The sequence below is a fragment of the Haliotis asinina genome, chromosome 15, assembly GCF_037392515.1.
Source record: "Haliotis asinina isolate JCU_RB_2024 chromosome 15, JCU_Hal_asi_v2, whole genome shotgun sequence".
Taxonomy (NCBI): domain Eukaryota; kingdom Metazoa; phylum Mollusca; class Gastropoda; order Lepetellida; family Haliotidae; genus Haliotis; species Haliotis asinina.
This window is the reverse complement of record NC_090294.1, coordinates 17272636-17416814: the sequence shown is the minus strand read 5'-3', so window position 1 is coordinate 17416814 and position 144179 is coordinate 17272636. Positions and strand designations below refer to the sequence as shown.

Sequence of the window (144179 nt, the reverse complement as noted above, 5' to 3'; positions counted from 1 at the left end):
GCTGCCTGAAAATCAGAATATCACGTCGTGAATTATAATCGTTTTGATGTCGAGCCGTGAAGATCCGAGGTTAAGAGGTGACTGACGGGATCAGGTGGTCAGACTTGCTGACTTGGTTGATACATGTCATCGTATCCCAATGGCGTAGATCGATGCTCATGCCGTAGATCACCGGATTGTCTGGCCCAGGCTCGATTTATTTACAGACCGTCGCCATATACATGTAGCTGAAAATTGCTGAGTGCGACATTAACCAACAACCAACCAACGTGTTGGTGTCTCTGTCAGAAGTGGACCTGTCGATCTTCATTGAATATGCATGCACCCATTTTGATATCTGTCGCAAGGAGACTTGTTGATCAAAATATTTAATATAAAATGTAAATTTATTGTTCGCAATGAAATTAAACGTGTGAGAATTGCATTATCAGAATCTGAGGTATAACTCACCATGAGCCTTGACGAGAACAAATTCAAGAGTTATCGCCCCATTGACTGAATTCGACTGAAGGTCAATCACAACAGAAGACACAATCGGAAGATCGCCGTGTTTGCTTTTGAAAAACCTGAAATAAAAATTAATGTTAATAATATGTAACACACCCGAGGCACCTGTTCAGTGGATTACCACCTCGTACAGGGTTACATTGTTAGTCCGACACATGGGAGACGCGGGTTCGATTCCCAATGACTGGAATGTTTAATACATGTATCTGGTCTTGGTTTCACCTCGTAATATGGCTGCGGTATTGTATATCCATGTATATGACGCTGTACAACGTCACTCTTTCTGCATCCACATGACAAATAAATAAAATACAAACTGTATTAAGTACACACAGCGTTTAATATTGCATGACGTCATTAACGGCATTTCCACGAAATAAAGACAAAGTGTCGAGTTATCATACACTCATGACGCAACAGTGGTTTAAACCCATTTCTGGAGTCCAGGATGTGACACTGCTGGAATACTGACAACTCACTCACTCACTCACTCACTCACTCACTCACGGAGTGACTTCGTGCACAGTAAAGTACGTCCAAACAAATACAGGGGGGGGGGGGGGGGTGGGGGGGGGGGGGGGGGGGGGCACTTTAGTTCGCTAAACAACAAAACATAATCAGGCGTGTTAGCACCACGGCAATGCAGGGCATTAGACGCCTAAGGGACGCAACTATTCATGGTGAAATGCGGCGCAATTATTCGGCCATCCATGTCCGAAACTATGTTGAAACTGACTCTGAAGGTGAGGGTTCGAATCCCGGATTTGACTCAATACAACGAAAGTACAAGAATCGTTACTGTACTAGAAAAGTGTAATCACAAATATAACATATGTTCCATCTGACCACTTATTAAATGGCACTGTGTATTAAAAATTGACAAAACATGGATAATCTATCTCGAGGTCATCATACAATCATAAAACCAGAGGCAGTCCACTATCAACTTGATCTATGTTCACTCAATAGCGATGATGGTGTAGTCCCATTCTCTTCCGGATTCTGCAGGGTGGTTGCAATGGAAACGTGAATGGGTAATGGGTGAAATAGATGGAGAAGGGAAGCGATGGCGGTAAGCTGACCTACCGGCGTTCGCCACACCTTGTGCCGCAAACAGGATGTAGTTCTGAGTGAGGTTGAAGGAATTAGGATCTGGCGTGCCCCCAGTCTCGCGGAGGAAGCTGCATTCGAATACACCGTTGTTGACTGAACCAGTGACGTCGCTGATACCAGCTTCCGGCTGAAATATGTACAACACTGTCACAAAGTCTATGTCGGGTACATTGGGGGTTTAAGTGAAGTTTACAGTCGCAATTTATGATTAAGTATCCTATGTGTGCATGTACGGCTACTCTTTAGCAATCGTTTAAAGTATTTGGATACAACGCGACCCGGGATCGGGATTCAAACCACGGAAACGCTGTGCAGATGCTCTATCAACCAGAGGACCAAGGAGTTCTCTTAGACCTTGACCACATTTGTCCGCTCATCGCTTTCGGAATTTTCACTCTCATTATATTACCTATATGAAAGTCTGTAATCAGCATTAAGAAAATTGTCTTTATCGAATATCATAAAACATGTTTTACAAGTATTTGGAAAAGTGATGTTGGAAAATTCTTTCCCAATTGTGATAATAAAATAGGTACTGACATTGGTTAGTCTTGAATTGGAGTAGCCGGCGTTGAAAGACTGGAACGCCTTGACAACTCCGCCAAAGACGACACATTCGGCGACACTGTCATCCCCCTACAAGAAAAAAATAATAAAATGAATGAAAGCAGAAATGTATTGACATTTTTTAATAAAGAGGTACCAAATACTTGTATGTGCCGTTGAAGCCGGGCAAATACACATTAAAAAATTTGCTTACAAAGGATAGCTTACAAAATTTTGAATTGTACATTCAACACGGTTTGTTCTTATACATAACATATACCTGGCGTGATATTTCACAGAGAAATTCTGCTAAAGCGATTTAACATTTTTCATATTTTGATAACCACAACTCAGGATAACTACCATAGACTTGTCATTGGAAAATCCAAGAGAAAAGTACGAGTTCCCCGATGAGAGAGACTTGAACTGGAACCTGAGGTTGCTCCCCTCTGTAGCCCACGTGACCGTGAATGTGCAGCCAGTGTCGCAGTTGTCGAAACACCCTTTTGTTTTTCCGCACTCTGGGTCACGTGATATGCCCTAAAAGCAAAAAGAGAGAGTGAGTTTGATTTTACGCCGTTTGTACATTGTCCAAACGCAAAACATCAAGGCGAGGGACTCACGAAATGGACGTCACTAATTGCATCCTTCTCGGAAATCTAACCCGAGACTGGGTTCACGATGGTGTGAATGAGGGTATGAATGAAGATAACGTTATGATTTACACGCAAGCGATAGTAACCAGAAAGCGGTGTGTACGTTCGTAAATCATGAGGAAATGAGTCCCAATAATTACAAAGTCACGGTTATTTATTTCAAATTCTATAAATACATGAGTGGTTGTATGGCAATGAAGTGGTTGTAACCGCTTTCAGCAATATTCCAGCAAAGTCACGACAGAAAACACAGAAGTGGACTTCACACATATGAGGAATCAAACCCGGATCTTCATCCGTGACGAGCGGACGCTTTAACCATAAGGCTACCTAGCCGCCGTTAGCAAATAGGTTACATCATGTGTAACATTACGGGTAAAATGTACGACATTCTTCAAGGCCATTAAATCGGAACACTTCAGGTCAGTGAAAAGTAGTTATGAATGCTTCTTCGATGCAAAACAAATCTTGTGCAAATATAATGCTTCAAACGGATACTTTGGACTGAAACAGCGAGTACCACCAAACCATATTTGATATGTAGCAGATAAAATATACACATTCTGCAATTTACACACCGCGGAAGGTGCCGAAGAGGTCGTAGATGAGGTCGCTGTAGACTCCGTGGTCGCTCCCGTTGTTGAAGTGCAAGGTGCTATTGTCGACGTCATCAGTGACGCTTCGGAGACGCTGAGCCCAGCTGCCGTAGCATCAGTCAGAACGGCTGAGGTCACCCCGACCCAGTAGACTAATTGAGTCTTCACAAACGTCGTTCTAAAGAGAAGTGATTTACAGGTACAAATGACCAGGAACATTCTAACCAAGCTGCGAAAAATCACCGCGTTGGGAAAAAATTACTCGGTCGGTTATGCTCTATTCTCATTTGCATAAGTTGTCCTACAGAGTGATTAGCAATGGAGTGACCTGTAATCATAATAACACAAGCTGAAAAATATTAATCCCGTTATTGTCGAGCATCAGACATGGTAACAACAAGGAACGTCCTCTAACGTCTTTGGCTGGACGAGGCCGAGGGATCGAACCTAGAACCTTCCACACTTCAGGCAGACTCTCTATCCAGCAGACCATGGGGACAGTTTGAGGACCTGGGGGCAGCTCAGCAACTTATAATTACCCCAGGGGTAGCCTAGTGGTCAAAACGTTCGCTCGCCACACCAAAGGCCCGGATTCAATTCCCAACAAGGACGCAATGTGTGAAGTCCATGTTTGGTGTCCCCCGCCGTGATATTGCCGGAATATTGCTAAAAGCGGCGTAAAACTCAAGTCACTCACTCACTGTCCAACAGCATCGGTCGGTGCTTTTGTTTTGTGTACCTGGTTTACCAGATCCATTATTTAAACCCGCTGCAATAGAGACGGCGCTGAACAGCACTCTCTCCCTCCCTCCCCCCTTCCCTCTCACCTGAAGATGATGTGCCCTGTCGCTGGAGTTGGGGCCGTCCATTGTAAAGTCAAAGTTGATTTGAGGTTGCCGTTGATATGTGTCAACCCACGCAGTGTCTGTAAGACAGAAGATCGTTCTCATTCTAACATACATACATTCTGTTTTGTTGCCCCTCTGGACGACAAAGTCACCAGTCGTGTATGCTGTGTAAAACTGGGCCTAGACAAAGCCTGCGCAGTGGTCCAGTGAATCCAAGTTGGCTGCTCCATACATTTTAAGTAGGAAATGTTTGAGTTAAGATAGCTGTATGTGCTGCCATTCCTTTGATGAAGTTTACTAATCAAAAACCCTTAACAATATGCATCAATGTTTTATTTTGATCACGATTCATGTCGCCTTTGGAAGGCATTTGAAGTCGTAGGAACATGAATATATGACACATTTTATGCATAACAACTTTATTTGCGATTCATGTCATTGAATTTACCGAATCGGCTTTACTAAACCGCCGGGGAGATTCTGAAAATCGTTTTGTGTTCACTTGAAAAGTCTTTACTTTGAGTGTGCGCGTGCATGACTCTTCAGCAGCTGTTTGTTTCCTTGTCGTTCATTCACCTGATGAAGAATATGCTACCTCAGAATATCAGCTGATATCCATAAATTCTCGCCTGTGTGGATCTCACTTCTAATTGCTGTTCAAAAGCGCTTTCAGAGTGAGTGAGTTTAATTTTACGCCGCACTCAGCATTATTCCAGCTATATGGCGTCCGTCTGTAAATAATCGAGTCGGGACCAGCCAACCCTGTGATCAATCATGAGCACCAATCTGAGCAACTGGGAACCGATGACATGTGTCAACCAAGTCAGCGAGCCCGATCCCGTTAGTCGCCTCATACGACAATCATAGTCGCCTTTCATGTCAAACATGGGTTGCTGAAGGCCTCTTTCAGAAGCGAAGGCTTCGAACTTCGGACACACGACAGAGTGCTTGCAGTAAGAGCGAGGGAGCGGGTATTATTTTTACCATTCGGAATTTCCCGTTCCCGTCCTTTATTGAGATATGGAAGTGAGTTAAGCTGTTCCGAATGAGAATGTTCGGGAATCTTACAGGTTCAAGTACTTTGGGCATTGTTTCTTAGCCATATTGGGTTAATTCCGACAAATATAAGAAAAAAATAATAAGGATTTTGAGGAAACAGAAAATTCGGAATGAAGATAAATAGTTTATAGCTTACAGCATCGCCGTTGTTGCATCGTTTCTGGGAAGTTGAAGCGTCGACGGAGGTGAATTCTCCAATCAGCTCATCATTGTCTGCTACTGGGTCTGCCCGTCGAGCTTGAATCAGGAACCCTTTAAACTGCTCCCCACATCGCCCCTCCAGTGTCACTGTGAGGACATTTCAGTGTTAACGGTAATGTTTCATTTTTAACCATGGTGTGTACTATAGGAGCGGCTGGGTAGCCCAGTGGATAATGCGTTCACTGGTCACACCCTGGTATTCATTCTTCATGTGTACAGCGTGTGAAGACGATGTCTGGTCTCACTGGTATTGCTGGACTTGTCCTACATGCGGTGCAGAGCAATACACGCTCGGTGTACCTAATAATCCTACCCAAGATACACAAAACGTTTTACGGACAGTTCAACAATGTCCCAACCTAACTATCCTTTCCGTTTCTCAACAGATGACTGTCCGTAGATCCTGTGGATTTTCTAGATTGTCTCTCAACCATAATTCCCGACTGTCCGTAGATCCTGTGGATTTTCTAGATTGTCTCTCAACCATAATTCCCGACTGTCCGTAGATCCTGTGGATTTTCTAGATAGTCTCTCAACTATACTATCCGATAGCCGAAAGACCCTACCTCGGAGATATTCTAGACGAGTCTTAAAGGAATGAGACCTATTTTCCCTTCACTCGAACAAACGTATTGACACACTGACCATTATTATGAATCCTGAACAGAACTCTGGGATCCAACTTACCCTGGATTGTCTCCCCTGCTGTGTATGTAGTTTTAGACGTCAGTACCACAAATGGCGAGGCCGTTGTCTGAGCCGTAGAGGAATGGCTGGGTTCTAAGCTCGCACATGAGGCAGTTCCAGCGCCGCCGCTGTATGCACGTGCTTCACGTGTAAACACCAGCACTAACAAGACGATGGTCCAAGGCCATGATGAAAGACTTAAGGCTCTCATCTCTGAAATAAACAAATAGACAGATATCAGACAGATGATATAAAGAACATTTTATTTATCTTAAATGGTCAAACTCGTCAATCCATGAGTGAGTATGTGACTTTACTCCGCGCTCAGCAATATTCCAGCTATATGGCGTCGGTTTGTAAATAATCGAGTCTGGACCAAACAATCCGGTGATCAACATCATGAGCACTGATCTGCGCTATTGGGAACCGATGACGAGTCAATCAAGTCAGCAAACCTGATCAGTCGATACCGTTAGTCGCCTCTTACGGAAAGCATGAGTTACTGAAGATACATTCTAACCTGACCTTTACGGGTCCCTCAATACATGAAGAGAGGAGAGAAGGCATATGATAGGTCAAGATCGAAACACGCACCAATTTAAAATACATCCATCGTTCCACAAGGTCCAGCAAACGAAATCAGGAGTGAGTGAGTCTAGTTTTACTCCGCTTTTAGCAATATGCCAGCAATTTCACGGTGGGGATACGAGGAAAGGGATTCACACATCATACCCATGAGGGGAATCTAACCCGGGTCATCGGTGTGACGAGCTAAAGCTTTAACCACAGGGCTACCCCACCACCCCTCGAAACCAGGAAAGTGCTCTGTGCCAATTAACAAGGATTAATTAATTTTAACACGCTGAGATATTTCTGTTGTTCTAATGTTCACTGAAAACTTTATGAGATCTGCATTGATTTAGATTTTTCGTTTGTATTCTTATTTAACCTCGCTCTCTGTTATTAAGTCTGGGCCAGATAATACTGTGACTGACATCGGGTCCATGGATCTCAACTGTTGGGATACGAGACTGACTTCTCATCTTTCCAGGTGCCTCTTACACAGCCGCCACATATCAGGAATGTTGCTGAATGCGGCGTAAAACTAAACTCACTCACTCTCACAGACAGCACAGGCTGCTGAAGACCAATTTCAACCCGAAACGTAAAAGAAATATCTATACTGAGAGGTCATCTAGTACAAGCAGTTAAGTTATATGAAACCAAATATTTTTACATTGACTTGAATGGTAACGTAGTGTTAATTGTTATTTTAAATAACTGAGCAATCAGTAGCTATTACATATACATGTCTGCATAGTCTAGCCATAAAGCAACGATAAACACAAAACAAAAAAGATCAACTTAACCAGTTCATAGTACAGGAAGTCAAACAAACTATCCTTACAGAATAATGCCCCTTTTAAAAAAAAATGATGATAATATTCTGCATAAGTCATCTTAAAAATATCATCACTAAATTTTTGAAAATAAGTTACGAGGAGGATGTACATAAAAAAACCTACATTTTTTGTATCAAACATTAAGCTGAAAGAGGGATGAAACGGGAATAATTTGGAAGTCTCACCCGCAGGGAGATACAGTTTACCGTGTGACTTTACCCGTGAAGATCTGGTTAATCTTCAGCAACCCCTGCTTATAAGAGGCGACATATGGGACTGGGTGGTCAGACTTGCTGATGTGGTTGACACGTGTTTGACACACTGGTTGGAATATTGATGAGTTCGGCGTTAAACAACAAACAAACAAACAAACCTTGTGATTTATTCGGTCACCACCTCAGAATATCATCAAACTATTACGAGGCGAGGCAACTAGTAACTTTCGACTGAGTCCTCAGTGCTGACCTCTCGAGTACAGTTCAAAACGATTCCGCCAGAACACCCCGATCAGCAATAATAGACGGTACTCATGCTGTGTCATTCTTCGGTACCTCTGTAAAGCTAAATATAAAGCGGCGCGTCATATCGGGTTTTAGGTGCATTGGTTCTTGGTCCGGTTGTTTGTGCACTGCATGAACGCATGGGGAATGAATCCGAGAATTCGGTTTCAGTAAAAGTCGCACCTGGTAAGTTTTTACTTACCGTAGATGTGGAGGTAGTCTGGTGGTGAAAGTGTTCGCTCGTAACGCCAAAGACCCGGGATCGATAGCAGATACAATGTGTGAAGACCATATCTGGTGTCCACCGCTTTGATATTGCGGGATAAGTGCTAAAAGCGGCGTAAAACTAAACTCACTCTCTGTAAGAACTTCGTGTATAGACTTCATGGCCATGCTTATACCATGGACTGTCAACGTATGGTTTAGTCATGCTTGTAATCAGCGTTCCAGTCAAACATTCATTACCCTGCTGGGGCGGTGGGGCGGGTAGGTGGTTAGAGCGTTGGCTTGTCACACCGAAGACCAATAGGTACAATGTGTAAAGCCATTTTTTGTGTGCCCCGGTCTTGACGGTGCTGGAATATCTCAAAACACGGTGTAAAACCATACTCACTCACTCACTCACTCACTCGCGTTATCATCCTCTGTACCTGAATAATGGGCTGGTGCCTCCTGGACGTGATTAACAAATTCAGCTAGTAACACAAAAAATGCGCTATACAATAGTGTACCGATGTGGAGAATCGCACTCGGGTATTCGGTGTGGCAAGCAAACGCTGTAACCATTATATGCCCACCTGTAAGCTCTCCAGATGCGTTAACTAACTACATGTTGCACCATCGATCAATAGCTCTCTCAGCATCATGAATGAAAACTAATCTAGCTCGCCCTTATTACAAAAATAGGCGTAATACTCACTTGCGGATGTATTTCGTTCGCGGTGAAATCGATCAGCAATTAAATTGCATCGTCGTCATTCATAGATACTACCTAAGTATGGCGCTTCTTCTCTAGGTCGTATTTTATACCTTGAATATATAGCCTCAGCCTCCATCGCATTAAAACATCCGGTCATGGCGTGAGTCTGCAAACTTCATCATCCAAACCTTACGACCAGCAAATCAATATTGTTGTCATGGTGATGTAAACAGCACATGGTACTGACTCGAAATGTTTGAAATCACCTGATAAAGTTCTGTTTCACAACATAAACTATATGTCAAATATATTCCAAGATCATTCAGACGTGGTCAACAATCGAAACATGAACAGACGGAATGGAATATATGTCACGAACCCAGCGGTTTAGGTGTGTGTTTACTTGAGAAGAAGTCACGCTTGACGGAACGTGTAGACAAATATCGACCGACATATTCAGCTGTGTCATGCAAAGACATTCATCAGCCTAATAATTAATACATAGATGGCCGAAGAGTCCTTTCAAATACAGCAAGAAATTTCTGATGATCGAATGGTAGCCTAGAATGAGCTCTTGTACTTATTTCGCTTAAAAGACAGAAGTGTCGACCCGCCATTGTACATACTGGACACAGGAAACGGAAGAATGATTGGATTCAATCTCTATCGGAGAATCTTTTCAGTCATAAAATGATAATACGAAATGAGTAATGATTATAGAGACATAAAGCACAAGAGCCGGAGAGTGAGTGAGCCAGTGAGTTTAGTTTTACGCTGCGCTGTAATCCAGTGATCAACAGCATGAACATCGATCTACACAATAAGCAACTGTAATTGGGCTTAAAAGCCAAGCAGCGATGAAAGGTATGTGAGTGAGTTTAGTTTTACGTCGCTTTTAGCAATATTCCAACATGATATCACGGCACGGGGGACACCAGACATATTGTATACCCATGTGGGAAATGAACCTGGGTCTTCGGCGTGACGAGCGAACGCTTTAACCACAAGACCACCTCAACGTCCCGAAAAATATATGAATGGATCTCAGAAAATCATGCAGTGCTAACACCGGGTTTTCGCGAATTGTCAAGGTGAAAGAACTCCAAATACGAATATCTAAGGTTACTTACAATAAAGAAATGATGTAATGCTATCATTATATGCATCAGCAACTCAATGTTTTACCGAATGAGGCTTTTGCGCCAGCTTTAGCACTAGAAATGATATCCCGAAAAAGTATTAACGCAACGTCCCTTATATCCGAATAGAACCGATCATTTAGCGTGATAGGCGATTATTTTCAACTACAGAGCTTCGAAACTGTCCCACAGTTTCTGGTCAGTGGTGCTATGTATTTAAACAGTATATCCTTCCCATGCGTTAGCCCGTCCTGTAAAATGTATCTGATCCTTACCAATGACCTTGTGCATAACAAAAGGGTTAAGATGTAATTTAGCAGAATAAGTATACTGATCTCCTGTTCCTTTCAAAGATTTGGCTGAGTGAGTTGAGTTTTACGCTGCATCCTGCAATATTCCAGCTATATGGCGGCGGTTTGTAAATACTCGAGTCTGGACCAGACAATCCAGTGATCAACAGCATGAGTATCGATCTACGCAATTGGGAACCGATGACATGTCCACCAAGTCAGCGAGCCTGACCACCCGATCCCGTTAGGTGCCTCATACGTACCAACATGGGTTGCTGAAAACCTATTCTACACTGGATCTTCGTGGCTTCAAAAGATTTGGGCCCGAGAAGATACATATGTCCCAAAACATTTAAAGTCTATTTAAACCTATCCTCTCTTTTTATTCGTAGAATGTGTTTCTTTTTATTGCATGGCTAGATTACTAACAGCCGGCGGATGGTGTAAATCCAGCTAGGGTCCATGCAATAAACACATGAACTGTAAGTCCCCATGGCCCGTAGCATGGTGATCTACCATCAGTTGTTGGAGGTCTATAGCCTGGTTTTACACTGTCTAGTCATTTCTAGTTTAAATGGTTTAGACTGAATTACTAGTTTTAAATGGATATCTGTGGTAGATTAGCAGTTTTACTGTTCTTCCTCAACAAGCTGTTACTTTCTAGTTCCATTGATCTATAAGATAATTAGTAATTGTCCCTGTCACTATGTAGTTGAAATACTGCGATGTGACGATAAATATTAATTCAGTCAAATGATTTGAAATCATCACAGATAATCATGGTGTCTTACTGAAACTCCTGAGGACCTTATGTGACACTTTGATCTTTTCACGAGTCTACAGTAATATAGTATACTGATCGAACCTGTTTCCTTATACAGAACATTAGTTTGATATATCAGAGACCATACACCGATATGGTCTCTGGATGTAAGCATAGTATTATTGTTGTTAGATTTGTTTTTCAGTATAAAAATTGATCTGTCGTTGTGTGTATTTTGCATGAATCTCACCGGTGGGGCAGGATGCGGTAATCCCATTTCAGGTGTTCGGTGCTAGAGTATTGTTAACACCGTCATAAAAACAAACAAAAAAATCACCCCTTAGCTCACTAACTCATCCATTCACAACGATTAAGAACCTGGTATTGTTGTTATTTACAAGAGGTCTGTATTCAAATCTTTGACGAGATTTTGCTCGTGGCAACCCACAACGCCTACTGTTGACCGTAACTGGCCACTACGTATTTATAACATTACCTCAGACAAGGTTAGTCTATAAATAGCCACAACCCGAACTATTAGTAACAGTCATTTGCAGTGACAGCCATGGTCACTGACCGATATACTGTCAAAAATACAAATAGATCCAGTTAATGAACATTCAACCATAAAAATGTAAAAACAGAGAAAGAAGAATCATTAGTCTCAGACATGTAATTCAAAGCGTCACAACACTCACGTGTCAGGTAGATCTCGGAGACAGGATGACTCTCGTCTCTAAGGTGACGTCAACGACAACGGTTACGGTAGACTGGACAACAAAGACGCTATAGCCACGGTGTCGGTTGTTCATTAATCAGACAATACCTTTACGTTTTGTGGATATTTTGTTATCAATACTAGGCAAAAATAGCGAGAGATATATTTTGTACATTATATAAATTTTGAAATTATGAACAATGATCTGTCTACTCATTGACACACTGATAAAATATCAATCATAAAAAATCGAAGTCGAAATCGAAATACACTTTTCTAGATCTATGTTTCATGTGACGAAGAATACTTCCGGTAAAAGATGGTACATGTCTAATTTATGTTGTCGAAAAATACCAACGCTGTCTCTGTTATTTGTGAAGTAACTGAGACGCGCGAGTGAGTTTGTTTGGGTGTAAGCCTAATTTCCAGCACTATTAGTGCAGGCAACACCACCAGTCTGTTTCACATCGTACTCATGTCATAATCGGACCGGGCCATCGTGTTTATACAGGCATCACATGGAATATTAGATGTATCAGTTGTGAGCTGTGGTAGCTTAGTGGTAACGCGTCCGCTCGTCACACCGATGTCCCGGGTTCGATTTCCATATGGGTACAAAGTGGCCATTTCTGGTGGCCCCCGCCACGATATTCTGAGGATATTGCTAAACGCAACACCATACTCACTCGTTCACTGTAACAGATGAAGAATCATCTTCGAGCAAGTGGGTGTGCTCTGTATAAGGTATGTAATTTTTAGGGTCAACTGTATTTTTTACTGCATTGTAGTTCCTTTGAAGAACTATAAAATGTATTCTTAAATATTACGTTTTGAACAATTATTTACTTCTGTTTGCGGAGATTATTTTGAATTTATTACGTTTTCCGTTACAAGAAAGGAAATGTATTGATGATGTGTATCAAAAATGTTATGCATGTGTTGAAATTATTGATGGTTCATTTCAGTAAATCCACCACATACCTAGCTCTTAAAACAGTTGTATTGTATTGGGTAAAACTAAATTCACTGATTCACTCACTAAGAAACACGTGTAAATCAGGGTTAGAATTGATCTTCAGTAACGCAAGAGGTGACTAACGGAGTCGGGTGGTCAGGGTCGCTGACTTGGTCCAAATAATTATGTAATCGTATCCTATTTGCGTAGATTGATGCTCATGCTGTTGTCACCTGGTTGTCTGGTCCAGATTTGATTATTTACAGACCGCCGCCACATAGCTTGAAGGTTGCCGTGTGTGGCGTAAAACTAAACTCACTCACACCAAAAATAAAACAGTCTCGTGATGATAAGATTCAAAACCGTTTTTCCTCTCACGAACGAAGTACACCAATGCATCTCCAAATTGAAGTGTAGTGCAGGTCCACTTACCTGCAACTGTTCACAGGCCAAGCTGCAGTCCCGTTATAAATTATCCATCCGAATCACCACAAAGAATGTCTAGGGTTGGGGGTAACGATGGGTTCACCAATACTTTTCTCAAGATGAAAAGGTAACGCCCGTGTCTATCGCATGACACTTACTTTTTAACCTCTTTCCAGCTGTATGTGATATTCAAGTAAACTAATACATGTATGTAATATCTGTAACTCGCACCTGAAGAATAGTCGTCACGCGGCAATACGTTCTATTTTTATATAAATCGTGGTAGGATTTGGCATTGATCATGCCATCGTGGAATGTAAGATAATACTTTATATATACACCTCCTGCTGCCAGCATGCTGATATACGGTATATTGTCAACCCTTTTATGGGATAATATTTCAGTCAAGCAACCACTTTCAAATGCTAGCGTTAGCACAGTGTGTAAGGATTCTTCTTGGTGTCTGGGTGATGTCAAAATGATGAGAACGCATACTCGGTTAAATACAAACTTCTTAAAAGGGATTCTTTAAGGTGAAGTCAAAATGTGTTTTGTAGTGGGCAGGAGAAACAGACGCATTTTAGCATCCGTAATAGTTTGCCTTCCACGTGTGAGTCGGGGCGGTGGGATAGTCTAGTTGTCAAAGCCTACTCGAACCCGAGTTCGATTCCCTATATGGGTACAGTGTGTGAAGCTCATTTCTGGTGTGTCCAGCCATGATATTGCTATAAGCGACGTAAAACTCTCTCACTCCAAGCGTCGGACTTTAACGTTGCTTTGTTGATGCATTCCTGTTGTAATATGGCGTGCCTGTTTGTCTGGGGAGGAAAGACCGAAGTGATGCAGTTTTCAGATGCGTTATAGCAATGGGCAAGAGTAAGGTGCTCAGGCCCGTTTTACAAGGTGATCGCAGCACTACGACTGTCGTAAGTCTTATTCCAAAGTCTGAGAGTTACTAACAGCTTAGCGTTTCATGAGACAATAACAAACAAAAAGACGAACACACGATCAAAGGGTTCTGGTCAGCCCAAGGGGCGCAACTCTGAATGACGTAATATATACAACAGTGAGTGAAGTTCGTTTGCGAGGAATATGTTTAGATTCATATTCCTTTAGCTTGTGATTGGTATTTTAGTGATGGGTGAATACCAATAATGGCTGGAATGTTGCTACAACCAGCGTAAAATTAAACTCACTCACTCATCCTGCAGCCTGACAATCCATACCCATGATGATTCGTGCCTAAAATGACTTGACGGACTCGTAGATAGTCAAAAGCCATTAGTGCTTAAACTAAACAATGGGATGACGTCGCACCCCCACCCCCCCCACCCCCCCCCCCCCCCACCCCCCAAAAAAAAAAATCATTACCCATCCCATTGAATATAATAATCACTTGAAGTACATGTAATTGTTTGTATCCTTAAAAACTGCATCGAATTAGGGAGTCTTCAGCGTGATGAACAGATACTTGAACCATTAGGCTTGTCCACTGCGCCTCGGAATGAATGAATGAATGAATTCCTGAGGAGAACGCTATGATTTCGGCCATAAATCCAAAATTGTTTTATCTATATTTGGAATAACTGAAGATAACTGAAGGGCAGTCTGGCTGCATCAACAATGGGTAATAAAGCTACAAAGATAAGAAGACCTCTTGTGGGTTAAGGTAATAAACAATAATAGCAGGTAGCGACTTTGAAATGACACTGCATAAATTGAAAATATCTTATGTAGCAGGAGTTAAGTTACCTGTATTTTACAGGGTTACTTGCAGATTTGGCCTCGCAAAATTCAATTTCGGGTGAACACCAGCAAGTTTATGTGGAGTTGCAATAAATCAGGTTGAGGAGTGGTTATAGCCTTAATGTCAGGAGGGGCCTTCAAAGGTTCTCAACTTAAATGTAGAACAGTAAAATTAAGAGTAGTATTACTAAATAACAAAGTGAAATGTTTCTCGGGCATCGGCGCGTCATTTTTGTTTGCGCGAGTAATAATTTTCTATTGCCATTTACAAAAAGAAAAAAAAAATTCACTTGACCGCGCCCAGACCATCCATTCGTCTACTTAAAGAATGAGTGTTTGTAAGAACGCGTGTGACTGAATCTAAACTCATTAACACGAGCTAGACTTCCCAAGCTGTATTTCTTAGAGAAATAAAAAATAAAAATGTGTTCCTCATTAAACATGTGATTTTTTAATGCATCCTAACACTCCTCCACATTACCCACCATCCCTGGTTGACAGGGTATGTTTTGATGCTACTCAACATCATTAAGTATCCAAGTTTTGACACAGTTTATCAGTACTGTATCAGTGTGCTTAAGCAGTGCAAAGTCTCATACTACTAGCATAGAGCATAGAGTTCATAATGACAGATCCAAAACATAATAGGATTCGATCCAACCAGCATACCGTTCATTACAAGGAAACTTGCAAGTCTGGACCAGACAACCCAAAGCTTGATATTATGAACACCAATATATTATAGTTTTGTTTGTTGCGTAACACCACAGTCAGTAAATATTCCAACCATATGGCGGAAATCTGTAAAAAATCGAGTCTGGATCAGACAATCCAGTGATCAACATCCTGAGCATCAATCTACGCAATAGGGATACAAATACCTACATTTGTCAGTCAAGTCATTGAGTCTGACTACTGGATCCTGTTAGAACATCTCACCATAAGCACTGGTTCTTGCAGAGCATCAATATTGGACATACAGACAATTTGTATAAGTGGAATTCAGTCACTTATTATGAGTGTAGGCAGCTCAGGAACTAAATTTATCTCTCATCATCCCATATTCTTACTAAAAATTCCGACCCGTTAATATCCCGGTAGAATAGGCCTTCACCAACTCACGCTTGCCATAAAAGGCGACTATGCTTGTCGTATGAGGTGACTATAGCGATCGGGCGGTCACGATCCCTGACTTAGCTGACACCTCATCAGTTGCGTAGATCGATGCCCATGCTGTTGATCACTGGATTGTCTGGTCCCGACTTGATTATTTACAGACAGCTGAAATACTGTCGAGTGCAGTGTAAAACTAAACCCACTCACAAAACATTCCACACTTCAATGACAAAAAACAGCTTTTTTATCTGTATTCAGTTTGCCTAGTTTAAATAACTTGGACTAGAATGGTAAACAATTTGACAACAAAACACACAAAAAGTGCCATTCTTGTCATTAGGTCAACTGAAAGAGACTTTTTTTCTGAGAGAAAAATGACAATGAATTTACAATATGAAATATGTTTTTATTTGACACTGGTAGTGTAACAAGCCATCTTAACATTAGCAATATGGTACATGAATTTAGGTAGTGGATGTCTGGTTTCTGAAACATTGTCATACTTCACAACATTCATAGAGCTTTACCTCCATGTCTTTTGTCTTGAAACTATGTTTTTAGTCTAACATTGGGTGAAAAATACAATGATCTTCGTCCCAAACCTTTTCAAGGCGGAGTTGAAGATAACTGTTGAGAACCATGTCACAAAAATTACAAACTCAGGTAAATGATAATACAAATTTAACACCTGAGATTATATTTTGATAAAACTGACAAGTGAAGAAGTGATATACAAGGTAAAATGTGTTCACTCATCATACTGATAAAAATTGATGTTTATGATGTAATAATTGCCTTCTTTATTTTCCAGCAACATACAGAGCAGAATTTATGATTTTCTCGAAAAACACAATTTCAGGTAATAATATTGGGTACCATGAAAAAAATCAACAAAGATAACAACTAACACTCCATGTGATGTCTGAAGGGCCTTCCAAGTAAGTCCTTGTCAACATTACTGCTCTTAATCTGCTGATCAATGCATCACTGATACCATTCAATTTAGCACAAATGTCTGTCACTTAGGCACATTTGATTTTTAACTCCACCTTGCAAACATTTTTTAATGTGCTATGCGTTGTGTTATTCTTCCAACCCAATCCCCACCCTCACTGTGTCCCTATCAACCCAACTGTAATCTCCCCATTTCCCACATAGTGCCAGCCAGACCTTCCAGTTACTGCCATGCTCCAAAACACTGTGTCCCATCACTCAATCCCAGCCCTCACACAGTGACTCACCTTCCAGTCACTGCACCCCTACATCACAATGGTCCCTTTATACCGCCCCACCCCTGAATCTGCACAGCCCTATATAGGCACCCCTATGACTCTGTGGTTCCATAACACTTATCATCACCACTTCATCCCTCACACAGCGCTACCCAAACACAGCACCCTCCCTTATTGGTATTTTAGTGTATATCTCCTGGTCCAAGATACAAGGTAAGTGTTATGACTTGGGCTTGGTCTCCTGGTCGCTGACGTTGCGGATGTAGATGTCATCCTCCTGTTTGGTGTCAGGCTCATCTTGCTCGTACATGTAGGATGAAGCGATGGCTAGGACAGACCCATCACTGCTGAATGACAGGGCGGCGATACTGGTAGGATATCTGGACAAATGAATGAGGACTTTGGTAAACTAAATGTTTTTGCTGCTCAGCACTAAGAAGGAAACAGAAAACAGAAAGTGTAGCAGGTCACCACAGGTGACTACTTGCAGAAAACCATGAGCACAGTATTGTGCTGACAAACACTGAAACCCGTTCAGATTTGACATTTTGTTTTGATTGTTTAATGTGTAAAGCCATAATCAGCAATATTTCAGTTACATGTTGCAATCTACCTAGTCTTGGCCACACAATCCAGAGACTAGCATGGAAAGAATCTGGACCCACCCTGTTTGGGTGTACACAAGCGAGGTAACTCTGTAAGTAAATTACAGAACCTAAGACAACAGCACCATCCATTATTCCCTTACATCCTCGATATCTCCAGTGTATACAATCCGATGAATCTCCACTACATATTGGATGCATCTATGTCTTTGGCTCGGCCCTAAAATTTTATTACCTCCCTTTGCTGGCTCAGCATTCTCACAGTAGCCAATCAGCTAAGCCTCCGTTACAACTGAACTTGCTAGTGTCAACAAAGATATCGGTCACATCTGCAAAGGTTTGTTTGCAGTGAAACTCAGATTTAGGGGAAATCCTACAGACACACTGACAGGTCTGAAAATTTAAAAAATACATGCAAGGACTCCTTCTGCCTCTTTCAGAGAACCTGTGCATGGTTTGTATTGCCAAGTTTAATCGGTAGGACAATTTGGAAACAAAAGTGAGTTGTGAAAAAAATCCATTTGGGGCTGGTAACATTCTGTGGTGACCTGCCCTGATGTCCGCCTGGGTTTTTGGCTTATTTCACACACTGTTTCAAGGCTTTAACTTAGTTATAAAAATGGCTCTCTTATGGTTTATTTCAAGATGATGATAATTACTCACCACTGTAGAAATAAATAGGGTGTCACATGTTTTTAGAGGATTAAAACAAAGCGACATGACCAATGACAAAAAAGGCTCTGCAATATTGCAAATGAACTTGCATCCACTCCACAAGTGAATGCTGACACCATTATTCATCCTGACATCAAGCTCCATTCATCTCACCTGTGGAACTGACACAGTCTCTTCTTGTTAAAACCGTCCCAGATGTTGACATAGCCATCTGAACCACCTGTGGCGAAGGTGTTGTAGACACTGTGGAAGGCGATGGCATTAACAGGGTAGATGAGCTCGGCCCCGCCTTCCTTGATACGGTGACACTTAAAGGCATACTTCTTTTTCTGGATCTCTGGACTTGGGTCAAGGTACTCCACAGCTACTCGTCCTGAAAATAACAGTGAATTAGGCACTGTGAAGAGTGTGGATTGTAGTTTCGTGTTCATGTTAACACAAAAAGCTGGGGCATACATCTGCTATGCATGCACACACAAGATTTTTGGAGATTTTAGCACCACAAAGGTCTTTTTCCTCCCGTGAACACTGCAGTTTTCAAATTTGCTAAAGAAATACCAAACAAACTCAAAAAAAAATAATAAAAAAATCATACATGACAAAATCATGATAACCATATAAATTGTTCGTTGTGTTTTCTTGATGTTTACTTTATGCCAGAGCCGAGGAAGATCTGGATAAGAATTGGTCTTCTCAGCCAATACTGATCATAAAAGGCAACTAACAGGATCAGATGCTCAGGCTAGTTGACTTGGTTAATACATGTCATCACATCCCAACAGCACAGATCAAAGCTCATAATCTTGACTGCTGGATTGTCTGGTTACTTACAGATCACAGCCATATAGCTAGAATATTGCTGAGTGCGATGTTAAACAAGAACCAAATAAAACATCATTCCTGTAAATGTCCAGATCCCACTAACCTTCAATTGAACTAAGGACATAACCCTGTTTGTTTGGGAAGGTCCTGATACAGCGAGTCTGGTACTTGAGACTGGACTCTCGTCTCTGCTGTACGTAGCCCATGTTACGCAGATCCCATACAAGGATCTTCCTTCCTGCTGTCCCCACCACCAACCGATCGCCACACACAGACATTGTGTACACCTGCAGCAGAGGAGTTACAACAGAGGTGTTAGAATATATCAAACACAGCCATTTCTAAAACTGCCAAAGTACAGCAACCTACAGGTATAACTTGGCAAACAAAACAAGGAACTAAATAAAAGGACAACCTTTATATGTTTGTTTTGTGACACATGTTAAACGATTATGTTTTGCAGCTGACGAACAGAACGAGAACTCCATTGTGACCTGTTAAAGCCATGCTTTCTTTAGGCCTTTCACTTAATGTCCATCTCTCAGCTAATCGTTTTGTAGAAACATACCAAATGTGTATGCTTACATGTAAGTATTCATGAGAAAGAATGCATGCTTTCAAACCTTTATTTGTGTGTATTCAATGACTCTGGGATGAAGACTGAGCGAAGAGTGGGATATTAGCGGTCTATCTGTCCCAGTGAGTACAGGTAAATCCCATGGTGTAGACAATACCTACGTACTAGATAACTGTTCCAATTTACTTGTGTATTTTGTGTATCTAACCCTATTACTTCATTAACTCAGTTCATTATTCATCATCAGTAAAATTGAACACTAATGAGTTTTTGAAAAGGAATGTTTTACTGTAATTTGGGTAGGTTTTCTAATCAATGCAAAATATGCAAAATGGAATACATCCAGGACAGGTAGAATAATAATCAACTCTCATATATGATTAATTTGACAGTAATGTTGTCAGTGGTTACTGCTGTGAGAGATTAACACTGTCAACATGGTCAAACCACATCAAAGAATTACTTCGTTATTGTTTCATTAAATGTAAGTTATAATCAATAATTCATCAACTACTGACTTGTTACTGTATTTATAATTAATGGGTAATCTGGATTAGTACTATGATGATTTCAATATTTTCATCTTTCAATGTGACATTTTGTACAAGAACTTTGAGCTTCTAAAATGGTGAAAGATTTTGTCTCTTCACCTGTTCAAAGTTATCTCCCTTTGCTATCTGTCCTCCTCTCCAGACATCCTTTTGCTATACTGTTACAAGAACAATACAGTGAGCTGAATGACTCACAGTTTACAGCTGTACCATGGAAAGTGTCATGGTACCTTTGTTCCTACTCAGGTGATAATGATTTGCCAGGAATGTTAATGATTAAGACCTACTGTCTCCATCATTTAATTACCTTGTCTGGTTGCGAAAAGGAGCCTGCACAGCACGGTGTGCGTGGGTCCCACAGTTTGACTGTTGAGTCCCAGCTGCCTGTGATTACAACGTTGACTTCATTGCAGAACTCCACACAGCGGATTGGAGCTTCATGGTTCCCGACATTGGTTTCTGTCAATCAGATACAAATTATCTAAATTTTGTGACATTGTTGAACAAAATGAAGACTTCATCACATCTACCAAAGGACAATGTTAAAATCATCCATTCCTTATGAAAAATGCATGAAGGTTCGAGGTAGAATAGGCCTTCAGCAACCCATGCTTCCTGTGAAAGGTGACTATGCTTGTCGTAAGAGGTGACTAACGGGATCGGGTGGTCAGGTTCACTGACTTGGTTGACACATCTCATCAGTTCCCATTTGTGGAAATCGATGCTCATGTTGTTGATCACTGGATTATCTAGCCCAGACTCGATTATTCACAGACTGTAAAAATAAACACACTCACCTTATGAAACTATAGAACTTTATACAGAGAAGTGTGAGTGAGTGAGTGGAATGACTGAGTGAGGCTTTGTGCAGCTACAGCATGTCATTGAAATCTGCAATGTAATTCTTGTTGCACTACATCTGTCATACCTGTTGTGGCATTGAAGTCAAACATCTTGAGAGTATTATCAAGTCCTCCACTGTATGCATGAACGGTGTCCTAGAAATGTAAAAGAGAGACATGTCTACAATCTTAACAAACCTATATAAAAGATGAAATATTACAGAGACACACCATATCATGTAAATATAACATATGTATAATTACTGTTTTCATTAAAAAATCTTCCATGTATAGAAGTTAGAACTGTAAAAAATCCAATCTCAAGAAGACAAACCACTGTCTTGATCATGATGGTACAGCAAGCAACATCAGCCATTAGGTATAATCAAAAAGGTCAGTCAGCCTGATAACAAACAGGCCAGCTTTGTCACACAAAGGCATAGTGTTAGGATTGGTTAAAATCTCATAATTATTGACTGGTTCATTACAACTGAACAATCATTGAAAATAATTGGTTAGTCTCATTTATAAAATTTTCCTAGCTATGTTTGTCAAGGTGTAAAAATTGAAAAAACCCCAAAACAACACCTCATGAAGGTCTTTCAGGGTTTTCAATTTCTTCAAATTTCTTTGATTATTTCAATTATTCGGATCACCACTACATATGCACATGTAATTTTGTCATGGGGTAATATAACTAGTAAGGTCACCCTGCAGTACTACTACACTGTGAAGTAAAAGGAATTAATCTACTTCTACTATCGTTATGTCACATAATCAATATGATCAACATATATGGCTGAAACGTTTGACAAAGACCTTACATAATCGGCTTACATGTCACAGCAGTCACTTCGAAATCTCCCACAACAGAACTCTGCTTTTACCTTTGTTCAACATGTGGATGCAAAAACATGGCTGTGCGCCATTTTGTGTATGTCATGAAATGGAAAATGCATGTCATGTTTATTGTATTTTTTGGGTTGGTAATAAAATTTACTTAAGAAATAAATGTCATGCCTTATTTCTTTACTGAAAGCAATATGTAGTCCTACCAAATATTGAATTTTCATTTGATAATATGTGAAAATGAGCATACTTAAGGAAATGAACAGAGGCTGATTCACACTTCAATTTTCATGCCTGTATTTGTATATGTCAGTGAGTGAGTGAGTTGAGTTTTATGCTGCACTCAGCAGCATTCCAGCTGTATGGCAGCAGTCTGTAAACAATCGAGTCTGGACCAGACAATCCAGTGATCAACAACATGAGCTTCGGTCTGTGCAACTGGGAACTGATGACATGTGATGACCACCAAATCCCGTTAGTCGCCTCTTATGACAAGCATAGTTGCCTTTCATGGCTAGCATGGGTTGCTGAAGGCCTATCCGGACCCTCACGGGTCTTGTATACGTCAAAACTTGTGAGTTTAATTATCAATTTCAGTCTACTCACTTGAAAACAACAGTCCAGTACAGGTGCAGTGTGAGCATATTGCATTCTCATATTGTCAGTGACAATGTCGTACAGCCTAACACTGGTATCCCATGATGACACCAGCAGGAACTGATTTGTGTTGGGGCCGAACTTGACTGCAGAAATTCCATCTTCTGGTGAATTTTTCAACTTGAACTCATTAGGTGTCTCACCCATTGTTCAATTTGTAAACTGAAAATGAATCAGAGAGGACTGAAATTTAATATTGTCAGACAAGACCTACCCTTCTACCAACAGCAAAGGTTTGGGTCACTCTCTCTATAGACAGTCTAACATTTATCCCTATGAACATGGTTTTTTAATCTGATTATCTGATGGCGGTATTAAAGCCATAAATTTGAAGAAACAATCTTTCATTGAAGTCATATTATCATAACCGTTGCTGATCTCTTTTTCGTGTTTCTCACCCCAAGCTTCTGTTTTGTCACCTATAGCATGTGGGGAAACAAAATATTGGCAGGTAACACAATATCAACATAAGCAATAATATCAGGAATACAAACGCGAAATTGAAAGTGCGCGAAAACTGTAATCATTATTCTAAGAATCTTTTGAAAAGAGGTAAGTCGTTACACATGGTTCAAAGGAACTGTTTGTTTTCAAACAAATCTTAAGGAAAGTTAAATTATTTAAGCTTTATAGAGTGAGAAATGCCTATCAACAAAATATAACGACGAAACCGTTGACCTACCCCTGTGCTAACGCTGCTCGCGGGTTTATTTTGCACTAAACCGGAAGTAGTCACACTGGTAAGTACTCGTTGTCAGACAATGATATTCTCTCATGACAAACATTACGCGAACAAGGTACGTGTGGGATATGTAATGTTTAATGTGTAGTTACAGTACATAATCAGATACCATAGATGTATATATGTAATATGTGCTGTTCAAATATTTTGGATACACAAATATGTCCAGACTGATCTAGATAACCATGTAAGACAACCAAACAATCATTGGTCTGTAGACAAAACTGCCTACAGAGCATAATAACGAAAATTTGAGTATGTTAACCATCAATTTTGTTACAGCTACAGCAGGAAAGAATATACTGCTACCCAGATTGTTTGAATAAAAAGAACGAAAAACAGCTGTCCAAATCGACAGTTTTATAAACGTATGTAGTACGTAATAGCTGGTATGTTAATTTTGACAACCCATTATTGATAAAACGGGATCGGTTAAGTAAATAAGCATTCCAAGTACGTTTTATTCAAATCTTTAAAATACTTTCAACTAAGAAGTATGTCATTACTAATTTCTGCCTTTCATCTCATATCTTAAGGGGTGCATCTGTTAAATAAGTTACGGGTAGCATAGCAACAGAAGCACGATGCTCTGTCGCCAACAGATTCTCTCGTAATGAAACTTGACAACAAACAGTGGAGTTTTCAATGTTTAAACAAGGCAAAGACACGTCCGCTTGTCTAACAGGAGACTAAGTTGATCGGGTGGCTAGGGTCGCTGACCCTGTATCGCTGTCATTGTATCTCATTTGCGCAGAACGATGCTCATGATGTTGAGCTCTAGTTTGCCTGCTTCAGGCACGATTATTTACAGACCGCCGCCATGTAGCTGGAATATTGCTGAGTGCGACGTAAAACTAAACTCACTCACTCACATTTCTGAAATAATCTCTTATGACATGTTCAACCTTCTCCAGGTTCCATAGCTTTCAAGTCGCCTGTTGTAGCCTGATTGTAGTTACAACATTCATCCACACAATCAATCACAGCATACTCAAGGGACACAAACAGTGTAGTAAACTAAAAGAGACAAAACTACCGAGAGTATAACTGATATTTATTAACAGATATACAATTTTTTATCCGACAGAGGGGACCTCGCAGTAAACAGGCGCTCCACTCTGGTCAATGAAGAACGCGTTACAACTGCAGTCGAATCTAAATAAAACGAAACGGAGAGTTTATATTTAGCAACAACACCAACGACGACAACAACAATGAGAAGTATCTCTTTCAATACACTAGTGAGTGAGTTTAGGTTTACGCCGCACTGGGCGACAAAAGAATATTTCTAAATGTGTCAGTGCCTAACTGCAAATGGGTGTCCAAGACATATTATCTTTGAGAACAAAGACATTTGCTTTCTAAGGCAATGGTTTAAAAATATCGAAATGGTCATTTGATTGTAAAATTCATATCTTGCACCAGTCTCCACGCATGAAACTACTTTTGATGTACCTAACCAAATATTACCTGTTACAAAGTGTCATGGGAATATATACTCAGCACACAATAATAAGTAGCAAGTACTTTCAGATTAATACCTATATCAAACTCAGTAGCGATTTTTGTAAGATAAACATTCAAAGAACATATAATGCTTGGTGACTGTCAAACTCAGTCAGTGTGCACAACATGGGCGATGATATAGTTTCTTCAGTAGATGATAGGAGGGGGGGATAAATAAATAAATAAATAAATAAATAAATAAATAAATAAATAAATAAATAAATAAATAAATAAATAAATAAATAAATAAATAAATAAATAAATAAATAAATAAATAATCCGTCTGACATTTTTAGGATACCTTTGCCCTAAACGTTTACCTATCACGGTATTGACATAATGGTGACACACGGTGATATACAACTGAGATATTCTATAACACTGAAGCATATATACATACTGGCACGTGGCTTCCGGGTGTGCGGGACACGTGGAATAGTTACATGGGTCTTGGAAGCACGTGTTGTATGTGCACTCTGAAACACAAGATGGGATCCGATGTTCTCGATGCTCAAATTGCGTAATACATTTGACGCTGTTAGACCTGGCATCTATCAAGATCTCAGATATGAGTGATTGCGGTTTCACACTTTTAGCAAAATATCTTGCAATATCATGGCTTTGGACACCAGCAATGTCAACAATCGAACCCAGATTTTCAGCATGATGAGCGGATGCTCAAACCATTAGGCCACCCCACCGCCATCGTCTGATGTGAGTATCTACATGACCACATGTAAATTGTAGCGCAAACAGGGTTGCGCAACATCGAGAATATGACCAACATTCTTATATGCGAACGAAGAAGAAAAAGACTGGCCATATTCTTTATGCTGCGCAACCCTATTTGCGCTATATTTTACCTGTGGTATCACATATGTCCGACCTAAACCAACGTTTTCATAAGTGAGTGGGTTTAGTTTGACAACGCACTCAACAATATCCCAGCTACATAGTGGCGATCTTTAAATAACCCAGTGATCAACAGCATGAGCATCGATCTACGTAATTGCATGTGGTCATGTGTTGTCAGTACTAGACCTGGGAAGATGTGGTTAGTCTAGTGGTTAAAACGTCAGCCTGTCACGCTGATGACCGGGTTCGATTTCGCACATGGGTACAATATGTGAAGACCAGTTCACGTGTCCACTGGTCTGATATTGCTGGAATATTGCTAAAAGCGATGTCGACCATACACACTCGCTAGACCTATATACCTTACACTTTCCGTATTAGATGTTTTATAAATGAACCATACGTTTGGGTCTGTATATCAACAGCATCCGCTCTTCACGTTCGATTGGGGATCCTGAAAAATACGACAGAAAAGTGCTGTTTTTAATCCGTTTAGTTTGTCCATGTCTCTGTGATTTTATCATTATACTGAAGATAAGAAGTTATGAGAACTCAATAATACTGTTATCTGCAAAAGTTCTAGACATTTACTTACCATTTACCGCCGACAAAAGGAACAACGATAAGACGATGGCGTAAAGCTTGACCATTTCGTACAGATGTCCTCGACGTTGTGAAAGTGATAACAGCTGACAAAGGACCGGATTCACGTGGCCTGGTCACCGGACTAATATTTGTTTGAAATTAGAGCATGTAATATATACTTTGTTTGCTTAATGTTTACCTTGTTCCGTCCATTAAATGTCTTTTCAGGACATATTCGATTAGCTTTCTTTTGTGAGATTGAGGTAGATGACAATGTAATTTGCTTTGCCAATCTGTTACGTCATTCCCTTCTTGAGAAAGGACATATGCTGTGATTATTGTACAGACATAAATGTAACGATGTTCTCTTACGCTCATCAGTTGAGATTCCACTATATCGTCGAGTAAACGTAAACCAATTATTTTCACAGCAACCATCCACTTTGTCTTCGTATAGTCAATCCTGTCCTCATGCGTCAGGTCTAATTGTCAGGCCAACAGTTGAATAAATAAACGTTCTGAAGTCATTTTTATGATCCTTAAGGTACACAATTATTAATCCTCCATTAGTAGTTGCGCCAATGAACGTGATTCTAGGTTAGAATTGCCACATTTTATAAACTTGCATGGACTGACTGCGTATATATTTGTTTCTGGATATGTATAGCCAACTAGACTTGCCAGATATTCTAGACACTTGCATGGGCTACATTGGATATATGCATTTGAGGTTCTATATAGCTAAACTTGGCTGCATTTGGTGTGTTTCTGGGTCTATATGTCAGACTATAAGTACCAGTGGAATGTCAGTCAGCCTAGGAACAGTGTCATTCGGGCAATTGAAACCATGGTCATCATTGTTAGGGATATGTGATATGGTGTCTTAAACGGACACACAACCTAATCCCAAGGTGTGGGTCACACGGTATCGTGTATGATAAGGAGTAGTGAGTGAATATTGTTTTGTGCCGTTTTGGGCACTGGCACGGACACCTCCTTATGCTACGCACAACAACGGGGGATGAGGGTAATCTTGTGCACAAAACTTGTACTCGTTGTTACTGCCTGTTACACGGTTATCAGAGATATAGAGGCGGTGGTGTAGCTTAGTGGTTAAAGCGTTTGCTCGTCGATTTCCCACATAGGTACACATGAGGAGCCCCTCGTCCTGATATTTCGTGGATTAATGCTAAGACTCACTCAGTCACTCACTAGCTCGTTCGCTCACTCACTCTGGTGTACATATCTATTTTATCCCGATGGAAATATACAATCTTGCGACAGTTCCATTAGTTCCTACTAACAACACGGGCGATGTTTCCGTTCATGGTTTATTTACGTTATTTTGTAAATATCAACGCCGTGTTTGTTGACACAGTTCAACAACTGACACGGCGACCGTTGGAATCGTACCATTCAGCCGTGCATCCACATCCTTGTCTGGAAGAAAGACGTACACGAGTCTGAGTACTGACAGAAACACAGGTTTTGCAATGTGGTGAAGTTTGTTTATAATTTTATGCTGTACACAGTAATATTCTCAGACTATGCCCAGACTCTGACTATGAATAATTTGGGTAGAAACAAACAATTTCTTTACAACTGTAAAGGGCCCCATTGATATGGGAGTTTCGGACACAGAGGAGGACTCCATTTAGCGCATCAGTCTTGCAGACAGGGCTTGCTGGTTTATATTCCAGCTATGTGACAGCCGTCTGAAATAACTGAGTCTAGACCAGACAATCCTGTGAGTATCTTCACGAGCATCGATCGACGGATCCTAGATACGATGACAAGTATAATTCAAGTAATTGAACTGACCATGTGTTAGGATTGGTTTTGTTTGTTTGGTTGGTTGGGTTTTTTTCGCTACACTCTGAACATTCCAGCTATATGGCGGTGGTCTGTAAATTATCAGGTCTGGATCAGACATTATAGTGATTGACACTAGGGGCATATGATGACATGCGTCAACCAATAAGAGAAACTAACCAACCGATGCCGTAATTTGCTTCTAACAAGCATGCGTTGTTGAAGATCAGTTATAATCCAGGAAGTGTATCGTTGAGATTAGTCCAGTATGTAACTAGACGACTTCGTTCTATACCAAGGTGTGCTTGATGTAGGCCTTGGCAGGAATACGAGTTTATTCATATGAACTACGTTGAGATGTACATTTTCTTACAGATGAACACGTTTATTTGCAGTTGCAGTGCGAGAAGGTATCATGGATACTGTCTGTGCATATTTCCCTTAACGGCTGCTCACGTGTTGGGATCGCGGCGTAAATGGGATTCGAACCCACGGCTCATCTCGCAACTAATGGACGCAACTCGCTGAATGGGGGCGATCACATCCATGTGTGGGTAATTATATGGGAGGGTGAGTTCGTAGGAAAATGAATGGGCTGACACCTTAAATGCACCACTGGAGATTAAACGTTGGCTTATAACGCCGAGGGTTGGTTCCTCACGCTATGCAATCGGACTGTGTGGCGACTCCAGGGAGACAGGTACTACACAAAGTTTATTTCTTCGACGAGGTGTTTGGAGAGTAAATACTAACACAGCTGACCATTTACCATCCTCGATATCTCCAGGGTATACGTTCCGTAAAGTCTCCACTATACCCTGGATGCATCAACGGTTCAGTCCGATAAATTTATTACCTCCCTTGGCTGATTTTTATCCAATCAGGTGTCTACGATGGGAAGTTGAGCGAACCAATCACAACTCACTTTCGCTTTTTAAATTCTCTAACCGATTAAACTTAGGAAACAAACCATGCAGAAATTCTCTGAAAGAGGTAGATGGATTTCTTGCATATGTTTTTAAAAAGGTTTCGGACCTATAAATGTGCCTGTATGACTTCCCTAAATTGTGAGTCGCACGGCGAGCAAACCTTCGCAGTTGCAACTTCTACCTTTGTTGACACTGGCAAGTTCGGTTATAACGGCGGCCTTAATTGCTGATTGGCTACTGTGAGAATGCGGAGCCAGCAAAGGGAGGTAATAAAATTATCGGACTGACCCGTAAATGCGTCCTGGGCATAGTGGAGACTTATCGGAACGTATACCTTGGAGATATCGAGGATGACCATTTACCTGCATGTGGCACCCGGGTGTCCCAAGCACGTGGCCGTCATGCACGGGCTAACGAAGCATGCGATGGGCATGCAGCCGATGAATCTAGCTGCAAGTACATGAAAACAATAGTGAAATGAAAACCTGAAATACTGATATGAAAACCTGATGAGCTGCTGTGCTAGTGAGTATGATGTTATTTTTAGGCCGCATTCAGCAACATTCCAGCAATGGGAATGGGCTCACACATTGTGCACATGTGTGGAATCAAACCCGTGTTTTCGGTGTGACGAGCGAACGCTTTATCCACTAGCTACCCCACCTGGTCGACATAATGTACTCACACTGGACTTGGTTCCTGTCTTCCACCGGAGCCCCTGTATAGCAACAAGAATACATATTAACGATTCCTAAAATATATGATAACTACGTTGCGCCTAAGGATATGCGGGTATTGAAATAATAAACTGGTCCTGGCTAACTGTTCTCGAAACGTTCGTACAACCCTACGAACTTCCTATTCCCATTAGTAACACATTGGATACGATCAAAGTTATGAATTCTTAGGGCTACGAACGTTTCGAGAATAAGGGTCATGATCATGTAGGGAAAATATGCATGTTTCTTAACCCATGTTTGTGACCAGAATGTGTAACGGTGGCCACAAGTTGGTGTCGGTCGTATGAGGCGATGTCGATGTCATTCACTGGATTGTCTGGTCTAGACACGACTTTTTACAGACCACTGTCATACGTTTGGAATCAATATTTATTGCTATTTAAATATTATTTGTGTGTTTTTCGAAGGCATTTACACGGTTTTGAATATCTATGTTTTAAAAGAAATAAAGTGTTCGACCAAAAATTTTTAATGTAACGTATATTGCAATCAAGGAGGGAAGTATAGTTTGTAAACTTACATGATTAGACCGGAATATCAACCAACAAACAACCACAAGCTGATTGCGTCACTGTACTCCCTCAACCGTGCAGTCAACAGCCAGTTTTGTTGTCCCAGTTACTTTCAGTGCGTTTGTTTAACTCCGCACTCATCAATATTCCAACTACATGTATATGGCGTTGGTCTGTAAATAATCAAGTCTGGATCAGACAATCCGAAATCAAACGTTGGGGTAGGGAGACTATTATTCCTGGGTAGGGGAGGTAATCTTCAGGATACAAACAAAAGTCGGCGGTAAACAAATTCTTTCTTATTTTGTTAAACGGAACACTGTTTGATACATGGAGTACTTTCCTTGACAAAAAATGCTATTCTCCTTTCTTTACCTGCAACGTTGCCATGCTCACTTGTGACAGCGTCACTCGTGAAGATGTAAACGGTCACTCCAAAATAGTAGAGTAGGATTTGCTGCAAATCCGTAACAGTGAAAATAAAGTCTAATCCGAAATAATGAACCTAGTACATAATCCTAAACAGTAGATATCAAAGTCAAATACATAACATTTATATATGAAAAGAGCCCAATCATAAATCAAATATTTTGCTAACTAAACGTTAAAATGTCAGTATAGTTGAAAACTTGTTCGTGCATTACTGAAATTAAAGAGACGCATACATGCTGTAGAGTATCCCTCTTGAAATCAACCAATACTTTCACTTGAAAGAAATATTAATTTCAGATTGTCAGGTGAATGGTGGGTTTCATCACTATATTCAAAATAGCTACAAGATTCAGTTTGTGTATTGAATCTAACATAGTATACAGTATGAACCATTTATGTGGAAGTATTATTTTAGCTACAATAAAACTGATAGTTTACCTTGGACATAGGACACAAAAAACACAAACAAAAGAGCCGTAGAGGTCCTCATGTTATACTTCAAAGTTGGATCAAATGTGATCAAGCTTGGGGACAAACGTTATTGTTTATCAGTACTGTGAAATCTGGTAACTTCTCACGCGCCGAGATAGGCTTTGGACGTTTTGAGATATGTTTTTTTCAGCTGTATCAAAACAGACTGTTATGTTGAAATTGTCGCACGTACGTCGAAAGTTTAAAAGCTCTAAAATGTTCAGAATGTTACGATGGAAATAGGCACTTATTGTTATTACTTTGAAATAACTGAGACATTTACAGTAGTGGACTAAGGACAAACACCTTAAATCCCATGAATCTTCTGTGTGCATTATTATATTTTACGAGCGCTTCGAGTGAAAAGTGATGTCATAGTCATTGCTTTGACGATAACATTATTTTGATCGTCGAAAATATATATTTTCTTTCCATCTGATTACTTTAAGTTCATCTGGCAATTATTAAGCAAAACGATTGAATATGTTAAACGCGTGTTTGTACGACAACCGCAAGTTGATTATTTGTTATGACCAATTTGACTGGTTTGTCTTCCGAAAACAGGTTGCGCTTCTCACTACACTGTAGCCCCTTCGTGAAATTCAAAACACCAGTCTCGTTTCAACTTCCGGTTTATAGCGTCAGCGTCCCAACCTGGTTCCTTGGGTAAGCTACGCAGACGCTACATTGTGTCCACGTTGCAGCGTATGTAAATAATATTCATTTCCTCATGTCTATGCACTAATCAACTATTACCTAACTGGCAACGATGTCTAAGGAAGTCAGACGTCGGAACCGACCGCGTGACGGCCCAGGGCCGTCCAAAGCTAACGGCAGGCCGTCAAAACTGTCTCCCAAAAGCCCAGGGGGCTTCTTCACAAAATTGGCAATATCAGTTGTGGCAGCCGGCGCGGTGCTTGTTATTTCGTATGTACGGTATCAAAACTCACTCAAGTTAGCCGTGAAGACGCCACTTCATTCACCGAAAATACTGGCCGAAAACAGTTCCAGTTCAGGTGAAACACCCGACAGGTTTTGGGGGACTTACAGATCACACATGTATTTCGGCATGAAGACAAGGAGCAAATCATCACCAGTTGTTGGTATGAAACATTTTATTCACCATTTCGGAAAGAGTTCCTTCTCATATTCACTCTTCTGCAGATTAACAGAGGTAACGCTAAGTAGCTCAACCCAGTTTATTGTACTTGATGGCTTTTAGATATTTTTGTGAGTCCTGCAGTAAGTGCTGTGTTTGTTTGTTTTGATAATTCTAGTATATATCAATTTATAAATATTATTTGGGATGGGGGAACGGGAGGAACACTTATCAGCATATAAGTATATAAGGTCTGTTTAAGGTTTGTGTTGCAGGATAAACTGACACTGAGTTTGAAATCGGTGACTGGACCCTATTATGGCAGCATTATTGTATTGATGAGAGCGCACACGAAAGTGTGTTGTGTTTCAGAGGCGAAAGATCATGCTTGCCATGAAAGGCGACTAAGCTTGTCATAAGAGGGGACTAACGGGTTCAGGTGGTTACGCTAGCTGACTTGGTTGACACATCAGTGGTTCCCAATGGAGCAGATTGATGGTCATGCTGTTAATCACTGGATTGTCTGGTCCAGACTTGGTTATTTACAGACTGTCGCCATATAGCTGGAATATTGCTGACTGCGGCGTAAAATTAAACTCACTCATCATCATATCACAGTTGCATATATTGATGTTCATGCTTTTGATCTCTGGATTGTTGTCTGACTGTTGTGTTAATCAGCAGACATGAGAACAAACAAATGAAACGGCATGAAAATATGATCTCTTAATTATTCAATTAAAATTGCGCTCATTTTTGCAAAAAATGAGACCACCTTTACTCCTCATCTCTGTTTCCTGTTTTCACTTTATCGCTGTTGTTTTACTTGAATAACAACATGACAACTGTGATAGCAACAACAATATCTCCTGTAAAATGCTCTTGATTCAAATGTAATTAAGTGTGCTTGCACTGTTCTTAATTAATTAACTTTCATAATTACAAGGCATATTTATGGGTAAGTTTATAGCCTTGGAAAATGTATTGGCCCACAGGGCTGCCTATAAAATAAAGTTGTAAGCCTGCCATGTAACCAGCAAGTAGTAGGCCACCGGGCTGCTTATATTTCATACACTGATAAAGTTGCCTTTAATTCTTCAGGTCTGATGTGGCTGAATCAGTTCACAGGGCAGATGCCACCACCTTTACGTCATTGGTGCGACCAGGGTGACCAGCTACAGAGCTATGGCTGGACGCTGCATGATGGCGTCAACTTTGGTGTTCAGGATATTCATGAGTCCACGTACATGCTGCGAACCCAGTTTGTGAAGCGACCTGGGGGTCAGCATGGCGGGGACTGGTCAGCCAGGGTCAAAGCAGTTCCATATGTAAGTAGGAGTGTCATTGTGGTAAGAGTGAGCGAGTTTAGTTTTTTGCTATTTTTAGCAATATTCCAGCAGTATCATAGCGAGGGACACCAGAAAAGGGCTTCACACATTGTACCCATGTGGGGACATGGGTCTTCAGTGTGACGAGCAAGTACTTCAACCACTAGGCTACCTCAACAACCCCTAATGTGGTGAGAGATCCAGGTCAAAATAGGTACCAGATACTTCGAGCTGACTGGAATCATGACCTCAGAGTTTGGACACTGTGTCTGATCGGTTATCGATGTCGATTGAAAGCTGATTTTTACCCTCACCTAAACGATCTTGACACAAATGGTGGACAATAGCATCCGTTGACCAATAAGAGGGCATGCTTTAACCACCCCCTCCCCTTATGCTGCCTTATTGTCCTTGCTATCATCTGCCATTTATGTCAAGATCGTTTAGTTAAGGGTCAAAACTGGCTTTCAGTCGACTTGTAGAAATAACAATATAGAACTGGTAGGTGTTATGAGTGGTGATCAATAGGCCAGTCACCCATGACTATGTTTAGATGTAGTATTAATTGATTGCATGCAGTGGTAGCATATCAATCGGCAGAGCGGCAGGTGGGGTACACTGAAGTGTTCGGCCTTGTCTAGATATATTGTACTGTGGTGAAGTGTTTCAAGTAGGGGGTCATCTCAAAATTTTTACATTTTAAAAAAAAATGTTCAATCCTCGCAGTGACACAAGGGCCTGTACACTGTGATATGAACTCATTATGATTACTGGTATGTTTAAAAAGTATCACCTCTACAAATTACTTATTGCTTCAGCCAGATGTAGGTGAGATGGACATTTAGCATTTACTCATTCTTCCCTCTCTCCTCTGCGTCTGTCCTCTTTCTCTCCTTCCCTCTCTCTCCTCTGTCTGTCTCTTCCTCTCCTATCTGTCTTTCCATCATTTCCCATGTTTCTCTCCCTCTTCCTTCTTACCTGTTTCTCACCCCATCCCCATTCTCTCTCTCCCTTTCTACCTGTTTCTCCCTCCCCTTCTCTATCAGCCTCTCTCTCCATGATTACAGTGATCACCAATAACGAACGGAGTGGATATGGTTCAATTCATTGAATGTGAGACTGAATTGTAACAGTCTAGGGCATTATAAACTGATGAATGCTGGTGTATACTTTGTAACTTTTTTGTCTGTCTATAAATCTCAGCTTCTCAGTGTGAACTTACTTTTTGTATCATCTCTTTTTCCAGAACCCAAACAAACCTCCAACAGTGTCTCTGATGTTCTACATGGCCCTTGATGGTCAAGGTCAGCTGGACCCACAAGTGAACAAGAAGCGCCTCACATCAATCAAGGGATTCTCAGAGGAGCTCGGTCACTTTGAGTTGAAATTCCCCAAGAACACAGCAACAGGTGCCAAGCATGGTCATCTGATCAGCCAGTCTCCTCAACTGGACAAGCTGAAAGATGTCCTCATGTCTTCCATGTCAGTGGATGCTTGGGACAAGAAGAGGACTCTGCCATATTTTGTCCTAAATGGTCGTGCCATTCCAAGTGAGCAGCCCACAAACTTTGTTGTACACCAGGTGACTGCGACTCTACCTTTTGAGATGGAGGTTGTGTTTGAGTCTGGCAGCGTCACAAACAGACATGACACATTAGCTGGAAGTGTGTTTGAAAATGCCTTGCAAAACCATGTGAGTACCTTCAATGAACGTTTCTTGAAAACTTTTCCACTCAAAGAGAAGGGATACTCTGACAAGGAAATAAATTTTGCGAAAGCAGCTCTCAGTAATATGGTTGGCAGCATTGGATATTTCTATGGATCGTCTCTTGTCCAATCCATTTACAATGAAGAACCTGTTGAGTATTGGCAGACTCCTCTGTACACTGGTGTCCCTTCACGACCATTCTTTCCACGAGGGTTTCTGTGGGATGAAGGCTTTCATAACCTCCTCATCAGCAAATGGGATCCCTCCATCTCCAAAGACATCATTGCTCACTGGCTGGACACCATGAATATTGAGGGCTGGATTCCTCGGGAGCAGATTCTTGGAGTCGAGGCTCGAGCAAAGGTTCCAGCAGAATTTGTCGTCCAGAAAAACAAAAATGCGAATCCACCAACATTTTTCCTTCCTCTACAGCGGCTTATCAAGGACATGATTGTGAGCAACACACTTAAAGACAGAGCATTCCTTGGCGCCCTCTATCCACGATTAAAGGCCTGGTATTCTTGGTACAACTCAACTCAAGTCGGAAATGTTCCTTCATCTTACCGCTGGCGAGGGAGAGATGCTTCTGCTGTCAAGCAGCTCAATCCTCTAACCTTGACCTCTGGTCTAGATGACTACCCACGATCCTCTCACCCAACAGATGATGAGCGGCATGTTGATCTACGATGTTGGCTTGCTCTAGCTTCAGGTGTTATGGCCGATATTGCACGCTCACTGAATCAAGATTGGGAAGAGTATGACCGCACGCACAAACTGTTGACCAACAATGACCTCCTGGATGAACTGCATTGGTCAGAACAAGGTCAGCAGTACAGTGACTACGGCCTTCACACTGAACGGGTCAAGCTGGAACGACCAAAACCTCAGGTAAACCTTCAACCTGGACAACGACCTCCACCAATGAACCAGGACAAGATACGAGTCACTATGCAAGAACCAAAGAACCAGTTTGTCAACATGTTTGGATATGTTAGTCTGTTTCCATTTCTTTTAAAAATCGTGGAACCTGATTCACCCAAACTGTACAAAATTCTCAACGATCTAAAAAATCCATCTCTGCTGTGGACGGACTACGGTTTACGGTCACTGTCCCAGAGTGCAAAACTGTACAACCGATACAATACTGAACATGATCCTCCATACTGGAGAGGTGCCATCTGGATCAACATGAACTATTTAGCTCTTGGCGCCTTAGACTTTTATTCGAAAACCAAAGGACCTTATCAAAATTTGGCTTCGGGTATATACAAAGATTTGAGGAAAAATATTGTAGATAACATCATAGCTAATTATGAAAAAACAGGATATATATGGGAAAATTATAGTGATAAAACCGGGCAAGGTCGCGGAAGTCATCCTTTCACCGGGTGGTCAGCACTAGTTGTATTGATAATGGGGGAGAGATATTAAAACTACTGTTAGTGTCACTGTAGTATTAGTGGGATGGGCTCAACTGGCCAACCCTTAGGAACCTGTCATTTATTATAGTGATGGGTTTGTTAAATCAGAGGATCTCTATGGAATCAAGAGGCGGGGGGAAGTCATCAAAAAGTGGACATTTTATGATAAAGTAAACAGTTTTCATTCATGAAGAAATGTACAAGGGCATGGAAATAGATATTCAAAAGTATGACAAGCTATAGGTTATTCTCAGTTTGGCATTAAACCCCTGACTGCCCTTACATCTGTAATAATGACTTTTAAATTCAGCTTACAAGAAACACATTATCTTCAATCCCGTTTTCATTCTGGCCATGTTTGTAGGTTGGCCAGCACTGTACATGTGTTTGTAGGTTTCTTCATCACATTCTTCCAATGCCAAACTCACTTGGGATGGTGGGTAGCCTTGTGGGTAAAGTGTTTGCTTGTCATGACAAGGGACTGGGCTTAATTCTTCCCATGGGTAAAATGTGTGAAGCCCATTTCTGGTGTGGCCCAGTGTCATATTGCTGAAATATTGCTAAAAGTGTTGTAAAACCCAACTCTCTCACACTGACATGCCATGATGAGATCTAATTACTGTCTGAAGCTGAGACAGCATAAACTGATTCAGTTCCCAGTCCAGTTTGAATCTGCTTGTCAAATAAGACTTGAACACATCTGCAAATATTTAATTATCCAAGATTGTTGCATACAGACAGATTCCGTTTTCCTGTCTGCACAAGTTTGCTGCATGTAGAAGGAAAAATGCTTCTCAAGTGACCCTCAGTAATATGCATTGTACCATATTCTTGGCAAGGAATGTAAAGGATGTATGATTAAAGTAATTACGAAGTCTCACACTACAGTACTTTGTGTGGTATGCCCAGAAATTATTGAGAATTTAAAGATTATAATTTTTTCTTTTTTTTCACTCATTACTCACATATTAAATGTGAATATTATTTGAACGTAACTCCAGATTCAAAGACAGGTGAACAGTTAGTATGGTGTCAAGTCATGGGCAGCAATAACTCCAGATTCAAAGACCGTTGAACAGTTAGTATGTTGTCAAGCAATGCTGGCTTCAATACAGTGGGGCATACTACTGATCAAAGAGGTTAGAAACTTGTGGTACATGCTGTCCCAATATTGTACAACCTCTTCTTTTATTTCAGCTATATTTGTCAGATTTTTCCTATCTTTTGGGTCGTCATCCTGCTGAAAAGTGAAAAAAATTCCCATAGAATGCATGGGCCCCTAACACATATGATTTCCTGAAAACAAGAATACCAAGCCACCTCCTGTCACCAATAGTCAATTTTCTGGGCCTACCTGCGCCTTCCCGGTGGCCAGAGCCATATCCATTTGCAAGATTTTTCAAAACACAATAAACAGTGGACAAAGGGATGACAGTTCTACTTGAAATGGCTTTGTTTATCTGATGTCCTTGTTATAATACTCTGTCATCAACTTCCTCTTCTCTAAATCATCCATACTGAGGATCACTGAAAATGATGTGTGCTAGCAAGTAAATAAAGGGGAATAACTCTTCACAAACTAATGATAAAGGATTAACAGAGTTGTCTCTTTTGAATGAACCCAAGCACTTGATACCTTGTCAAGGTTGTTTATATTAGAAATCCACTTAAACATATTCCAAAAATTCTCAATAATTTCTGGACATCTATCCCTTGTATACCTGTAAAACACCTCTCAGTATTGCCATGGCAATCTACAGCATTTTGGCCCATATTTCTTCACTTTTTCAGAAGATGAGATTCTTTGAGCTTATTTATATTATTTTGTAAACTAATATTAATTTCCTAAAAATAAAAATCTTCATTTCAGAGCTTTTATGTTGGTATAGATGCAGATTAGTCTGTTGATAAATTTTACTTTTTACCTTAATTGAATTTTGACTTAAGGTGCTTGGTCTTCGTAGAGATTTAAAGAAATTTTCCTGGAACTAATGTATGTTTTTTCCATGGTTAAGTGAAGCGCATGTCTGGTGTCTCACCCCATGATATTGCTGGAATATTGCTAAAAGTGGCATTAAACCGACTCATTCACTCCATTATTAAGATTCATCTGCAGACAACATTTTGTGTATTGTATCAAGCTTAAGTATACATTCATGATAATTTTTATTGGAAAAGCATGTTTAAATTGTGGCAATTACTTGAGACATGTGTATCACCTACCACAGGGTGATATTGTTTGGAGATATTGTTTTAGACTGTTGACAACAGGATGGGCAAATATTTCCAGCGCCAAAGTGGGTACAAGGATGAACTATTGCATGTGTCTTTTAAGATAATTTGATCATTTTTTTAAATGTGTCAAAAGTGTTTCAGAAACTACTAGGCTGGTGTATTGTATAGATCACAAAAGGATGCCTTTATGGATCATTTTGAAATGAATGATAATTGATACTGTACTGAGTTATGGCCCTTGTTTTATTTATTTACATGGTGCATTGTACCTCAAAATGAGAAACAGTATCACTTTGCTTTCATCAGTAGGGGATAACTTTGTGGATCAGTTTTGAAATTTAGCCTGAAAATTTGACATTTGGCAGAGTTATGGCCCTTGACATGTGAGCAGGTGAGGGAAGATCTGTTTTAGACTAATGACTAGCCTCTAAAATGTACGTCTTTAAAAGATAAAACAGGTTTTTATAAATGATAATATATAATGAAAAAGAGCCTGGAAACTTTCTTCATTTTCAGCAGGGGTACAGACCCTGAAAATATGGAAATCTAGACTTGCCACATATTCTAGACTTGCGTGGGCTTTCCTCGATGCATTTGTTTCAGGGTCTGTATGACAAAGTAGATATCTTTCAGCAGCATAACATGTGAGCCTTGTCAAATTTCTCAAATCTTTGTATGCACAAGAGGCAAGACTTGAAGAGCTGAAGTGGTGCCTTTGATGAATATGTTGAATTTTTTAAACCCTTTGTTTTGATTTGCAAAGGCAGCATGAGTTTTTTTAAATGCTCCCCATCTTTCATTAAATCTTCTGGAAACTTTGTTGACAATGGTGCCAACAATTTCTGCAGAAATATTACAGTTATGTTATACAGGATATGGATAACAGTCCTTGTTGACCAGTCATGAACACAAGGAACAGAATTTACCGTTTTTTTGCCAACAATCATAAATTTACAAGAGCATCTATTTCATGTCCATGTAGCTGGATGGAGGATTGTTTGTCTGGTTTGTTCACATGTACAGTGGTAGCTGTGAAAACTGGCATCTGTTTGATTCAGCAAGTTGTCAAGACCTGCATAAAATCTCAGACCAGTCTGTGGCTCGAACATTTATCATCAACCCTACATCACAAAACTGTACTTGGTACTTCAGAACTTGTGAGTGCTGGTTTAGACAGCTTCCACTGTATGCCACAAATAAATACATGAATGAATTACTGAGCAATTTCCAGAAATGGAACAGTTAGAGTGGAAGCTGTCAATACTGGCATCTGTCCAATTCAGCATGTTGTCACTGGCATAAAATTTCAGTCCTGTCTGTGGCTTGAACATTTATCATCAGCTCTACAATCCGGTACATTGTCTTAACTGGATTATTTCTTCAGTCATGATGAGTGCTGCCACTGCAATTTTTTCCACGAGAAGCACTCATTGGGACTGAAAAATTAACTCACTCCCTTCAAAATGAAAGATGCTTCCTATCTGCAACAACTGCCATTTCCATGGAAACAGTTAATATGATTTAGGTCAGTGTCTGTTACTGCTTTTCCTATATTCTTTGTTGTTGTTATGGTTGAGATTATCACCAAATGTCATGCTTATTGAATGTGTGGTATTACCTCTGATTTTCATTTAGTATAAGTGTAGGATGTTTAATTGTCATGATTGTGGTGTTAATTGAGGATGATCTGGGAGGATAAATATTAATTTACATCACTGAATAAATATCAGGGTATCTCTATACCTCAATATATCAAAACTTAACGAGATGATTTGATACTCATACCAGCTACCCATGTATTGATTCTTGTTTTAATCCTTGAAAAAATTTAGGAGATATTGTTAACTTTTACCATGCTTATACTGATCTCCGACTGGTCTCTTTGATCTCAACCATGGTGTCTTGTATAGTTAGAGCATGGTTTTGTGCTGTCTACAACAGCAACTGATTGGTTCTTTGCAATTTCAGCTTGTGTTTAAAAAACATAACTCACTGCCTCAAATGCATGTAAACCTTCTGAAACAACAGCCAACATTTTTATTTTACTCTTTTAATGTAAACAACAGGTTTGTTGGAAACTCAGGGAAGTAGACATCATTGAACATTTGAATCAGCCATGAAGTACTTAGTATTTTAAAGAACTTTCACAAGTTCTGGAACTAAAAAATTAGTGAAAATTCAGTTCTGGTAAATGTCGCACATTTGACAAATTTGACTCTGATAACTAGGTCAGTCTCTCTAAGGTTTAGTTTCCATTATATGGCAGCTTGTGAGAGAGTGATGTCATTGATTGTATCATGCCAGAGTTTTGTACCTTCAGTTTTGTAAACTATTTTTGACCGTGTAATGCTGTCTATAGTATCATCCCACTTGCGACTAGACATTCAAAGAGAATGTTTTCAAATTAAAAAGTCCTGCGCAGATTTCGAAATTTGAATGCAGGATGTGGACATGTGACTAAGCAGTTACTTCATCCAATCATTCAAAATTTGTCCACATACACCCCAACCAGGGTGCTGGTGATTGGTTACTGAATTTGCATCTTGGGCTATGCTGTCGACAATTCATTGATCAATCACCGGAGACCAGGCCCTGGTGTATGTGGACTAAGTTTATCTATTAGAAAGAAGTAAATACTACTTAAATTGATTGGTTTTAACCTGAAAACAATTTTATTCTTACTTAACAGTATCACAAAACAAAATGTTTAGTCTTATTGCTGAAAGGTATAACAATATGCTTGATTTTCAAATAATGTAGTACAAAATGGTTGTTTTGGCACATAATGCTGTCAGTTGTTTTAAACTTTGTCACTTTTGGTACATGTGTCTGCTCAGTTGTTAATAGTTTGACATGGAATTGATTAGTGGGGTAGCCCAGTGGTTAAAGTATTTGCTCTTCGCACAGAAGACCCAGGTTCAATTTTCCATAGGGGTACAATGTGTGAAACTCATTTCTGATGTCCCCCCTCAACAGGATATTGTGGGAATATTGGTAAAAGTGGTGAAAAAATGAACGCACTCTCTCTACGTGGACAAACAAATATTGCCAGTATTAATATATCATGGAAAGATGTTTTCATGAAAACTGTACCATAGGAATAATTCTCCTTGAGGAATATAGTACATAGGAACAAATTCACTCTTGGAAAATAAATTCCTGCACTGAAATTGTTCCTCAGTACTAAATTATTACCGTCGGTGATTATGTATTGAGCATAATGTTCCTTATAACAAGTGCTGGAATGGAGCCGTCATGAAGATGGCAGTGGGGTTCGATTCCCCACATGGGCACAATGTGTGGAGCCAGCCCATTGCTTATGCTCCCTGCTGGGATATTTGTGGAATATTGCTTAAAATAGCATAAAACCAAACTCACTCATTTCATGGATTATTATGAATATCACATGGATTAACAGGGTATACGGTTTTGATTATGATGGTTGTATTTATAGTTTGTAAGACCAATTTTCACATCAGGGCCTAGATTTTCGAATCTTTCTTAGCATTATGATAGTCTTAAGTCCCATACATTAACATTAACTTATGACCATCTTAGCGCTAAGATAGCTTTGAAAATCTGGGTCCAAGTTTTAATGTTCTCCTGGCATCCAACATTTCTGAAATGCTGAACTGCCAGTTAGTCCTATCAGAATACAGCGCTGTAACCAAGTGTCAGATATACAGGTTATCCAATGCTTATAGGTATTGTACCTCATTCATCATACATTGTCAGTATACCTGGTTACATATTTCGCCAGTTATCTACAAAGAAAAAAATACAGCCAAGTTATTTTTGTTAACCTTTGTTGTTTATACACAGATGGTGCAGTGTGTATGTTATGAAACTTGAATAAAATGGCTGACCAAAGAGGACAAAATAGCATTTCTGCTGACTGGTCAGGGCAATTGTGGCATAGGGGCTTGTAGCGCTTAGAAATGGTTTCAGAAAGACATTGGTGTATAGACTATACCCTAGTACTATACCCTTTTACACCAGTATGTCTTTTTTAAATGGTGCAAGACCCTGTGCAGTGTGGGTCAGTATTTTACTGTTGCCCAAAGTGGAAACCATGATGGAATGAATCCCACTTGGTCGTGCTTCTTGCCGGGCTGACCAGGCTCTCTGATCTTGCTGATCGATGTCTTTATAAATGAAGATACGACCTGTAGTTGTTATAATGTGGCATGTTTAAACAGCATTCACTCACTCACTCTCAACTATTTCTTGTGTCTAGATGGAGAACTTGGGTGGATGTCCACTGTAATGAAGCATCCATAGAAATTTCCAGTTCAGATTGCTTCCCTGCAACCTTTGCTGTTTATAGAAGCTAAGCATGACTGTCAAAATGGATCAGGCAACCAAGTTCAGTGACTTCATTGATTTCATGTTCAAACTGCTCCCCTGCAACCTTTGCTGTTTGTAGAAGCTAACCATGACTGTCAAAATGGATCAGGCAACCAAGTTCAGTGACTTGATTGATGGTTGTCCAGAGATGCCAGCATGTTAGATTTTATCCTAGACGCTACAAATTTTAGCCTCAAACTAAAACCAGTACGATTGTACTAAAAATTCTACAAAATTTGAAGAAAAGAAGTTATAAATTCGGATAAATTTATGGCCAAAAACATATATTTTCATCAGTTAATTATATTTTCGGACTTACCTTCCCTTCATGAAATTTAATGACACATTTGAACTGGAATCATTATTACTTGCAAACATACTTTTAGCGAAATTGTCTATCAGAAATCTTAATCTTAATCAGCACCTTTGTGATTTTATTAGCAGCATTTTATCTTTTTCAGAATCTGTCATCATTGTAAATACTTAGTTTGACTTCTAATTTTATGGTCGCCCCCCTTGTGTTGTTGGTTAACCACATGTATACCACATCAATACAGTGAATGAGTTTAGGTTTATGCCACACTCAGCAATATTCCAGCTATCAGCGGTCTGTAAATAATCAAGTCTGGACCAGCCAATCCAGTGATCAACAACATGAGCATCGATCTGCGTAATTGGGAACCAAGTCAGCAAGTCTGACCACCCGATCCTGTTAGTCGCCTCTTACAATAAGCACAGTCGCTTGGGTTGAATACAACATGAATTCAGCCAAAACACTGATGATGTAGCCATCCTGCTCTCTCCCGTTCAAGATGACCAACCACATCTGCCAGTCTCTAACAGCTGGAATACTCACATTAACATAACAAATGCAAGCATTATTTAACATTTTATTGTTTGCAGATATCATATATACTGAGAACAAGATTCTGTACATTGCCAAGTGACAGTCAATTACAGTCAATTATTACAGTGAAGCCAGGAAGGAACACATCAACAGGAGACACTATGAAACTACATACTGGATACAAAATCACCAAACCAGAACATTTCTGATGCATAGGGGAATAAAGCATTAAGCCTGGATGTGTGAGTCGAAACATCATATAGTACACAAATGACTTTCAGAGATACAAAAATAAAAAATAATTATCAGCAAGCAAGACCCAGGCTTATTTTCCTGAAAATGATTAATTACCAAAATATTTGACAATTCTTTTTAAAAAAAAGCTATGAAATGAAAACAAGGCTGTGATTTTCTCTTGTGTATCCTCAGCAAAAAATCACCATTTCCCACTGTGCTAATTTTTGAACTGATCTGTCTGTAAGCACAACTGTTTCAGCTAGTATAAAATGTAACTTGGGGACATAAACTGATCATTCATGTCATGTCTCGATAGAGTTATTTCATTTGTTAAGGTAAAAGCAGTTCTTCAGGGAAGTTACTGGTCCCACATAAAGAATGGCTACAATAACTACAACACGTTTTTGCATCTCATCACAAATATTTTTTTCATGGCTGTTTTGCCCTGAGCTTGAACTGATTAGTAATAACTGACACTTGTTTGACACAAGAAAACTGATGAAAAGCTTGTAACAATTTCACCAATTTCTCACACTTTATTATCAAAATATTCCAATCAATATTCCACAAGGGGTAAAATGATTCAGTATTACCGTAAATATAGCAATTTGACATAAATGTTTTTTCATCTTAAATTATTATACCTTCTCAAATGATAATAGGTATTAGTACTAAAAATTATTAGGACATGCAACTTTAATAGGCTAAATAAAAGAGGTGAAATGTTTCTCGGGCATTGGTGTGTCACTTTTATTTGTGCACAGAACAAGTTTTTATTGCCATTAAAAAATTTTTTTTGACTTGACTCTATCTCAATCATCCAATTGTCCATTATAAGAATGAGTGTCTGCAAGGACTGTTAGTGAATCTACAACTCCAAGCTGTATTTCTGAGAGAGAAAAATGAAAATGTGTACCTAACTCACAATTTTTTTTCTTAAAAGTTAAAAAAAAAAAATGTCCTACTACCCGTGTCACTATTAAAAAAAATGTGCCCGAGAAACATTTACACTTTTTTTAATGCAGCCTTATAGAGATATAAAACATAAACCACTATAACAGCCAAAAGAAATAAGTGGATTTAAAATTCAGTAATACACCGCAAAGAATGATCCTTTAATGAATCCATTATTGAGACTTTGACAATTTTGTCTAAGTATTATCTTAAGGTTGTTTTGTTCATAATACACACATACATACTGACTAGACATTCGAGGTCACTAGCTCTTAACAAACAATTGCCGATTAACACATTCTTAATGACTTAGTTGATAGATCCACTAACAATTCCAAAAAAATAAATTAAAGGGTTTCACTTCCCAGTGAAGAACAAAGGCTACTAGTTAGTAGTTTAGTCCTGAAAACCTCAGGTAAGGGAAGCACCCTCTTTGTCTATAAATATTAACAAAATACACCTTACAGTAATTCATGTTTCATCAAAAGGACAATATATTAAGCACATCCTTTTTTTGCTTGCAAGTATCTCAGATGTTCCTGTCTGCACCTTTCTAACCTCTGTGGCAAGGAAAAATCTAAAATCCAAGTCATCAAAAATAGTTCTATCAAGAGTCAATAAAATGGCGCTCCACTGAACAAACTCACAAGCAACTGTTACATAAAAAGTTATAAGTTTGATATTTATTACTTCAAACTTCATGTAATAACAAAACTTGTAATTTACTTTAGCCCACTGTTACCTGGTATTTGTATGTCTCTTCCAGATTTTGAAGTTCTCGAAAAATCAAAATGATAAAAACTTCTTTCTGAAAGGAACTGTCAGTTATATTGCCATTAAAAAATAAGGCAATCAAATAAGGCAATCAGCAGCCAGTGAAAAAACCCAAAAAACAGTTGTTTTTATTAGTATCAACACTGGCAGAATTTCATTGCAAGCCATCAGAACCTTTGGCAAAATCACAGAATGTTCCAGTTCCGGTAATCAATACTTGAAGAAAAAAAAAAAAGCACCAACAGATCTTGTGATAGCAACAGTTATACAAAACAATTTACCTCCTTCAAACCATAACAACTAGTCTATCTACATCAATAACATTTCATAAGCTCTCATACAATGACATAAGGGAAACATTTCACCTGAAAGTAGTTGTATACCAAATAGTAGATGTAATATGCAAGTACTAATCTTTATCAAGGAAAACAATGCGGTCCTTCCAGCATCAACTGAAACAGAATTCAGCGATAGTTGTGTTCAGAATTGTGTGAACCTAACAAGAATGTAGGAACTGTAATGAAACGGTGATGTTTTGGGTGTTTTTGGTTAGGACTTCATGAGAAATATATTTATGTGTTTAATTACACATTTGTCTTTATCTGACTATCTCGTGTCAGTTTTGTAACCACTTTGTAATGTCTGGTATTTCAGTATATTGCACAACTAAAATGGCAAACACACCTGTAAACAGGTAAAAAATGAGCAGCACCCAAGTGTGTTTAACTATGGATACTTGAAGTAGATTACCATGGATACAAATTCCTGGAATGGTTGCCATGGATACACGTAATGTCTGGCTGACCATACTGATAATAAATTATACTACATCCCTTCTCCTCTGCTGACTTTATTGCAGGGTAAGAGATTGATAATAACATTTCATTGGATAATTATCAATTTACAGTGGAAGCTGTCAAAAGCTTGCACTGTATCTGCAAATGTTCAAAATAACCTCAAAACATACAAAAACTACCTTAGAGGCTGCAGGAAAACAACAGTTCAGTACATTTTTGTTTCTTTAGCAACCATTGGTCTGACAAATGAAAGTGAGTATTCCTTTCAGCTTGTAAGTGTACATGATGTGTGTGGAATCAAGGTGCAGTTTGTTCTAGGTGTACAACGAACAGCACTGTCAATGCGTACAAATAAATACAGCACTGGCACCTCGCTTATCAGAATCATAGGATTACAAACAACAAATAATAAATTACGTCTCAAGCTGTGTCATTCATGTCACAATCATGGAACATTATTTTTCAAACTAATTTTCCACAATTTGTTTGCTTGCGTTAATAGGTAGGTGCTACATAATGTCCTCAGTGGCTCTCACTAACCAGGTATCACTAAAACTTTTAATCAATAAGAAGGAGGTATTTAAGTAACCACATAGTAAATGCAAGGACACATTCTACAGGTACTCAAGCGCGGACGATCCCACAACAGGAACAGAATAATGTATTTACAACAGCTAACAATTCTGAAAATCTGGGATCAAGCAAGCAGAGTTGGTCAAACATGATATATATTCTTCAGAAAATATACTTCCTTAACTCCAAACACACTTTGAATGTATCATGACTACTGACATTTCAAGCTGTTTGTAACTGAAACTTGAATTCATTAAACGCCTCTCATTTATGCTGTCCAAAGTTATCTTGAGAGCGATGTAAAGCAGACAGAGCTTATTTGGAATGCACTGAATACAATAATGTTTCCGATATCAAGTCCCTCAAGTTTAACTATTCAATAAAATATCAAAATTGGAATATATACTGCCCCATAGGTGCCAACTTTCCCAAATTATGATTAGTATTTTGTATGTGTATTATTATGGTCATGACACCAAAACCATACAGAAAAACTAGAGTGGTAAATTTTATAAAGAGTTCCTATTTGGACTGAAACAAATTCTGGTCATGCATGAGATGTTTCACTTGGACTGATGCAAAAACCATCCGTCATATCAGTTTTATAATACAGACAAGTCTGCAGTAGATGGTGTAAGGTTGAACCTTTACCCTCTCTTCACTAATGTCTATGGAGAATACTCCCTTATAATTTCTTTCCTATAGTGAACAAGCAGTAACTTGTATTTTAGTTGCAAAACATAACAAATATGACACATTTGGGACAGTTGGTAGCTTTACAGCAGGGAAGACGTGTTGCAATTTTTCTCTGTTTCCTATCAATCTTTAAACATAAAAATAACTAAATCTGATGATTAAGCGTTTTTAATCAAGACAATGAAGTCCTAACTGCATAAGCCTACAGAAGGATGCTCCTCATGAACCGATATACATAAGAAAACATTAACACATCCAGTGCAGGCCTATCACAAAGCAGTGATCTTACATCACTTGTTCGGGTATCTAAGGCAACAGCCATTTCAGATATGGCTGACACAGTCCTTATTTCCTACCCCTGCGGCTAAAGTCGACAGATAAATAATATATTACATGGACATTTACAAGAAATGCACATATGAGGATGTAGAATTATGTGTTAAAATGCCTCCAAGTCTAGAATGTTTTCCGATGTATCGCCTTGACACCTTCCTCATTATATTCGCGCTTTGACACCCACATCTTCTTGAATGTATCCAGGGAAGCAAGGATAGACCCACTGGAATGGAAAACATGTCATGGATACAACAACACTTTGTTTCAGTAGTATACCGCATTTCCTCTAATAAGTGTTGGGGGTAACACAGCTGACTAACACTTATGGTAATTACACCCAGTAGGTGCAAAAGCACTGGGTCTCCAATGCTAGGTCAGGATGTTGAAAAAATAGCAGTCTGGCGCTTATTAGAGGAAATATGGTAGATAACTTTTGTATGTCAATGAATGTACTAATCTGATGGAGATAAAACTGTATGAATGCAACAAGATATATTCTATGAATTTTCATCATAATCACCATTTCGACTTTATTTGAACGGATGTTCATTACATGCAAAGAAAATGAAACAGCATGTGACTTGAGTTCAAGTTGCATCTGTATGGATTACAGACTTTTAACACTGTGTGGAATAAGTGAATGATGTTTTGGCTCCACAGAGACCATTAGCAGTATTGGTCCTAGATTCGAACCCATAATCACAGAGTTCCGGCGTGCCTTACATACAACTCCAATAACTTGGTTGACTTGATACCCCAAACCAGCTTTAAAACGATATGATGCTAATATTCCTTGTACTTATTAGGAGACTGCATTTGAAAATCAGAGGTATGTAACGAAATTACAATAGCTCTAAATTTGATTTAAAACCGAACATGTAGCATGAGGTTTTACATACAAAATTTAGAGCTATTATAATTTTACCTCTAATTTTCCCACACATTATGTTTATCTCCACTCTACCATAACCGCATTATTCAGATTTTAAACAAATGTTGGAAAATCAGAGGTATAAAACGTGACTATATACCTCTGAATGACTTTGATTAACCAATCACACTCCAGTATTTACTGAAGTCATGGTAGAATAGTATTTATAACACAGCAAAGAGTTCACTCACCCAATCCATGTAGAATATAACCTTTCTTGAGGTGCAGATATCTGAAGAGTAGAGGTACCAACATCAAGTACAACACACTGGAAAAATACACTGACAGAGACAAATAAAGGAACACAAGAAAATTCTAACGTTCCTTCTATATGTTCCAGTTTTCATCACCAGCTTTGAATAGCGCTGTGGGAGAAAATTGGAGAATACATAAAGGAACACTGCCATGAAGTGGCATTCCCTTATTTCTCTCAGTGTATTTGGAAGACAAATTGATCTGAACTGACTTGTCTATTGCAACAAGAACCAAAGTTCAGTTAATTGGAAAATACTTCACATTTTTTAATCATACTCTTCCTCTAGCCCAAGACCACTCAACTATGTTGAGAACAAATAAAAATCAAATATTAGTTGTTTTTAATTACTAATAAGATTTGAATCTTTGATCATTTGCCACTTCTCAATGCTGTGATTTCCTTATAAGTTAGTCTCTGTGGATTAGTGACATAAGGCTTTTTGTGTCCAACAAAAACCTGAATTTCTAAGCTTGTAATTGGCTCTCAGCAAATAACATTTAAACAACTGTTGGCATTTATGAATGCTACTTTGTTTTACACAATGCCTGTGGCCAATTCAGTCTTTGTGTTATGGAATAATGATAATACACTATCAAAATATATCATACTCATGTATTTCAGCTTAAGGCAATGGTTAAAAACACTTACCCTAATCTTGATATCTTTAGGTGCTAATTTCTTCACTTCACTAAGTAGTCTATCTCCAAAACCTGAAACAAAGAAGGAAAATGTATAGTGTTCATCTGCCAGTGGTAAAGGCTCTGACATGAAGAAAAACAAAGGCTATCTTGTCAGCTTTCCCAAACTCTTTGCTCATGAAGAATACTTATTTAAACTCTGCTTCAGAAGGGGAATAGTGAGTTTAGTTTTATGCTGCTTTATCAATATTCCAGCAACATCACAGCAGGTGACACCAGAAACGGGCTTCACACACTATACCCACGTGGGGAATCCAACCAAGGTTTCCAGCATAATGAAATAACCACTAGGCTATCCTACTGCCCCATACAGGGGAATAGGACTAAAGAGATAAAACACTCCTGACGAGAGAACAATAATTCCAACAATTCAATGTCTTTTATCTACCCGTGGTTCAATCAATATGAAAATGTGACAGTACCTTTAAATAATGTTGATCCACCAGACAAGACAATGTTAGAAAATAGTGTTCTCCTGAGATCCATGTCTGACTTCTGTATGGAGTATGCTAGCACCTCGTGAATACCTTCACATTCCTCACCAACCAGGTCAGGTCGGAACAACAGCTCTGGAGCTCGGAATCGAGCTGGTCCAATCTGGAAATGATTTTCAGATCAAGCATCATGACAATGGAAAACATGTAAGTTGAAAAACGTAGCCAGCAAAACAAAACAAACTTCCTCAAGAAGGCAGTTAATACAAAGGGAGATAATTGGATGTTCCTTAAAATTATCTCCACTTGGACCACAGATGGCTCAGCAATTGTAGGTCCTACTACACTAAATCAGAGTCACATGCTCCCTGACTGTACGTAAACAACTGAAGAGACAGAGATGTGACAACTGTGATTAGATGAAATAGTCTAAGACGTTTATTTATTTATTTTTTTAAAGTACATCCATGCAGTAGCTAAAACAGACCAGAATTTTCAGCATTGATTACTGTTACTTTTTTCACCATGCCTTATGCTTATGTGTGTACAGATATTTTCAAGTAGGTGACAGTTGGGGAGAAACTGTGTTGACGTGTTCAGCTTCCTGTACTTGGAAAAATAGACGTACAAGTAGGCCAAAAATTGTTGTTCATTGTAGTTTAAAGGCCAGACTGCACAATGCGTACATGGAATGGCTGTTGACAATTTTAAAGAAAACTATAAGGTTACCATAGAAGTCTGTAGGAAAGCATTTGGTGTTGTGCAATCTGTAAACAAGTGTACAGGATGTATTTGTCTTTTGTTAAAACAAAGTCCTCAGTTTCTTTGACACTACTCACAAATTGCCACAGCAAAAATTACAGATGGGTATTGCCAAAATTGTGATATGTATTGGTGTCCTACAATATGTATTGCAATATATTGTGAAAGTGTAACGCATGGTTTAATGTAATGAAATTACTGTTTCCTTTCTTTTGAAACAATGTCATAGGTCACTGTCAGGACTCAGATAGGACTGTACAAGAGGTCAATTGAAAATGTTTCCAAGCTGAAGACATGATCGCTCTGAAGTCTGGAAAAATCATCATCTGCAGTGGTGCCTGCCATTTTGGTTTGTTTTGTACCGGTACTTGATGTACTTTATTTTATTTTTATTTAAATTTGTATAACAGTCAGGCAAATGCAATTTTATGACCAATAAACATTCCCAAAACTATTAATCTATAATAATATAAAGGAAATATAAACGTTATTAGCATTTTTACAAGAGTCATCATGAAAATTACAGATAATATTCACAGAAATTGCCAGTTATATCAGGTGAACCAGTTCACGAAAAGTGTACTGCAATAGATTGTTTTCTGCAATTTGAATTGCAATATACTGGATAACTTTCTTTGGAACAGATACAGTCTGCTACTAAGTATTGATTCCTCCTCTACCCTGAACATGGCTGTAAAGCATCATTTTCAAATTATAGTGTTTTGGATGGACTACATCAGCTAAACCTACCAGGCAGAACAGAGTTCTACAAGAGAAGTTGGTCAAATCAATTACGCCGCACTCAGCAATATTCCAGCTGTATGGCGGCGATCTGTAAATAATCGAGTCTGCACCAGACAATCCAGTGACAAACAGCATGAACATCAATCTGTGTAACTGAGAACCAATGACGTGTCACCCAAGTCAGCGAGCCTGACCACCTGATTCTGTCAAGCGCCTCTTACAACATGAATTACAGCATGAATTACTGAAGGCCGATATTCTAACCCTGACCTTCACAAGTAAGTTGGCGGTGAAGTAGCTGACTAGGTGAAGATGACAGTCATATTTGTGAAAGACACTTTAACTCACCTCAACGATGGTACCATCAGGCAGTGGGTACTGTACTTTTTCTGTCTCCATGCTCTCTTCCTTCAAAGGATTGATGGACAAGTAGCATGCTTTCTGGAACAAGATGCAAGCCTCGTTGAAAGTTAATCTCAATATAATCTCTCACTGATAACTTTTCAACAAGATCACAATTCTCCTGGCCTTTCACATTTTTGAAAGAACAAATCAATTCTGACTAAGTCCAAATACATGGAAATCATGAAAAACATATAAGCCAAAAATCTACGAATAGCTAGAGGCACCACCTTGGGATCTGCCTCATATATCTGCCTACATCTTTTGAAAGATCTCGAATGGTTTCCAAGTTGTGCGCCAGAAACGAAGGTCAACTGTTTCCATGGAAAATTACAAATGACAAATATCTGCAGACAGCTAATGGCACCACTTAAGCTTATGTTTGACATAACTACTGAGTTTTGTTGGAAGATATTACATAGTAAATAAAACCAATCCCTCCATTTTGAGACCAAATCTGAAACGTTTTCCATGGAAACTGAAAATTAAAATGCCAAAAATCTGTAATTAGCCAACAGCACCACTTAAGCTTATGCTTCACATATATCTACCAAGTCTTGAAGAAAGATACTGAAAGTTTTTTGAAGTGTTCAAACAAAGTAACCCCACCCTTTTGAGACAAAGTTCAAGTCATTTCCATGGAAACCAAGAAAAACAAAAATGACAAAAGTCAGTAAACAGCCAAAGACGCTACTTTACGTATTGTTTGATATATCTACCAAGTTTTGTTGAAAGGTATTGAAAGGTTTTTGAATTATGCTCAGGAAATAAAATGATTATGGACGGACAGACAGACAGATGAGGTATGGATTATATGCCTTTGTATTACATGCCAGGGGCCCCTTTCACAAAACTCTCGTAAGCCTAAGGTCTCGTAACTTTTCTCGTAGCATTCGTACCTCCTATACTGTAACATAGGAAGTAGGAATGTTATGAGAAAAGTTACGAGACCTTAGGCTTACGAGAGTTTTGTGAAACGGGGCCCAGGAGTATAAAAAGCCTTGGCACGACTCAAGTCAAAAGACACTCAGCTGATTCTCAAAGTATGAACTTACTGTGCATTCACACATCCTGCATAAAGAACTCATTGTAATCTTCTAACTTACACTTAGAAAATAAGCTAAAAAAATAATGGGCGAGTACAATAGATTTAATGATGCTTTGCACACTTTTCCATTTATCACACAACAATATTAGAGGAAAGTCGTGTAATTCTCAAACATTTACTACTGTGACCACTCCATAAAACCTATCCTTAGACATTAGGGGTCACTACTGAGGGGGAAACAACTGTTATCACTACTGATAGTCTATTGCAACATACTATTGTGATAGTGATAGTCCATAGCAACAAGCTATTGCAATTGCTTGGGGGGTTTCTCCCCGAACTGTCTAAGCTAAAGTCATTTCCCAAACATGAAATGAAATCAAGTTGAAGCAGTTTCAGGAAACATGAAACCTAGATGAACTTTCTTTAACAGATGGACAACTCTAAATCAAAGTAAACTAATGTGGTGCGCCATGTATTTTCTGCAGCATATTTATCAAACTACATCAATTTATTAACTATTGGTAGTCACACATACTTTAGATGCATCAATAGTTTTCGCTTCTACCATCAATTACTTGCTATGAGAGACTCAACATTTTAAATCCACTGATTGTTTGATGCATCATTACAGTCCGAACAGATATGGCGCAAAGGTACACAACTCTGCTAATTATCACACTGAGACAAAACCCTGAAACAAGCTAGGAGGAATCTGTCAAATCCAGACTCTCTGCAATGTGGTTTTCTCAACAATCCGGACTCCACCAGCCAAAATTGTTCTAAATTTATCATCATAGCTTGCTTTATAATCTGGCATGGCACAATTCTGGACTACAGACTAAAATTCAAGTCCCGACAATCAAATTCTTATGAGAATTTGGCTTTGAAAATATGGATGTACACATGTAGTTGACAGACATTCCGCTTGCAAAGTTGATCTCTGGAATTACACCATGTTAAAAGACTCTTTCCAGTGAAAGTACAAATATATTGAGTGTAAATATATTGTACAAATACAAGAGAACTACATGTACATGCATTTAAGTTGTTGGTTGTCCTTAACAAAGGGAGGTAACTCACTGTGGCCCTGTCTATGGTAATGGAAGTATTTGTCCAATGCGGACTCTTTAAAATCCAAACAAATGAGTTGGTCCCTGCCAAGTCCGTAATAGACAGATTCCACTGTATTGCAGTTTGATGTTAATTTCTATATTAAATCAGTACTTCCCCAATAATTGTCTTCAGAGTACACGTCTGTAATTCTGTGGCCATATTTAAAGAATAAATACTTACTTCTTTGATGGTTCTGACAACCTCGAACTCGGCAGTGGTGTGGAAATCAAAACCTTCCTTCCTCAGGAGAAGCTGGAGGTAGCGTGTGACATCCCGTCCAGCGATATCGACACGCATTATACTGTGAGGTATGGCAAAGCCTTCGTAGATGGGTACAGCGTGAGTAACGCCGTCACCAGCATCTAGCACCACTCCTGTTGTTCTACCGGTGGCGTATCTGAAATAAAATACGGGTGTTCGTGAAAACAGTAGCCCAGGGGATCATGAGGATCAGTGAGTGAGCGAGTTTCTGGACATAATCTCAAAACTGCAGAACATTTCAACACGAGTGAATGAGTGAATGGTTGAGTGTGTGGGTGCATGAGTGAATGAATGAGGTAGGTTTAATGCTGTATTCGAGTTATGTCATGGTGTGTCAGCTTTTTGTGGACGGAAAACCTAAAATGATGCTGATTTCAGATGTTCAACATTTTGGTGAAACCCATTGGTGCTGACAAACCTTGAACTTAATCGCAGTTAACCAGGATTTGAACTCAAAATCACTGGTTTCAGTGTGCCAAGAGGACGCAACTTGAAGTCACACCCCTTCAGTTTTCTGACAAACCATGAAACTTAATCAGGTAACTGGGATTGAAACCCACAATCTTAGGGTACTGGCATGGACAAGGGACACAACTCTGCACATTCCAACATGTACAACAATGTAAAACAAAGTATGATGAATACAACTTAAATTCTTCAAAATCTTCAAACAATTATGCACAAGAGTACACCACAAAGACAGAAGTACTCACAAACTAAGGACAGCTTGCATGGATATGAAGAGGGCTGGAACATTGAAAGTCTCGAAAAATATTTCAGCAGCCTTCTCCCGATTCCTTCTAGGGTTCAGAGGAGCCTCTGTCAGCAACACAGGGTGCTGAAACAGTCCAACAGCACAGTGAGTGAGTGAGTGAGTGAGTGAGTGAGTGAGTGAATGAGTGAATGAGTGAGTGAATGAATGAGTGAGTTTAGTTTTCTGCCACACTCAGCAATATTCCAGCTCTATGGCAGCAGTCTGTAAATAATCAAGTATGGACCAGACAATCCAGTGAGCAACAGCGTAAGTATCGCTCTCCATATTTAGGAACAGATGACATGTGCCAATCAATTCAGCAAGACTGACAATCTGATCCTATTACTCGCCTCTTACAACAAGCATGGGTACTTAACATTAATTCTAACCCGCACCTTGACAGGTCTCTAGTGGCAGAGATATGCACCAAACATGACCCAACCATTTCCTTGCGCATGAATTTAATTGGAAATATTTTTGTACATATTATATATGTATTTACATTAATAATCAGGGAACTAGAGGGAATAAAACTTCCAATAATATCTTTCAATATGTACTTGAATGGTGCTGTTATGGAAGATGAAAACAGTGGCGGTCGAGCCCTCTGACCCGCCAAAGGACAAATCAGCAATAAAGAACTTGCAATGTAAAAGCATCCAGTAAATGTGACAAAAGTGATACATTGCTACAGGTTTTCTTAGCAATCTAGAACTAACCTCCTCGGAGAAAGTCTGTAGTTGATCTTTGGAGTATATGTACTGCCAGATTCGTTCCATATCATTCCAGTCTCGTACAATACCATGCTCCATTGGGTATCGGATGGACAACAGACCCCGGTGTTCCTATATATGGAATGAAGCATTCAGACAGATACATCACCTGATTCTTGCAGCAAGTGAAATATTACATTACACAATCAGTTTATATGTTAAATGCTTTTAAATAAAGCTTTAAGTGTTTGACTGCACGTTGGCATGACATCATTATACATTGGACCTATTGACTACTTATGTTCATAAACAAATATCAGGAAACTTCAATAAGCTTAAAATAACTTGAAAAATTTGAGTATTTTTTTAGGTAAATCATCAAGCTATTCAACAATACATACTAAATCTACAAATCACTAAATCAGTTTGTTTACATATGCTCTGATCCATTACATAAAGAAGGATTAATGCTGTGCATACACCAATATCACGTAACAAAGATACCTCTCAGGCTGTGTATCAAAACACACTCTAGTTCAATCTAATGGCTCTAACCCCTGAGGCCAAGCATCAAACTCTCAAAACATTACAAGCATTAAGACAAGCTTTTAAATCCTGCCAAGATGGGTTTTAAGTCCATCTATTCTGCTCTCACCTCAGCCTCGGGTCCCAGGAAGAGGTCGCCCTCCAGGGCACCTGCCATGACCCGAACATGCTTAGGGCGGCCAATGCTGCAAGTAAAACACAGACAACATGTAGTTGTGTTTCTAGACAGGAATACAGGGCTGTGAAAATAGAGTTGTGTCAGCTGGACCAATACATGACATGGCTGCCTTTAATGCCAGCCAAACATTCACCAGTCTGAAATATTTTAATCCTCAGGGGATACTTGTCAGTGACAAATATTTCAAGCCTCAAAACATAAATTTGTATTCATTAATAAAATCTGCCTGTCAACGTTATGAAATAATGGCAGACGATAGTGTTGCAAACTCCCGCCTGCCTGACCGTCTGGGACAGTCTGTTTTGTGATCGGATGGTCAGTTCTAAAAAGTTGCATGCCTGATGGTCTGTGGCGAGTCTGGTTTTCAGTGTAATGACTAAAAGCATTGATGGAAACAGAATTAAAAACATTAAGCAGTTTCCCTCCTCTTATTTACTTACTTTTCTTATTATTTTTCTTCATCCAGAAAATTCTGGACTGGCAACTTTCAAGTCATTCTGGCAACTTTTGAGAGTTACCAAACCAGTTGTCAGGCTGAAATTTTGGTGAGTTTTATAACACTGGAAGACAACCATTTCTCATGGGTTACCCCAGAGTGGAGAATGATATATTCCACATGACAGGCCATGTTAGACCTGAAATATTGTCCAAAGAAAGCTTAAACCACACTCAAAGTACAAATGTGAAGTACAAAGAGCAAAGATGTATTTATAGGCATTATTAGTTAGTGTCATGGAATACTAGAAATTCTCAGATGCTGATTTCTGGTGCTAGGACTAGTAGGAGAATGGCAAACGTTGCACAACACGGTCAAGATCCAAATCAAGTCACAAAATTCTTCATAAATTACTACTATGCTTTATCAACAAGCAAAGCAAAAAACAGTCTGTCTCATTAGACTATACTAATCAAATGTTGAAAGACTAGGTGCATCCAGCTCAGTTCTCTATGTGACTGATTGCTTGTCGTCAAACAAACAGTATTCAAATTAGTCATCACGCTGAAGCATGTGCAGCATTAATTCAAGTTGTACAAAAACTACATATTGCAAATAGCTTACTGCTAGGATCACATTTCATCACTGTATCAAACATTGCTTGGCGATGGGTGCGTGATCATCCTTTGTTTCCTACTACTTTTCTTGATTTTTAGAAAGAAAATAGATGCTTTTTCTCAAAATCATAACAGTACGGTGGGGTAGCCTAGTGGATAGAGAGTAAGCCTGTCATGCTGAAAACCCGAGTTCGATTCCCCACATGGTTACAATATGTGAAGCCCATTTCTGGTGTCCCCTGCCCTGATATTGCTTAAAGGGGCGTAAAACTAAAGTCACTCAAATCATAAAACAATCAAAGGCATTTTCCAGAAACTGAATGCGCCAGGATAGTGATTATTTTAACCCTGACAGCAACCACACGTCTTGTTCCCACTCGCTATGTGATCAGTACTGCTTTTCACATGTATTGTGTACATTTTAGTATAATCAATATGAAATGAAACAGAATAACTGATCAATACACTGCTGCAGCAGCTGCATAAAGACTAACAGTGACATTGCCATGCTAGTTGACTAGCTCATACTCCCACTTCACAAAGTGCTACTGTCAACATCAGACAGTATTGATTAACATTCTGTGTATTTACTGCATTTTTGTTATTTCTGGTATATCCAGTTAATGTACAGTCATGATTCTGATATAGTGCTAAGGGGCATTTGATGTGGATATGACATTAAATTTTAACTTCCAAGAATTCAATAATTCTAATTATATTACCTGTTTTATTTCTTTTCAATGACAAATAGAATTGTTCATTACCAGCAACTGTAACCTTTTTGTTTCTCAGAATTAAAAGAGTTCGGCTTAATTTCCCACATAATAAGTAAACTGCCAGTCACAGCAGAAATTCAGAAATGAGTCACTGATGCAATGGTGCACAGCGATATGAATGTAATAAAACAGTTTTTTTAAAAACATGATCATTACAATATATATTTGTTTGTTAATTGATGCAGCATTGCACAATATTCCATGACTATCAAGGCAGCCAGCCTATGAAGAGCCAAATAACCAGACAATCCAGTGATCAATGTTGATCAAAGGGATCATTAATTAAGCTGGATAACTTGTTCCTAATCCCTTTCTTCACTGAATAAAATGTTTAATTCAAATCAACGGGATCTGGTGAGTGAGTGAGTGAGTGAGTTTAGTTTTACGCCGCACTCAGCAATATTCCAGCTATATGGCGGTGGTCTGTAAAATAATCGAGTCTGGACCGGACAATCCAGTGACCAACAACTTGAGCATCGATCTGTGTAAATGGAAACCGATGACATGTGTCAATCAGGTCAGCGAGATTGACCACCCAATCCCGTTAGTCTCCTCTTACGACAAGCAGTCACCTTTTATGGCAAGCATGGGCTGCTGAAGGCCTATTCTACCCCGGGACCTTCACGGGTCAATTGGATCTGGTGATCAGACTCTGTGACTTTGTAGATATCTGTAATGTCTCTATTATAAAATTCTAAAAACTGGGGTCCGTAAATTGCAATTTAGTACACAGAGTAAGTAAGCCCCTTCAACTGATCATGCACTGGTGTTGTTTGAAATAATCAGTTTAAACATAGAATCGGTTTTCTCAGATTAACTGTAGGCCTCTCTATTTATCCTTTTCAAGGCAGATATACCATATATATGAATATACACATTATCATAATTGTTTACTATGCAGCATTTGACACATTTTGTCAATTTTGATACATTAACTGATTTCAGATTTTACACATGTGTTTGCCTTTTTCACAACATCTGCTAATCAAATATCTGCATGCATGTCTAACCTACTTTCAGCGTAAAGCTCAGTAAATAATCAGTTGGTTGTTTTTTTCGTTTAATGCCACACTCAGCAATATTCAGAATAATATTGTGTCAGTCTGTATATAATCAAATCTGGAAAATAAAATCCAGTGATCAACAACATGAACATCAATCTACGCACCAGGGATAAGTTGACATGTGTCGACCAAGTCAGCAAGTCTGACCACCCAATCCCCTTAGTCACCTCTTAAAACAAGCATTGGTTAATGAAGATCAATTCTGTCCCAGATCTTCACAGGTATGTAAATAATCAGATTTCAGCATATAAAGGAATGATAAACTCCTCACATCACCAAGTAGTGACTGCTGCCAAAATCACTTCACTGGCCATAAGGCCAATATCAATCGTCTCACATCTATATGAACAGTTCAAGCTCATAACTGAAAATGCTTAGCTATACAGCTTGCATTAAGGAATGACAGCTGCTGACAGCTATTAAAGTTATTAAAGGACTGCTCAGCTGAGGGTTGATTACAGCAAATGAAAACAACATTTGTTTTTATTCCTAGAAATACCTGAACATACAGCAAAATGCTTACAAATGTGAAATTTTCGTTTTTCTCCTTATGACAACTTAATTTGCCTTAGTTTGGCTAGAAATGAAATACTAGTGGCAGTTTCTATCACTACCGTATGCATGTATTAAATCACTGGTATGATTGCTATTAGTCACACGGTTGGGTAGTCATAACTCTGATGTTTACATAATTCTGTAAGTACTATGACTCTTGTTTAAGAAAAAAAACCCCATAAAAATGATACAGTAAAATCAAAACATGATGAGTTTCTGTGTAGTGTTTGTAATACAAAAACTGCCAACCTGCCACCAGAAATCATTGACTTTAAAAGCCACATGTCCTCATTGGACTCTTCAGGGGTTCATTTAATAAAGCAACAGCTTATTGTGATAAATACATCAACACATATTCACTACTTGCTGAAAAGTACTAAGTTTGAAAATAGCCAAAATCTACCTAGCACAGGCCATAATGCAGGCGTTGAGACTGTTTCAGTACCATTCAGACAGGGTCTTAGGACCCTGCATAAGCACTAGTGATGTCATCAAGCGACCATCTCACAATATGAAGTGTTCCAGTGTATACTGTTCACATTAGGACATGTGTCCCATATGTAATTTGTACTAATTTTTAGAGGTGACTATTAACATGATTAAGGGCGATACAACTATTGCGACTGTGATAGTCAATTGCAACAGTTTTTTTTCTCCTTGAATTGTCTCATTTGAAGTCATATTGCAAATAAATATATAGTTTATAAGAAATAAATACAATCTGAAGTAGTTTCAGGGTCAGATAACTAACAAGAAACTTGAAATACTTATCAGTAAACTGTTAACAAGTAACAAGGGCGGATAACTCTAAATCAAAGTAAATGAAGCTGGTACTTCCTGTACTTTGCACATTTATCAATGGTAATCAATCACTATTAACTACTGATAGTCACACATACCATCAGGGTTGGAAATGACCCACTGCCTGAAGTCCCAGTCCAGTGGGTTTTTTTGTCAGGCAAGCTAATTTGTACATCACGCTGTACCGGTGTCCAGTGGACTTTCCAGTGTTAATTATGTTGTGTATTTAAATAATCAACTAGAAAATCAGCTAGTATAGCGGAAAAATTTGTCAGGGCAGGTGATTTTACAGGTGCCAGTGTACTGGGGTACATTAGCAATTCAAGAATTATTTCCATCCTTGACTATGGGTGCATTGACAGTTTCTTGTTTCTAATATTGACTAATTGCTATCAGAGACTCAACAATTGCAATTCATTGATAGTTCATATATATATTTCAAAAGGGATCAATGCCATCAAAATGGCTTGACATTTGATCTCAAATTTTAACAAATAAATCAGAACAAGTAAGTGTGCATCATATCATCTGAGAATATTGAGACTGCATTGATAGATTAATGAAATCGTGACATCCCTAATAAGTACCTAGCTACAACCATTGTTTAACACGAGGTTCTCAAATAGCAACCATATGAACTTACTAGTTTGGAAATATGTATTTGGGAACTTGATCTCCAGCAAATCCAGCTTTGACCACTCCAGACCCCTATAAAGCAGAAAAAGTGAACATTCCGTCACAAAGGTTGATGTATTGTCCACTCTGTTATCGTGATTATAAATAGCATTGGTAATGGTATATATGCAGGGATTGGGAAAGAGAACTTTGACAATGGGCCATTTTCAGGAGCATAAGCCATCTTCTGAACTTAAGATGGGACACTGCCCTTGTATCAAAAGTAAACTTAAAAATTTTAATGGGCCATTTTTCATTCTGATATGCATGGCCCCTGCCTTTCCAAATCCCTGTATATGTAAAAACCTAACTTACTGTACTGCAGTGAGTGTGCACTGGTTAATCTGATATGTAACAATGAAACTACTCTATTTAATTACATTTACTATTTCAGTCATGCTGACTTATTTCACAAAAAGTAAATGCTACATTTGAACCATGTGTAAAGTATCTAGTATACAAGGTCTTGAACATATGTAACTGATCCTGAAGAAACATCATTGTAGAAAAATACTAATAAATGCAAATGTATTCCAAAGGGGATAGTTACAGAACATACCCTTCATGATTTTATCCTAACCTGCTTCTGTCTTCCAGAAATGTAACTGTAGCACGAAAACTAACCAAAAAATAAGTCTGCACTGTGGTAGTGTATGCTGAATGGTACCGATGTGAACGTTGATGGAGGTCAAAAATAGCAACAACAGTATTGGACTTACAAAGGATTGGAACTAGAATCTTTAGAATTACATGCATGATGCAAAGGATTATAACCCCTGGTCTAATTTCCATAAAGATACACTCTGTCTAAGTTCCATGGATAGAAACTCAGTCACTCACAAAGAATGTTAGATTTATTAATCTTGAACAACATGAAACGGAACTGTTTCTTTCATAAATCTTTCTCATTTGAAAATATGTTGCGGAACATTCTTGATATAAATAAAAGAAACCTAGCACATACAAATATAAATCCTTATGGTCTTCATCACAAAAATCGCACAGTATTTTGTAGATTGCCTTATAACTTATGTTCTTGTACGTGTTAATGGCACCAGTGAAGACGTAAAATGCAATCCATGCAGTTGTACATTGTTGTGTGTGACCAATAAGATGCAGCATCATTTGAAGAGAATACCTTGATTAGTTAATAAGCTAAACACCTGATGCCAATGTATGACCAAATGTCAAAAGAATGCAATCTGACAAGTATATGTGTGTGAAAAATATGACAGTTGATGACATTTTACTCGTGAAAAAACTGTTACTATGCCAAATATTAAGAAACTATATGCACAATAATTGAAATTGCACAGTATTTACAAACAGACGAATGTATGAGTCATCGACACATCTTTCACATATCATTTCAAAGCCAACAAGTGCCCGGAGACGGGTTGGGACGAGTGACAGGTCTAGCAGACGTTAAGCAGGTTTAAGCGCGATCTAGAGCTCAGAGAGTGAAACCGATTGCATTTCCACAAACTTACATTGTCTATGACAACGGGCTGGTTTGCAATTACATCGTAAGACTCCATAAAGACAGCTTATTCTGTCTTATTCGTTCGCTTTTATCGAGTGAACAAGTCTTTTCCCCTAATGATCATAGAACTTCCGGATAGACTGCATTGTGGGAACATTTTGTCATTATGTTATATTCCTTACAGCTCATTTCATAGTAGGATCAGCTGTAAGCGTTCTATTGAATACAAAAATTGTGCTGATAGTCTTTACGACTGCAGTGAGTTCACTAAATGTATCTGACATGTCTTTAAAGGATAAACAACCTTGTTATATATATATAACTTTTTTTTACTTTATCATATATGATATGTAAAAGTTTGATGGATTTGTACAACTGTCTTTTCAATAACACACACATGTATGTGATGTACACAATATCAGCTAACATATTCACCAGTGAGATTTATGAAAAGTGTGTACCAGCACTCTCACTGTCTGTAATCTTTCATGATCAAATCCTCACTGCCTCTGTGAACATTTAGGATAAAAATATCAATTTATCGCCTAGAAGCAACAGAACATGATATACGCACACATTAAGTAATCTGTCTTTCAATCTGAAACTAAAAATTAATGCAGTCGTTTCTAAAAATCTAAACGCTTTCGTAACAATTTGCAAATATTATTATGCATTAGAATAGATAAAATTACGCATAACCTCGGTGTATGGTGCAATATATATTCTAACATGCTGAAAAAAACCCAAACGAGCAAACCAAAAAAACATCACAGCCGAAAATGGTGATACCTGTCTATTGATAATTTTATGATCCTGCAAGAAGCAACCATAATGTTACTGTTCAAGTTACGCTACGGTTAACAAGCAAACTTAGCAAGTGATTGATCTCGTTAACAAAGTAAACACAGCCGACATCACTGGCCACAGTGATATGCTTCCAATTAGTCCGAAGGAAACAATCAAAGTGTGTTGTTGGTTAACATGTGCTAATTGTTATCTGTGTGTTTGTTGTTAATCAAGCGGAACACGATCACCACATGCCTGTATATGTTATTTGTCAAATTTTGTACTTCAGCTCATCTTCAATATATTTCATGTGAAATTTCATTTTCTTCTAACTGAAGCTTTGCAGACGTACATATCTACTGAAATATGTCACGCTTCTTATATGCCCTAGGACAAGATCTCAAGAAACAACTAGTTGTTCTGAGTATGTATTTTTTCAGTCAAATTACTGTAAATTATTATTTTTAATCTATATTAATGGATTTTAAGGTCATTTGGAAATTTCCTTTCTTTGATTTACTGAACCTACACGTAGAGAATGAATAATGAACTAATCCTGAAAGCAACGTCACAGCGTGACTATATGGGTGGTCCAACAGCGGAAGATGTTTTGGCTGTTCCACCAATCAGGCACGCCTACCGGTGAGTGGTATTTGTTGCTGGCCACGGTATTGCTAGAAGTGCAAGACACTTATAAAGGCACAACTTTGCAGCCAATATATTGGCTAAGGTTATATGTAAACAAACTGTCACCTTGGATTGCGGCAGTGTGAAATCAACCATATTTCGATCACTTTAATTACCGGAGGGAGAGGACAGAAGAGCCAGATGCCACAGTGAAGCTAAAGTAAAATGGAGGAGAGAGAGAACTTCTACTCGTCCACGGGTAGTTATTCGTCCACGCCCGGCGTTGCTTTGACTCCTCCGGGATTGGAAGCAATTTATTCAGCATGTCGGAGACTTTACCCAACTCAACCGAACCCTTTGCAGGTCACAGCTTTAGTGAAATATTGGTAAGTTTAACAAGATTTCATGTTGACAAGCCCTTTTTTGACTTCCATCAAAACAATGCTTCAACGTCTTGCCATCTCGTATGATTCACTGTGTTCTGATTTGAGATCCACAAGTAGCAGCATCCAAACAGGACAGATTATTCTGACTCTTTGTCACTGATCATGAAAACGAACATTTGTCAGTTTCGCATGTCAGTAACGAGCATCTGATGGAGTATCTGTCAGCGTTGCCTTGATTCTTTACTCTCTCCCTGTTAGTGGTACGTAACTTCTCTCAAGATTTCCTTCTGATAAATATACCAAACATAAACACATGCTCAAGTACAGCCTCATGATGTATGTTCGATTTATGAAATTGTACAGCAGTTTAACCACGTTTTATACCCTTATTCTATGAGATTAACAGCATGTTGTAAATGCCTTGGTTATGTACATTTTAAGAGTATAATAGATATCATCCATTGAATGATACAGATGAGTTTAGTGTTGACTGAAATAAGCTGAACTTATGCAGATACATTCAAACTGTTTAATCAATTCACATGTAACCATACTGTGCAATGGTAATGATCAGATCATTTTCGAATTTAGGATGTGCCTATTCTGTATGTACACTGAAGATCTTCACTGTTCTGATGAAATTCACAAATGCAAACATTTGTTATTCATATTTTAGTTAGATGTTGGATAGATCAACCACTACACGACGTTTGTATGGATTATTTCATTTACAGTGACATTATGGTGGTCAGGATTTACAAGTACTAATATCTACTATTCTGATGCTACTGTATCTAATATAAGGCGGACAGGTTCCTGGGGTAGTTTATCTTGCTAATCCAGACAATGTTTTTCAGATTCCTGCTAGTTCATTCTGAATAATGTTATGCTCTGTATGAAGAAGAGGTTAGATAATATATATGTTCAAAATTGTGTGTTAAAAAAGTTAACCTTAGCATTATTTCAGCTCTATTGTGACTCTTAATTATGAGCTTCCTTGAGTCTGATAGAGAATAATTGGATTCCATCGTGTATTTTTTACTCTTAATTAATTCTATATTTTGATGAGTGATAAATGATTTCCTGTAACTAAAAGTTTAATCCATATATTTGTACTACTCCAAAAAGTTGAAGAACACCTTATTGGTATGAACTGAGAGATATACAAAATAAGGATTTTTTTTATCTTCTTTTAATTATATATATTAAGAATGTTGTGTGAGTCCTTATTCTGACTCATTATGCTTCTTCACTAGGATAGAGGGAGGAGACAAGCAAAATATGCAGGAGTTAGCATAAATATTAAATATTAATTTTATTCAGAAAATTACACTTTTTGTGTTTGTCAATTACCATGGCAAAATGAAGTTGTGATTTATTAATTTGTAGTGTATATTTGGGCTATGTGATACATATTTCAACTGTGAGATCAGGATACACAATTCATGAAGCTCTTCAGGCATCAGTGTCATGAAAGAGAAAATTATCCTTAGCCTGTTCAGGAAATTACCCTTACCTTAGCTCTTATACGCCAACAAGAAAAAGCAGTATTGCTTGGTATTTTTCCAGTTTTCTATCTATGCCTATAACATGCCTTTTATTAATTAATGACATCACTGTACCATTGGATATGTTTACAATGTCTTGAAGTATCAAGATATAGGGAACTATCAGCATTATCAGCAAAATCCACATTAGAATTGCCTCTAACAATTGATGCTTGTTGTCAAAGATGTTGGTCAGGTGTGACAACTTGGTTACTAATACTAGGTTGTTGTTAGTCATTAATGGTGTGGATCATTCTCATAATACCAGTAGTTACTGGATTTTAGGGACCAGATTTGATTATTTTGAGGCTATTATCATATAGAAGGAATATAGCCGAAAATAGGAAAATACAAAACCCAAACTATATGTGCTACAGAAATTACATATGTTGGTTGTTTGAAGATATATATAATGTTTGTAAAGTACATCTGTTTTCTCATGCTTGCATTGCTGCATAATGTTGTCATTATTGTAACTGAAAAAAACGTAAAAGTGTAAGTCTCAGTGATGTGAGCTCAGTAAATTCAAATCAGATTTTACAACATAGTTCAGAATGTTACAGCACCCAGTGACTTAATTAATCCCTTATAACAACACTGGCACAATATTAAGGAATTTATACTGTAATCAGCTGGTAATAAAATTCTACTTCACGGGATGTTCATAGAAGAAATACAAAATGGCAAGGTGCAACACTTGGAAAATAGAAAATACTGAAAGTATTCTAAAGAGAAATGTGCTCCAGTTCGATTCAACTTTTTCTATATATGTATCATTGTTATGTATATATTGACTGTCCATGTTTTTGTTGTACAGTATTCTTTGGAGAATTATGAACATTTGAGGTGGTATATTGTCAATATCAAACTGAAATGAAAGTGCTATCCCTTTTGTTTGACTTAAATTCTGGAAAAATGTTAAATGTTAAATGCATTTATTTTGTGAAGACTGTTTCCTCTTCTGTTTGAACAAAATGTGTTTCATACTGGTGAATGAAAAAAATATTAATTGGATGGGTTAAGAATGTCTTTTATATTTATCTATGAAAAGAACTATATAAGACAGACATGCACTGAATGCTTTCTTATCAGATTCAAAGAGGGAACTTTCTCCTTAAGGGTTTAGGCAAGGATGACTACTGACACTAGTGACAGAAATGCTCAAGTAAAAGTGCTTATAGATTTGGGGTGGTCAGGTTAGGAGGATGTGTTTGATGCCAAAGTACATACTTATAAATAACAACTATTTTCACTTGGAGGCGTGAAACTGCAGCATGTCTGCAGAAAATAACTGAAGCTCGTTGATATGATGTGCAGTTGTATTAGACAAACCAGTGAAGTGTTTCACAAACTGTTTTCCTACCTGCATGTCAGATGTTTTGAAATTGGCATTGATAGTCTCTGGCACTAGAAGATCCATCAGTAAGTCTAAAAATTCTGAATGAGTGAGTGAGCGTGTTTCGCTTTACGTCACACTCAGCAATATTCCAGCTGTATTGCATCGATCTGTAAATAATTGAGGTCTGGACCAGACAATCCAATGATCAACAACACGAGCATGGATGTACTCAGTTGGGAACCGATGACATCTGTCAACCAAGTCAGCAAGTCTGACCAGCCAATCCTGTTAGTCACATCTTACTACAATCGTAGTCGCCTTTTATGACAAGCATAGTTTGCTGAAGGCCTATTCTACCCAGGGACCTTCACGGGTCCCAGAAGTAGAACAAGAAGAAATTTTGTGGTGACCGATATAATTGTTCCTTGAGTAAAATATATCCAGCAGTAATAATCGTTAGCTCCAAAGTGTTTCACATATGGTCATTATCAGATGAAATATGTCTAGCATGTAATGGTTTCAGATACAAATTATTCTGATGTTTGGATGAAAATGCCATGAAATTGCACTAACCACGTTAACAGATAGTTTCTAACTGAATCACCCCAGCTGATAGGGAGAAAAAGTATGCACAGCTTATTGTTATTTCCGGCGTAGTTTCCGAGGAAATGCACACAGTAATCTTGATCCTTGCTTAAAAACAATGTCAAACAGAGCAGGCAACACAACTTCAATTTTAATTCATTTTGTCCAGTGAAGTTATCACAAAAATTTGTCTTCCTTTCATTAACCAAATAGCCTAAGAGGATAAAAAGTAGAGCTTGACTTCTCAAAATGTTTTCTTATTCTTAGTCATTATTCAGAATATTTTTTTTCTCTTTTGTAAAATTTTTGTAAAATGGGTAACTGTCGATTCAGATAACCAGGAATTTGTTTATCTGACCATATGAGGCAGTGCAAGTGTATGGATAAGCAAGACTTGATTGTACATGCAGAGTGACCATTCAGTATGGCTTTTGCATATTGTTTGAATGAATGTGTTTATTTTATATGAAGAACAATATATTGTGATACATGCGTGGTCAAGACAAATTTTCTACAGTAGATGCATACTGAACAAGAATGGTCTTGGATCACAAATATTTTATGAAGTATTTTTATACTATAAGCATGATAAGCTTAGGCCAGACGAATTTTTTTTCTTGTTTTACGGATCTGCTGGTCGGATTTTATTAAAAATAAGAAAAGTACATGAAAATACATTTTTCCAGCTCAATAAATAAACCGTAATGTTAATATGATGAAATCAATGTGAAACCTAAAGTCACTCAACCTGTCTATAGTTGATATTAACAAAGCGAAAGAGGAAGCATGGAAACTCCTGTGGGTTTTCGCTTTTACTGATGATTTTTAAGAACTTGTTTCCCCCCTGCCATCAGGTTTTCTAAGGACAGAAATCTGTAGAAGACGATATAAGACTGGTCTGGAGTTACAATAATGACATTTTACTCATTTTGATAAAATATCCAACAAAATATCCTGATAGATTACTGTTTATTTCACTATATATTTTTTACATGTTTCCAGTAAGTCCAAGTGTATTCAATACTTTAATGGGGATATGGGGTAGTCTAGTGGTTAAAGTTTTGGCTCATTATGCTGAAGATCCGTGTTCAATGCCCCGCATGGAAACAATGCGTAAAGCTCATTTCTGGTGTCCTCCACTGTGATACTGCTGGGATTGCTAAAACCAGGGTGAAACCATGCTCGCTCCCTCCCTCCCTCTCTCACTCACTCACTCACTCACTCGCTTACTCACTCACTCACTTTAATGTAAGCAACATTTTCAAATTCATTCCATTACTTGATTTCAGTGCTCCCAGACTCATTGATTTGTTTGATTTCACATCCCAAATTTGTAGATAGATGCTTATGATGTTGATCACTGGATTGTCTGGTCCAGACACAATTGTTTACACACTGCCACCATATAGCTGGAATATTGCTGAATGAGGCATTGAAGTTGAACAGCAACCAACTGGTACACACCTGGCAAATATATGTAACATACTTAAATGTCATTCAATCCGAAATATATTTAGTATACGAATATGAAAGGTTAACCAGTGATATGGAGATAGTTCTGCATGGAGGCCATAAATTCCCTCATTGTAGTCCATGCATGACACTGATCCACCACAATCTTGCATGTATACATCCAAAACAAATAACCATGAACTTAACCAAATTAGTTTTCAGGGAAACAGTATGTCAATTAATAATGAGAGTTGATTCTCCAGTAGATAAGCCCTTGGGCCTTCCTAAGCTCTGTGGGGGGTCATGTGCTGCTATGTGGGGGGCCTGGTCTTTTCACATCTCCCAGCTACAGCAGCAGCACTCCATAGCTAAGCACTAGATACATTATACATGATCAGAGCTATCTGCTTGTTTTGCAGCCCCAAACAAGGATAGTGAATATTGATACATGATTGATGACAAAATGTGGAGATGGGAATTTGTCTGTATTAGTAACAAATATCTAGATTTTGTTTGATTTATGTTCATCAAATGAACCATGTGATGTTATTATATAAAATTATGGCTGTAGCGATAATATTCTTGAGATACAGCTTATTGATTTTAGTTAGAAAAAGGTTCTATTTTTTATAGTATCAGGAACCGAAAACCTTCCCAACAAGCCTTTTTTGTAAACCTAAAGTCTCTGTTGGTCTTTATGTTCCATGTTAATTTCAATGGCAATTTTTATTTTCAAATTCTTTTTATTAATTTCACTTTAGCAGGTGTACAGAAATTCACATTTTGACATAATAGCATTCAGTGTAAAGCATATAAAGAGAAGTGCTCATAAAATGGACATGACAAGTGTGTATTTACGTTATAATACATTGTTCAAGGATTTCCATTTCGAATGAAATTTTGGCAAGACATTGTTTTACATGCAATAATTCTTTTTGCGTTGTACGCATCCTTGAAGATATGAACAAAACAATCAATGGACGGTTCAGTCTGTTTTATACTTGAAATATGAATATATTTTTTGGCCAGCAGGATGATGTGTTTCAATGGCAATTTCATTGAAAGAGAATACATGTTGGAGTCATCGTTTTATTTCTGTTTGGTGAAGTATTTTTACTGCATGTGGTCTGGAGAAACAGTTACTATATATATTGATAACAAAATAGACAGTAAGTGTTCCAGTCACTAAAAAGTAAGAAAATTCAACCTTTTGTTGGTGTTAGTTCCAAGTTTTAGGCATGGTGGAGTATCCTCGTGGTTACATTAGGCTGATTTAGCATTCACTTGTCACACCGAAGACACAGATTTGATTCCCACAGGGGTACAATGTATGGAGCCCATTTCTGGTGTCCCTCACCATGACAGTGTTGAATTATTGCTAAAAGTGGCATAAACATCACTCACTTAAGTTGGCATATCAGTATATTTTTGTTTTCGATATGTGGAAATCAGATACTTTAGTTTAGAAACCTAGGTTCAGATTGGCTTATTCATAAGATCACGTGACACAACCTGCGATTGAGGCGTCTTAATGATCTTAATGCAGGTTCAAAGATCTTATGAGACTGAAAGTCCACTTGATTCACAGAAACCTGTCAATCCTATTTTTAATATGGATGCCATGGCAACCTTATTGTGAACACCATTTACATTTACTCAGTTTTTTTGTGGAAAATGTAATGAAGTTTGTTTCTTGTGTACGTGTGTTTTTGTAGGTATGTGTTCAAGTGTAGGTTAGGTCTACAGTATCCCAAGGTTCTTTTTCACTGTGGGGACCTGTGAAAGTCCCGGGGTAGTATAGACCTTTAGCAATCCATGCTTGCCATAAAAGGCGACTGTACATGAGGCCACTAATGAGATTGGGTGGTCAGGCTCTCTGACTTGGTAGACACGTCATCGGTTCCCATTTGCTCATGCTGGTGATCTTTTGATTGTCTGGTCCTGACTTGATTATTTACAGACCAATGCAATATAGCTGGAATATTGCTCAGTACGGTGTTAAACTAAATTCACTCACTGATTCTCACTGTGGGGTTTATTTGCAAGAATTATGCAGAGGTTTAACAACCATGCCTATTCACAGCAACTGACAAGGTTATGGTTGGCACAGCATGTCATGACTCTCGTTCCCATGAATTACTCAGTTAAAACAGTCTATTTGTGTTTATATTTTCCCACTTTCGCCAATTTAAAACCCCCACATATATGAGTCACATCATCAAGGAATGTTCTCTCCTCTTCCTTTCATTCATTTGAAATATTGAGCGCTAAAGATAGCCATGAAAAATGAAATGCTGCTAAGGATTTATCAGATTCAGTGTTGACAGTGGCTTGATAATGCAAGGAAAGTTTATGGCAGGAGATTAGAGGTACTGTTTAAACTGCTAAGACAGCTCTTGAACATTTTTTCACAGGGTCGAATCAGGTTGAATTTATCTGCCCCCAGGGTTTCTACAGGTCTTGGGTGCATGTGAAGTGTATGAAAAAGACTTTGTTGTGGTCCATTTGGTTGCAGGAGAGCCCTCACTGACAGACAGGTTTACCTCCACCACATGTGGAGAGATCCAAGGTGGGTGGTGGTAAATACTGATAGGCAGTGTTGATCAGTCGAGGGATGTAATTTAGTCTCAGGCTGTACCCCCTAGTGGGTAAGCCAGTGAGGTGGTAAGGGGGTGGTAGGGGGTGGGAAGGTAATGATAGGCGACTGCTAGACTGTGTAGTCTAGAAGTGAAGTTATTTTCTTGAAAAATATATATATCTACCCCAAATACTAACTTAAAGGATTCCAGAACAACTTGTGACTGACAGAGTTGTAGTATTCTAGACTTGCTTGATGATTCCAGATTTGAGGGTACCTCTTGCATGAGACAGATATTTGTGTTACCTTGACTGTACTGACAACAGTGCTTCATGGTATTCTAGACTTGCTTGATTCCAGATTTGAGGGTACCCCGGCATGAGAGAGATATTTATGTTACCTCAACTGTACTGACAACAGTGCTTCATGGTATTCTAGACTTGCTTGATTCCAGATTTGAGGGTACCCCGGCATGAGAGAGATATTTATGTTACCTCAACTGTACTGATGACAGTGCTTCAGGGTATTCTAGACTTGCTAGATGATTCCAGATTTGAGGGTACCCCCGGCATGAGAGAGATATTTATGTTACCTTGACTGTACTGACAACAGTGCTTCATGGTATTCTAGACTTGCTTGATGATTCCAGATTTGAGGGTACCCCTGGCATGAGAGAGATATTTATGTTACCTCAACTGTACTGATGACAGTGCTTCAGGGTATTCTAGACTTGCTAGATGACTCCAGAAGCATGACAGTGCTTGTATGTTTTTTTGCCTCGGTGTGTGTCTATGTTAGGTGCTGCAATGATTTGGTTTTTATTCATTGAAAATCCTATCTGACACCTTAGTTTCCATTTTCAATATCTGTTATCAATATTGCAATTCAATATTTGAATACTAGTTTAAATTATGTCCTCACAGCCAGAATGTAATTTTGACTCCAACTAACACTTTTGAGTGATGAAAAGTGATTGGTTAATGCCTAGCTTATCCTGTATGAATTGGTGTTAAATTACTGTCAGAAATAGGAAAAAACTGTTCTTTCACATTTCTCTGCAATTTGTGTATCTGATGTATGAAAGTGTAAAATAACTGTTAAACTGAGTTCGTCTGAAGAGCAGTTCCAGTTTTAGGGAGATACGACACCTAATAAAAGGACTTTATTGAGGAGAGATTAGTGCAGAAATGAGCAATGCAGAGTTTTGTAAAGTCCAATGTGACTTATTTGGAACAGATCATGGCTTTGTCATCTCAAAAGCAAAATCAAGATGGGTGTAGCAGATGGCTCAGGGATAGAGATATCAGCTAATACATGATAAGTCCCTTAAGGAAATTAAACTGTGGAAGTACATGATATATCACAATATAACATCCACTCCTGTGATCTTCAGGTGGTCATGCTACCAGTATATATGGAGACATTTAATATGATGCTTTTCTGTGGGTATTAGGTATCATACTCTTTTACATATCTCGACATAAAGTCTGTGAAATAAAGACATGTAATATGTTAATCAATAGATGAGATATATTCAACATATTTGGAGAAGCAAAGAATATCTTTGAGATGGACAATGGGCCAGTAGGCAGCCCATGCATTTCATGCCAGGTGTCCGTCATCATACCTGGCTGAGCGACCAAATTGTCATCTATAGTTTGATCTATCATTTTCAGCAGCTAGTCACCTTTTTCTAAGTTTTCCCTGATTTTACGAGTAAACATGTTCTTCCGGATAACTTCTTACGCATCCCACTGACTGTCCAGTTAGGCTATAGTGAGTAATTTCGACATATCCTATTTGCAGTTGTTTAGATTTTAGGACTACAGAGTAACGACCTAAAAACATTTTTTTTCTCTTATTTCCAACAGTATTTTAGTAGACATCTCCACGTTCACATTGGATTTCATGCTAAAAAAGCAGACTGGGATTTAATGAAATCTGACATTTTTACTCATATGAAGGATCAATTGAAAATGATTGAATCAAGGGTCCTGTATCAAAAATCGAATTGAGGGCTGGGTGAATCGATGTTGCCTTCGTGTGTATCTGTGTGTGTAGGCATATGTTAGAAGTGTATGCGGTATCTGTGAGCACTTTGGACAGGGAGGTGACAAGTGCTGAGCGGCACAGGGGCTGAGTGCCAAGGAAGGTTCATTTCAAATACTTTCATTTTAAGAATAAGACAAGGTCCATCTAGAGAGAGTTGAAAGGATGAAGAATGCAGATCTTTGTTTAGCAGCAAGGGGCTTACACTGCCTTGGTTATAGCTATTCTGAATAAGAAAATAATAATTAAAGCTTTTGAGTGAGTGAGTGAGTTTAGTTTTACGCCGCTTTTAGCAATATTCCAGCAATATCACGACGGTAAAGCTTTTGAAGGTAAATTTATTGCATTGAGGGTAGGTAAGTTTGGCTTGATGTGAGTATGGTTAAAGAAATGAACTTTCTGTAGCAGTGGGGTAGGACTATGGGTTTTGTTACAGTACGACAATGTATATCTTGTGATGTTTGTGTTGGGGAGGTGTCAAATTCTGAACACAGATATCTGTTCTGTGTGTGGTAGTCCATATGATACAAAGCTGGGAAAGAACTTGTGTGATCAGTCGTGCATTGAGGTAATCTGTGATGTAGATAAGGTCAGAACAGGGGGGCTAGTACTGAGATCGTTAGTGCCTTGAAGATGAGATGGGGGAGTGATTACGGATGCTTGAATGGAAGTGGGGAGGGGTGGGGTGGGTTTTGTGAGGGAAGAATCAGGGGTCCTTGAGTGTATGTGTGTTTATAAAGAAACAAAGTGATCAGGGTGCTTGAGTGTGTTTGCTAATGGAAATGAGGTGTGGTCAGGATGTGGTGGGGGTGGTGTGTTGTGTGTGTTTCTGTGTGGGGGTGATGGGTGAAGGAGTGTGTTTGATGGTGAAAAAGATTGTGTGTGGGGGGGGGTTGATCACAGGTACTTGAGTATGGTTGATAATAGGTAGTGGGAGCGATCAGGGGTGCTGAAGTGTGTTTCAAGGGTGGAGTGTGGAGTGATCAGGGGTGCTTATGTGTGTATTGTAATGGTAACAGGGGTTGAGTGATCAGGGGTGCTTAAGTGTGTGTTTTAATAGTGGGCTGTTGAGTGATCAGGGGTGCTTAAATGTGTGTGTGTTTCAGTGGTAGTAGGGATGGAGTGATTAGGGGTGCTTAGATGTGTATGTTTAAGTGGTAGTAGGGGTGGAGTGATCAGGTTTACTTAAGTGTGTGTGTTTCAGTGGTTGTGAATTAATTGTGGTGGTGGTTGGGGGTAGGCGGGGGGAGAGATCAGGGGTACTTAAGTGTGTGTGTTTCAGTGGTAGTAGGGGTGGAGTGAATAATGGGGCTTAAGTGTGTGAATTAATGGTGGTGGTGGTGGTTGGGGGTAGGCTGGGGGAGTGATCAGGGGTGCTTTCGTGTGTGTTTGCATGGTGACTTACTCAAACCAAACACTTGCTTTCTGTATGTTTCAGTCCCACTGTGTAATTCTCAATTCCCTAGGGAGAATACAGCCATGCTGTCTTACTAGATTAAGTACATGGCCCTAAAGCCATTCAGTAGCCTGAGGGATGTGGAGGGAGACAAATTAATGAAGCGTGATAGAAAAGCAGATTGACAATGAAAGGGAGGGGTCAAAGGTGCGGAGGTGTGTTGAATAATGACCTAATGGTCAAACAAAAAAGTACCAGTGCAATGCCAATCAATGAAAAAAAAGATCCCAGGTAAATTTAGGTGGATAAAATTTGTCCATCTAGATGGATGATTGTCAGCTCTGCTAACTAGTCAGACATGTTGGGTTTTATCTAGGGATGTAATCGCCCGATAGACAATAGTTCTTTTGTACATGTGCAGGGGTATCGCGAACTTCAGTTCTACTGTTATTGATAGTATGTTATTATGGTGGGGTAGCGGGATAGAGAGGATCACGTTTCCCCAATTTGCAGATGTAGGGGGTGATATTTGATGTGGCCTGACCAAGTCTTGTTTGTCATTAACTGGTTTGAGTTAACTTTGATTATGGTCAATCAGCTGCCATTGTTTGAATTTGATGTTAGCAGTCTATCATATGTTGAATGTAAATTTTAGGGGTGACATTAAACTTTTTAAGGCCAGTGTTAATGACCGAAGTACGCCATCTGTTGAAGGAAATCAGGTTTGCATAGGCCAACAGAATAGATCCATGTTAGCATGAGTGTGTCATGCCTTTTATGCTAGTGATATTATTCCTTCTACATCCAGGTGCTTCTAACAGTGGTGACATGCTAAAAAGTTGGTATATGGTGATTACATAGAAACAATGCAAAGTTTAATGTCTAATAATGTATAATGATACACTTTGTAACATTGCCTGTTCATTATGTAAATGGAATGAGACAAAACGACCAGTCGTCCAAGTTGCTGAATCTGCAGCACAAACTTTGTCCCTCTAGTGCACTAAAATACTTTGGTTCAAATCCTGGTTGGCGCTAGTTATGTTTAAGGTTTGTCTGCACGTACCCTTGCTGGTCAGCTTCACTTAAGTGGTAGACATGTTGACCAACAAAACTGGCCTACCCATCGAGGTTGTTCTACAGAGTTACATATTTACATACACAGTTACGTTTTGTTTTGTTCTGACAAACCTAACACTCTTTTCATAAGCCTGTTAATATAAGGGGGCAGTGGGGTAGCCCATTGGTTAAGGCGTTCACTCGTCATGTGGAAGACACGGGTTAATTCCCCACATGTACAATGTGTGAAGTTCATTTCTAGTGTCTTCAGTTGCGAACATTGCTAAAAGCACTGTAAAAACCACTCACTCACTCACTCACTCACTCACTCACTCACTCACTCACTCACTCACTCACTCACTCACTCACTCACTCACACACTCACACACTCATTGTGAAAATGAAGTCATGATATTCTATAATATATAAGGAGCAGGGGGTCATTTTCTGTTTTTATGAATCCTAATTTAGTTTATGCCACAGTTTAGTTCTTATTATGATTGTTTTTTTATATATATTTGTTTTCATTCTTAAGTAGGGAATTTGTGTTTGAAATTACAGTTCCTTAGGAAGTTTCATGTGTCAGCTGACTGCTTTGAAGAACTTAAGCATCTATTTCTGGTAAACTATTGCTTCAAGTACTCAATTCTCCTGTTAGAGTGCTGTTGTGGTATGAATAGTCCATCGTGGCTTTCAGAATTAAAAACTTTGTTGAGGTGTCTTTACACACCAAATAGAAACATGTTTACATGATTACTCTCAATTAGTAAATATCCCTTTCTCTGTGTCTAGAATACTGACAAGAACAAAAATGGCCTTTACTGTTTGGTAGTTAAAGTCAATAATGATTTCAGTGAGACTTCTTTTAGTTGGTTAGCAATGATTTAAGTTACACATCAATGTAGGTTGTTGAAAAATATGTATTAATATGTTTTTTACTAAGGTCAGTCTGATTTTAATTCTTGTTTTACACAAGTTTTGTTCCTAGAAACCCTAATGGCAGGATGGGAAAAAAAAAAGCAACGAAAAATCATTAAGTCAAAGCAGAAACCCATTTGAGTTTCCATGTTGTCTCTTTTGGTTTGTATATATCAACTAAAAATAATTTGAATGGGTTCTGGTTTTATATGGACACCAAGAGTATTTCACTTATGTCATAACAATAGGATTTTAGTGGGGAAAATTAATTTTTGATTTTTTTATTCTTGAAAAAAGAAGACCGGTGGATCCGTAAAACAAGAAATAACATTGGTCAGGCCTAATGAGTGAAAAACAGTTTTAATATTACCATGTAGAACAGTATTATGGATTTTTAAATGTTTCAAAGGTTTGGTGAGATAATATTCCTCATTTCTTATGAACAGTGATAAAATTTCATCTTTTATTTCTTTTTCTCATTTTACTTGATTATAATACAGAATAAATCCCCCATATTTTTTTCCTTTTTTTTCTTCTGATTTTTGTTTTTGTTGGTTGTGAAAAATGTTGTGACCTCTCTGTGGAGCGCATATGCTCTTAGAATCATAGTAGGGTACTTAGTCCTCGTGGGGGTCTCTCTGTATTCATGCTTGCTTGCATCTTGTGGTCAGTGACAAGAAATCTCCCATGTGGGAGGTCAGTTTGGTCCCGATAATCACAATATTGTATAGACGTATGTTATTCTCACCTGATCCGTGGGAGGGGATTTCACTATGGATGCCTGTCTACCTGTGTCGCAGCCAGAAGAAAGAACCTGCATGAAGGAATGTAAGACTGACGAAGCATGGGATGATTTGGCCATGTGTTGTATACAGCACCACCTTAGAGGAGCTTCCTGACAACAGTCATATATAGCTAGTTGTCATGTCATAGCATTATTTTATCATTATGTTAAGATGTATATGGAATTAATGTATGATATTCCTATTCAAATGTGATATCTTTTGTTAGACAAGGTCAATGGTGCCACTGACAATTTAAATAATGGTTCAGATGTTCAGTAAGTAATATTTGGCTATTTTCAGGTTATTTTGTTTAATTCAGCAAGAAAAAGAAGACTGAAATTTATATTTTGAAATTCTTCAAATTGAATTACAATCTTGATTCTAGTTTTTTGTTTTTGTTTTTTTTTAACAAGCAGCTGATGTGATTTTCTGATTGTTTTTCAAAAACTGCCTTTGGCAGTGTGGTAGAAAATAGTTTTGATTAATTGGGGATTGTTTTAAGAATATATTCTTCTTAAAGTGGGAGGTATTTAAAGGTTTGATCTTGAGAGTACTTTTATATTCAGTAGTGACAAAACTTTTTAAGCTTCTGTTGCTTTGTTTGTAAAGAGCTGTACAAATCCTTCTTAGGTGTACTTATGGACATGTATTTGGAAAGTTCAAGTTGCTATAGCATTTGGATCAAATAATGGCTTCTGAACAGGTCTAAATATATTCCTCAACTCATACCAATGGGGGTGGGGTGCTAGCCTTACACATGTTCGATTCCCTACTTCAGTACATGTGAAGCCCAATTCTAGTGTACTGTGCAGTGATATTGCTGGAGTGTTGCTAAAAGTGACATTAAACCTCACTCACTCACTCAACAGTGAGAATTTTGTCTGGATGATTTTACTGGAACTCACTGACTCCTCACCAATGAAAATTTTGTCTGCCTGGATGGTTTTGCTGGAACTCGCTCATTCACAAATGAGAATTTTGTCTGGACAATTTTACTGGAACTCACTCACTCACTCACTCACTCACTCACTCACTCACTCACTCACTCACTGATAGGAATTTTGCCTGTCTGGATGATTTTACTGGAACTGGTACTCTTGCAATGTGGAATTTTTTATTTTTGTCAATGTACTGAATCAAAAAATCTTTTTAAAATTATTTGCTCAATCTTCTTGAAAAATAAAATGTTTCCAAATTCACATAATCCCTACCTTTTTCATTCAGTATATACATATATATGACATATATAACTCAGAAAAAAATATCCATGCTGTACAACAATTATAAATGTAATGCCCCTAAATAGTATGAATGGTATTTTATTGTCATATCAAATCAGACAAATTATCACCATCAGACACTCAAAACGATTGATGTTGATTATTTCATAGTAAATACAATGGCAATATTATGATGTAGGAGGTCAGGGCTAGGTCGGGATGATTTAGCTGATTATCTTGGTGGGGACCCCACATGGAGCTTGTTTAGCCCTACAGCATATTAAGACCAGAGGATTCCCCTACCTGTTCTCAAAGGGAGATGCCATAACTTAGTGCTAGAGAAAAGGGTAGTGACAGCGTCACAAAGACTCCCTGTATGTGGGACGACACAGGGGGGCACCTGCTGGCGGAGAATATTGATCCAGATGCCCCCATGTGGACTATAGCATGTATACATGGCCTGGCGGACTGGGCTCGTACACACCAGGCGAGATATATACCGCGTATACCATAGTGGGGGTGCTGGAGATATGGACATGCTTGGCAGATTAAGTGCTGGGGAGGCCAGTGATAATTAGTCGTGTGGTTGTGTTGGTCGAAATGATTTTTTGATATGACAGGTGCTAACTGATTTAGATTCTCAGAACCACAGTGCTAAGATTATTGACGTTGTGTTAGGGATGGTATGTTGTGGGGTGCAGTTTTTGAAGTTTGGAGGAGTAACCTTGGATGGTTGCTATTGGTACTGGTGTTCCGATGATCAAAAATTATGAAAAATCAGTTGAAAGAAGGATTAAAAATAATTTTCAGAATTTTGTTGTTTTAGTATAACACACTTTAATGAACTAAACTAACTATTAAGTTTGACAGATACATGAATGAACATGGACACAACAGTGTAAGGCTATGTGCATTGTCAAATTTTAACCACTTTTATTGTTTAAGTATATTCCAGTGTCATTCATGCATGTGTGCATCTCATTGCATGACAGTTTTAGTTATAGTTATTTAGTTATTAAACACATTAATCAGGAAGAAACTGGGTAAAATCCATAAACTTGGTGATTACATTAAAAGTGTATATATTTTGATTGTAATTGATATTCATTCACCACAAATCGTCTGATAATTGATAGTGGATTTCGTTTCCAGTTTCCAACTCTAGCTTTTTGCGGTTAAGTTTTTAGCTCATCTCGATAAATAATGTGATATTTCTTCAAAGGGGCAAAACATTAAATCTCTACCATTTGTTGGGCAGCCCACTCATATTTGTGAACAAATATGAGGAATAACCACTATTTAAGTTTTAGAAAAGTTGAATTTCATTCAAATATCCTGTAATATTTATAAGTTTTCTTATCTACTGATAGTATTGATTCCTGTCTTCAAAGCAATTTTGATGAAGGTTTAGATTAGAATGATAGAATTGCTATCTTGCTGGTCTGGAAAACAGATATGTTTATGATTTTGATGTTTATCTGATGAAACTAGTATGCATGAAGAGAAACTAGTCATAAATAATCTTAATGGTAGATCATGTAGATAACATATTTGCTCAAAACCCTCTTGCCTAATACATACTTGTGCTGCAGATAGCAGGGTAGAGTTGCATATCTCTGCTGTATAAAGATTGCTTATTGAAGGTTCAGTTCCTAGGTTTTCAGTTTCCCCCTGTTCACAAGAATCATCATGTTTTGTGCATTACTTTTTTGCAGATTTTTCCTGTTTGGTGTTCAAGAATACTTTTCTTTATGTCTAAAAATATAAGAATTGAATCTTGTAAACGGTACTAATGTCCTGTTAACTTACCTTTGGTGTAGGTGTTTACATTGAAAATGAGGACAGTAGTGTAGCAAAACACTCATTTCTGTCACGTACATGTTTTATTCGGAGATTCAAAACCTGACGAAAATTTAGGATTGCTTCTTTTAGGGCTTTGCATTGCAGAAAGAGCTTGGCAGTAGGGAAAATAATGTGGTTAAGGGACTGTGAGACAGACTACATTGCAGAAAGAGCTTGGCAGTAGGGAAAATAATGTGGTTAAGGGACTGTGAGACAGACTACATTGTAGAAAGAGCTTGGCAGTAGGGAAAATAATGTGGTTAAGGGACTGTGAGACAGACTACATTGCAGAAAGAGCTTGGCAGTAGGGAAAATAATGTGGTTAAGTGACTGTGAGACAGACTACATTGCAGAAAGAGCTTGGCAGTAGGGAAAATAATGTGGTTAAGTGACTGTGAGACAGACTACATTGCAGAAAGAGCTTGGCAGTAGGGAAAATAATGTGGTTAAGGGACTGTGAGACAGACTACATTGCAGAAAGAGCTTGGCAGTAGGGAAAATAATGTGGTTAAGTGACTGTGAGACAGACTACATTGCAGAAAGAGCTTGGCAGTAGGGAAAATAATGTGGTTAAGTGACTGTGAGACAGACTACATTGCAGAAAGAGCTTGGCAGTAGGGAAAATAATGTGGTTAAGTGACTGTGAGACAGACTACATTGCAGAAAGAGCTTGGCAGTAGGGAAAATAATGTGGTTAAGTGACTGTGAGACAGACTACATTGCAGAAAGAGCTTGGCAGTAGGGAAAATAATGTGGTTAAGTGACTGTGAGACAGACTACATTGCAGAAAGAGCTTGGCAGTAGGGAAAATAATGTGGTTAAGTGACTGTGAGACAGACTACATTGCAGAAAGAACTTGGCAATAGGGAAAATAATGTGGTTAAGTGACTGTGAGACAGACTACATTGCAGAAAGAGCTTGGCAGTAGGGAAAATAATGTGGTTAAGTGACTGTGAGACAGACTACATTGCAGAAAGAGCTTGGCAGTAGGGAAAATAATGTGGTTAAGTGACTGTGAGACAGACTACATTGCAGAAAGAGCTTGGCAGTAGGGAAAATAATGTGGTTAAGGGACTGTGAGACAGACTACATTGCAGAAAGAGCTTGGCAGTAGGGAAAATAATGTGGTTAAGGGACTGTGAGACAGACTACATTGCAGAAAGAGCTTGGCAGTAGGGAAAATAATGTGGTTAAGGGACTGTGAGACAGACTACATTGCAGAAAGAGCTTGGCAGTAGGGAAAATAATGTGGTTAAGGGACTGTGAGACAGACTACATTGCAGAAAGAGCTTGGCAGTGGGGAAAATAATGTGGTTAAGGGACTGTGAGACAGACTACATTGCAGAAAGAGCTTGGCAGTGGGGAAAATAATGTGGTTAAGGGACTGTGAGACAGACTACATTGCAGAAAGAGCTTGGCAGTAGGGAAAATAATGTGGTTAAGGGACTGTGAGACAGACTACATTGCAGAAAGAGCTAGGCAGTAGGGAAAATAATGTGGTTAAGTGACTGTGAGACAGACTACATTGCAGAAAGAGCTAGGCAGTAGGGAAAATAATGTGGTTAAGTGACTGTGAGACAGACTACATTGCAGAAAGAGCTTGGCAGTAGGGAAAATAATGTGGTTAAGGGACTGTGAGACAGACTACATTGCAGAAAGAGCTTGGCAGTAGGGAAAATAATGTGGTTAAGGGACTGTGAGACAGACTACATTGCAGAAAGAGCTTGGCAGTAGGGAAAATAATGTGGTTAAGGGACTGTGAGACAGACTACATTGTAGAAAGAGCTTGGCAGTAGGGAAAATAATGTGGTTAAGGGACTGTGAGACAGACTACATTGCAGAAAGAGCTTGGCAGTAGGGAAAATAATGTGGTTAAGTGACTGTGAGACAGACTACATTGCAGAAAGAGCTTGGCAGTAGGGAAAATAATGTGGTTAAGTGACTGTGAGACAGACTACATTGCAGAAAGAGCTTGGCAGTAGGGAAAATAATGTGGTTAAGGGACTGTGAGACAGACTACATTGCAGAAAGAGCTTGGCAGTAGGGAAAATAATGTGGTTAAGGGACTGTGAGACAGACTACATTGTAGAAAGAGCTTGGCAGTAGGGAAAATAATGTGGTTAAGTGACTGTGAGACAGACTACATTGCAGAAAGAGCTTGGCAGTAGGGAAAATAATGTGGTTAAGGGACTGTGAGACAGACTACATTGCAGAAAGAGCTTGGCAGTAGGGAAAATAATGTGGTTAAGGGACTGTGAGACAGACTACATTGCAGAAAGAGCTTGGCAGTAGGGAAAATAATGTGGTTAAGGGACTGTGAGACAGACTACATTGCAGAAAGAGCTTGGCAGTAGGGAAAATAATGTGGTTAAGGGACTGTGAGACAGACTACATTGCAGAAAGAGCTTGGCAGTAGGGAAAATAATGTGGTTAAGGGACTGTGAGACAGACTACATTGTAGAAAGAGCTTGGCAGTAGGGAAAATAATGTGGTTAAGGGACTGTGAGACAGACTACATTGCAGAAAGAGCTTGGCAGTAGGGAAAATAATGTGGTTAAGGGACTGTGAGACAGACTACATTGCAGAAAGAGCTTGGCAGTAGGGAAAATAATGTGGTTAAGGGACTGTGAGACAGACTACATTGCAGAAAGAGCTTGGCAGTGGGGAAAATAATGTGGTTAAGGGACTGTGAGACAGACTACATTGCAGAAAGAGCTTGGCAGTAGGGAAAATAATGTGGTTAAGTGACTGTGAGACAGACTACATTGCAGAAAGAGCTTGGCAGTGGGGAAAATAATGTGGTTAAGTGACTGTGAGACAGACTACATTGCAGAAAGAGCTTGGCAGTAGGGAAAATAATGTGGTTAAGTGACTGTGAGACAGACTACATTGCAGAAAGAGCTTGGCAGTAGGGAAAATAATGTGGTTAAGGGACTGTGAGACAGACTACATTGCAGAAAGAGCTTGGCAGTAGGGAAAATAATGTGGTTAAGTGACTGTGAGACAGACTACATTGCAGAAAGAGCTTGGCAGTAGGGAAAATAATGTGATTAAGGGACTGTGAGACAGACTACATTGTAGAAAGAGCTTGGCAGTAGGGAAAATAATGTGGTTAAGTGACTGTGAGACAGACTACATTGCAGAAAGAGCTTGGCAGTAGGGAAAATAATGTGGTTAAGGGACTGTGAGACAGACTACATTGCAGAAAGAGCTTGGCAGTAGGGAAAATAATGTGGTTAAGGGACTGTGAGACAGACTACATTGCAGAAAGAGCTTGGCAGTAGGGAAAATAATGTGGTTAAGGGACTGTGAGACAGACTACATTGCAGAAAGAGCTTGGCAGTGGGGAAAATAATGTGGTTAAGGGACTGTGAGACAGACTACATTGCAGAAAGAGCTTGGCAGTAGGGAAAATAATGTGGTTAAGGGACTGTGAGACAGACTACATTGCAGAAAGAGCTTGGCAGTGGGGAAAATAATGTGGTTAAGGGACTGTGAGACAGACTACATTGCAGAAAGAGCTTGGCAGTGGGGAAAATAATGTGGTTAAGGGACTGTGAGACAGACTACATTGCAGAAAGAGCTTGGCAGTAGGGAAAATAATGTGGTTAAGGGACTGTGAGACAGACTACATTGCAGAAAGAGCTAGGCAGTAGGGAAAATAATGTGGTTAAGTGACTGTGAGACAGACTACATTGCAGAAAGAGCTAGGCAGTAGGGAAAATAATGTGGTTAAGTGACTGTGAGACAGACTACATTGCAGAAAGAGCTTGGCAGTAGGGAAAATAATGTGGTTAAGGGACTGTGAGACAGACTACATTGCAGAAAGAGCTTGGCAGTAGGGAAAATAATGTGGTTAAGGGACTGTGAGACAGACTACATTGCAGAAAGAGCTTGGCAGTAGGGAAAATAATGTGGTTAAGTGACTGTGAGACAGACTACATTGCAGAAAGAGCTTGGCAGTAGGGAAAATAATGTGGTTAAGGGACTGTGAGACAGACTACATTGCAGAAAGAGCTTGGCAGTAGGGAAAATAATGTGGTTAAGGGACTGTGAGACAGACTACATTGCAGAAAGAGCTTGGCAGTAGGGAAAATAATGTGGTTAAGGGACTGTGAGACAGACTACATTGCAGAAAGAGCTTGGCAGTAGGGAAAATAATGTGGTTAAGGGACTGTGAGACAGACTACATTGCAGAAAGAGCTTGGCAGTAGGGAAAATAATGTGGTTAAGGGACTGTGAGACAGACTACATTGCAGAAAGAGCTTGGCAGTAGGGAAAATAATGTGGTTAAGGGACTGTGAGACAGACTACATTGCAGAAAGAGCTTGGCAGTAGGGAAAATAATGTGGTTAAGGGACTGTGAGACAGACTACATTGTAGAAAGAGCTTGGCAGTAGGGAAAATAATGTGGTTAAGGGACTGTGAGACAGACTACATTGCAGAAAGAGCTTGGCAGTAGGGAAAATAATGTGGTTAAGGGACTGTGAGACAGACTACATTGCAGAAAGAGCTTGGCAGTAGGGAAAATAATGTGGTTAAGGGACTGTGAGACAGACTACATTGCAGAAAGAGCTTGGCAGTGGGGAAAATAATGTGGTTAAGGGACTGTGAGACAGACTACATTGCAGAAAGAGCTTGGCAGTGGGGAAAATAATGTGGTTAAGGGACTGTGAGACAGACTACATTGCAGAAAGAGCTTGGCAGTAGGGAAAATAATGTGGTTAAGTGACTGTGAGACAGACTACATTGCAGAAAGAGCTTGGCAGTGGGGAAAATAATGTGGTTAAGTGACTGTGAGACAGACTACATTGCAGAAAGAGCTTGGCAGTAGGGAAAATAATGTGGTTAAGTGACTGTGAGACAGACTACATTGCAGAAAGAGCTTGGCAGTAGGGAAAATAATGTGGTTAAGGGACTGTGAGACAGACTACATTGCAGAAAGAGCTTGGCAGTAGGGAAAATAATGTGGTTAAGGGACTGTGAGACAGACTACATTGCAGAAAGAGCTTGGCAGTAGGGAAAATAATGTGGTTAAGTGACTGTGAGACAGACTACATTGCAGAAAGAGCTTGGCAGTAGGGAAAATAATGTGGTTAAGGGACTGTGAGACAGACTACATTGCAGAAAGAGCTTGGCAGTAGGGAAAATAATGTGGTTAAGTGACTGTGAGACAGACTACATTGCAGAAAGAGCTTGGCAGTAGGGAAAATAATGTGGTTAAGGGACTGTGAGACAGACTACATTGCAGAAAGAGCTTGGCAGTAGGGAAAATAATGTGGTTAAGGGACTGTGAGACAGACTACATTGCAGAAAGAGCTTGGCAGTAGGGAAAATAATGTGGTTAAGGGACTGTGAGACAGACTACATTGCAGAAAGAGCTTGGCAGTAGGGAAAATAATGTGGTTAAGGGACTGTGAGACAGACTACATTGCAGAAAGAGCTTGGCAGTAGGGAAAATAATGTGGTTAAGTGACTGTGAGACAGACTACATTGCAGAAAGAGCTTGGCAGTAGGGAAAATAATGTGGTTAAGTGACTGTGAGACAGACTACATTGCAGAAAGAGCTTGGCAGTAGGGAAAATAATGTGGTTAAGGGACTGTGAGACAGACTACATTGCAGAAAGAGCTTGGCAGTAGGGAAAATAATGTGGTTAAGGGACTGTGAGACAGACTACATTGCAGAAAGAGCTTGGCAGTAGGGAAAATAATGTGGTTAAGTGACTGTGAGACAGACTACATTGCAGAAAGAGCTTGGCAGTAGGAAAAATAATGTGGTTAAGGGACTGTGAGACAGACTACATTGCAGAAAGAGCTTGGCAGTAGGGAAAATAATGTGGTTAAGGGACTGTGAGACAGACTACATTGCAGAAAGAGCTTGGCAGTAGGGAAAATAATGTGGTTAAGGGACTGTGAGACAGACTACATTGCAGAAAGAGCTTGGCAGTAGGGAAAATAATGTGGTTAAGGGACTGTGAGACAGACTACATTGCAGAAAGAGCTTGGCAATAGGGAAAATAATGTGGTTAAGTGACTGTGAGACAGACTACATTGCAGAAAGAGCTTGGCAGTAGGGAAAATAATGTGGTTAAGTGACTGTGAGACAGACTACATTGCAGAAAGAGCTTGGCAATAGGGAAAATAATGTGGTTAAGGGACTGTGAGACAGACTACATTGCAGAAAGAGCTTGGCAGTAGGGAAAATAATGTGGTTAAGGGACTGTGAGACAGACTACATTGCAGAAAGAACTTGGCAGTAGGGAAAATAATGTGGTTAAGGGACTGTGAGACAGACTACATTGCAGAAAGAGCTTGGCAGTAGGGAAAATAATGTGGTTAAGGGACTGTGAGACAGACTACATTGCAGAAAGAGCTTGGCAGTAGGGAAAATAATGTGGTTAAGTGACTGTGAGACAGACTACATTGCAGAAAGAGCTTGGCAGTAGGGAAAATAATGTGGTTAAGGGACTGTGAGACAGACTACATTGCAGAAAGAGCTTGGCAGTAGGGAAAATAATGTGGTTAAGTGACTGTGAGACAGACTACATTGCAGAAAGAGCTTGGCAGTAGGGAAAATAATGTGGTTAAGTGACTGTGAGACAGACTACATTGCAGAAAGAGCTTGGCAGTAGGGAAAATAATGTGGTTAAGGGACTGTGAGACAGACTACATTGCAGAAAGAGCTTGGCAGTAGGGAAAATAATGTGGTTAAGGGACTGTGAGACAGACTACATTGCAGAAAGAGCTTGGCAGTAGGGAAAATAATGTGGTTAAGGGACTGTGAGACAGACTACATTGCAGAAAGAGCTTGGCAGTAGGGAAAATAATGTGGTTAAGTGACTGTGAGACAGACTACATTGCAGAAAGAGCTTGGCAGTAGGGAAAATAATGTGGTTAAGGGACTGTGAGACAGACTACATTGTAGAAAGAGCTTGGCAGTAGGGAAAATAATGTGGTTAAGGGACTGTGAGACAGACTACATTGCAGAAAGAGCTTGGCAGTAGGGAAAATAATGTGGTTAAGTGACTGTGAGACAGACTACATTGCAGAAAGAGCTTGGCAGTAGGGAAAATAATGTGGTTAAGTGACTGTGAGACAGACTACATTGCAGAAAGAGCTTGGCAGTGGGGAAAATAATGTGGTTAAGTGACTGTGAGACAGACTACATTGCAGAAAGAGCTTGGCAGTAGGGAAAATAATGTGGTTAAGGGACTGTGAGACAGACTACATTGCAGAAAGAGCTTGGCAGTAGGGAAAATAATGTGGTTAAGGGACTGTGAGACAGACTACATTGCAGAAAGAGCTTGGCAGTAGGGAAAATAATGTGGTTAAGTGACTGTGAGACAGACTACATTGCAGAAAGAGCTTGGCAGTAGGGAAAATAATGTGGTTAAGTGACTGTGAGACAGACTACATTGCAGAAAGAGCTTGGCAGTGGGGAAAATAATGTGGTTAAGTGACTGTGAGACAGACTACATTGCAGAAAGAGCTTGGCAATAGGGAAAATAATGTGGTTAAGTGACTGTGAGACAGACTACATTGCAGAAAGAGCTTGGCAGTGGGGAAAATAATGTGGTTAAGTGACTGTGAGACAGACTACATTGCAGAAAGAGCTTGGCAATAGGGAAAATAATGTGGTTAAGGGACTGTGAGACAGACTACATTGCAGAAAGAGCTTGGCAGTGGGGAAAATAATGTGGTTAAGTGACTGTGAGACAGACTACATTGCAGAAAGAGCTTGGCAATAGGGAAAATAATGTGGTTAAGTGACTGTGAGACAGACTACATTGCAGAGAGAGCTTGGCAATAGGGAAAATAATGTGGTTAAGTGACTGTGAGACAGACTACATTGTAGAAAGAGCTTGGCAGTAGGGAAAATAATGTGGTTAAGTGACTGTGAGACAGACTACATTGCAGAAAGAGCTTGGCAATAGTGAAAATAATGTGGTTAAGTGACTGTGAGACAGACTACATTGCAGAAAGAGCTTGGCAATAGGGAAAATAATGTGGTTAAGTGACTGTGAGACAGACTACATTGCAGAGAGAGCTTGGCAATAGGGAAAATAATGTGGTTAAGTGACTGTGAGACAGACTTCATTGTAGAAAGAGCTTGGCAGTAGGGAAAATAATGTGGTTAAGGGACTGTGAGACAGACTACATTGCAGAAAGAACTTGGCAGTAGGGAAAATAATGTGGTTAAGGGACTGTGAGACAGACTACATTGTAGAAAGAGCTTGGCAGTAGGGAAAATAATGTGGTTAAGTGACTGTGAGACAGACTACATTGCAGAAAGAGCTTGGCAATAGGGAAAATAATGTGGTTAAGTGACTGTGAGACAGACTACATTGTAGAAAGAGCTTGGCAGTAGGGAAAATAATGTGGTTAAGGGACTGTGAGACAGACTACATTGCAGAAAGAACTTGGCAGTAGGGAAAATAATGTGGTTAAGTGACTGTGAGACAGACTACATTGCAGAAAGAGCTTGGCAGTAGGGAAAATAATGTGGTTAAGTGACTGTGAGACAGACTACATTGTAGAAAGAGCTTGGCAGTAGGGAAAATAATGTGGTTAAGGGACTGTGAGACAGACTACATTGTAGAAAGAGCTTGGCAGTAGGGAAAATAATGTGGTTAAGTGACTGTGAGACAGACTACATTGCAGAAAGAGCTTGGCAGTAGGGAAAATAATGTGGTTAAGGGACTGTGAGACAGACTACATTGCAGAAAGAGCTTGGCAGTAGGGAAAATAATGTGGTTAAGTGACTGTGAGACAGACTACATTGCAGAAAGAGCTTGGCAGTAGGGAAAATAATGTGGTTAAGTGACTGTGAGACAGACTACATTGCAGAAAGAGCTTGGCAGTAGGGAAAATAATGTGGTTAAGGGACTGTGAGACAGACTACATTGCAGAAAGAGCTTGGCAGTAGGGAAAATAATGTGGTTCAGGGACTGTGAGACAGACTACATTGCAGAAAGAGCTTGGCAGTAGGGAAAATAATGTGGTTAAGTGACTGTGAGACAGACTACATTGTAGAAAGAGCTTGGCAGTAGGGAAAATAATGTGGTTAAGTGACTGTGAGACAGACTACATTGCAGAAAGAGCTTGGCAGTAGGGAAAATAATGTGGTTAAGGGACTGTGAGACAGACTACATTGCAGAAAGAGCTTGGCAGTAGGGAAAATAATGTGGTTAAGGGACTGTGAGACAGACTACATTGCAGAAAGAGCTTGGCAGTAGGGAAAATAATGTGGTTAAGGGACTGTGAGACAGACTACATTGCAGAAAGAGCTTGGCAGTAGGGAAAATAATGTGGTTAAGTGACTGTGAGACAGACTACATTGCAGAAAGAGCTTGGCAATAGGGAAAATAATGTGGTTAAGGGACTGTGAGACAGACTACATTGCAGAAAGAGCTTGGCAGTAGGGAAAATAATGTGGTTAAGTGACTGTGAGACAGACTACATTGCAGAAAGAGCTTGGCAATAGGGAAAATAATGTGGTTAAGTGACTGTGAGACAGACTACATTGCAGAAAGAGCTTGGCAGTAGGGAAAATAATGTGGTTAAGGGACTGTGAGACAGACTACATTGCAGAAAGAGCTTGGCAGTAGGGAAAATAATGTGGTTAAGTGACTGTGAGACAGACTACATTGCAGAAAGAGCTTGGCAGTAGGGAAAATAATGTGGTTAAGGGACTGTGAGACAGACTACATTGCAGAAAGAGCTTGGCAGTAGGGAAAATAATGTGGTTAAGGGACTGTGAGACAGACTACATTGCAGAAAGAGCTTGGCAGTAGGGAAAATAATGTGGTTAAGTGACTGTGAGACAGACTACATTGCAGAAAGAGCTTGGCAATAGGGAAAATAATGTGGTTAAGGGACTGTGAGACAGACTACATTGCAGAAAGAGCTTGGCAGTAGGGAAAATAATGTGGTTAAGTGACTGTGAGACAGACTACATTGCAGAAAGAGCTTGGCAGTAGGGAAAATAATGTGGTTAAGTGACTGTGAGACAGACTACATTGCAGAAAGAGCTTGGCAGTAGGGAAAATAATGTGGTTAAGGGACTGTGAGACAGACTACATTGCAGAAAGAGCTTGGCAGTAGGGAAAATAATGTGGTAATGTGACTGTGAGACAGACTACATGGCAGAAAGAGCTTGGCAGTAGGGAAAATAATGTGGTTAAGGGACTGTGAGACAGACTACATTGCAGAAAGAGCTTGGCAGTAGGGAAAATAATTTGGTTAAGTGACTGTGAGACAGACTACATTGCAGAAAGAGCTTGGCAATAGGGAAAATAATGTGGTTCAGGGACTGTGAGACAGACTACATTGCATGGAGGGCTAGGCAGTAAGGAAAATAATTTGGTTCAGGGACTGTGAGACAGACTACATTGCAGGGAGGGCTAGGCAGTAGGGAAAATAATTTGGTTCAGGGACTGTGAGACAGACTACATTGCAGGGAGGGCTAGGCAGTAAGGAAAATAATTTGGTTGAGGGACTGTGAGACAGACTACATTGCAGGGAGGGCTAGGCAGTAAGGAAAATAATTTGGTTCAGGGACTGTGAGACAGACTACATTGCAGGGAGGGCTAGGCAGTAAGGAAAATAATTTGGTTCAGAGACTGTGAGACAGACTACATTGCAGGGAGGGCTAGGCAGTAGGGAAAATAATTTGGTTCAGGGACTGTGAGACATACTAATGTTCTATTCATAGTGTAGTGTTTGTTCGCCTTTGCTTATAAAAAAGGAAGAAAAATATTTTTGTTGGCATTTCTTTTGGATGGTTAAAATTCTTGTGTGTAATGGCAACTGATAAGGAAGACAGTGTAATGGAAGCAGCAGTCATGTTTTTGAAGATGATATTGCCCCACCTCAACGGACCATCAAAATTATTTCAGATTGGGTTGTATAAAAATTTTATCATTTGTCATGCACAATACTATATCTGTTACCTAGGTGTACATGTGCATTCTGTCACCATGACTGGTTAGTTAGATATTGTTTAATGTCGCACTCAGCTATATTACAGCTACATGCCAGTGGTCTGTAAATAATTAAGTCTCGACAGGACAGTCCAGTGAACAACAGTATGAGCACGGGTTTGTCAACATGAAACTGTGCGAGCGGTTAACATTTGGCAGCATGTTGTTTAATTTTGAGTTTATGTATTGACCAGCCATTTCTAAAGCCAATTACAGTTATAGAAATAATAGAATAAAAAAAAAATGTTGGCCGCCTCATTACCTTTTGATTGGTCACTTAAGTGTGAAACTATAAAATACAACAAAAGAAGTGCAAAGAAGTTTAAATATTGACTCTGAACATAAACTAACAGATTTAAAGGAATTTAATTTACCTATAAAATCCCTTTACCCCTGGATGCATCTACAGCTCAGCTCGATAAATTTATTACCTCTCTTGGCTGGCTTTTTATCCAATCAGGTGTCTACGCTGGGAAGTTGAGCGAACCAATCACAACTCCCTTTCGCTTTTTAAATTCTCTAACCAATTAAACTTGGCAAACAAACTGTGCAGAGGTTCTCTGAAAGAAGTAGATGGATTTCTTGCATATGTTTTCAAAAAGGTTTCAGACCTATAAATTTGTCTGTATGATTTCCCCAATTTGTGAATCGCACGGCGAGCAAACCTTCGCAGTTGCAACTGCTACCCTTGTTGACAATGGCAAGTTTGGTTATAATGGCAGCCTTGCTGATTGGCTACTTTGAGAATGCAGAGCCAGCAAAGGGAGGCAATAATATTATTGGGCTGACCCGTAGAGGCATCCAGGGTATAGTGGAGACTTATAAGAACGTATACCCTAGAGATATCGATGATGCTATACAGGGTGCATGTTGACATAAGAAAATTCATGTTGCACAAAAAAGACCTATGAATTTATCAAGTTTGATTCTAGGTGCATAAACGTGTTGTGATAAATAATTTTCTTTGAAGACTGCTTCAAGATGTTTAATTGTTTGACCTATAAAACAGTACTTATGCATTGTCACCAATGTTGAGTGAAATTATTATCGTTATCTTTAGTGAGACCATCTAAATACATAACATGACATAGTGTTCGATTTCAGCCTTCCAAATGTTGAGTGAAATTATTATCGTTATCTTTAGTGAGACCATCTAAATACATAACATGACATAGTGTTCGATTTCAGCCTTCCATACATTACAATGTCAAATAATAATGAATACATATCAACGTCCCTTTTGAAAATACTGGTACACTGAGATATTCAAGATCATGGAGATTTTTATCTTGTTGGCAAAGATAATGTTAGATTGAACTGAAATTCTGAAATGAGCAAGTGATTTCTGTCACCAAAAAAAGCAGAAAATTTATGACCAGCTTTTACATAATGTGGGTATTATCCACAAATCGTGATCTTAGCGACATTCAACACAATGGATGACTGCAAACTTGTAATAAATATATGGGGGAGGTGATTGATTGGTCTGTTTGTAATGAGACTTAAAATAAATCACAGATGAAAGAGCACATGGACAAACTGATAAATTGCAACACAAAAGTCAGGCCTGCTTCTGTCGTGATTCTATGTTGAGAAATATTTTACGTCTAACATTAGAAGTACCATTAATTATTTCTCGTTAACTTATGAACCACCCACACCAGAAGCACAATGGTAATCTGGTTTAGATGAATTGTAAAGTATACGGAAAGTATCATCTCTTTTGAACCAGAGAAAACAGGAACACCATGATTTATGAAGTAAGTTGATTTTCGCAGTTTCTAGCAATATTCCAGAGTAGGCCTTAAATATACCTCACTCGGTGAACCTATGGGGGATTTGAACATGGACTTATGTCAGTATGAGTAAAGGTTTTTACCATTGGGCTATCCCTCTTCCTGTGAGGGCTGATGAGGTAGTGTAGTGGTTTAAGTGTTTGCTCATTTGCTTGAAGACCCAGGTTCAAACTGGAACATGGATACAATGCATGAAGCATATTTCTGTTGTCCCTTGCCTTCATATTGTTGAAATACAACTAAAAACCATGTAAAACTAAGCTTACTGACTCTACCTCCTGTTGATAAGGCACATGTTTGTTGTTTAGCTTCCAAAGGAGCCAAGAAATACTTCAGCGTTCATCCAGTTTTGAGACAGAGAGTGCATGCCATGATATAACCTTGAAAAACAAAACCTGTACAGGTTTTGCCATATAGAACATTTTCCTTTTCTCTTTTTTTACCAACATCAGCACTGACTGAAACATTGCTAAGATCTACTTTCTCAATTACAGAAATATACATACATGTACTCTGAAATAATAAGAGATGAAGTTATTGCCACTGTAAACATGTAAACAATGATAAACAGACCAAACAAAAAATCCCCCAAAAGGCATGTGAAATGCTGACATTCAGCTTTAGTTTCAGGGAATATTTAGGGAATGTAAATTGCCAAAATTAATATTTTAGTCACAACATACCGGTATCTAATCTAACTGCATCACCATTCAGAGCTAAAGTATAGCTGAAATATTGCTGAGTGCGGCGTAAAACTAAACTCACTCACTCACTCACTCACTCACTCACTCACTCACTCACTCACTCACTCACTCACTCACTCACTCACTCACTCAGTGCAAGGGCAAGGGGAATGCGTTTTAAAATATTAATTTACGTTTCTTTTTTGATGTAAAGTTAACATGCAAGATGTATGAAACAAAACAAGATATAGTTTTCTACATGTATGTTAGATTATATGTTTCTTCATTTATACATTTCACAGCTGACATAGAAACTCTAAAAGCATTCAATGTAAGTTTAGATTTTATATGTGAACACATCCTCAGCACTGAAAATTATTTTAGGCATGATTTAAAAAGCAACTTTTTCCCAACAAAATGTTTATTCCATGCTCTGTAATCATGATGCAAGAGCGCTCCTTGGTGCTGCCATACTGGGAGGATGAATTAGCAGGAGGGGGAAACTGATTTCACTGTTTCTGTTTCAGGCTGGGTGGGCCAGACCCAATGGATTATATTAGCATGTACGCCAACCCTGGCGACCTTGGCAGACATATTCCTCCCCACTGGCATTATATCAGTTTCGGGCTTTCCGATCTCCATGGCGACGGCAGAGTACATGAGTAAGTGAAGTTTGTAAAATATGTTTTAATGGTTAAAGGATAGGAGGGTGTGTTGTGTTTCGTTGATTTTTTTTATGAATTTAGTCAGTTTCCATTATTTGTGTGGTATTATAGTTTGTGCTTAGATGTTTTACTATTCTTTATGTTTGAAGAATGTCTTGTGCTGTGTTAGGTGCTTCGAAATTAAATTTAAGAGAAATAGAGATAGTAGAGATAGCAGATGTCGATAAATGTCTCATAGGTGTGGAATTTGTCATTATGGAAAATGTAATATTAAAACATTCGTTATCACATGCTTATCATTTAATACACATGGTGTAATTGGATACAGTTACCAAGGTTATTTTCACATATAATAATGCAACCCAAAGATATTATTGTGAATTTATTTTGTGGAAATTATCATTTTATTGTCAGTGTTTCCTGTGAAATTTCAGCAATTCAGCTATGAGTAGACCATCTTTTTGGTCCGAAATATTGAATTGGGTATTTTTCGGTTGTCTTTGTTCTGTTAACCTGAGGATATGTGATGGAACTGAAACCTTTATTCTTGTCTTTCTCAACAACTGAGATTATCTAATTGAATTTTGTAATATGTTCTACACGAATTTAAGTCTTAGTATAATGTGAAGATATTTGACTGAACAGGCATTTATTTGACTTTGGCTTCAGTGACTAAGGTTGCAGGCTATCAAGCAACTTAATTATTATAGGATTATCTTAAAGCCATAGGATATATTTTGAAAGGTCAGTATTTTTGTCAAAATTGAGAAGCTCACTGATATTTTGTTTAAGACCATACAAATCCTGTAAATCACAAGATTTTGTCTTTGGTGATCAAGGCAGCATTTAGTTTGTGCCTTTGATTGAGTTTCCAATTAATAAATGTTAAGAATTGAAAATTATGAAGGTAATTGTTCTCCACAGGAACATTGCTTTTGTTATTTGTGAAATAATTGTGTGTCTGTGTATCTAATTAAGTTTAAAGAAAGTTCATAAACAATGTGTTCTTCTTGTGTCTATTTATGTATTGTGTAGTAATAGATTTCATACGTGATATATTTGTCTAACAACCTGAATTTGGAACAAATTTACATCAAGTGTCAAGTGTTATCAGGAAACAGAAAGTATGTTGAAATGTGCCAGTCTATCTTCATTTGTTAAATAAGTTACAAATTTTAAAGACTGATAATATTTCACAGTTCTGACTTACCTATCCTTGATTGGATTAAACAGAAAGCAAGCTTATTGATCATGGAAACCAAAGACTAACATTATCTTACTGACAAATATGTAGTTCAAAATCAAGCCCAAATTGAACCTGAGACACTGCTATTTTCAGGCATAGATCTGAGGCATTCTCGACTTGCTAAATCATTTTAGACTTGTGGTGGATCCATATTATTCATGAGTTCTCAAGGATATGTCAAACATACAAGGGGAAACGTAGAGTCAGCATTAACGCTCTGTCAGTGCTCTGTTGATGTGACTCGGCAGATTATTTCCCATTCATCATATGGGTAATAGAATAAGTGACACTTAGCTCAACATTGGATAGACAGAAACAATGACCGTGTTTCTTTGTATAAGACACTGGGATCTGGCTTTTGTTTCAGGTGTGTTAGTACTGATATCGAAGCTCATCAGTTTGGGTGATCTGTAGTAATTAAGCAACTTGTTGTTGATGTCATTAGTGGGAAAATACATTAATAGATTATTTCTGAAATACGACGACTGAATAGGCGTAGATCTTTTAAGACATAGGTTTAGTTGTGAAGATAAATCAGAAATAACTGACAGAAGCTATGTATCTGGCTTGTGTAAGCTATGTAGATGGAAGCATGACATTGTTTCATAAGTTTGGTGTGATTAAACTGTGTTTTGCATGCTATTTTCATCCCCAAATTGCTTGAAGACAGAAAGAAAGGAAATTAGAAATAAGAGTCATTGTTTGTGAATAATGAAATAAATTATGCGTCTTTAGTGAAATAGGGATGTATTAAAAATAACAGTTTTGGGCTATTAGAGACAATTGTAAAGATATTCTCCTATAATATTTTTTTTCTTTATTTATTGTTTAATGCACATTCAGTAATATTCCAACTATATGGCAATGATCTGTAAATAACGGCCTTCGCGATATGAAAGCATGTGGCAACCAAGTCACTGAGCTTAACCCAATCTCTTGAGTCACCTCTTAAGCCTGCTGATACCTATAGTCTGTTTTCGTCAAAAGTGGACTGATGAATTGCAAAATAATTTGAAAACTAGTAAGCATAAAATGCTCAATGAAACACTCATAATCAAAACAATTCCAACTCTGTGAAGTTTTTGCAGATTTAAAAAAAAATTGTTTAACAAACTATTATGACGATATTGACATAGTTTACTGTTTGTTACGACGGAGGAGTGCAGAGAAAGGGACGGACAGGTGTTTGAGAAGCACATGCTCAAGTGCTGACAAAGTTGTTTATTCATTAACCTGTACTGTGCTGTCTCCATCCATTCCAACACACCTGCCTGTCCTTTTCTCTGTACTCCTCCCTCGTTAGAAATAGTGAACTGTGTCAATATTTTGATGATAGTTTGTTGAGCTTTGAAATTTATAAGAATATCTGGTTTACACTGGTTTAAGTTTCGTTTGTGTCAGCTTACTGATTCACAAGTGAGAAAAATGTTGTATAAACGATGGAAAGTGTGAATCTCTTTTCTTTGAGTTCTTTCAAGAACTAGGAAACAGGTGTAGACATCTTTTGTTTGTAACTTTCAAAATGCTGTACTTCTTCAGGACAACTAACAACGAGGGTCCGAGTGGGTATGGCTTTGAGCTGACGTTCCGGTTGAGACGAGAACCAGAAGAAACAAACCCACCGACCTGGCCAGCTGCCCTCATGCAGTCTCTTGCCAGATATGTGTTCCAGTCAGGTAAAATGATGATGATGATGATGATGATGATGATGATGATGATGATGATGATGATGATGGTTGCATGGACGTCATGAAATGTTTGAATGCTAGTTAGATGTGCTACACATACAAGGTCTTTTATTCACCAGATGAAGAAGCAAGAACATTCTCAGAAACATTATGTTCCACATAATACAGAGTGTGAAGCCCTTTTCTGGCATCCCCTGTATATTTCTGGAATATTGCTAAAAGTAGTGTAAAACCATCCTCAGTCTCTTCTCACTCATAATACAGAGGTTAAGATCAATGAATTTCCTTCCTTTAACGTATCACAGTGTCATTACAAATATCATAGGCAGTTTGGTGCCTTCAAGATGTAATGCAAACTGGCCTCTTGCCCAGAGTTTGTAATACTACTTTCTTGACAGCTATATCTGTTTGTCTTTCAGAAAATGTATTATGTAGTGGTGACCATGTGTCGTGGCACACACCCCTCGATGGCAGCGAGTCCCGGATACAACACATGCTGATGACAGAGGACGCTCAGCTGCAGCCAATCACAACTCCCTTTGGTGTTGTCAACTTCGTCCAGGTAATATCATCAGCAATGAGGGCAATATATAGGATGAAACAAGATGGCAAAAACAATTCAGTTTAAAATATAAATAAAATGAAAATCAATGATGAATTAAAGTGATTAAAATTTAGAGGGTTTAGTTTAAAAATATGAAAATCTGAGAGTGTTATAACTGTGTGAGTGGGTATAATTCATCTTCGAACAATATTAAATGTTGTAACTATAACAGCTCAGTTTGGGAGGAAAGCGTTGTTAAAACCCTTGATCTGGAGCATAACGCAGACAGACTGAGGAAGATATCTGTCTGAGATTCAGATCCATGATCAGAAGGTTTTGGCTTGCCAAGGGACACAACGCTGTTACTTTGAGGCACTACACTGAGCTGTTGGCTGTCTTATGGGGTACCTACCTCCTACAACGCACTAAGACATAACTGAGATAGTAGCATAGCTTGTTTTTTGCTTCAATTTGCTTGTTTTTGCTTTGCCCTAGCGAAATTGAGATTCTTAAAATTTTGAAAAATTAAGCCTTTGATAAGGACCTGGTCCCGTTCCCCCATTCCCTATGCTGAGATATTTTGGGTACCTACCTCCCTGATGCACCAAGACTTAACTGAAATACTGTTAAAAACTGTATGAAACCCCACTCACTTACTCATGATACAAGTTGTTAACATTCAGTAATGTTTTTAAAGGTTCTTAGCAAAGGTGTTTAGTTTTAGTCCTCATGTATGTATATCTGGGCTGTATGCTGCTCCCTCTTTGTTGTAGATTGTTGGTGTGTGTGGTGAGGAATTGAAGGCGGCCCAACACTGGAATGGACCAGGAGTTATCGAGCTGTTACGGTCTAAAGCTGTGTGAGTATTCCTGGGTTATGTTTCCAAAATGGCTTCACTTCTATTCTCCCTCATCATTATACTGATGGATTATTGCTGTAAGCAGACTAGAACTGAAAAGCATTTCAGCATGTTTTGAGAGCATTTAGTGATTTTGTAGACTTGAATGTAATCATTTGTTTTGTACAGCGCTGGTGGTGCATGGCTGGTGACTGACATGAGGCGAGGGGAGACCATCTTTGAGATCGAACCATCGCTACAGGTACAGTCTGATTTGTGTTGAAATGTGTAATATTGGCTGAAACTTAACCGAATATCACATAAAAGTGACGTTCGCTCTCTCATATGGCCATCAATAAAATTTGAAGAAAGTGTGATGGTGTGTGTTGGTTCACAATACTGTCATGGCTGCCATGTGCGTCTGCTCCAGGAAACGGTGGATCATGGGATTGAGACTGAGGGGTCTAACCTGAGTGGTGTCAGCAGTAGGTGCTCATGGGAGGAACCAGGTGATCCCGATGCTCACAGTAATTATAACGATGATGATAAGGAGAACCGATTGGTGGAGATCGATCGCCGCGGCAGTGGAGACGTGGACAGAAGGATCATCACTGACTATGGTCAGTAATAAATCATAGTAAAGGTTATAGATGATGAAAACAGAGATAGTGACAAGTATATGACACCTTTTTTTGTGATACCATTTCGTACTGATTTACATTTGGTCATGTGACAATCTCAAAATGAGACTAACAAAAGATCCTTTATGTTTCAGAATCTGAACAAATAAAAGCGACTTTGAAAAAGGGTCTGAGTAATTCACGGTCCAACGTCCCTTCACATGGTGGCAAAGATGATGAGTATGATCAGTGAGTACTTGTGGTTGGATGATTTAATAAAACGATGTTCAATGAAGAATGTCAGGGTTAAATATTTGTTACCCAAAATAATGTTCTGTGCAATAAAAGAATGTTATTTCAGCTTCATAAATTGTGTTTGATTATCAGCAGGAATCAAAATTCGTCCCGGAAAGAGTCGTTTGATAGCACAGTGAGCTCTGAGGGTCCAACAGAACTTATCCGAACACGGACTCTTGATGCCGTCCATCTCAAGTTTAATCTGGAAGCTGGCTCCCTTCTACCACTAGCTCTCAGGTAAATAGTATCATGGCACCCTTCTATTAGTATCTCTCTGATGTTAACATCTGCTTGACAATCTCATGGTAGTCTCCTGTGTCCTAGCTGGTAAGTAGATAGCATTTGGTCTTCCACTTGTTGTCCATAAGTTGTCCAGTAAATAGCACCATATCTTCAGGGTATCACTAGCTCAAGTTAGTAGTAGCTTCCTTCTGTCACTAGTTTTCAGGTACATAGCACTATGTCTCCTTTTACATTAGTTCTCTATAAAATACAACAGAGATCCTTGATTGAGAGATCCCACAAATGGGATAGTCATTTGATTCAGTAGATATGATTAAAACATTCAGTCGTATATACTTCAGTAACCAGTCTTATTGTGATAACTTCTGTTTGTGAAATGGCGCACTCAGCAGTATTTAAGCTACATGACAACAGTCTTTAAAAAAAATGGGTCTTGACATGAGAATCTAGTAATCTATTGAAACTAAACTCACTCACTCACTCTAGTCTAGCCTTATGAGAAAAATGGATAACTGAGGACCTATTAAAACCCAGATCTTCATAGGTTATAACCTAATACGTCATACAGATCTCTCATCCATGCTATGAGTAGCTGTCTGGTGAATAGCATTTGCATCCTCCAATGACCAGCTCCTGGTAATGTTATGGCTGCCCCCATGCTTATGGATAGAGGACTGTGTCATACCTCCCTCCGGAACTAGCTGTCAGGTAAATAGCATCATAACTTCCTGTTCTGATTGCCTTGCATGTCTCTGATTCTAGGGGCAGGTTAAAACATGGTCGCCACTTTACCTTCAAGAGTGTCCTAAATGACGTTGCTATCACCCTAGTCTCCCCCAGCGTTGTTGGCTCCATTGCAGATGAGGAACACCCCTACGCTGCACACGGCACATGGCTACAGGTAGGGGGCACTTGATGATATTCCAGCCTTCATAATCTTCATTTCATAGAAATTTCAGACATATTTTTGATTTGAATGTTTGCTTGTTTCTTAATTTCACATTGACAAGGCCATATTGTTGTTGTGTGGCCATTCAGAGATGATATGTACATTGTTCAACACTGCATTCATTATTATTCCAACAGTTCAAAAACAGTCTATAAATGACCAGTCTGGGTCTGACAATCCTGTGATTGATGTCACTATGTTGGCATGCAATAACAATACAATCAGTTACAGTTATTGATTATAGAATCTGAAAGAAGCTTTTCAGACAAACTGCTGAAAATAAATTCTGAATCCATGTTTGAATATTTGAATGTTTTTTTTTCAGGTTTTGATTTCTGATGATTTCATAAGCGACATGTGCCAAGACATAGAGGAATTAACCTGCCCTGATGAGGTGAGGGAATATATCACTTTGCACAGTGGTTATAACTGGTATTGTAGTGAAATTGGTCTACAGATGGTACAGAATGTTAGTAGCTTCACTGGTATGAGGGGGTGATTGGGTAGCTAAGTGGTTAAAGCATTTCTTGTTTGGATTCAGTTGGCAACATGGGTACAATGTGTGAAGCTCATTTCTTTTGTTAACTGTAATAGCGTTAGAAGCATAAAACCAGGGACGGATACAGGTTTTGAGAAAAAGGGGTGCACACTATTGAGAAAATGGGGGATTCTGACTTCATTTTCACCCAAATTTCAATGGTCATATAACAAAACGTCTGGACAAAAGGTGTGATGCACACTCCTGCACTACCTCTCTGAATCTGCCAATTGAAAACCATATTCACTCAATCACTTTCCCATTTCAAAGCTGTATTGGTCACCTGCCATTGTCAGCTGATGTGCACAAGTGATGTCTGACCATGGTGATCGTTGATATCGATCATTAGTCTGAATGGACAAGATTCTTTTAAGATTCCAGTGAATGACTGCTATTCAATAATATTTCTTTGTTTTGCAGAGGATATGTCTTATAATGGATTATAATATTTCTGACATTTTTAGTTTGTCATTTATTTATTTTATATTCCAGATGATGTGCCCAAAGACGTTCAGTTGGCCTGAGAAGAAACTCTGTATCACAATCCTCCCAGATGAGATTTAGCACTATACATGATTCAGTGATGGTGACAATTATTCTATTGTGGCATTCATATCATGGCCACTAAGCCATGCATCTACCAAAGGTTCATGACGATGGGCTCTGACAGCCTAAACACTCCTTAAAACAACTGACGTGATGAAGAGTCATCAAAGGCAGGTCACCTCTACCTTGGCCATCTTTATGGAGACAACTCTTGACAAGATATTTCAAGAGCAGATAACTCTTTGACATCACTGTTGATGTCCCATATAGACAATGGAAGGGAGATAACTCTTATGCTTGTTATCCCATTTACTGTGTGCTGTTGGAAATGTTTTACTGAATGAAAGCTTGTCTTTTACTGAGGGGACAAAATTATGACTGGCAACTTACAGCACTTTGCACATGGCGAGAAGCTGTGTGCAGTTAGTGGGGATACAATTATGCTGTAAAATGTCAGTGTACCTGTTGGAACAAAGGTTATGTCGTGAGTCCAGTGGAAAAGACACAGAAAACAAGTTTCTGTCCATCGCATTTTCAAATAAGTCTATTTTTCACATATTATATCACATCGGACAAGTCATCCACTACAATTGTTATGATTCTATTTTCTTTGTATTGTTTTGTTGTGTGTTAGAGCGCATACACTATGATACAGGTGGTATCACCCATGTCTCTTAGGAGGGATAAATGTGTATATTTATCCTAATCTGTATGGTAGTAATGCATTAGGTGTTTGTCCCATTTGCAACACTGGTTTTTTTGCAATTATTTAAAAAAGGGATTAGTAATGATTTTATATGTGAAGATATACCACTCTTCATGTTACTATAGCTAAACTGTCATTTCATCAGATTGTCCCTAACTTATTTTGAGTGGCATATAAAGTCATATTTTGGCATATTGTCCTTGAGTAAAATATGACTAAAACACAGCATCACCAACTGGGGAAGTAGGTGCGATGGATTCTTGATCTTTTTATGCTATTTTCGTGATTCAGTGCTACTTTGTGACATTTTATTTGATTATGTGATTATGTGACAAGATGAACAGCAACACTTATATTTATTATCTCCCTTTGAATCGAAGCTTCATCTTTGCCCTCTTGGGATCCTCACTGCCACCAGCAACCATCACAGGAATGCTGAAAATTTTCCATCCAACTGTAAGTGTAGTGACATTTATTCTCGTCGAATATCTCTGGGAAGACGTTATGGTGACTTAGGACAAAATTTCTGGACAAAGTTACCATTTCCCAGGGAAATTTACATATATTCCATCAGATTTTAGACTGAGGAGTGGTAGGGCATCCAACTTCCTATTTACTGTACAGATTACATGAAAGTTCAATTTAATTTGAGAAACAATAAACAACATTATTTACAGTAAATAAAATAGCATTCATTCAGTTGTGAGTAAATTTATGAATGGCTGTGTGCCCAGTACATTTTGGAGCACTACTGGTCATAGTGAAGAGTGCTCTCTACACTATTGCTGTGAGGAGCTTGGTATATAAGTAGTTGTGAGAAACTGACGCACATGAAATTCCCTTAACTCATTCTGATCACAGTTACAGCCTTCTTCTGAGGTGTATGGATTGTTGTATATCCTGGTGATGACAGAAAGTACACAGATAACATTATATAATTTCCAGCTGAAGGATTTGGGTAGAACAAGATTGAGAACCCAAGTAGTTGAAAAGTATTAAGTAGAGTTGCTTCCCTTGGTTATGCAATGATCTGAACATTAGTTCACATTATAGATTCACTCTTGTTATTGTCCTTTGTTTGGAGGTTTCATGAAAGTATTAAATGTCTTCAGTCTGTATTACTATTCACTATCTCACCACATTTTATGGAAGGTCGTTAGCCATGAAGTATTGGTAAAGTCTCACTCAACTCAACAGGGAAATGAATAATGTAATAGAGAGGTAACTTGAGACAATGGTCAGTTGTGCTAAACAAAAGAATTTATCTTTCAAATTGTTATTGTTAATCTGCATGACACAAGAGTGAGACATTCAAGTACTTTTTAGTTACTTTCTTTGAGTTTATGTTGCAAATTTTGGGTTGTAGGAGTGACAAGTCTTTGTTCGATCATTTGTCAAATGATTTAAGTGGTGTATCTCATTGTTTAGTTATTTGAATATAAACGTGTTAACTGCAACTTTGTTCAGGTCTGTGTAGGTATGTCTGTTATACTCTACTTAATATTGCTTCCTTTTATGAATATAATATGTATATTTGTGAGTTTGATTGATATACTGCCAAAATTATCTCCTTAATGTGTTAACTGCCCATCATCCTAACAAGTAAAGATCTGAAAGTAGTTGCCAAGAATGCATACTTAGCAATATACAGGCCTCCTCATGAAACATTATGTTTTTTGACCCTGTCCTGGCTTGAAGCCACCTGTATTAGCTTGTTATTTTCCTGATACTAACCAAGGGCAGATACCTCTCATCATGAGTATTGTTTTTGGCCCATTTCTGCAACATATTCAGCTACCTGCATCAGATGGTTCTTTCGAGATATTTACTAAGGGCAGATAACTCTAATCTGCTTTCCACACGTTTGCCTTGTATGGAGTCAAAACAGTGATCTACTGAACAATTAATGAACTGCTTCACGTAGTGTTTTATGACCCAAGATGACTACTAGTACATCCACCTGATGTTAAATGTAAATGAGGTAGTATGGAAATAAGGATAAGGAATAGTGGAAAAGAAAAAGGTTGCATTTTTATTTTTGCACCCTGCTACAAAGTGGAACAGGGGACTATGTATTCAGCATCTGTCTGTCAGTACGTACATATGTTGATTTGGGTGACCTTGACCTTATCTTCAAGGTCATCCTGACTCTTTGACCACTCTCGAAACTCTTGTTAATGCAATATCTCATGAACTGTTGTTTGTACCCAATGTCTTCAAATTTGATGACAGCCTACATTTGGAGATTACACAGACATCAGTGGATTTGGGTTACCTTGTTCTTTTTTTCAATGTGAGCACTGCACTCTGTCCCCATTTCAACCTTATGTTGCAGCGATATCAATTATCACTTTAGCGACAGCCTACCTTGGGTTATAATACAGACACCAATCATTTACTGCATCTTGTGTGTCACTAAAAGTTAAAAGTAGGGAATGTTACAGGTACTTGATTCTTCTCTAGTGGTGGTTGACACTGCCATCAGTGGCAGCACCTGTTTTGGGGGTGCGAGGGGGAGAGGGAGAGGGCGGTTTTGCTGGATGGGTTTATACTTGTTTGTTTTCTCAAAAGTAAACAATCATTAAGTTATTTTTTTATTCAGTAATTGAATTAAAGCATTTATAGAGATAATGTGTGTATTGTTTGAATGTTCAAGTCTTCATGATTTAAATCTTGTTGGTGTTTTTGAATGAACGGGGATATTTCAGACATTAGTCCTGAAGTGAGTGTTGATTTTGGTTGAACCAGCAAATGAATGTGCAGCCATGGACCTTACAGAATAATCTGAGGCCAGACCAATTTTATTTTCTATTTTATGGATTTTTGTCCTTAGACAAGGAAAGAGCAATATTACCCCTAAATATTGAAAGTATTTTGCTTCTGGCAATTTATGTAGTGTCTATGGGGCAAAAAACAATCAAGAATTTTTTTTTTAAAGTTTACATTTTTGGCCAATGAAAGCATAGAGAGTGGGGAAAAAAATAATCATTATATTTTTTGTCTTGTTCTTGATAAAATACGATTGGCAGATCCGTAAAATAAGAAATAAAATTAGTTTGGCCAATGCTGATATGTACTTTTTTGTTTCATTTTTTAAGAGTTGAGACCTTAGTATGCCCTTTTGAAAAACAATTCAAACAAGCTTGATATGAAAATGTGATGTATTTAAGAAACAAGAGATTTAAATACAGAATATGTCCGTGGACATTTCTTATGAGGAATTCTATAAAATATACATATAAAATATCTAACATTTAAAAGTATCATTCCTAGGATAATAATGATTTTAACTGATTTGTGCAATGTTTGTATATGTTATTTGTTTCTGAGAAATTGTAGATAAATGAGAAGAGTATCTTTCAGTGCTGGTGATGTAGAATTAATGAAGGATGCTGTCGTAAAGTAGCATTTTGTTGTGTTTCTTTTACTTCCCTTATTTTGCACCACAATGAGGCAGAACGTTCACCTTCATTGACTGGAAGTTTGGCCTTGTATTTTTTGTTGGTTTTTAATAAATTTGGCTGTAGGTTCAACGTAAGGGGTCAAACACAAAAAGTTCTTTTATTTAATCATTTACTTTTTTATTTAGTTTAGAAAGTCATTTTTGCTTTACCTTTTAGTTGCTATCTGGTCATTGGTAGCAGTACTAAGTTTGGAGAGAACAAGATACCGACAGTTTTTATATTTTCTTTACAATAACGATATATTCTGTTCCCTTTTTCAGTTTACAGTAAAATGATGTTTGTAGCATTTTGAACAAATGTAACTTTTAGCTTTATATTTTTGTCATCTGTTTTGTGTTGCGAACCAGCTTAAGAAAGTATAAGGCCTCTTTGCAATGTTATATATTGTTGTTGCCTTAGATGGTACTATAGCATAATAATTAGTTCATTGTGTCCAGACTTTGTTTGGGTTATGGAATTTGTACATTTTGAAGTTTTTTTTCACATTTCAGATTTTAATTTTGGAGTCTGCAGATTCACTTATAAAGTTTTTGAAAGAAAAAAAAAGTCTGACCTATGACCTTGTCCATCAGTATTGTCAACATTGCAAAACATCAAACATCTGACCTTGACGTTATCTCCCATCAAACATGTGACCTTGACATTGTTTCCCATAGCATACATGTCAAAGTTCCAACCATAGTGTATATATATCCAACAATCCACTGGTATAAGACTGTATTTGTATAGTATCTTGTTAGAGCCAAACTTGTACATTGTAAAGCTTTTGGCGGTATACAGTGTTTAGTTCATGCTTTGTCGTCCATATTGTGGTTATATGGGTAAGGCTGAAGAGAGAAATTTATGGGGTGGGATTAGGAGTCATGGGGTGGATTGAGGGGACATGGGTGGGCTATTTCAGGGGATGGGGTAGTAGAGCTGAGGGGGTTGTGAGTGGGATGCCTGACGGGGTGGATTCTTGATATTATATACTTACAGAAGTGAATGTGTGTGTATGTATACAAGAATGTCAGAATAAATGTCCATGAAGGATTTCTTTGATGTTTGTTCTGCTTTTACTTCCATGTTACCAGAGGGTAAAAAGTAAACTTGTCAGACAAGGATCTTATATATCGGGTGTCATAACGATGATGGATCTAACAAACTGATGGGTGCCCCATGCCGACCTCTCACAGTATTTTCAGACAATTTACAGTAATAATGTACAACAATTATTGGTCCTGTTGTGTTTGTTGTAACTATAATTATGTCTGGCTCTCACAAGGACCCAGTCATCTGAGCACCATTCCTTTAGCCCAATTTCCAAGTAATCATCAAAACACCCTGTATCAGATCCAAACTTTACATGACTGTCCATATTGAACAACACTGCAGAAGGGGAATGGAAGTATCAACTCATTTTGATAACTTTGTTATTGGTAAGGTATGAGAAGATGGCAGATTAACAACGTTACTGCATGCTTGAAGTTTATCCTCCGAAATACCAAATATATTTCCACCTTAAATCCATGGATGAAGTATGCACACGCGAGTTACACCTTCCTTGTTTCCATGCCAACCATTTTCATTTATGAGAAATTTATGGGGTGGGATTAGGAGTCATGGGGTGGATTGAGGGGACATGGGTGGGCTATTTCAGGGGATGGGGTAGTAGAGCTGAGGGGGTTGTGAGTGGGATGCCTTTGTTATATCGGGTGTCAATAACTTTGTTATTGGTAAGGTATGAGAAGATGGCAGATTAACAACGTTACTGCATGCTTGAAGTTTATCCTCCGAAATACCAAATATATTTCCACCTTAAATCCATGGATGAAGTATGCACACGCGAGTTACACCTTCCTTGTTTCCATGCCAACCATTTTCATTTATGTCCTTAATGCCGAACATAAAGCAGGGTAGCAACAAGTACCATCTTTTAACTTTTTTCTAAACGGCTGAGGATTGAACCACAGACCTTCCACTCTCCTGACAGGCACTCTTTCCACTAGACCAAGGGGTCTATGGGATATGAGCATAGTAACAAATTCCACCACGACTTCAGTAAATAATGGATTGTGATTGGTTAATCAAAGTCATTCAGAGGTATATAATCATTTATATACTTCTGATTTTACGGTTAATATTCTAAAATTCTTCAAATTCTACATGAATCTCCCTCAGACAAAGAATAAATGCACATAGATTCTGACATTATAATCTGAATATTTACAACATTATTTACAATACATATCAAAGACAAGTCATGCAAAAATAAACATGAACTTATTTTCAACATTTCATTATATGTGTGTGAATTTAAATCCAGATAGCACTGCAAAAATGCTGATAAACTACCACACAACTGGTTTGATTAGCAATATTCCAATCTTAGATGGCAGCATATACATAATCAAGTCTGGACCAGACACTCTAGTGATTGAAATAATGAGCTGTCACAAGTGAATATACCATATACAGTCGAACCCCGTTTATCCGGACGTTTTGGTTTCACTCAAAAATCGCCCGGATAGCGAGACGTCCGGTTAACTGGATCAAACAATCAAAACGTGAAAATTAAATGAAAGCAAATAAAATTCATGTACGTATATCAATAAGCAATGTTACAGTCAATAGTAATAACAGCGAATCATCATAACATATAAGTGTACCGATGATATATGGAAGGCGGAACGCAGGTTACCATTTGTCAGGTTGTCTCGTACGTAATCATGTAGCGTGTAGTTTACCTTAATCCTACTTAACATGTGTTTTCGTTACTGATGAGATGTTCACACTCGTGCCAATTCAATGGAAATCTATAGGAATGGTTTGAAAATTCGCCGTCCGGGTCAGAAAGCGCGAGGTCTGGTTAAGCGAGTACAATTAATGAATGTAAGTTTCGTTTCACACAAAAATCGTCCGGAAGGCGGGGTTTCCAGATATGCAGGGTCCGAGTAACCGGGGTTCAACTGTATCAACAAAGTGGGCAGACTGATAAGCAATATGTTGTTTGTCACCTCTTACAATAGCAGCAATAGCTGCATGTTGATTCTGATCACAATCTTCATATTTGTACACTGTAACAGTTGACTGCCTATCATGAGTATACTTGTATCAATTCTGGTCGCATGTGCAACAAAGAGTTTTCTCATAGCTACATGAGTGGTATCTTAAAACAAGTTTCACATGTTAACAAAATATGCACCATAAATAAATGTCTCCTTACTTTTTTAGTAAGAACCTTTGTTGCAACAAGATATATGGTTTAGAAATAACACTAAGATAGGAGACATGATTATATTACACCAGAACTCGACACTTATAATTGTTGGAATTACTACAGACCAGACCAAAACATGCTAGTTCTTAAGAGCAACTAACAATGGGAGATAACTCTTGTACACATCAGAAATCAGAATATTCCTTATTTCATTATCCTAAGACATACTGCTTTAACATCATGGTTGTTTGGGGGCAGAAATAATTTCAGTGAGGATGCTTAAGTATTGACAGCAAAAGAAACGCAACTCTGGGTTTTTGTCATGTTTTTAAATAGAAGACATAAACATAAACACTTTCTTTTATGAGATTCCTTTTTTACAAAAGTTGCCTTTATTTTGCTGTTCAGTATATGAGTCATTCCTGTCCTACAGAATACGAAAATAGGACTAAAGCAAACCATGTCTAAAATGTACATGCTTAATGGACAGGGTCCCGTTTCACAAAGCTCTTGTAGGCCTAATATCTCGTAACTTTTCCCTACTGCTACAAGAAAAGTTACAAGATCTCTGCCTTACAAGAACTTTGTGAAAAGGGGTCCTGATGGATAAAATGAAGAGTTTTTTGGTCCTTACCTCTTGCTGAATATTTTAGTTGAAATGGATTAACGAACTACATTGACAATGAACTAGACAGTGAGAGAGTTCAGTTTTTCCGCCACTTTTAGCAATATTTCAGCAATATTTCGGCGGGGGCCATCAGAAATGGGCTTAGTAACTGTGTGGGGAATCCAACCTGGGTCTTCGACATGACAAGAGAATGCTAGCTACCCAACTGCCCCTAATAATGAACTAACATTAGTGGTTCTTTGAGTCGCTGTAACCATAGCCTAACATATTCAATAGCACTTCACTAAGTTGATTGTCCATTTACTGTCACATCGAACTCATTCATGATAATTAACTTTAAACTACAAACTTTGCACACTCAGATTAGGATCCACATGCTGAAGTGATCGTATTGCAAATATGATCGTAACTCTCACACTTTAACATCAACATATGTTGATCATAGCTCTGATATCACTGTGTCCTCCCTGCCTTCAATGGAAGTACAATATTCAACAAATATTCATGTGAGTGTGTATTTATGACATTTTAAGCCATATGGCAAGAGCTTCACACTGTTACATTACTACCAGTGTCTAGAGTGAGTGAACGAGTGAGTGAGTTTGGTTTTACACCGCATTGAGCAGTATTCCAGCGATATCACGACAGGGTACACCAGAAAATGGGCCTCACACATGTCTGGAGTGAGTGAGTGAGTTTAGTTTTAGACTGCACTCAGCAATATTCCAGCGGTCTGTAAATAATTGAGTCTGGATTAGACAATCCAGGGATCAAGAGCATGAACATCGATCGATGATATGTGTCAACCAATTCAGAGAATCTGCCCACCCAATCCCGTTAATCAATTTCTGGAATTGAACCCAGGCCAATATATACTGCTATACTGCTGCATTACTAGCTGGACTTAAGATGTACAGGATTAATCATATCAGAGTTCATCAGCCTAACATAATTGTACACTGAATGATCAAATTTGGCAAAGATGTGTGGAAAAAGATACTATTACATGATTGTAAAAAATGTTATGACCAATATATTATCATGAAATGCAAACAATAAATTCCATTCGCTAACAAATACAGGATATTTCATATGTAAAATGTACAGGATGTTATCTCACAAATGCATGCTTATTTTCCCCCTAGACTGAGATGTCTCTTTTCTTACCCCAAAATGCTTGTATCAAGTCAAAAGAACAAAACATTTTGTTGCTAAAACAGTATTTTAAAGTTCATTTAAAGGGAAGTCAAGAGTATCCGAGTCTGGTTCTGTACATAAATGGGTTTGCTACATTTTTCCCATGCTGGGAATAAAAGATGAGATGAGTATACACTTTAACTTCTAGGCTACCTCACCAAACCAAAACATGAGTGAGGTTGTTTTACGCTGCTTTTAGCAATATGCCAGCAATATGCCAGCAATATCATGGCGGGAACACCAAAACTGGGCTTCACACCCTGTACCCATGTTGGCAATGGGACCTGAGTCTTCAGTGTGATGAGCGAATACCTTGACCACTTGGCTTTGCCACTGACCTGTAACATGTACAGAACTGCAGCTTGATTGAGCTCAGCTTGATTGAGTTATCAGCCCACAATGCCACTAGGCTGCCCCCACAGCACAGCCTGATTTTGTTCAGTTTTTGGCCGCTAATGCATCTACTGCATTACATAACATCGAGAACTGCTCATACAGTCCAACCATCAATTTCTCAACAACCATTTTTTGTGTTTCATCTTCTAGCTCTCTTGGCTGGTGGACTCTTCTCTCGTCGACTTCGCGTTTCTCTCACTGCAGGTGCGGCCATGGATCTTGTTTCTCTTTGAGTAGGTTGTGGAGGTGGTGACACATTTCGCTGTCGTCTGGTTTCCCTTACATTTGGTGAAGGTGGCGATGGAGGCCTTTGACCTCTTCTTTCCATCCTCGTGAGTGGAGGGGAGGGTGGCCCTGGGGACAGGGTTGGAGGACTTCTGCCTCGTCTGCCACGCCCAATACCTTCCAAAATGGGAGGGGGACTAGGCGATCTTTTTGTGCGGCGACCACGACCTATGGTCTCTGGAGGTGAAGGGCTTCTCACTCTCCGAGGTCGTCCTACTCCTGCACCAGGAACAGGAGGACTTGCTCCTCTTCGTCCTCGGCCCATTGGTTCAGGAGGCTGAAGTGGGCTTCTTGTATGGCGTCCCCGGGTGATCATTTCTGTGGGAGAAGGAGCATGTCTTCTTGTTCGTGGTCCAGTATACTCAGAACTGGACAGTCGTGTGCGTCTCATCTCTGGTGGTGATGGAGGACCATGGAGATCTGGAGGCGATTCCTCCAGAGGTGAAGGCGGACGCCTCCCTGGTGAGGGAGGTTGGTGACGTAGATCTGGAGGCATTTCGGTTGACGGAGGCCTTCTTGGTGGTGATGATGCAGGCCGTCTGACATCTGAAGGTGACCCCGGTCGTCTGCCAGGCAGTGGCGGAGATGGTGGTCTTCTACCAGGCAGTGGAGGAGATGGTGGCCGCCGGCCAGGTGATGACTGTTGCCGTCGAAGATCTGGGGATGGTGGTGATTGGGGTCGCCTGCCAGGTGAGTGTCTGAGATCAGGAGGTGATGGAGGGCGTCGTCTAGGCTGCAAATGTGGTGACGGGGGACGCCGATGATCAGTTGGGGACGAAGGGCGTCGAGACTGTCTTCGAATACCTGGTGGCGATTCTGGTGAAGGTGACCTGTAAATATCTGGCGGTGATGGTGGCTGGTCCATCAGGTCATCAGGAGATATGGGTCTTCTACCACGTGTCATACGAGATTCATGAGGGGATGGAGGTCGCCTCATTTCAGGACTAGACCCTCTCCTCATCATCATTGGTGATGCATGTCTCATATCTGGTGAAGGAGGTGATGGAAGATGACGCATAGGAGAGCCTCTCATTCTCATATCTGGAGACCCAGGTCGCTTCAGAGGAGATGCAGATCCTTCACGGAACTGTGCTGGACGGCCCATATCATCCCACCCACGTCCTGGAGAGGCCCCGGGTCTTCCGAAGCTCTCTGATCCGCTGCTGTAGGAGCCAAGCGGGGAACGGGAGCGTGGAGGAGACCTGCTCTCCATAGGACCTCGAGGAGATCGGTGAGACTGCCAGTCACGGAAGTACTGAGGAGAGTTCTTGGCTATGGCCCTGGAAAAGAGACACACATCAAGAATAGATCAGGCGCTAAATCACAAATAGCAAAATAATTAAGGGCGATTACAGGGATCACTCAAATGGTCAACGGGGAAAATCTCTTAATTAATCTTAACAATGGGATTTTCAGAAGAAATTATTGGATATTTCTACAGTATTACATAGTCTAAGCATGCATACGTAATGGGATTATCTCCCAAAGTTAAAATATTTGTGGCATCTCATCAAGAAGCCAAATGAAAATCGTAAAAATATATAACATCATAAATATCCTTACAACTGTCTTGAACGTCTCTCTGCTTCTCCAAAGAACATGTGTCCTTTTCTCAACCTGTTGTCCATAGGCCTCATGTCCATAGGTCTCATGTCCATTGGCCTCATGTCCATTTGCCTGGTCCTTCTCTCAGCTTCACCAAAGTCCACATCAGCAAGTCTAGCCCTCCGCAGCCTCTTCTCTGCTTCACCAAAGTCAACTCGGTCAATTGGAGTCTTTGCACATGGACGTTTATCCTCTTCCTCTAATATATCACCAAAATCAGATTCAGAGCTGATATCTGAGCATGACTGAAGAGCTCCTGCTCTCTCTTTGGACTGGCTCCTGCGTCTCTTTCTGTCTTTAGGAGACACAGATCTTGATCTTGACCTTGATCTTGATCTTGACCTTGATCTTGATAATGACCTTGATCTAGATCTAGATTTTGATCTCGACCTTGACCGTGATCTATGAGAAGTGCTGGAGCTGCTTCTACTCCTACTTCTGCTTCGAGTGCGAGACTTCTTCCGACCTCCCCTTCGGATAATTCTCCCAAATTCATCAGTTTCTTCCTCTTCACTTGAACTAACAGACCGGCTGCTCTTGGAGCTGTCGCGTCTGCGTCTGCGACGACGTCTGCTGTCTGAGCTGCCTGATCTGCTTGAGGAATCAGAGCTGTGCCTCTTCCTTCGTCTTGACCTGTCTGAGTCTGAATCTGAGTCCGAATCACTCCTTCTCCTTCTTCTCCTTCGTCGGCCAGATTTACTTGATCTTGAACTTGCCTTTGCTTCCTGGGGCATCTCAACTTTAACTATTTCAACAGCTGGGGACTCAGTGTCTCGTGTTCCCCTCTCTGCTTCATCTGCTGTTGACTTTGATGCAGGAGGGTCGACCTTTTTCACTTCAGTAACACCAGGCGAACTCCTTTGTCGACTGAAATGACAAAAACGTTACATTTTTTGAGTTAACAAAAAGTTAAATTAGCTCTACCACTGGCTCACACTAATTGACTGGATTTGGCTAAATACCCGGGAATATATTCTCTATTCGTATACTACAGAATAAAACTGTTGAATCTTTTTTAATTATTTCTTCTGATATGTTTAGACAACATATTAAAGTAAATAATATAGAAAAATGGTGTTTGTTGTTTGTTTAGTTAATTAGCGACAGCGAGGTGAATGTCAGCATGTCCCATGGACCGTTTAAGATTTAACAAAAATCTCAACAGTGGCATCAGAAATAGAATTGTTGTTCCTTCATTTATTGATTGGAAGTGAAAACAACACACCATAGCTGGACACTTGCTTACTTAAATTATATGAAAAAAAAAGCCCCAAAACATTGAACTTTGTAGTCATAATTTTCAACAGTTTTGATTCCCGAGTTTACTCACTACTTCCTACAAGGATGAAAATGTGGGAAAGAGAGGGGTCTATGTGTTTCTTGAAGAATAGTGGGCTGAAGAATGGTGTGAAGTGTTGCTTAGATGTGAGCCAACTTTACCATACACAGCAAGCGAGTTTAGATTTACGCCGCACTCAGCAATATTCCAGCTATATGGCGGCTGTTACCATACACAGCATACAGAGACAGGAAAATGATGACTGATGAAAGTGATAAATTCCAATGACAGACTTACAAGAAATTTTCAATGCCATTTACATTATTGTAATAGCTTTGTAACACTAACAGTTGGTTACCATGGTTTATCAGAAAACAGGGTTACATAAAGTAACTATGATTTTTACCTAAAACATGCCCCCATTCATTTTGCAAACTGAAAATCATTAAAACGCCAGAGTATATAATATAACAAAGCCATAAAAGCCATGAAACAGAAAGTGAGCGAGTGACTATGTTTTATTAACACCGTTTTTAGCAATACACTAGCAATTAGAGCTGTGACAATATATCGTAGTGTCGATAATCGTGACCCCTTATCGGACGATAAATATATCGATACCTTTTTCGTATTGTGATACGTATCGTTGACCTCAAAATTGGTAATTGTTACTAGATATTTATGTCAATATTTACACTGTTACATGATATCAAAATTGTTAAAATCTAAATATTTTAGATATTTAAATACTTACCTTACCATAGTTTATAGCATATTACCTCAAGCTTCGCTTGGTAGGAGATCTGACAGAGTTGAATTGCTATTCAATGTTGAATGGCTACCTCGAATTAGACAACTGTAATGATACGGAAGTTTCTGGATCTCCCCACTGCGCATGCACACAGACTCCACGAGAACTTCACTTTTACTTCCCGGTCTGAAGAGTCCGTAGTTGGGAGAAGCATCCAGCGTTTTGATGTTAGCAAATGTTTTACTTACCTTACCATAGGTCTTTAGCATATGGATGAAACAGACAGGACGGTGGTGCAGGACTCGAGAAAACCATCAAACGTCTATCCTCCTATATATGCCTCAGGGCAGCTTGACCACTACTGATTCACAAGCACTGTTCACCGGTCTGCTGCAACAATCTCTCGGGAAGGAACCAGAACCAGAGTAGTAAGTTACAAACTAACCACCGGAGGGGCACAGTACATTATTGCACGTAAGTACAAGACCCCCATAGACCAAAGTAAGTAAGATCGTACCTATAGGGCGGAAGGACCAATGGTCTGATCGACAGCAGCCCCTCCACATCTTCCACCGCCAAGTCCCGCAAGTAATGGCTAACAAACACTGAAGAGGACTGCCAGAAGCATCCAGCCATGATTTCGGGAACTGTACAGTTTCTGTGCAGACCCATTGTTGATGCAATCTCGTGCATCTTCTGGATCTGGGTGCAGTATCCGACTGTAAGGATGGTGTAGCAACTGGTCCCAGTCTGGAAGCCAGAATGGATCTTTTCCTGCGAGGCGGTACAGCTCTGGGAACGTAATCGCTGGCCACCCGGGCGCGACCAAAAGCAGACGGATCCTCACCATGAGCTTGAGTTTCGCCACTAATGCTGGTTCTAGCACTGGCGGCGGGAAGGCATACGCGTCCAGTCCCTCCCATGACATCGACAGAGCGTTGACTGCCCAAGCTGCCGGATCTGGTATCGGAGACACGTACACTGGAAGCTGAGCGTTGAACCTCGTGGCAAATAGGTCTATCAGTGGGCACCCATGATCCTGACATATGAGCCGAAATATCTCCAGCTGAAGCATCCACTCAGTTGGGGACGGCTTTCCTGGTCGGGGGCTGCAGCAGCTAGGACGTTCCTGCAACATGGGATATGGCGAGCTCTGACCTTGATGCCGTATGCGTCTAGAACACTGGCTAAGCCGAACATCTGATCCAGCAGGGACTTGGACCTGGTTGTCCTGCCAAACTGCAGGACCTGCCACTGGTAATGTTGACTGTTGAACACGAACCTAAGAAACTTCCTGTGAGGCGGGTAGATGGTGACGTGCAAATATGCATCCTGTAAGTCGAGACTGCACAGCCATGTTCCCGGGACCAACTTGAGGCGCAGCTGTTCCAGAGACACCATCTTGAAGTGAGGAGGCTCCATCAAGTAACAATTGTTGAACGCTGCCATGTTGTGTAACTTGTCAGAGTCCTTGGGAATGAGGAAGACTGGAATGCAACCCTGGCAAGTGGTGTGGGTCCAACACTTCCTCGATGGCACACTTCCATCGTAACACCTCGATGCCTGCCAGCAACTGGCGCAGCGACTCTGGATACACCCGCGCTGATGGCTGAGATGTTAACGGTGGAGGTTGTAGGACCGGTAGTTTGTAGCCCTTCTTTAGGATTCTGGTAACGTAAGGATCTTCGAGGATGGACCAGTTCCTTCAAAAGATGCCCAGTCTCCTGTCTACCGGTGTAGGGCAAACTGGCAGGGCTGGGGGCGGGAGGTCCCAGTCGTGACAGGTAACACCCTCAACGTCTTGAATAGGGGTGCTTCCCCATCCCTCTGTTGGGGATGGCGGGGCGTCCCTGGTTGAGTCTGTAGGCTTGCGACGATCGGCTCCTACGTTGACCTGGCAGCGACCTCTGGCAAAGACTGATCTGACAGATTCCCTCTTGGGGATGTAGCGTTTCTTCCCCCTGCCACGTGTTCCAGCTCTGTCATGAAAGGTAGAAGATAGGGACTCAAATGCTGACAATGACACCTCGGTGTGAGTTAGCTCCGCATGTTCCTTATAAACCTTGGGGATAGCATTTCTGAAGAGGGCCTCTGAGGAAAAGTGAGTCCTTATGAGACGCCACTTGTACTCCTCCCACGAACATGCGTCTAAAAAGCCCACCCTATGCACCACCTTTGTCATAGCTAATGCTGTACGGACATACCCCAACAGGTCTGATGCACCTTGCTTCAGTCAAATCAACAGCCGCTGCTGATGTTGCTGACGTTGCTGACGCTAGTGCCGAGACTGGCTTCAGAATACGCCACAGCTCCATATCAATCGCTTGCATTCTGGAATCATGTACTTTATATGTGGAGTTGGAAGATATTCTCTTAATGGCCTCATCTAACGCCGCCCCAGAGTCCGCAAAATCAAGACTGTGAACTTTATAGTCCTGTTTCTTTGACCTGGGTGCCCTAATCGTGGAATTTAACGACAACTTGGCAAAGTCCTCGTTCAAGCAGGATATGGCATCAGCCCATCTTTATCTCTAGCGCTGGTGACAGTAGTGGTGCCACTAGGCACTCCATACGCCGATGCGACCAAGCCCGGTGCTCCTGCTGCGCTGGTAAACGGATGTGATCCTCTCTCGGCGTCGCTGCAAAGTCCGGTACCATCAGTGGAGCACTAGTAGTAGGCGCCTGAGATGTGCCTGACATCATCAAAGGGGTAGGTACTAGCAACAATCGTAGAATCTGTTGTACCTCTGGGTGCGCTGAGGCATCTGGCCTTGTCAAGTCCACCGAACCCCCAGCCTGAGTAGTTGGCGTCAGCATCGGCATCAGCAATGGCGTCAGGTCAGTGTCTGCATCAGCATCGGCTCCACTCTCGACAATGCATCAGACGCCACCCCAGGCACCTCCAACGCTGGCTGTAACTCCGCTGTTGACAACCTGGATCCTGATGAAGACGCAGGCGAACGGGACATCTTGTGTAACTGTTGTGTTTTCCACTTCTCAATCACAACCAGCAAAATTTTAAACCCGTACACACTGCACAACGCTGCTCAAGGGTGCATAACACCGTAGGACAATGCAGACAACAAGGGTGAGGATCTTTGCCAGACTTCAGGCCTTTACACACCATACATGTCATACACAACTACTGTAACAATACGAAATATACACGTGACAATAAGGAAAAATGAAGAACACCCTTTACCACATAATGGACTGCTTCACTCGCACGTACAGCAGCTGCTTTGGAAATGACAAGTGAAATTGCTGCCCCTCCGATAAGGACAGCAAAATTACACTAGATACAGCAACATGTGACAAAAAATGAAACACAAAAACTTATAAGGCGGAAGAATTATCAACAGAAAACCAATCTGCCTACAAACAAAACCAATTTGCGTAAAATTACTGCGGCTACATCGAAAATAGGAGACACATGACTGTGTCTCGTCCAAGGTAGCCGACAAGTGTACGATAACGAATTTATACACTATAACCGACACGAAGATTGAAAAGTATCACCTACCCTAAAACCAAGAACCTGTAAAAGGAATCAGTGCAAAAGCGTAGTAAATCAAACTTTATTAGCTGAAAAAAGGTAGCAACTAAAACATGTCTCGACAAGATGACGCTTGAAGTAAAATTGAAGTTCTCGTGGAGTCTACGCGCATGTGCAGTGGGGAGATCCAGATACTTCCGTATCATTACAGTTGTCGAATTCGAGGTAGGCATTCAACATTGAATAGCAGTTCAACTCCGTCAGATCTCTACTAAGTGAAGCTTGAGGTAATATGCTATAAACCTATGGTAAGGTAAGTAAATAATTATTCATTTCTAAAGAAAATAACGGAAGATAGCATATCGTGACATGTATCGAATTGTAGATATTGCGAAGCGTATCACATCATGAATTTTCTGTATCGTCACCCCTCTACCAGCATTGGTGGGGGGACACCAGAAATGGGCTTCACATATTGTACCCATGCGGTGAACTGAACACGGGCGAGTCATGGGAGTCAAAAGCCAAGGCCTTAACCACCAGAACCCAAAGGACAAGTTTACACTAAGTATATTCCATACTGTGCCAACCATGCACCTACCCACTACGTAGACCCCTGACTGGGGTATCTTGTGAGTCCTTGGAAACAGGAGGGGTCAAAGGTCTGCGATGACTGATTCTAGGCTTGTAAAGGTCATCTGTGCTGTATCTCTGACTAGATTTGTTCTTGCCATCTGCATCCGGGGATTTGCCTCTGTGGAAAGAATGCAAGATTAAAACGTTGTGTAAAGTTTCACAAATGGTTTAGTTTTGATATAAATAAAGAGGAAGATCAACTTGAGCATAAAATGCTATTTGTCAGTGATGAGCTTGGATAGAAGGTGAAACTTGGTCACATTCAGCAGGGCAGGGCAGGGCAGGGCAGGGCAGGGCAGGGCAGGGCAGGGCAGGGCAGGGCAGGGCAGGGCAGGGCAATAACTTCACATTCAAAGTTTGAATAGACAATGAACATTAGGTATAAACTTGATTGTATTTGGCAGGGCAGGGCAATACCTCCATATTCGAAGTCTGAATAACTGGCTGCTATATACAAAATTCTGCATTGTTTTGATGTTAAATGTCACATTCAACAATAGGATGGCCGTCAGAAATAACACAGTCTCCACATAACAACCACATAATTGATATCATGATCAACAATCAATCAAGGACATGGTATTGACCAAGTCACAAAGAATGACAGTCAGATTCATTTGGTTATCAATTAGGATCAGCATGCTTGGGACAATTCAAACGTCTAACAAATCCCTACAGCTCATCAAATGAATAAATACTAACCTTCCTGAGTCCCTTCTCCCTCTCCTTGCTGGCGTGTCATCGTTGGGACTCATTGTCCTCTGCGATCGCCGCATGGGCGTCTGTCCTGACTGGCTGCTCTCCCCTGATATGTTTCTCTTTCTTCTGGGTGCAGCCTTCTCTGAGTCCGTCCGTGATGATGTGTCGGATATATCACTGTATGGGGAAGCAGGTCTTTCCCTACCACTTGTGTCGTTACTTTTACTGTCATCACTCAGCCTGCTACGGGATCGCGTGATGTGCACCGACTGACCCACAGTCAGAGTGGTGCTGGCTATGGGAGCCATTTCTACAATGGGGATAGGCTGTTCTGGTAAAGGAATATTGCTAACACTGTCCAGATTGAACTGTTCGTCTTGGGTTGGAGTTGCTGGTGACCCTGCCTTGACTTCAACCTCCTCAGGAATAACATACTCGGATGTGTCAATCTCAACTGTCTCCTCGATGACGTCAGTTACGATTTCTTCGGTGTAGCTCTGACTACTGAAAGGCTGTTTCTTTTCTGTGAAAATTGTCTCGAACTCCTCCGAGGTGTAGCGTGTGTTGCGTTTGCGTTGTCGTCGGAGAGCTAGTTTCTTCTCCATCACCTTCTGCTGCATCAGCTGTTCCTTCAACTGCTTCTTAGTTCTTCGCCGTGGTTGGGCCTTCTTCTCCGTTTTCCCTTCTTCTTCGTCTTGAGACGTCGTTGAGGTGATGGATGTCATGGATGTGTTCAGTTCTTCTTCAGTTTTGTTTACTGAAAATTGAACATTAAAGTTCATTATATCAATACAAGTGTGGTAATATGAAATTGATATCAGAACATAAAGCATTGTAATGCAGGGCCCGATTTGAGTACTTGATTTGATTTGCACTAAAGTGCAAGTTGTCATGAACTTGCATTTGAGCTTGCTCCTTAATGCTATCATTGACAGACAAGCACTAGCTACTGAGACTATATCTAACCTGCATCTCCAAGGGTCACAGATGTCTGTAATCAACAAAGTCACGCCAAGGTTTGCAGACATTACCAATAGGCATGGGTATCACCAAGAACTGTAAAAGTCAGGTGAAATACATACCTGATTCCTCTGCTTTTTCCTCAATTGATGACTCAGCCTTAGTTTCTTTGGCCTTCCTTCTTTCTTCTTTCAATCTTGCTTTTTCTTCCTCTCGATCTTTACGTTTAGCCTCTAGCTCAGCACGGCGTTGCAACCTCTTCAGATAACGCTCCTCCTTCTCCTTAGCCTGGAAACAAGGTTCAAGGTCAAATTACTTCCAGGTCAAGTAAGGTCCATTTGAACCATCAGGGTATCACAGTACACTGCAATGAACTGAAATCACAAAGACAGGGAACAAAAATAACAAAAACATTTCATCTCTTGATCCACAAAGGAAATGATGACTTACAATTCTTGCCTTCCTCTCCTCCCTCGTCTCATCGTCCTCACTGTCACTGAGGTTGTAGGTCAAGGCCAGAAGTTTGCGGGGTTTGACTGGCGTTGATGTCGAGTCTGCACTACTGGTCACAACTTCAGGAACTGCAGTGGGCTTCGGCAGACTGGGTTTCTTCTCTGGACTTCCTTTCTCACTCTCAGCTACAAGTGAATAAATTTCAGCCTGTGTTAAGACTGGAGGTAGTTCATCTCGTTTATCTCCTTATTGTATTATATAAGTATTTATTTATAGGCCTAAGTATCAACCTTGACTTCCACAAATGGAGGTCCAGTTTACTCCATATAATACATCTCAAGAGTTCTTAAGAGATTTGGTGTACCAGAAGCATCATTAGTTTTTCAACATTTTTTTTCATCCAACTTACTAAGAAAAACCATATTTCTCCCAGTATATTTTTTCTCAACATACGAACCGACAAGCACAATTTAAGTAACCTTCAAATGAAAAATAATCAACCGTACACCATGAGAAATCTACAGGGGCCTTTGAATATGTTTAACACAAATTCATTCACATGTGGTTTCTCTATGGTGCAAATAATGAAAACTGAAACAAGAATCTGAACTGAATCCTCCTGACCTTCTGTTTCCTTCTCAGTCTCCAGTTCTTCTGTTCCCTCCATCTCTTCATCACTCTCAGACAACAGTTCCAGCATCTCATCCTCGAATGATGACAGGTCGCTAGTATGGATAGAACTAACTGTAACATCTGACATCTCGTCCTCATCCTTCACAGTCCAGGCAAACTTGTATGGCCGTTTGGTCTCTGTAGTTTCCGGTTCCTTCTTCTCAGTGTCTGGTAGTTTAATGTCTTTAGGTGCTGGGACATCCGGGAGAGGGATTTCTTCCAAGCTCGGTTCCACATTGACTGTCTCCTTCTCAACAGCTTCCTTCTTCACCTCAGTTTTAATCTTTGGTTCTGTGGGCGGTGGTGGAGGTGTAAACGGCTCCTTTTTAATTGGCTCTGCTGGTTTGACTTCTGGTTTGGATTCTTTTGTAGCATAACTGCTAACATTAGCCAATAGATTCAATGCCCCAACAGGTGGTGTAGCCGTGGGGACAACCGCTGGGGGAGGGGGTGTGGCAATAACAGGGGGGCCAGGAGTTCCAGGAGGAGCTGGGGTGCTTGGAGTTGTATATCCTGAAGTGATGGGGGCCATGTCTACAGTTCCTGGGGGTGGGGGTGTTTTGCTGCCCGGGGTTGGAAGCATGTTAGGAGGAGGCACAGAGACATCTGGCAGCGGAAGGGTAGGTGGAGGGATGTTTGTTGGTGGCAGAGTAGTTGTTGGTGGGGGGATGTTTGTGGGTGGGGGAATGAAAGGTGCAGCTTTAGCTGCTCCTGGGGGTGCTGCGGCACCAGGGAGGGGTGGGGGTGGAACATTTAATGGGGGTAGCTGGTTGAACATGTTGACCCCTGGTGGCCACCCTGGCATAAACGGGAAGGGCTGGGGCATCATCATGAACGGAGGGGAGGAGAAGGGCACTGGGGGAGGGTTGTTGACATTGGGAGGGGAGAAGGGGGTCTGTCCACTCCAGCCACCATCTGGAGGGTAAGTTGGAGTGAATCCTCCCATCATGACATTATACTCAGGAGAAGAGAAACCTGCAGAAATAAAATATGAGACCAAAATTACAAAAAAATGCATTGAAATAGTCCAAAGTGAGGTAACAAGAACAATACAACAGATGAACATTATACATGCAACATATGCCATATTTGGGTTTACTTTCTTAGTAAAGTACAAATTCTAGTGCTTTTTCGGTTGAGTCCCATCCGGGATTCGAACCCGCACCCTCAGAGTCAGGCACCTAATCGCCAGCACACAAAGTCAGCCGCCTAGCCCGCTCAGCCACCGCGACTTACACAAAATTGAAAGTCGGACAACTGGTGGTCTAGACTGCGTACTTTGTGTACCCCTCTGATGAGTGTCAATTGGCACAGCTCCCATGGCTGAAAGCTATGAATACACAATGCCATTTAGAAAGTGGATGGGACTCAACCGAAAAAGTACTAGAATTTGTACTTTACTAAGAAAGTGAAATCCCAAATATGACATATGTTGCACTTGACCACTTTCTAAATGGCATTGTGTAATCATAACATTATACATGCCATTTGAATCACGAGCTCAAACATGATGATGTTTTCATTTGGAAAAATTTACTTGCTTGTTCTGAATGGCTAATGAATTGCTCATGGCATCGAAATCGTGAATTGATGCTTAATACTGTTGATCACTGGATTGTCTGGTCTAGAATCAATTATTTACAGACTGCTGCCATATCGCTGGAATACTGCTTACAGCAATGTCAAACAACAAATTCTTGGTCAAAATCAACTGTAATGTGGATGTAAAAATGAAAAATGTAAAATCACATCTGTAGTACAAGGGATCTCAAATTCATGGCATGATATATACATTGCAAAGTATCTTGTGTAACGAACCAGCCAACCAAATAAACAATCAATCAATTAATCTTTAGTTACAAAAATGAAGAGGCCATACATTTTACATCAGTAGCAGAGGGTGCAATATACATAAATATATAGTAAGTAAAATCGCATCTGTAGTACAGAGGATCTCATATTCATGGTGTATATACACTGCAAGGTATCCAGTGGCTGTTTGATTTTGGGATGTCATGAAGGTACAGAATTTATTTATTCAGATGTTCCAAGTAGAAATATTTCTTTATGTATTCTTTTCTGATATTTGCATACAATGGACAAACAAGCAAGAAATGATATTCATCTTCTACCTCTTGATAAGTACAATATTTATACAATAATATTTCTCGTGGTATCCCTAAATGCCTACCCTTTTCCATTTGAATATCCTGGGTACTACATTTGAGACTGTAATGTCACCGATAACATTCATGATGTGAACTGCATGGGTAATTTGGTATACAGCTGTCTACCATAGAACTCTCATAGCACTGACAATTACCTGGTGTAGCAGGTGATGATCCAACCTGTTGCTGTTGCTGCTGAGCCTGTTGTTGTGCTGCTTGATGTTGGAGCTGTTGTTGCAGTTTTCGTCGCTGTTGTCTCTCTTGATATTCCTTGGGATCAATGCCAAGGTGCTTACATACTGCCTCGTCAATCTTAGGTTTAATCACCTGGAATATCTTGGGGTTCACCACCTGTTCAATGATTCGCTCCACACCATTGTTCAGCATGCCAGACCTGGAGAATAGTTTGTGAGGATGAAATGAGTCCTTACTTGTGAGTAAGTCATGTTCAACAATATTTCAACAATAGTTCCACCATATTACAGTGAAAGAAACCTAGAATGTCTCCACATTACCTCCATTCACAAAAAAACCTGGATCAAAATGCCCAACTGAAAATTGCCCTAGAAAGCACCATGCCCTGATGAGGGGAGGCAACTCTCTGATACGTACACCTAAGACTGACTACTCAATGCGATACATAGAATACCATGATAAAAATTATAAGTTACAAATATATAGCATGTCAGTTGAGTCACTTGAAATTCTGCCCAGCAATTTCTGCAAATTAGATTCTGTTTGAACGTAAAATGCAGATGCATGAACATGAGATGCTAAGATGTCTCTGTCCTCTTAGACCAAAACATGCAACAAGACTTCAAGTAATCTGGGTCTGTCCTTGGTCAGCAGATCATGCATAAACATGATTAAAGCAAATCAAATAGTTTATAATAAGTACACAACGTTTCAAGCTATATGCTCCAATAAAATCTATAATAAATGTCTTCCAGACATCAAGGTATCACAGCCTTTCATACTATATTTTGCCATATGGAAAAAGGGTAAAGGTGGTGTTGACAGTTCCAGTGAACCCAATCAGTGTTACTTTGGTGTTATAAAGGATAGTGCTCTCACTGATCTATCTGTTTCTTGAGACTCTCTCTCAGTTGCTTCTTGCTGAGGCTTGGACTCCATATTGTTGTTGACAGGAACCTCCCAACATATGCCTCTACTCTCTGTTTGAGATTAGTATAGGCAGGCTGAAATTGGAAAACAACTCATTTTGGAGAAAATATACAATGATGATGAATAACTTTGTGGTGTGTATGGTTTGTTTGTTTGTTTGTTGTTTAACGTCGAAGTCTGCAATATTTTTGCTATATGAGGATGGTCTGTACATAATCAGTTATGGACCAACCAAATCAGTGATAAACAGCATATAGCAGTCTGTAAATAATTAAGTCAGGACCAGACAATCCACTGACCAACAACATGAGCATCGATCAGCGCAACTGGGAACCGATGACAAGTGTCAACCAAGTCAGCTTAACCTGACCACCCGATCCTGTTAGTCGCCTCTTACGACAAGCACAGTTGCCTTTCATGGCAAGCATGGGTAGCTGAAGGCCTATTCTACCCCGGACCTTCACGGGGTGAGTGATAACGGCATTGGTCGTACCCTGGGACCTTCTCTGGTCATCAGATTATGATGGACTATTTTGCTGATTGTAATTTATTGATAAGATCACCTTGTTTAGGTCAAACTCATCTCAGAGGTTTTCCTAAAACACAACTGTTGCACAACACCACATTTGAAATCTAAGCAATTTCTCTTGCAACTGTCTCAGACCTAACAAGTGGATTGATACCCTATTTGACAATTTAGTAAGAAGGCTACAAATATTCAGTAAATGTTCTCGACCCAAGGTATTAGTTGAACTTTCCAAAAGCAGCAATGCCTCATATTTATAGAAATCCTGTCCTTCTGGTTAGAATTTTTTTAACAATATTAATTACAGTCGAAGCCTGTTTATCTGGACATTCTCTGATTCCTGGAGGTCAATAGCAAGTACCATGATTGGACTACATAATACACTGATAAAAATAAAAGATAGTCTACATGAAGCTAAATGTTGGTCTCGGATCCAAAAATGCACCTGCACTTGGCATAAATCGTGTTAATGGGTACAACAGGGACTGGTCTGGGTCTGCTTGGAGTCTGTATGAGGTGTCTGAGTGGTGTATTCATACTTAACTGATGAATTGTATCTCAGTGAGCTAGCACAATAAAACCAGTTTAACTCTGGGCTAGTAGTGGTAAAAGCAGCCACACATATGCAAGCAATGGTGACGTCATATGAATGAATGTAATCATAAGTGCAATGTTAAACCCCATTTCACCTCACAAAGTGCCATCCCAATGGATTGGTCACACAAGCGCTTATGCTTGAATATGACAGTTGTATCAAACGTATTGTGATGCATGAAGTACCTAACCCTAATGATTGTGAAGAGTGTGTGATCAGGATAGGGATCAAGGTCTATGGAGGCAACAGTGCAGTTTACGGGACGCTAACTGTTAGCTAAGACAACAGATTCTGTATCTATCTTTACGGATTATTCCGATCAAGCAACATATTACCATCATGTAAGCTACACTAACTCACACCACCACACACACCAATCCAAATAATAACCGATCGAGCATCAGAGACCATAAGATTGAGAAACAAGAAACACACACGCCAAATAAAATGACTATCGCAGTAATAAACTTCAAAGTTGCCATTAGATGTATAATTTATGACATCAATGATAATACACAAAACCCGGCAAAGCATACTTTGGTATCGACGTCTGCTAAACATTGTTTTCTGAATTCATCAAACAAGCCCTGCGATTTAATGTTGCTGACAATTTCCTGGACGACCGGTGATGGCGTTTCCGATGCATCAGGCTCTGTCGCTGCACTCATCCTAGACAATTACACAACAGATTTGAACCTGTCGTACGGTTATGAAAATTGATATTTGTAAACACACAAAGCGTGGGATGCTTCGTCCGCCATTTTTCGCTGTAATCAAAGGGAGGTAACTCTACTTTATCTTTCCCTAAGGAATACCACATGCATTTTTCCTGTCTCCAATACGTCCAAAATTATAAAAGATTTCCTAACAGAAGGAGACCTGGCGTAGCTTACCGAAACAAAAACCTAGGTCCTATCTAGGGATTGTGTCACTCATAATCTTTAAAGTTGTTTACATAAATTCAAAACTAAAACATTCTTAAACGTTAAGTATGTGAAATAAATCTTAACAGAGTTATCAAGTCTTGGTCTAGACGTATTTCTGGATATGAAGTAAAATGTCTACTGTTAGTTAGGTTAATATAGGCTATATTATTTGACACAGCAAACTAACAAAGTGATCTTTTAAAGCCTTGAATCAAACTTGCCATGCCTGTCAAAAGACCTAAAACATGCACACAAGTCTTGATTCTTTAATGGGGATCGAATTACAGTCTCTGATCAATCCGTAGTTGATGATAACTAAATTACAGTGTGAAACATCATTCTAATTACAACCAATAGGACTGTAGGCCCAGCTTTCAGACTAAAGGGCAATGCAACTACCAACTGAAATTACACAAATGCTTTAAAAGTACTGAACGTAGGTAAATTCCCCTCTGTAAACTCTCAAACGTTCTAATTAAACCCAGCGGATGTTTTCCCTGAAGCTTAGAAACTCACGCCACAACGACTCGTATCTAAGTCACAAATGCCAAGGGCAAGGTCGCGTTGGGTTGTGTGCGTCATGTTTCCGGAAGTCTCATCGATTAGAAAGCATTGGTAATCAATCACACTATTGACTGATAGACCACGACCTGTACGGGTTTCACTAAAGAGAAGAGGTGAACTCTAGCCTTAAAGCAAATGAATCAATTTCAGTACAGATACATGGTCTGTGTAACTGACATATCAAATTAATTTACTTTGAAATACGATCTGGATTCTTAAGGTGGAAAGTACTTTTGAAAAAATGTATTTCGTAATAACAATATGTCATCTGTAACTGCGCATGCATTTACAAACAAGGTTGGCTTTGTCGCAAGCAGAGTCACCAAATATCTTTGAGAATTGAAGAAACCTTTGATGATGGGTTAGAATCAAGGCCTGGTTATGTTCCTTGAATTGACCTTACCATTCCAGCGTTCATGACATTCAGAAGATAGGGGGATATTTGATGTTTCCCCCTTACATCAATCTCACACGCCGTGATGTAACTGGAATATTGTCTATATAAAACAGCGATAAACACAATACTCCCAGTTTATAATCAATCGGATAATCCGTTCAAATAAAACGATGACATTCATATATCGTCTAAATGAATCAATTTGAGTACGTGTATCTCAGCCTAACCAAATTACAAGAATCTGTACGTTATTAAGAAAGTGTAATGTTATATCTGACCACTTTCTAAATGGCATTGTGCAATCACAACATTTATAAGGCTGTCTGATTATTACGCTCAGTAAGTCTTCCTGTTTTAAGTGCTCATTAAAGCCTATTAATGTTGTGTTAGTATCTACGTTTGCTGCTTGTGTAAACAGGCAATCGCCTTGCCGAGAAAGGGCTTGGTACAAGTGACCGTGATAGAGAGATACATCCGGTGACATATTATCCGGGGTATGTGGCGGACTTAGTTATTACAAGGAAAAAAGATAAAATAGTTTATTGTGAAATTCGTCTCTCCTCCTACCACATTATATTTAATCATGTCTGAGTTGGGCTGTGCTTTGGCAAATAAATTGTTTTGCAATATATTGCAATTCAGGATGCCGTATTTTGCGATATACTGACAGTGAGAGACAATAACTGTGCATAACAATCCTATATTCCACACTATACGTTCCTAAACATGTATCAATTTGTTTCTTAGGGACAAGAACAGTACCTGACATAAGGATAACATCGTCGGCAAAAAGTAAAATAAAACGTTCAACAAGATCAGGAAATAACTGGATGCCATGTCTGCCAGACTGCGTGCTATCAAACTATAGTTCGTTGATGAGAATACTACGGGGTTTAGAACACAGCCTTGCTGTACCCTAATAGGACAATCAAAATAGTAAAATCATATCACATCAAACACAAGACTTTACACTTGAATTCATTGACCTTATAATATCAAACATATTTCCTTTAAGATACATATTTCTAAGACATGTATACTGTTTATCGCTATCAACGGAATCAAAAGCTTTTCTAAAGTCAGAAAAAGCTACATACAAATGTCTTTTACTAAATGCTACATGTATGTTCTGGTTCTAATAAAAGCTCTCAACGGTAAGTTGTATCATCATGGATTCTATAACTTTTGTTATAGCTCAGAAAAAAATATTGCAATATGCACTGCTTTAAAAGCGTATTGCGATATACCGGTAATACAGTGTAGTTCAATGACTGTGTAACATGACAGTAGATACGTGAGGGTTAAACCCCAATTGGTAAAGCGTTTGCTCGTCCCGCCTAAGATCTTGGTTCAATTCTCAAACAAGGACACAGAACGTGAGGTCCATTCTGACGACTACCCGGCGTGATATGCTTAAGACTACACTTCATGTCTACATTTCACTCCCTTGCCATCTCTAATGCCATCCTGTAAGTCCCTCTCTGTTGTCATCGAGAGCTACTGGCGAGCCTAGTGGTTAAAACGTTCGCTCGTCACGCCTAAGACCTGAGTTCTATTCCCCAACCCTGTTAATGTTGCTGGAGTCCCGCTCCGTGATATTGCTGGAATATTGCTAAAAGCGGCGTAAAATCCAACCCACTCACTTACTCACACTCACACCAATACTGGTATTACTAGTAAGGGTGATAAAGTCAAACATCAAAATCAGCTGGCAATGATGTATGTATGTATGTATGTATGTAAGCATGTTTAACACATTTCAATGACATGACCCATTTGAGTGTCATACTAACACGTAACACACAGCCCTGACCAAAATGCGGAAGAGTGACCCAGACCACGAGGGTCAAGTTAGAGGTATATAAACACAGGCTAACTGACCACTGGCCATCGAAGATCATTCATTGAGCTTCTGTTTCCTTACACATCAGGATTTCTCCTCGTCTCCATTCACCGGTGATACTCAAGTAAGTACTGCTTCCGTAGTTTGAGTGAGTGAGTGACTTTATTTTTACGCTACACTCAGTAATCTTCCAGCTATGTGGCGGTCTGTAAATAATCGAGTCTGGTCTCCGTAGTTTGAGCGAGTGAGTGAGTGACTTTAGTTTATTAGCAATATTCCAGCAATATCAAGACGGGGGACACCAGAAATGGACTTCAAACCGTAGTTTATGTTTGTACCCCAGTAATTATAGGGGATGGGTGACTGAGTGAGTGTGTATGGTTTTACGCCGCATTTAGCAATATTGCAGCAATACCACATCATGAGACACCAGAACATAGGAAAATAACTGCAAGATGCAAGACTAATTAGTATATATTTACCAAGGGATTGTTAAAATAAGAAGTGTACATATAAGGAGAATATGAAGGTTCCATCCTCTATTTTTCCCCAATTTGTCAATGTAGATTATCCTCGTTCAACCAAGAACGTCATGACAAATCGTCTGCTAGGAAAGGTGAAGGACATCAGTTTCCATTGTTTCTGAGTCCGACTAGAATGACAGAGCCTAGCAACAACACTAGTTGCATTACTAGCGAGCGGCAAGTTAGCCATAGCGCTTATTGAAGTAGAGACGTTGCAAAGAGCGTCAAATAACTCCTTTTCAAGATTTGTTCAGTCAAGGTTACAACATTCAAGGCCTCAGTAAAAGTTTCAGAACGTTTTCTGTTAGACACATTGAGGTCATTTGCGGCTTTGATGCATAAGTGACTAAAATGATGTGCCATCCAGTTCCCTGTTTTGACTAGTACAGTGCGACTTTTTCTCAGTCGAGCAGTTGAAACGCTTTTCCACATGTTAATTTAGTGTGTCATCGGCAGGTAGAAAGCAGTCATCTGTTGGTATCACTATTTGATATTTATAAATACCAAAAACGGCCTAAAAACATACTCATTTACTAAATTTGCCTTGTAGGTTCACCCAGAGGACTTCAACCGTGCTCATTCTGTCAACCACTGGTTTAACCAAGGTCATTGCGTGCTGCATACCACAACTATAGGTCCGTAAGGATCTAGACCTAGCAACTAACAGGATCGGGTGGTCAGGCTCGCCTACTTGGTTGACACGCCATTGCATCCCATATGCCTAGATCTAGCGATGCTGACCCGTGAAGGTCCCGGGGTAGAACAGGCCTTCACTTGCCATAAAAGGCGACTATGCTTGTCGTAAGAGGCGACTAACGGGATCGGGTGGTCAGGCTCGCTGACTTGGTTGACACATGTCATCGTATCTCAGTTGCGTAGATCGATGCTCATGTTGTTGATCACTGGATTGTCTGATGAAGACTTGATTATTTACAGACCCCTGAATATAGCTGCGGCACTAAGCAACGGCCAACCAGCCACATCTGTAACGTACACAGTAACCTTTTTTTGTTGTAGACGATGAACCGACTGATCTTCGTCCTCCTGCTCTTGGCGTCTACCCAGGCCCAACTTCCGGGTATGTTCTCCTACTATGGGCCAGGAGCTTGGGGCCTGTATCCTGGCAACATGTTCTACAACTACCATAACTTCTACAACCACTACAACAACATGTACAATGCGATGTACCCAGGATATCGAGCTATTGGACAATTTGGGCAGATGGGACCATTAGCAGTAATGGGACAGTTTGGGCCCGTAGGACAGTTCGGACCAATCGGACCATTTCCCTTCGGGTCTTCGGGTTCCCAGGACAATGATAGTTAGGGGAAAATGTAAGGCTTTCCGATTTTTTCTCTTTCTTATTTTGTTTATTCCGAACAAACCGTAAAAATATTTGCATGCATGTATCTGTTGAGATTTCTTTTTATGTCTGTGTGTAAAATCTAGTGGTTAAGCGTTCACTCCTCACACTGAAGACCCGGGTTCGATTCCCTGTGTGGGCACAATGTGTGAAGCCCATTTCTGGTGCCCCCTGCTATGACATTACCCAGTATATGTATGTCGATATGTGGTTGGCTTGTTACGTGTGTGAACTGTCCAAGAAATGTATCAGAATAATTATACAGTTTTGGATAGGAACACAGGTAGCCCAGTCGTCAAATTGTAATTGCTCCGATTATCTGTAGGCATACTTGTTCTTGGTAGATTCTTAGTCGTAAACGTCTAAGCTCGACATTACGGGTTTCTCCTGCAGTAAGATGAAGGGCCGCGCTCGCTCACTCACTCACTCACTCACGGCTTTGATGCAATGTGTGAATCTATCTATTTACTGAATTCATGGTATTGATATTACAAAATTCGACCTAAAACTATATTTGCCAGACCCAAAAGTAAACCAAAAACGTTTCTTCAAGCGAATACTTCCACCATTGTGTCCAATGACGTCAGTCCTTTCACTTTCTCTCTTATAGCTGTATATAATTCTCATATACTTTTGTTTCAGATGTTATTGAACGACACGGCGTTTCTTGAGTGACAGACCGGATATGTCTCTGACATGACAGTGTCAGGGGTTACTTCCAATACAATTGTTGGAAGGTGCTATGATAAAACTGGATCATGATAAACGATTCCACCCTTCATGGCACTGTCGTTGATGTGCATGTACATACATTTATATAAACAGATTATTAAACAAGATGGGGGTGTGTCTGTGGTAGGTAGTCTTAAGAGAGTTACGTCCCTTGGTTTTCAGAACCAATGATCATGGGTCCGAATCCTGGTTCGCTGTGATTGTTTCTAGGTTTGTAAGCACCAGTGTCCGTGATATCCACCAAAGCGGTAAAGATCTGAGACCTCCATCACTTGGAACTTTCATCACTAACTGTGAAGATAAAACAGCTACAATAATTTTGAAAATCTCGTTTAACCGTCCACATCGATCACTCGTCTACAATGATTTACGAACATACCAGAAAACATGAATACAATTTCCTTATAGTGATTTTTCCATAACTTAAATGTTTTTTGACATATTTTTTATGTAACGCGACTAATTTTGACCTTGAAAACAGTCGTGTCGTCGCCCTTTTGTTGATTAAGAATATTTTTCAAAGCGAGCCAATGCGATATATGTCCAAAATTTCTCGTCGCGCTTTGGTTAATTTTGACACTTTTTGCTTTAGCTTGTTTTCGTAAGGGCGATACCCTGACAACGCGACTATGACTCTTCTAAACTTCTAAAGATAACAGAAGACTTTACACCTGCAGTTTCTATTCCATGTATGTGTCAACTATTAGCAGCAAAAAAAAGAAAAAGAAAAGTAAAACGCACTACAAATATGGTATATATGTATATATGTGAAAGAAGTCTGCTTGTACAATATGACATGTTATTGTATATTTGTAGTGTGAAATCATAACACCTGTCCACGTGCTAAAACATATTAATTATCTGTTGTATAGTTGTTCATGTGACCTTTCAAACAGAATAAATATTTCCACGTATACAAAAGATTGTACCCTTTCTGTGGAAACTATGGAAGAAGCTCAGTTTGTTTGTTGTTTTACGCCACACACAGAAATATTGCAGTTGGACCAGACAATTCGGTGATCAACAGCGTGAGCATCGATCTACGTAACTGGGATACGATGACACGTGTCAACCAAGTCAGCGAGACTGACCACCCGATCCCGTTAATCACCTCGCGAATACGACATGCAAGGGTTATCACCAACCTATGATTGACCCCAGTAAGCGCCTTATAGCGGGGTGGATGTGGTGTATTAAAAATTATACCCCCACTAGTTAAAAGACCTGAGTACTTTTATACAGAATTTCTTCTCCTTATTGGGTACTCTAAATATATAATATAAATGCATCTCAATAGACTCAATGTTTCTAGTAATTGTCATATTGCCAAACAATTGGCAGCCAGTTCTATATACTAGTGCTCAACATGGAAGTCACGTGACTATTGGAGTAAACCCTGAACAGTGGTTACGGCTATAATAGTATATATGTATAGGCATCGCGTACTATCAGATAATGCTGTTGTACTCAAGCCAATTTAGTTAAACTGAGTAATGCACGCGTATTATAGATCTATTGGGTTTCAAGTGATTCTTAGGTATTTTTTTTCTTGATTGTAATTAATTGAATAAATGTGATTTTCATTGTGTAAAATACGCAAATACGTATCTGGAGCTCTGCAGTGTATTGATAAGTGTATTGTTCAGTCGTATTTATCGCCGCGACGGGTTTGGGGAACAAATAGTATGGGATAGATCATAACCAACCAATCATAAAAAATAACCGGCTATTAACACCAAAGGATTTAGCAATGACTGAAAAAGCAAAATACTAACTAACAAACTATAGCGAGTGTTAGAGTGAATTAACGCAAACAGATTTCAAAAGATGACTTCGTGTTATAAAAAAGACCTACAGAACACACGATGCCGACAAAACACACAAGTACGGAAGCCTATTAGGGCCACTCTTCGCTGTATAGTACATAAGTACTGTTACATAAAATCTTCGTGTTATTTAATGAATTCATCTGTCATGTATGTGTATAAAGGGCCGGTGGATAAATACTGAATAAAGCATACATACATACATAAAATCTTAAAATTTACTTTCGCTGTTAACGATTTTTTATTCACAAAAATGGGTCGGTGGGAACGATTTATTAGGGTGACGAGCGAACATTTTGACCACTTGGACCCGCAGCGCTCTATGACTGTCTCAGTGATCTGACCCTTTGGTTCCTTATACAACGGGTGTAAGGGCGGTGGGGTAGCTAGCCTTGTTTGCCGTCACGCCGAGGATTCCCACCATGGAGACAGTGTGTGAAGCCCATTTCTGGTGTCCTCCGCCCTGATATTGCTGGAATATTGTTAAATGCGACGTAAAACCATACTCAAGCATTCACTTATCACAAGATATCACTGCACTCACTCACTGATTCATTGTCAGTAACATGGCCCTAAGGTGATAGTACTCATTCACTAACTGAGTCGTGAGTGAATGAACGTTCGGATCAGCGTTTTAGCCTATTCTGTACGTCGGGGGTAATTACCTGTACCATTGTTTATGCGACAGCCTTGAAACACAATTTGTGGACACAATAATTTTGGCGGTTGGGTAGTGGTTAAAGCGCTTGCTTGTCTCGCCAAATACCCTTGTTCGAATCCCCATATGTGCATAACGTGTGTAGCCCATGTCAGGCGTAGAAACTAAATTCATTCACAAAGTGACGTGGTACGTTGGCTAGTCTAGTGCTTCAAGCGTTCGCTCGCATAATGAAAGCATACTCCCGGATCGAATTTTAGTGGAAATACAGCATGTGTATATACTCGGCATTGAAACCCACAGAACGACCTTAGTGCTGAAAATATATATTACATCAACTTGTTCCAGGAAACAAATGACAAGACCCTCAAATACGTAGGCGTTACTAGTACAAAGTGAATTCCCAACAAGGACACACCTTAAAAATAAATTTTTACATTCAAAAGCCGGTGCAGAGTTAGGACAAAACAAATGACCTCTCGACTCCTTCCCCAGGGTTTGTTACACTGTTCAAAAGAAAGTATACAAACCAACCAACCAAACAACCAACCAACCAACTCCATTTTTGAAGAATTTATTGCATGGGGGTAGGAGCAGTTGTTTTATGCAATTTCAATGTCAGTACGGTGAAAATTCGGACGTCTATAGACAAAGTCTGCCGCCAACACAGCAGCAGCTTCCTTGTTGTGTTTTTGTGTACTTGAGTTCACTTTGTTACTTTGAGTTACTTTGCTGATATACCGAGTTGTCAAATTCCCCTGAACCACAGCTAAATCAGATCCTTGTGTGCTGGATTTCACCCCATGACACCGAATCTGTCGACTTGTCACATGCAATTAGGGGCAAAATGTTCATTTATCCGACGATAAACACACATCTTCCATCCCGCCGGTGAAGATGAGATCGTGATTCGTCACTAAATCAGACTCTCCTTCAGTTTCTAAAGTTACAATTTCTAAGACTCTAGGACAATACCGCAAGCGATTGCGCCGATTGATGTCTGTCAAACAGGCCACAGCTGTACTTCTTGGTCGAGTCCCCACTTCACGCAATCGATTCCTGACAGTTTGATCGGGAATTCCTCTCAAACCAGGGATATGTTGTGCAGTTTCCCTAACTGCGGCAAGACGATGACGCCAGTGAGCAACAACATGTAGCGGTCCTTGGTTCGGGTGGGTACGACTGCTCCTCGGGCGATCTCGAGCGGGACTGATCTGCAGGAAACGATCCCAATTAAAGACGAGATATGGTACTTTGATGATCGTCGAAATGTCGGGCAATTGCAGACTGTGACTCCCCAGCTTCAAGGCGATGTTATATGCGGGGCACTCAGTGGTTGCATGATTTCCTCTTTTCAAGGCAAAAAGCGAATGACACGATTAAAGACACAATGTCACACGACACTTCTCTAGAAGTACATAATGCATTTCTCTAAATAGTACTAACTATCAGCCCTCAGGGAAGCTACGATATAATTTATTCAAAAAACAATCACATATTTTCATTACAGTATCTTATTTTATAGTTCGAACGAATTAGAGCAACGTTACGTTAAATCGACTCTCGTGCCCTCTACTGGCCAAACATTATTTCAAGCAAACACCATGGTTATGCAACATCAGTAACATCAGAAATGTTTGAGTTTTAGAGAATCCAGATTATGGTATTGATTCCACGGTCTCAAAAACTTTCTTTCAACGAAGTTCTATCGTGGTTGTATATTTTTTGTCAATCTTAAAGATGTGATTTTGTTGATACCCCCTTCCGCTTTACAAGTATGACGCCCTGGAGATCTATCGTGTCGGAATCCCTTCCTGGTAGACGAGAGTATGAGGTACTGGGCACCTATCGTATCGGAATCCCTTCCTGGTAGACGAGTATGAGGTACTGGGACCTGTCGTGTCGGAATCCCTTCCTGGTAGACGAGTATAAGGTACTGGGATCTATCGTGTCGGAATCCCTTCCTGGTAGACGAGAGTATGAGGTACTGGGGACCTATCGTATCGGAATCCCTTCCTGGTAGACGAGTATGAGGTACTGGGACCTGTCGTGTCGGAATCCCTTCCTGGTAGACGAGTATAAGGTACTGGGATCTATCGTGTCGGAATCCCTTCCTGGTAGACGAGAGTATGAGGTACTGGGGACCTATCGTATCGGAATCCCTTCCTGGTAGACGGGTATGAGGTACTGGGACCTGTCGTGTCGGAATCCCTTCCTGGTAGACGAGTATAAGGTACTGGGATCTATCTTGTCGGAAACCCCTTCCTGGTAGACGAGTATGAGGTACTGGGATCTATCGTGTCGGAATCCCTTCCTGGTAGACGAGAATGAGGTACTGGGATCTATCGGTAGACGAGTATGAGGTACTGGGATCTATCTTGTCGGAAACCCCTTCCTGGTAGACGAGTATGAGGTACTGGGATCTATCATGTCGGAAACCCCTTCCTGGTAGACGAGTATGAGGTACTGGGATCTATCGTGTCGGAAACCCCTTCCTGGTAGACGAGTATGAGGTACTGGGATCTATCGTGTCGGAATCCCTTCCTGGTAGACGAGTATGAGGTACTGGGATCTATCGTGTCGGAAACCCCTTCCTGGTAGACGAGTATGAGGTACTGGGATCTATCTTGTCGGAAACCCCTTCCTGGTAGACGAGAATGAGGTACTGGGATTTATCGTGTCGGAATCCCTTCCTGGTAGACGAGTATGAGGTACTGGGATCTATCGTGTCGGAAACCCCTTCCTGGTAGACGAGTATGAGGTACTGGGATCTGTCATGTCGGAATCCCTTCCTGTAGACGAGTATGAGGTACTGGGATCTATCGTGTCGGAAACCCCTTCCAGTAGACGAGTATGAGGTACTGGGATCTATCGTGTCGGAATCCCTTCCTGGTAGACGAGAATGAGGTACTGGGATCTATCGTGTCGGAATCCCTTCCTGGTAGACGAGAATGAGGTACTGGGACCTATCGTGTCGGAAGCCCCTTCCTAGTAGACGAGAATGGGGTACTGGTTACCTATCGTGTCGGAATCCCTTTCTGACAGACAGGTATCAGCTAAAACAACGGCTTCTAAAAAGGCATGTTGTCGCATTCGCCATATACAAGAGAAGATGAACATTATCGCGAATCTTACACATTATTTTTTAAATGAGTATTACCTGTAAAGTGCATTTTTGAGATATGAACTATTCCAGTCTGCTCACCCTTATAAGTACCAGTCTTCACGACAAACATTACAACAAAAGGTCTGGATCGAAGGTTGCATATATGATAAATATAATGGTGACAGATAGCATACCACGGAATCTTATTCCAGGACAGAAAGACCACAACTTTCCGAGAGTTTAAATGCGCCACTTTGGTAGCATATACTAGGGAACGAGGAAGATACTTGAGAAAAGTGAAATTACGAAAATATACTCGAAGTCATTCGAAAAACCCGGGAAATATTGCAATAATGGATTTTAAAAAATGAAATAACAGAAATCGAGAATTTGGGAATTTCAGTTTATGGTATGAATATGTTTTCATGCTACGTCATCGGAACACCGAGTTCACCTCTTCTCCCGGACGTCACTAGAAACACACTCCTTGTCACCGACGTCACTAGAAACACACCCTTGTCACCGACGTCACTAGAAACACACCCCTTGTCACCGACGTCACTAGAAACACACCCCTTGTCACCGACGTCACTAGAAACACACCCTTGTCACCGACGTCACTAGAAACACACTCCGTGTCACCGACGTCACTAGAAACACACCCTTGTCACCGACGTCACTAGAAACACACTCCTTGTCACCGACGTCACTAGAAACGGTTCCCTCCCATTACGACTACTCTCCAACTGGACTACTCATTAAATACACAAACTTAATGGACGACTGATTTCTAATTACTACCTGTCACCCCTATCATGCGACTCTTGGATCAGTTCATTTTCAACAAAAATATAAACACACGTGTAATCTCATGTTTATTTTACATACAACACATTACACATTTATCACACATTTATCACATAGCGCATTTAATTTGTCGCATAGCCAAAATAGTCATCACTGAATGTTGCTAGGTACAGGTATATCATGTGCACAGTGTTCAGTCTAATTTCAGCAATCTTCCTGCAGCGTCCACGAACTCCAAGGGTGTCTTCTGGTTGTTCTGCAGCTGGGTCTTCAGGTTCTGCAGACGAGTGTCCAGTTGAACATACTTCCTCTTCCTGGGTGGAGGGTTGGCACCATGCATCATCTGAGCAAGCAGTCTTCTGTTTGAGGATTCCAAGGACTTGATGGTGGAGATGAAACTGAAGATGTTGGGATGACAGCGCTGCACAGTTTGGTTCAGGTGATGGTGCCAACCCTCTAGGTGGTTGTTTGTTCTCGGCCCTTCAGTGTTGTTGTGGTTCCAGACAGCAATGGGGAATCTAGCACCGAAGTCCACCCAGTTGTTCACGATGTAGTCTTTAAACTGCTCGCACTTGGCATGACCAATAGGGCCCTTTGGAAGTGCAGGCGTTGTCTTGCGTCGGTGACGATACAGTCCAGACTTCACAGAGCACAGGGGCGGGACAGTGGCGGCAGCTTCTACAGGGATGTTGTTGATTTCGTCGTTGTAGATTTGTTGAATTGCAGTCGTTTCTTCACGGGGGCGCTTGCGGAGGTTGCTGATCAACTTCATTGATGTCTCATCTTCTGGTGGGTGGTTGTGTGCTCCTGTAACAGTACGAATGAATTCGCCAACTGTAGAGATGTTTCCTTTGCATCCAGTCTGAGCACATCTCCAGTAGACTGCAGTATCTCCAGTGCGGTTCAGCTTGTATCTATAGCTCTGATGTATAACCTGCCGGGCTCCTCTCTGTGATATCACAAACTCTGCTCTCTGAACATTCGCCATAGTTATAACATGAAATTTCCATTCCAATCTTATATAGTTAAGTTTTGAAAAACTGAGACGTTGAGACATTTAACTCTCTACTACCTCTTGCTACTACTCCTTTGTTTTGCATTGAAGCTTGTTTGTTTGTTTATACAAGAATACTGTGATCAGTTCTTTTAAGGATCATCACAAACACAACTTTAAAGATGCAATCAGATAAAACTAATGTTTGTATAAACAAATAGCTGATCAAACAAGTGAGGATTATCAATCCGTCCTGTTTCCTGGTTATTTAATTATTTTTTTTTAAATGTTATGTTCTTTACTTAACTAAGTCAGTGGAATGAGTCCATTATTATAAAGGGTGCCTAATTGAAATGAGTATTTCAACAGTAGTCGAGTTGGGAAGTAGTCCAGTTGGAGAGTAGTCGTATTGGGAGGACACCCTAGAAACACACCCTCGTCACCGATGTCACTAGAAACACACTCCGTGTCACCGACGTCACTAGAAACACAACCCTTGTCACCGACGTCACTAGAAACACACCCCTTGTCACTGACGTCACTAGAAACACACCCGTTGGCACTGACAATCCCAACAATCTCCATATTCAAGCTGTATACGGGTTAAACAGTGCACCTGTATATCTACTGCATGTAGATTGTCTTTGGTGACTCAATGTACTTCAGTTATAAAGTCAGTCATAATGATGGTATTATACGAAACATTAACTCGTGCACGATCATTTTTTTGTTTTGTTTTTTTTGACATGCTTACATGTCAAAATATTTGTTTGGATTCAGTTGCTGAGTAAGCCTTCCTGTGGCCTTTTTTATTAGCCTGATTCTATTTCAAAGAGCCAACTGTCATCTTGGGGGTATTTTGAATGACAGATTACATAGTCCATACCCCTTGGATAATCATGGGATCCGCTTCATGATGCCCACAGGTTAATATATAAAATTGTTAAACGCTTTTAATTCAGAACCTCATGCTCGCTCCGACCGTCTGCACAGGTGAGGCGTTTCTCTATACAGAGTTTGGTGTTACCTTAATTAGTAAACAGGAACTAACATTTTTAGCCATGTCATTCTACAATACTGATTTCTTATGTTTATAAGATATTTGTGTAGAGCACATAACTAGTACGTACTCAAGGTGCTAGTATTCTTTGTAAAAAATCGGTATAGGGATCTTAACATGTTCTTAACATGCCTTTCACACGTGAGGCGGA

At 39.6% G+C, this 144179-nt stretch overlaps 7 protein-coding genes and 1 long non-coding RNA gene across 10 annotated transcripts in view; 3 read left to right on the top strand and 5 right to left on the bottom strand.

Annotated features, from left to right (window-relative positions):
* Positions 1-9180, bottom strand: part of LOC137265989 (putative ferric-chelate reductase 1) — a 14789-nt gene extending 5609 nt beyond the window's left edge. Inside the window, exons 1-10 of the mRNA XM_067801489.1 lie at positions 9146-9180; positions 6214-6426; positions 5462-5613; positions 4246-4343; positions 3401-3596; positions 2530-2706; positions 2161-2256; positions 1590-1747; positions 451-566; positions 1-5 (exon numbers count right to left, since the gene is read on the bottom strand). The exon at positions 1-5 is cut by the window's left edge and continues 111 nt beyond it. Coding sequence (XP_067657590.1) covers positions 1-5; positions 451-566; positions 1590-1747; positions 2161-2256; positions 2530-2706; positions 3401-3596; positions 4246-4343; positions 5462-5613; positions 6214-6426; positions 9146-9176 — 1242 coding nt within the window. The 5' untranslated portion in view covers positions 9177-9180. The remainder of the gene's footprint in view (positions 6-450; positions 567-1589; positions 1748-2160; positions 2257-2529; positions 2707-3400; positions 3597-4245; positions 4344-5461; positions 5614-6213; positions 6427-9145) is intronic.
* A 7393-nt stretch (positions 9181-16573) lies between these two features.
* Positions 16574-23756, bottom strand: LOC137265494 (mitotic checkpoint protein BUB3-like). Of its 2 annotated transcripts, none has more exons than XM_067800906.1 (7): positions 23681-23756; positions 22948-23160; positions 21579-21648; positions 20958-21109; positions 19626-19809; positions 18854-19073; positions 16574-17800 (listed from the first exon to the last, which is right to left on the bottom strand). In XM_067800906.1, exons 2-7 carry the CDS (start codon positions 23143-23145, stop codon positions 17641-17643), a joined length of 984 nt encoding a protein of 327 aa, XP_067657007.1. In that variant the 5' UTR covers positions 23146-23160; positions 23681-23756; the 3' UTR covers positions 16574-17640. The 2 variants fall into 2 exon arrangements, with proteins under 2 accessions (XP_067657007.1, XP_067657008.1); XM_067800907.1 differs by having other exon boundaries at positions 23670-23690.
* An 8473-nt stretch (positions 23757-32229) lies between these two features.
* On the top strand, positions 32230-41164 carry LOC137265712 (mannosyl-oligosaccharide glucosidase-like). Its single transcript, XM_067801153.1, has 3 exons — positions 32230-32685; positions 33783-34009; positions 35256-41164. Exons 1-3 carry the CDS (start codon positions 32352-32354, stop codon positions 37146-37148), a joined length of 2454 nt encoding a protein of 817 aa, XP_067657254.1. The 5' UTR covers positions 32230-32351; the 3' UTR covers positions 37149-41164.
* Positions 41165-44596: 3432 nt separating this feature from the next.
* On the bottom strand, positions 44597-64327 carry LOC137265985 (beta-centractin). Its single transcript, XM_067801485.1, has 11 exons — positions 64192-64327; positions 62670-62734; positions 57709-57784; positions 57060-57185; positions 56300-56424; positions 55506-55722; positions 53108-53200; positions 51242-51416; positions 50770-50831; positions 50057-50097; positions 44597-49157 (listed from the first exon to the last, which is right to left on the bottom strand). The coding sequence occupies exons 1-11, from the start codon at positions 64237-64239 to the stop codon at positions 49055-49057; spliced, it is 1131 nt and encodes a 376-aa protein (XP_067657586.1). The 5' UTR covers positions 64240-64327; the 3' UTR covers positions 44597-49054.
* A 1344-nt stretch (positions 64328-65671) lies between these two features.
* Positions 65672-109592, top strand: LOC137265622 (suppressor of fused homolog). Its single transcript, XM_067801053.1, has 12 exons — positions 65672-65983; positions 96742-96876; positions 99665-99801; positions 100233-100375; positions 101131-101216; positions 101385-101457; positions 101626-101815; positions 101971-102064; positions 102203-102349; positions 103118-103256; positions 103630-103698; positions 104335-109592. The coding sequence occupies exons 1-12, from the start codon at positions 65823-65825 to the stop codon at positions 104404-104406; spliced, it is 1446 nt and encodes a 481-aa protein (XP_067657154.1). The 5' UTR covers positions 65672-65822; the 3' UTR covers positions 104407-109592.
* Positions 109593-110736: 1144 nt separating this feature from the next.
* Positions 110737-130013, bottom strand: LOC137265272 (biorientation of chromosomes in cell division protein 1-like 1). 2 transcript variants are annotated; one of them, XM_067800627.1, is made up of 11 exons: positions 129765-130013; positions 128057-128181; positions 127138-127376; positions 124767-125789; positions 124140-124327; positions 123812-123977; positions 122733-123486; positions 121996-122148; positions 116229-116735; positions 115827-116192; positions 110737-115543 (listed from the first exon to the last, which is right to left on the bottom strand). In XM_067800627.1, the coding sequence occupies exons 1-11, from the start codon at positions 129894-129896 to the stop codon at positions 114118-114120; spliced, it is 5079 nt and encodes a 1692-aa protein (XP_067656728.1). In that variant the 5' UTR covers positions 129897-130013; the 3' UTR covers positions 110737-114117. The 2 variants fall into 2 exon arrangements, with proteins under 2 accessions (XP_067656728.1, XP_067656727.1); XM_067800626.1 differs by having other exon boundaries at positions 115827-116735.
* A 13919-nt stretch (positions 130014-143932) lies between these two features.
* The window catches only part of LOC137265990 (uncharacterized), a 4336-nt gene continuing 4089 nt past the window's right edge, over positions 143933-144179 (top strand). The window contains exon 1 of the long non-coding RNA XR_010954955.1: positions 143933-143961. This is a non-coding gene — a long non-coding RNA (uncharacterized lncRNA). The remainder of the gene's footprint in view (positions 143962-144179) is intronic.
* The window catches only part of LOC137265987 (protein phosphatase 1 regulatory subunit 3B-like), a 93834-nt gene continuing 93742 nt past the window's right edge, over positions 144088-144179 (bottom strand). The window contains exon 3 of the mRNA XM_067801486.1: positions 144088-144097. The gene's annotated coding sequence lies outside the window, so the exon portion shown is untranslated. The remainder of the gene's footprint in view (positions 144098-144179) is intronic.

What these genes read in the sequence shown, in the direction of transcription:
- LOC137265494 (XM_067800906.1), bottom strand. Translation starts at nt 23,145, where the DNA reads ATGGGTGAGACACCTAATGAGTTCAAGTTGAAAAATTCACCAGAAGAT. An exon ending in TGACTTCAATGCCACAACAG is followed by an intron (nt 21,110 to 21,578) that starts GTATGACAGATG and finishes TCTGATTGACAG; the next exon opens with AAACCAATGTCGGGAACCAT. An exon ending in CCTTTTCGCAACCAGACAAG is followed by an intron (nt 19,810 to 20,957) that starts GTAATTAAATGA and finishes CCTCTGCTGCAG; the next exon opens with GTGTACACAATGTCTGTGTG.
- LOC137265712 (XM_067801153.1), top strand. Translation starts at nt 32,352, where the DNA reads ATGTCTAAGGAAGTCAGACGTCGGAACCGACCGCGTGACGGCCCAGGG. An exon ending in CAAATCATCACCAGTTGTTG is followed by an intron (nt 32,686 to 33,782) that starts GTATGAAACATT and finishes TTAATTCTTCAG; the next exon opens with GTCTGATGTGGCTGAATCAG. An exon ending in GGGTCAAAGCAGTTCCATAT is followed by an intron (nt 34,010 to 35,255) that starts GTAAGTAGGAGT and finishes CTCTTTTTCCAG; the next exon opens with AACCCAAACAAACCTCCAAC.
- LOC137265985 (XM_067801485.1), bottom strand. Translation starts at nt 64,239, where the DNA reads ATGGAGTCTTACGATGTAATTGCAAACCAGCCCGTTGTCATAGACAAT. An exon ending in AAATACATATTTCCAAACTA is followed by an intron (nt 57,785 to 62,669) that starts GTAAGTTCATAT and finishes TTTTACTTGCAG; the next exon opens with CATTGGCCGCCCTAAGCATG. An exon ending in ATGCAAGCTGTCCTTAGTTT is followed by an intron (nt 55,723 to 56,299) that starts GTGAGTACTTCT and finishes ATTTTATTTCAG; the next exon opens with ATACGCCACCGGTAGAACAA.
- LOC137265622 (XM_067801053.1), top strand. Translation starts at nt 65,823, where the DNA reads ATGGAGGAGAGAGAGAACTTCTACTCGTCCACGGGTAGTTATTCGTCC. An exon ending in GGCGACGGCAGAGTACATGA is followed by an intron (nt 96,877 to 99,664) that starts GTAAGTGAAGTT and finishes GTACTTCTTCAG; the next exon opens with GACAACTAACAACGAGGGTC. An exon ending in AAAGATGATGAGTATGATCA is followed by an intron (nt 102,065 to 102,202) that starts GTGAGTACTTGT and finishes TTTGATTATCAG; the next exon opens with CAGGAATCAAAATTCGTCCC.
- LOC137265272 (XM_067800626.1), bottom strand. Translation starts at nt 129,896, where the DNA reads ATGAGTGCAGCGACAGAGCCTGATGCATCGGAAACGCCATCACCGGTC. An exon ending in GACTGAGAAGGAAACAGAAG is followed by an intron (nt 124,328 to 124,766) that starts GTCAGGAGGATT and finishes ATTCACTTGTAG; the next exon opens with CTGAGAGTGAGAAAGGAAGT. An exon ending in AGGAGAGGAAGGCAAGAATT is followed by an intron (nt 123,978 to 124,139) that starts GTAAGTCATCAT and finishes CCTTGTTTCCAG; the next exon opens with GCTAAGGAGAAGGAGGAGCG.